Below are 144,179 nucleotides of genomic sequence, written 5' to 3'. Positions count from 1 at the left end.
TCCTAGATGTATTTTGTGCAAAAGCCTTTTAATTCCACATAACTAAATGCATTTATTTTATCTTTTGTAATCAACTCTATCTCTTGTTTGGTTAAGAGTTTATCTCCTACTGTAGCTATGAAAGGTAAATGATCTGTTTCTCTTCTAATTTCCTTATGGTATGATCCTTAATATTCAGGTCATGTATCCATTTTTAATTTATTGTAGAATATGATATAAGATGTTAGTCTAAACCTAATGACTACTTTCCAGTTTTTCTTTTAAAAATAAAGAGATTTTTCTTAATGTAATTTATGCTTTCAGATTTATCAGATTTTTGGGATGAGTTCTAATATTTTTGAATCTCTGTTCAATTACATTATTTTACTACATAAAAACTTAGTACCAAATGATTTTGGTTACTACTGCTTTACAATCTAGTTTGAGGTTGGGAAGTACTATTCCTAGGGAGAAAGTTTGAACCAAATAAAGGATAGAAGCCACTAAGGGTACTGTGGATAGAGGATTAGATCTGTGGTCAGAAAGATATGAGTTCAATTGTAATCTAAGCCATTTACTAGCATGTGACCATAGGCAAGTCACTCAACCTCGTCTGCCATGGTTTCTTCATCTATAAATGGAAATAATTTTTTTAGGTTTTTTTGTTTTTGGTTTTTTGGTTTTTTTGCACAGCAGTGGGGTTAAGTGGCTTGCCCAGGGCCACACGGCTAGGTAATTATTAAGAGTCTGAGGCCAGATTTGAACCCAAGTGCTCCTGACTCCAGGGCCAGTGCTTTATCCACTGTGCCACCTAGCCGCCCCTATAAATGGAAATAATAATAGCATCTATCTCCTAGGAATATTGTGAGGATAAAGTGACATAATATTTATAAAGCGCCTTGTAAGCTTTAAAGCATGATATAAATGCTAGCTATCATTATTATAAAAGATAGATCATTTTGATTACATCAAATTGAAATGCTTTTATATAAAATTAAAATTTATATGTATACGATAGGTAGAAAAGTAGTTGATTACAAAAAGTCATCTGATTATTATCTGATATCCAATATAAACAATTAGCAGAAATATATAAAACTGGGGCGGCTAGGTGGCACAGTGGATAGAACACCGGCCCTGGAGTCAGGATGTACCTGAGTTCAAATCCGGCCTCAGACACTTAATAATTACCTAGCCGTGTGGCCTTGGGCAAGCCACTTAACCTCATTGCCTTGCAAACAAACAAACAAACAAACAAGCAAAAAACCCAAAGAAATATATAAAACCAAGTCAATGCCCAATATATATATATATATATGTATATATATATGTATGTATGTATACATACATATATATATATACATATGATCAAAGGATATAAACAATACACAAAAGAAGAATTAAAAACTATTAATAATCATGTGGTTTCATCTCACACCCAGCAAATTGGCAAAGATGACAAAATATATGGCAATAGTGTTGTCATGTTAAGGAAACAGTTCAATTGAAAAGAAATTCAGATTTTTAGTGGACTATTCAACATGGGTCAATTGTATGGTATGGAATTAAAAAAAAAAGCTAATGAGTTCACAGGCTGAAATGTGAATGAAAAAGAACTGAGTCTCATCTCTTGTCCCATCAGATCATGTCAGGAGTATGATGTTTAGTTCTGAGTGCCTCATGTTAAGAGTTAATTGATAAGTAGAAGCATCCCAAGTGATCAACCAAGATGTTCATGTCATATGAGGAACTCCTAAAAGGCCCAGGGAAATTTAGTTCAAATAGAAAAGACTTAAGTAGGTTATAAAGGGTATCTTCATGTGTTCAAAGGGTTGCCCTGGGGGGAAGAAAGATTAGACTCGTTCCTATTGACCCTGGAGAACAGAACTGGAAAACAGTGAGAAGAAATCTCAGAGAGGCCAATTTCAACTTAATGCAAGATAAGACTTCCTAACACAATTAGAGCTGTTCCCCAAGTGGAATATGATGCCTTGGAAGGTAATGGGTTTCCCCTCTCTAGATATCTTTAAGGGAGGGTGGGATGGTCAAAAACTGAGAATATTGTAGAGACAAGCCTTTTTTTTTTCAGTATTATATGGTATCTGAGAACATTTCTGTCTCTGACATTCTGTGATTCTGTTTTGCCAAGGTAATTACATTTTAAGAGAGCCAGAGAGCAATACTTAACCCAAAAGAATGACTCTCCATTAAGGAAGGGGTGGAGAGGCTTTTCAGGCATCAGTGAGGATGATTGGGATGGAGCTATCTCCAGCCATAATATCACCCACACCCTCTCTCCCTTCACCTGGATCCCACCTATTCCCAGTAGGATGCTGCTTTCTCCATTAGACAACCTGACCTAGAATGAGTGCAGTTCCCTTTTTTTCTCAACAGATGGTCAGGGATTCACATCACACACAGGATAATGAGATGGCAGTCATTTATTTTCATTTTCTCTCCTACTTGATGTTCGCCTATTGATTCAGCTCAGGAAAAATCCATGCTCTATGTTTTTAGAATCTTTCCAAAGTTCTGGTTTCTATTCCCTGCTCTTTACACATTCCTCCACACTGAACTGAAGACATGTTTTTTTGGAGGGGACAAAAGGTACCAATTCATAAGGAAGACTGTTTGGATAGCAAATGGCAAACTTGTATTAAGCATTTACTGTGCATAGCAGGCAGCCTCATTAGGCAATGGAGAATCAAAGATCAAAATGCCACAGTTCTTGCCCTCGGGGAGCTTACATTTCCCAGGGTGGACCAAAGCTTGTTCACAGAGAAGTGTGTCATTTCAATGGGGAGAGAGTGGTAATGAACTAAGGAAATCAGAAGAGATCTCAGCTAGAGGGTGGCACCCGAGTTATAGTTGAAAGGAAGTTTAATCAAGGAAGGGAGTGAGGAAGGCAAAACAGAAATTGGACAAAGTACAGTTCATTGGGAAAATCTGAGAAGGAAAGCAGCTCTAAGAGGAATCAGGTAGATAGATCTCCATAGGATTCTAAGAAAAATTCATCTGTAAAAATGAACAGGGGTGGCTAGGTGGCACAGTGAATAGAGCACCAGCCCTGGAGTCAGGAGTACCTGAGTTCAAATCCGACTGCAAGACATTTAACAATGACCTAGCTGTGTGGCCTTGGGGCAAGCCACTTAACCCCATTGCCTAGCAAAAAAAAGCTTAAAAAATGAACAGAAGGAGGACAGGGAGTAGATGAAATGTCTTGTTAAACTGCCTTCTAGCTCAAAAACCCTAAGAACTTTTTTTTAATTCAATTTTGTTTTATTTCAGTTTGGACTTCTCTACCTCCCCCACATTCCCACCCACTTTGAAGGCTAGAAAAACAAAAGCCATTATAAATATGCATTGTCATGTAAAGCAAATTACTGCATTAACTATCCAAAAAGAAAGAAGAGAAAGAAGAAAGGAAAGAAGGGAAGGAAGATAGAAGAAAACAAGGAAGAAAGGAAGGAAAGAAAAAGGAAAGGGTGGGGAGTGACTAAGGGAGAGAGGATAAAAAGAAGGGGAACAAGGAAGAAGAGAAGAGAATATGCTTCATTCTGTACTCTTATTCCATCAGCTCACTATCTAGAGGTGAACAGCATGTTTCATCTTGAGTCCTTTGGAAATATGACTGGTCAATGTATTGTCCAGAGTTCCTACTTATTGCTGTTATATAAATTGTTCCAGTTCTTTTTGTTCACCTCACTTTGCATCAGTTCATACAAGTCTTCCCAGGTTTTTCTGAAACTCTTCCCTTCATTATTTTTCACAGCACAATAATATTCCATCACATTTATATATCATAACTGGCCACTCCTTGGTTAATGGGTATCCTCTCAGTTTCCAGCTCTTTCCAATACACCACAAAAAAACTGCTCTAAGTAAAAAATTCTGTGATTCTAAGAATCAGTCCCCAGGACACCGATAGTCACCTGCCTGGTTTGTGGTAGAGCCAAGACTAGAAACAAGATGTTCCAGCTCTCAGCTCAGTGTATTTCCTGCCATACTATGCTGCCAACTCATTTGCAAAAAGAGGTACAAAGGTCCTGTTGGGTTTCCTCTGAAGGATGCTGGGTGTTGGCAGTGTCTGGCATATTTTTCTTTCTTTTCTTTTCTTTCATTCTTCTCTTCCTTCTTTCTTTTTTTTTAGGTTTTTTTTTTGCAAGGCAAACAGGGTTAAGTGGCTTGCCCAAGGCCACACAGCTAGGTCATTATTAAGTGTCTGAGACTGGATTTGAACCCAGGTGCTCCTGACTCCAGGGCCGGTGCTTTATCTACTGTGCCACCTAGCTGCCCCTCTTCCTTCTTTCTTTATTTCTTCCTTCCTCCCTCTTTTTTCCTCTCTTTCTCTCTCTCTTCCTTTTTTCCTCCCTTCCTTTCTCCCTCCCTCCTTCCCTCCTCTCTCCTTCCTTCCTTCCTTCCTTCCTTCCTTCCTTCCTTCCTTCCTTCCTTCCTTCCTTCCTTCCTTCCTTCCTCTCTCTTTCTTTCATTAAAAGAAACTCAATGCATGTTGACTTATGGTTTTTAAGAGTTGCCCAGGACATTGAGAGATTATTGCTCTAGACTTGGAAGGGACCATCTTGGTTCACCCTGCCCTTCCCCCTCCCAATTTTAGATACTAGGAAATAGAGCCTTGAATATGGTGTCACCAGTTGGTCAGTTGTTTCAGTTATGCTGGACTCTTTATGACCCCATTTGAGGTTTTCTTGGTAGATATATTAGAGTGGTTTGCCATTCTTTTACCAGCTCATTTTACAGGTGAGGAAACTGAGGCAAAGAAGGTTAAGTGACTTGCCCAGGATCACACAGATAATAAGCATCTGAGGTTAGATTTAAACTCAGGTCTTGACTCTAGATCTAGCACACTATTCACTGTACCACCCAGCTGCACCAGTAAACATCCTAAGCAGAATTCAAACCCAATTCTCTGACGCCAGATTTGCCCAGGGCCATGCAGCCAGTACATGTCAGAGGCAGAATTTGAAAGTCTATGTCCCTGAGGTCAGCCCTCTACTCACTGTAGCAGTCTGTCTCTTGTCTTTATAATTACAGTAGGAGATTAATCCACCTTGGTGGTATTGAGTCTAATTGAATTCTGTTTGTTCTCATTGCACCATTGAGCTCTTCTGAGAAACAGTATGGATTGGTTGTCTTCCGGATGCTAAGTCCAATCAGCATCTGCTTTCCACCACTAAGACTGGACTGGCTGCTTGTCTGAATGACCTGGCCTTCTTTTTTCCTCAAGTCAGTACAGTAGGACCATGATCTTGCCAGTGCAGGGCTTCCATAGATAAAGATCCCAGTCCATCCAAAACTTACAGTCTTAGTGATTAGCTTTGTTAAAGTAAGTGCCCAAGGTCACACTGCTAGTAAGTGTCAAATGTCTGAGGTTGGATTTGAATTCCAATCCTACTGACTCCAGGGTTGGTGCTCTATCTACCACCTATAGGTAAATGATAGTGGAAAAGCAGGGGAGGGGGTGCACAAGAGAGCATGGAAGAGAAGTCCAGAGAGTTGGTCTTAGAGCTAGGAGGGAAGGGAAGGGGTGGGCATGTGGTTGACCTGGACAGTTCCTCAAAATAGAGGATCCAGGAGGCACCCACAAATCAGAGGATGAGTCCGCAGGGGTGGAGACAATCTTCTAGAATGAGGATACTGGAGAAACTGGGAGAGATACTGAACTCCTAAGTCTGTGCCCCCTATTCTCTCCAGTATACCCAATAGCCTTCCCCCCCATTCTGATCTTATATTTATTCTTATCCTTTTTTCTAGTACCTCATCTGGTATTCCTCACATCTTTTATAATTCTAAGCAGGGCGAGTGGTGTAAAAAAGGCTACCTTCTCATGTCTTTTTTTCCTGTAATCTCAGGTCTGTCCCCAGAGACCCCTTGGAGCTCCCATTAATGAACTATTTCATGAGCTCACCCTGCCCCTCACATAAAACCAGGGACAATCCATTTCCATTTATTAGGTAGACTATGTGTTCACAGCACAGGATGAGATCCACTGTGGGACACACAGACACACAGACACACAGACATATATCACACACACACACACACACACACACACACACACACATACACACACACACCACCTTCTTTCTCTACAAATGGACCCCAAAGTTTCAGTATGCTTTTAAACTTAAAACCATTCTAAGGCTTTTTGGGACATCTCAAATTCAAACACATTTGTATACGTGTGTGTGTGTGTGTGTGTCTGTCTGTCTGTATATATATATATATATATATATATATATATATATATATAGACATATATAATCTTAATATATATTCTTATGTCTTCATGCATATTTTCATACTATAGCATCCATGTGTATACACAAGACTTTATATATGCATATACATTTCTTCATATATTATAAATATACACAGAAACACTTTTCATATATTTATATAAACATCATCTATATAGACACACATAAATATCCTCCATAAATACATAATTCAATATACATACATAAAAGGATGTAGGTGGTGCCATCATGGGTAGAGGGTTAGACCCGGAGTCAGGAAGACTCATCTTCCTGAGTGCAAATGTGCTCTTAGACAGAGGCTAGCTAGCTGTGTGACCTTGGGCAAGTCATTTCATGCTGTTTGCCTTAGTGTCCTCCTCTGTAAAGAGAGCTGGGAAGAAAATGACAAGCCACTTCAGTATCTCCTCCAAAAAAAGCCCAAACATGACCATAAAATTTAGACATAATTAAAAATGACTGAGCAACAAAAGCAACAACATATATATATATATATATATATATATTAGAGAACTTTCATACACATAGATATGTACTGTCTTCAATACACACACCTCTTTATAAAAAATACACATCATATATTCATAGGCATGCTATATTCTTTATGTAGTCTTCATACATGTAGATGTCCTCTCATATATGGATATAAGCATATAGCCTTGATATTCATGGACATGTAGTCTTCAGATAGACTCATATAATCTTTTTTTTTTCAGTTTTTGCAAGGCAATGGGTTAAGTGGTTTGCCCAAGGCCACACAGCTAGGTAATTATTAAGTGTCTGAGGTCAGATTTGAACTCAGGTCCTCCTGACTCCAGGGTCGGTACTCTATCTACTGTGCCACCTAGCTGCCCCTAGACTGATATAATCTTCATAAAATAGACAAATACAAAATTGCAATGTAGGGGCAGCCAGGTGGAGCAGTGGATAAAGCACTGGCCCTGGAGTCAGGAGTACCTGGGTTCAAATCCGGACTCAGACATTTAATAATTACCTAGCTGTGTGGCCTTGGGCGAGCCACTTAACTCCATTTGCCTTGCCAAAAAAACCCCTAAAAACCCCCTAAAATTGCAATGTATACATATATTCAATCTCCATATACATACAAATGTATAGGGCCTTCACACACATACATTCTTTATCTATACATTTGTTTCATAAATACAAATGTCCCTACTCCAAACCCACCCTCATTTTTGTCTCTGTACCCCTAGTGTTTAGTAAAGTGTTTGACATATAATTGTTTGTTGAATTGAATCTCATCTCATATTCACCATATTACCATTTCTACCGCCATAATCATTGCCATTACCTCTTCTGCCATTATTATTACCATCACCTCCACTGACATCACCAACATTGTCTCCACCATTATCATCATCACAATCTTCATCACACATACAAGAAGGATGCAAATTGGGCAAGTTGAAAAAAGGATTTCTACCCAGTGCTCAAGTGCTAAGAGCACATTTGTATAGATTCCCCAAAATTGGGTGCTGTGTCAAATAAACACACAGTAACTTTTAAAGAACACACGCTACACAGCTGAGCTCCAGGGAGCCTGGCTGATACTTAACGTCAGCATAACGAATTTTTTAAAAAAGTGTACCATAAATTTTGCAGAATGCTGTCAAGTCAAAAATTGTGTATGCGTGTGTGTTTTTTTTTTCCAGAGGTGCAATTTCTCAAGTCACTATTGCTAATAATATCTCAGTTTGTTAAATCTGAAAGAATTGGGTGTATGTTGGGAAAAAATATAGAATTTTCATAGTTCCTATTTCATCTCTGTGCTATATATCAGCTTGCCTTGGGGCAGGGGTCAAAGGAACCAAATATCAGTTTAGTTTCTAGTATACGTGCTTGGATGATCACAGGAACATATCTCTACAGCTAGAAGGAACAGTAAAGGTCAATGAATCTCCCCAAGTCTTAGTTTCCCTACCTTCAAAATCGAAATAATAATAGCCCTCAACTAATATGGAATGAAATATCTGGAAATGAAAGACACCTTAGAGGTCATCTAGTGAAAGAACCATAGGTTGAGAGTTGGAAGAGATCTGAGATGATCTAGTGCAAACCTTTCATTTTATAGGTGAGGACAATGAGACAGACAGAGATGGAGTGACTAAGGCTAGTAAGTGTCTCAGACTGGATTTGAATCCAGTTCATCCTGACTCAAAGTCTAGTGGTCTCTGTATTATGCCTCGTTGTCTCTTCTAACTCTTGATTACATGTGAGAAAAATGAGCTAAAAGTCTCTAAGAGATGCAGTGGATAGAGCACTGGCTCTGGAGACAGGAGGATCTGAGTTCAAATTTGATCTCAGATACTTACTAGCTGTGTGACCCTGGTCAATTCATTTAATCCTAATTGCCTCCAAAGAAGAAAGGAAGAAAGATTAAAAAGAAGGGAAGGAAGGAAAAAAGAAAGGAAGGAAGGAAGGAAGGAAGGAAGGGAGAGAGAGAGAGAGAGAGTAAGAAAGAAAGAAGGAAAAAAGGAAAAAGAGGGAAAGAAAGAGAAATAAAGAAGGAAAGTAAGAGAGAAAGAAAAAGGAAAGAAGGAAGAAAGAAAGAAAGAAAGAAAGAAAGAAAGAAAGAAAGAAAGAAAGAAAGAAAGAAAGAAAGAAAGAAAGAAAGAAAGAAAAAGAATAAAAGAAAGAAACTGCCAATCTTGGTCCAGTCCAGATCATTTCTAGCTCTAAGTCTATGATCCTATGATTAGCGTTCAATCATTTTTTTCAGTCATATCCAACTCTCTGTGACCCCATTCCACTGGAGTGTTCACCATTTCCTTCTCCAGTGAATTTGATGATGAAAAAAACAAGGCAAACCAGGTTAAGTGACTTGCTCAAGGTCACACAACTAGTAAGTATCTGAGGTTGGATTTGAACTCATGAAAACGAATTCTCCTGATTTCACCCCTTGCTCTGTGCACTTTGGAGCCACCTAGCTGTCCCTAATGAAAGTACCTCTAGAAATATAGATTAAGGATTCTTATAATTTAGATTTAGAGCTGGAAGGGACCTCTGGGGTTATTTAATCCAATCTCTCTTTTTTGTTAAGTGAAGAAATAGAGGCCCTGACTCTTAGTGACTTTTTTTTTAGGTTTTTTTCAAGGAAAATGGGGTTAAGTGGCATGCCCAAGGTCACACAGCTAGGTAATTATTAAGTGTCTGAGACTGGATTTGAACCCAGGTACTCCTGACTCCAGGGGCAGTACTTTATCCACTGTGCCACCTAGCCACCCCATCTTAGTGACTCTTGTGAGGCATTAAGCCCACCTTCTCTGATCCTAATTCTATCCTATTTTATCCAACATATGTTAAGTGACTTGGCCAAGGTCACACATATACTTGTTAAAAGCAGGACTTGAAACCAGGGTTCTCATTCCAAAGACAAACTTGCTATCCATTAGGATATATTAACTATTTTGAAATTAATAAAGAGTAAGCTAATTTTGCTTTTTGCTTGTAGCCCTAGAATTTAAATTACATCACTGCTCTGTTCCAAATATTAGCTTTTTTTTCTGTTATACTATCTAATGGGTGGGAATAGTGGCCCAGAAAATCCAAAAGGGAAGAGAATCCAAAAATAATTTTTGCAGTCAAGCTTGCTTCCTAATGAGGTTTTTGCTTCAATGGATGTTAAAGTTAGGTCCATGGCCTCAATTGCCTGGATGAATAGATTACCCCTGAAAAATGCTTTCCCAAATATTTCCAAGGATTCTTATGCTGCTAGGTATGGCACACCATTTACCATTGCAGTTCAAAAATCATATGTGCTCTTTTTTTTTCCCCATAATGTGGCATCATAGCAGAGGCATAACTAGGGTGGGGTAATATGAGTATTGCTCCAGGGTGCTGAAATCTAAAGGGCACTGACACTTGTACTCCTTCAACCCCTAGAAACAGTTGAGTTTTATAACTAGTTAGCAAGAATGACTAGTTAAAATAGAATGTTAGCACTTTGTATAGTTCCTCTGTACCTCACTCCCCATATCCTCTCTGACCAGTTAAGCACTTCCCCACCCTTTGCCTTGTCCTGTTGCAATGTCCCTTGAAACCTCCTCACCAGCAATTTCCTGGGTAATTATCTCATAGTGACTCAGGGTTTTTTTTGCCCAGGGTTGTGTCTCCTAAGCTATTCCCCCATCCTTACCCAAAATTCACAAAGTCTTAGAATTAGGAGGGATCTCAGCAATATCTAGCACAACCCATGCTCAAAAATAGTCCCTTCTATGATATATTAGACAAAAAGCCTCTGAGTCTTTGATTCAAATCATTCAGCCTTCCAGTGAAAGGAACTTGTTGCCTTCTGAAGCACTCATTTAAATTTGTCTTTTAAAAAATGACAAATCATTTCTAAAATATATAGAGAATTGTAGGGCAGCTAGGTGGTACAGTGGATAAAACACCACTACAGACAGATTATGCTAGCCAGAAACACAGTCATATCAGGAGTCAGGATGACCTGAGTTCAAATCCAGCCTCAAACATTTAATAATTGCCTAGCTGTGTGACCTTGGGCAAGTCACTTAACCCCATTGCCTTGCAAAAAAATAAAAAATAAAATATATAGAGAATTGACTCAAATTTATAAGGTTACAAGTCATTCTCCAATTGATAAATGATCAAAGAATACGAACAGGTAGTTTTCAAATGAAGAAATTAAAATTTTATATATATATATATATATATTCATATGGAAAAAAATGCTCCAAATCATTACTGATTAGACAAATGCAAATTAAAACAACTATGAGGTAAGACCTCATACCTATCAGATTGCCTAAGATAACAAAAAAGGAAAACAATCAGTATTAGTGAGGTTGTGGGAGGACTGGGACATTAGTACTCTGTTGGTGGAGTTGTGAACTAATCCACCTATTCACATGGAACTATACCCAAAGGGCAATAAAACTGATCATATCCTTTGACTTAGCAATACCAATGCTAGGCCTAAATGCAGAAAAAAATCATAAAAAAATGGGAAAAGTCCCAGGTGTTCCAAAATATTCATGGCAGTTATTTTTGTAATGTCAATAAATTGGAAAATGAGGGGATGCCCATCCATTAGGGAGTGGTTTAACAATGTTATGGTATATGAATGCTATGGAATACTATTGTTCTATAAGAAACCACAACTGGTTGAACTTTAGAGAAGCATAGAATGAATTTTACAGGAATGAATTTTACAGGAGATGATGCTGAGGGATGGGAGCAGAACCAAGAGAACTCTGGATGCATTAACAACATTGTGAATTCATCAACCTTGATGGATTCTCTCAGCAGTTCAGAGAGCTAAGACAATCTTGGGAAATCTATTATGGACAATGCTATCCACATCCAGAGGAAGAAGAACAAAACAAAACAAAACCAAAAAACCCTACAGAATTTCAATGAACACTACATTGGCTTTTGAAAAAAAAAAGTTGACTTAAAAGAGTAGCAGAAAGCAGCTCAGCAAGCTTCTCTCACCTATCTCCTCAACTTTTCCAAACAAATCTAAAAAATTCAGTAGATCAAATTTTAATGTAGAAATCCAAGAAGTCACAGAAAATCATGTTTTCTAGTCCAGACCAGGAGATGACTAAAAGTTCTGTGGACATTGGGGATGGGGTTTGCCCAAGAGGATGACAGTGTCCAATGAGAAGCTATACATCAGGACAAGAGGCTATCTCAGATCCCCAGATATGAAAACAGGAGTCATCTGGTAGCTTTGTCACTCACTACCCAGTTCTGGGTCACAGATCCAAGGTGCACCTGTGCTCGTGGGTGGACCCTGAATTTAGGGGGAGATGCAATTTTTGTGCATTAAAATTAATGAATCAAATAAGATCAATTATTTTTTTAAATTTTTGCAAGGCAATGGGGTTGTGGCTTGCCCAAGGTCACACAGCTAGGTAATTATTAAGCATCTGAGGATGGATTTGAACTCAGGTACTTCTGACTCCAGGGCCAGTGTTCTATCTACTGCACCACCTAGCTACCCCAAGATCAGTTATTAAAAGAAAACGATTATAGGATGCAATATCAGATAATTTGATTTCTAACTGGGGAAAAGATTAGGGACTTTCCAAGTTTGGAGAGGGAGAGCAATCAGGTACAATTCCCTGAAATCAGAAAAAGAGGTGATCTCCCCCCAAGTGTCTTCAGACAATCAAAAAGACATATAAACAGCAACTGACTGATCAGTATAGGTCTTGTTTTCAGATAAAATACATGGGATTCTTGAGATGGGAGACTCCTCACATCAATCATCTGATATAACTGTGTTTCTGGTTAGCATAATCTGTCCTTAGTTAAGGGTCTGTAAGAAGCAGGTAGAGGTGGCAGAGCTAGTTTCAAAGAATACAATAGTATTTTCTCACAATTCTCGTAATTTTCTCACAGGAGAGAAATTGGCCTAGATCCATCATAATTCGATAGAAAGGTAACCGAGCAAGATCCAGAGTTGAGTCACAAGATGGAGACCATATGGTTCATTCATTTTCCACTACCATTATAATCCTCCAATTCCCTCAAGTAAGTATTGAAAGTGTGACTCAGACCCCAGGAGCAGAGCAGGGTTTCATTTCTAGCTTCTAACCTAGTCTTAAATCTCAAGAAGAATAACCAGGGTGGGACTTAGTGACCAATTTCATCCCTCTGAACCAACAGAGCTTCTCCACTGATTGATGGTGGCTGAGTCTAATAGACATCAGCTGAAGCTCAAACCCAAACCCAGATCAGGAACTAAAACTTAGATCCCAGGGCAATGAGCAGAATTTTTTTCTGAATTAAATATAATAATAGCCAACACTTATATAGCATTCCCAAGCAACTACAATTATTTGCAATTATCCTGCAATTATCTCATCTGATCTTTGAAAGAATCCTTGGAGGTGGGTACATCATTCTCCTCATTTTATGGATGAGGAAACTGAGGCAAGCAGAGGTGAAATTGCCCAAGCAAAATAAACTATAGCTAAAGATGAATAAAACTGTCCATAGGTCTTTTTGAAGTGGCAAAAAATACACGAGAATCTTAGTGGAAGGGGGTGCTATCAGTTGAAAGAATGATCAAACAAGTTATGACATGACTGTGATAGAATTCTATTGTGTTATAAAGAATGATAAAAAAATGGATTCAGAAAGACCTGGGAAGACTTATATGAACCGAGGCAGAATGAAGTAAACAAGATCAGGAGAGCAATTTATATAATGACAGCAATAGGGTAAAGTCAATTCTGAAAGAGTTAGGGTCTCTGATTGATGTAATGATCAATCACAATTCCAGGTGAGTAATGATTCACCGTGCTACCCATCTTCTAATAGAGAGGTGAAGGACTCAGTGTAAGGAATGACATATATGATTTTAGACATAGAAAAAATTCATTTCAAGAGACTTTTTGTAGTTTCCCTAGACACTGGAATTGCTAGTTACATCTCTGCATAGTTAAAAAAAGAAAGCTGGAGTTGTATTTACAAAGACAAAAGTTCAAGTCTTGTTCCTGGACACTTGCTAGAGTGCTATTTCTAGGGTAGCTAGATGGTGCGGCGGTTAGAGCACCCACCCTGGAGTCAGGAGCACCTCAGTTCAAATCCAGCCTAGCTTTGTGACCTTGGGCAAGTCTCTTAATCCCCTTGCCTCAACCCCACCCTCTCAAAAAGAATGCTATCTCTAAATCTGCTATGTTTTCATTTGGAATTTATATTTTTGATCTATATTTCTGTTCTAAAAGTCCCTAGTTGAGGTCTGTAAGTCTGAAATGTAGGTCTGGATGCTGACTTTTGCCTTGTCAAGAATTATGTCCTTATCAATAGAGACCTAAGAGTGGACACCACCTCTCTGTCTCATTCAGCCTATTTCCTCTGACTGATTTGTAAAACTTGTAAATTTGAGTTTACAGGAAAGACAATGAGCTAAATGTGCCAAGTTTAGTAGAAATTGGCCTGTGTCCCCAGAATAAGATACAATGGTCTTCCTTCTAATTCTTATTAGTTTTATACTTTGGAACAGACTTTGTAAAACAGGATACAGAAGTTATAAATTGAGATTTGTGACATCTCTATGTAAGATGTGTAACTTGATTGATTAAGCCCCCAGATTTTGTGGTTCTTTGTTTCAATTCTATAAATATTGATTTTCCATTTTCTTCTGTGTTGGTATCTGTGAGGATGCCATCCACCCATTGGTCTTTAGTAAGGTCCTAGAGAATAAAATTTCATTAATAAAATTTAATTTTGTTATTTCATTTTTGGCCTAAGAAAATTAAGGTTAACACAACTCTGAGATCAAAGAATCAAGTTCAAATCTTGCCTCTCTGACTTCGGACAAGTCATTTCACCTCCTGACCTCAGTTTCCTCATCTGTAAAATGAGGGGATTGGGCAGATGGCTTCTTTCCGCTCCAGATTCTATGAACCTTATTTCTAAGTTATTTATTCTCTCTGGGCTTTAGTTTCTTCATCTGTAAAATAAGGTGAGTGGAGAAAAAAGAAAATTTAACTTAGAAGGATTAGTTAGACTAAACTCCAAAATCCCTTCTATTTCTAAATGTGTGAGATGGAGTGAAGCACACGGATACAGGCTTGGGCAAGGGGCATGATGCTGTGTTTGACAGTAACAATCTTGTCTTTTTTTCCAGCACAAAGAACAGTACCTGGGATTAGTGGGCAATTAATAAATGTTTTCTGACTGATTGATGATTGTTTGATTGAATGATTATGACTTTTCATAAATCCTGTACAGAGGATGCTCCCCAGCCCTCTGGACAACTTCCTCTGGGGCTTTTCAAATGAGATCATGTGTAATGACCCTTCTACAAGATTTCAGTGCTACATAAATGCCAGTCCCTTTAATTACAAGAATTTCCTGGACAGCCACATCACTTGGCTGTCCAATGTCTTTTTTTTTTTTTAGGTTTTTGCAAGGCAAATGGGGTTAAGTGGCTTGCCCAAGGCCACACAGCTAGGTAATTATTAAGTGTCTGAGACCGGATTTGAACCCAGGTACTCCTGACTCCAAGGCCGGTGCTTTATCCACTACGCCAACTAGCCACCCCTGTCCAACGTCTTTTGAACTCAACTCCGGACCAGTTTCCCACTGGGTCTTCAGTCAACCAGGGAAGCACCTGCTAAAAGTCAGAAGGGGAATGGCTTTAGTGCATCTCACCTAGACTTCATCTCTCTGTCTCTTTCTCTTTTGTCTCCCAGTCTCTCTCTCTCTTTGCATGTGTGTCTCTGTCTGTCTCTGTCCCTGTGTCTCTGCTTTTCTTGTCTCTCTCTCTCTCTCTCTCTCTCTCTCTCTCTCTCTCTCTCTCTCTCTGCCTCTGTTTCTGGCTCTGTCTCTCTCTGTCTCTCCCTTTCTGTGAGGCTCTCTCTGTCTTTCTCTTGGGGGGGGGGGGAGCCAGTGTAGTGCATTGTAATGAAATAAGGGAAACATGGCTGGGGCCAGGAGAAGCCAGGCTCTCTCCTTCTTATCTCCAAAGCGCCCTGTGTTTTACATGAAAAAGCCTTTCCAATGAATAGGCCAGCCCCTCTTGAGTTGGAGAAAAAAACAGAGCAAAAGAGGATTTGATTAACCCGCCATCTTTTCAATTTGGTGTGTTCTGCATGAGTGAAACGGGGGCCCTGCCACTGAGCCTGGCCAGGGGGGTCCTGCGCGGGGCCCAGAACATCCATCCCAGTCCCCCCCCCTTCACACTGGGGATCTCTCCCCTCCTCTCCCCTCCTCTCCCCTCCTCTCCCCTCCTCCCCTCCCCTTTCCCCTCCTTCCCTTTCCCCTCCTCCCCTCTTCTCTTCCCCTCTCCTCCCTTGTCTTCTCTCCCCACCCCAGCTGAGCCTGTAAAGAAAGAGCCCCCACCGGAGATCCAGGCTCATGGGGATGCTCACCCAGTCTTTAGAGAGGAGAGGGAAAGCAAGGGTGCTCTCAGGTGACTCGATGCCCTAAAAGGGTTGAGGAGGAAACAGACCTGGAGAGGGGAAACCGCTAGTCCATGATCACACTGTCAGAGCATTTATTAAGGGCTTACTGTTTGTCATTGAAATGTGCTTAGTACTGGGCATACAGAAAAAGGCAAAATTGGACCCCATGCTTGAGAAGCTAATGGTGAAGGCCACTGTAGACATCTATTGTGGTAGCAGGTGTGTTCAGAGTAAACAAAGGTAATATCAGATGGATAACAGTAGCCCCTGGGGCAGAGGGGTTGAAGAGCCTTAGATAGGTCCAAAAGACCCCACTCCATTCATGTAGTTAGTTACTTTTTGACTCATGATCCTGGGAAGTCCCTCAACTTCCCCAAACGTTTTTTTTCTTTTTGCTGTAATAAAGCCTGTATTTTCTTTTCTTTTATTGGTCTGAACTCTGATCTGATTAGACCAATAATAACAGATGAGGAAACTGAATCTCAGAGAAGAAAGGCAAATGAGTAGTAAATATTAGAGCTGGAATTCAAACAGAAGTCCTGATCCCCACAACAATGAATGCTCAGACCTCCATCCCCCACTGATGCTGTACACACATCAACAAATGGTAATATAATTCAGTCCGGTGGTACCCATGGTCCATCTCCCCTTTACTCCTTGCATCACTTGCCATTCCCTTTCTTCTGAGAGAAAATAAATCTAAGGACCTTAAGGGTCAGGGGCCATTTTGTTTGGATTTTGTCTTTGCATCCACAATACCTGCAGAGCTCCTGAACATTTACATGTGTATGTAGAGACATATAAACATATAGTGTGTGAGTATGAATATATAGATATGCATAAATATATATATATATGTACACACACACACACACACACACACACATATATATATACCTTATGTGTATTGTGTGTGTATATGTGTGAGCAGCTCTGGGGTGGAAAATGGAACCAAAGCATCTACATAGCGAATGAATGAATGAATGAATGAATTAGCACTGTGAACCAGGCATTTCACAGATACAAGCAAATAAGTTAATCCTTGACCTCAAGGAATGTATATCTAATAGGGAAAAAAAAACATTTAAAGGGGAACTAGAAAGAGAGAGAGAATTAGAGGAATAAATTTGCTACAGTATAGTTTTAAAATGTCCAGGAAGTGGTGTGTAATTCTCATTCTGATCTAGATAAGGTAAGAGATCACTTTTCAAAACTTAGGCTCCCATGGGAAAGGACCAAAGTTCCAGTGAGTGGGGGGATGAGGAGGATAAGAAGGTTGGCAAGGCAGTGATAGAAATTAGCATTAAACCCATAAAACACACCATAGGCTAAGATAAACTCCAAATTGATCTGTGACTTGGATATGAAAGGGTACTTTGTAAACACATTAGGAAAGTTAGGAATAAATTATTTATTATGTTCTATGGAAAGTGAAAGGATCCATGATCAAATAGGGCATAGAGAAGACAGCTGAACATAAAATGGAAATTTTTGATTACGTATAATTAAGTATTTGCACAAACAAAATCAATTCAGATATAGAAACCACTAATGGTGTGGGGGGAATCTTTACAGCAAGTTTCTCTGATAAAATTTTCATTTTCAAGATACATAAAGAACTAATCCATGTTGATAAAAATAAGTATTTCTCAAGAGATTAAAAACAAAATCAAAGGGGGGTGGGGGCGGCTAGGTGGTGCAGTGGATAGAGAGAGCACCAGCCCTGAAGTCAGGAGTACCTGAGGTCAAATCCAGTCTCAGACACTTAATAATGACCTAGCTGTGTGGCCTTGGGCAAGCCACTTAACCCCATTGCCTTGCAAAAACCTAAAAAAAAAAAAAATCAAAGGGCATGAACAGGTAGTTTTTCAAGGAAGAAACCCATATTGTCATGGCCACATGAAAAAAAAATGCTACCAAAAAAATAGCTACAAATCATTAACAACTAATGAAATGCAAAATAGGGCAACTTTGAGGTTCCATCAGACTGACAACATTGAGCAGAGAGGAAAATAACCAATGCTGAAGGGGCTCTGGGAAAACAGATACACTAATCTGCAACTGGTGGAATTGTGAACTGGTCCAGTCAATCTGGAAAGCCATTTGCCATTTAAAAAATTACTAAACTGTGTATACCTCTTTGGCTACTATTAGGCTTATTTTCCAAAGAAATCAAAGACAAGCCAAAAGGACCCAGATGTATAAAAATATTTTGAGGTGTTCTTTTTGTATCTTGTATTGTATCCTGTCTGCTTCTAATGGGGAACAGGGAGGGGGGCCCTGGCTTCAGTTTTCTGTCTGCTGTTTTTTCCTTCTATAAGCAGCTTACTTCATCAACTTCTCTATCTTATCTCTCTTATCTGCCTGATCATTCTATTTGATTTCTGACCTGGCTTCTTATGCCACAAATCATGGCCAGTGACTCAGCTCTAACTTAGATTGAGAAACACCCAAATCCACATTCCTATCAGCCATGGTACAAAAAGCTATTATACAACAGTCCCATAGTCCCAAAACAGTTCTTTAGTTCAGAATTTCCCAGTTAAGAAAAAAAAAAAATCTTCTACCAGGTAAAAAGAGCTAGGTTCTAGAAAACAATACACTATAGCTACCTTTGCCATTGTTCAATATCTTTTTACCCTCTAAGGGGCATGTTTTCCCTCTGGTCCTCTCTGAACTTTATGTGTCTCTCCTTGAGTATTTTTATCTGAGAAACTGTTGTTCATATTTCTATCAGAACTATTCTTTCCTCTGCATTTCACAGAAAATGTCTTCCCCCCCCCCCCCGCTCTCTTTAATAAATGAAATGTCCACATAAGAAAGGGATCATATCTTAATTTGTAAACCCAGTGTTTGGAATGAAACTTGGTACATAATAAGTCCTTAATAAATGCCTGTTGATTGATTTTCCAGTCATTCATTCATATGCAAATGAAAGTTTTTATGAACATGATTATTGGTCACTAAAATGGCAAATGATGTTGAAAAGAGTCTTTATTTTTTGCTCCTTGTGAAATATAAAGCATAAAGGCATCAAACAATGGCGATTAAGAAAGACTAAAGGCTCCATTCTGTGGGAATTTAATTCCCCTCCCTGAGTCTCAGATCCCCTATCTGTATAATGCAGGGGCTGGATCCTATAGTCTTGAAGTTGCCTTGCAGCTCCAAACCCTGTGACTCCATGAATAGAAGAAGGAATAATCACATTAAAGGCTCTGTCCAGTGGTGGGATTCAACTGGTTCTCACCAGTTTGACAGGACTGATATCTAATTTTATCTTGAGTTCGGCAAACCGGTTGTTAATTTATTGGAATCCCACCACTGTCTAACTAATGGTTGCCCCATTTTGCCCTAAGTCATTAGCTAGGCACATGGAAACATGACTCCAAATCTAGCAATGGATTTCCCCAACTTGGGAGCCATATTGGTCTGTCTACTACCCTTCACAAACAATGCTCCATCTCTTTGCTAGAGGGTCATGGAGCTAAAGACCATAATTCAGATACATCCTCAATACTATGATATATGACCTTGTTTTCATTTCTACCTGCCTCAATTCCCTCCATTCTAAAACAGGAATAATTATAGCAACTACCTCACAGGATCTTAGTTTAGTTGGACCCAACTTTTGATGTTTAAATTGCTTACATAGCATTCTCTTTTGTTTTCTTGGCTTCCTCAAAAATCAGCTCAGAATCTGAAACTATGCCAAAAGGACTGTGAAACTACTAAATATATATATCCCAAATAATTTTTTTTTAAAAAAAGGAAAAAGACTTATATGGACAAAAATATTTATAATAGCTCTTTTTTGTGGTGGGAAAGAATTGGAAATCGAGGGGATGCCCTTCATTTGGGGAAATGGCTGAACAAGTTGTGCCATCTGATTGTAATGGAATATTATTGTATTATAAAAAATGATGAGCAGGATGCTTTCAGAAAAATCTGGGAAGACTTCCATGAACTGATGCAGAGTGAAGTAGAACCAGGAGAACTTTGTATACAGTAGCAGCAATATTATATAATGCTCAACTGTGAATGTCTTAGCTAGTCTCAGAAATTCCATGATCTAAGACAATTCCAAAGGACTGATATCGAAAAATTCTATCCATATCCAGAGAAATAACTGAAGGAGTTTGAATGCAGATGGAAGCATACTTTTTTTTAAACTTTCTCTATTTTTCTTTTCTTTTCTTTTTTGGTCTGTGTTTTCTTTCACATGACTAATATGCAAATGTTTTGTCTTCAAAGGGAGGCAGGGAGGATAAGAATGTAGAATACAAACAATGAAATAAAACTGTAATTTAAACAAAAATTGTTTTTACATGTAATTGGAAAAAATTTTAATTAAAAAGTCAACTCAAGCACAATATTATTTCTGTAGGAGATGTTTTTCTTGTTCCTCCTGTTTTTAGGATCTTCCCCTTGAAGACTACCTACAATCTACTCCAGGGGGGTTTAACCTGGGGTCTGTGAATTTTTAAAAATATTGATAGAAGTATTTCAATATAATTAGTTTCCTTCCATTGGGAATCCAAATATCTTTTGCTTTTAAAACATGATTCCGAAAAGAGTTCCCAGAGATTTCACCAGACTACCCAAGGGGTCCAAGGCCCAAAGAAGGGACTAAGAACTCTTGAGCTCTTCTGTATTTATCTTGTAAATGCTAATTAATTTACACACTGACTTTTATATTAGAAAACAAGTCTCTGGAGGGCAGGCACAATTTTCTGTTTGAATTTGCAGGTTTAACACAGTGTCTGGTGACTAGTAACTATTACTGTCCATTCCTTTCAGTCATGGCTGATTCTCCATAACCCTATCTAGGGTTTTATCGGCAGAGATGCTGGAATGGTTTGCCATTTCCTTCTCCAGTTTATTTGAAAGATGAGTAAACTTAGGCAAACAGGATGGAATGACTCACCAAGGGTCGCATAATTGTTGTGTTTAAGGCCAGATTTGAATTCATAAAAATGAGTCTTCCTAATTCCAGTCCCATGCTCGATCCACTGTACCACCTAACTGTCCCTAGGTGCTTAGCAAACACTTAATAGTTAATTGTTTATTGATTGCTTAGACTAAGTCCTGAGAAGACCTGGAAAAAAGTCTTCTATCTATTATATGTTTGGCTAGGATTCTGGGCTAGGGATACAAATAAACAAATTAATTCACAAAAGAAAGACAGTGTTTGCCCTCAAAAAACTTACATCCCAAAGGAGAGACAGAAGATGGAAGGGAAAGGAAAGAGAGTATTTTAACTAGGAGTCACAGGAATGGAGGATGGAATCACCAGGCAATTGACTTTCATATTCTTTCTAAAATCAAAGGCAGGACTGGTTTCCTAGGATCATAGATCTGGGTATGATTATTTGCTGCCAAAGCAAAAGTGGGAAGTGGAGGTGGGGGAGAGAGAGTTTATGTGAGATGGCAGGACAGAAGGAGAAGTATGACCTGGAGCCAACTAGATATAGTGGGTAAGGGAACATTGCACTCACACCTACCAGCCAAGATAGCTCAGCTCTAAGTGCAACGTTCTAAAAGGTTTCTCCCAAGGAAAGAGACATGGCTTCTAGAAGCCTGGTCCAGAGACTGCTCTTCTCAGATGGAGAGGGAAGGATATAGAAGGGAAAATGACAGATGGATGCTGTAAAAATCAGGGGTGTGATGATAAATGTTTAACAAATGACTTTTCTCCCATCCTCCCTACCTCGAGAAAATATATACCATAAGACACCCTTTTAGTTTTAATTTGCATTATTAATTTTTTCTCCAACACTTTCTTGAGTCAATCAACAAACAATAAATCAAGCTTGGATTTGTAGTGTTTCCAACTTCCAAAACATAAATGTTCACATCAAAAATTTAGCAAAATAGCTCTTCAATTAGAGTTGGCTCCTCCATATCCATGGTTAAATGTATAACTGCTTTTTCCTATCTACTGTTCCTTTATTCAGTCATTCTAGAATTTTCCCAAGAACTGAAGGAACATTCCCTGGACTATGATTTACAGACATTTTGTTCTTCCTGCCTTTAAGAAAAATCATGAATATTTCATTTCTACCTCATGCCTTCCATTCTTCAGTCTTTCAAATATCACTGACATCTTCCTTCATGGCTCAGCTAAAATTCCATCTTCTACAAAAAGCCTTCCCCAGTCCTCCTTAATGTTTGTGCCTTCCCTTGGAGATGATTTCTGAGTTATTTGCTACATATCATGGATGTACATAATTGTTTTGGGGTCACTACACTGTTAGATGGCAAGCTCCTTGGAGCTGGATTTTTTCTTTTTTTTACTATGCTTTGTAACACCAATTTTTAGCACATATTTTTGTTGTTATTTAGTCGTTTTCAGTAAAGTCTGACTCTCTATGACCCCTTTAGGTGTTTTCTAGGCAAAGAGATGGAAGCGATTTGCCATTTCTTTCTCCACCTCATTATACAGATGAGAAAACTGAGGCATATGAGGTTAAATCACTTGCCCAAAGTCATACAGTTAGTATCTGAGACTGGATTTGAACTCTGGTCATCCTGACTCCAGACCCAATGATCTATCCATGGAGATATCTATGTGTGTTGACTTGACTGACAGTGCTTTAACCAGCACGTCTGCCATTTAATTCAATAATGGATAAGGTAATTCATTTATCAGAGCTGGGTGACTTGAGTTCAACAAAGGCAACTGGTTATTCTCTTACTATATCATGCCTTATCTTGGGGATCAATTCTGTTAGCCATTTTTTTGCTGTTATTCTCAGACAAATATAATTTTTCCTTTGTCAAGAAACCAGAAACAAGACAATCCTGGAACAGCTCTGCTTTCTTTCAGTTGTCAGGTTATCTTCACCTCATCTACCCCAAGTAGTGAGCTTCTCTCTTTTCTTTTGTTTTTCTCTTTTTTCTAACATGGGGTGGAGGGGGACTCCAAATCCTCATATTGCCCTTAGCTTCCCTTTGCCAACCTTGCTCACTCTGCACTTTACCTCTCCTAGCCATAGCATCCTTATATATTCATCTTCCATTACCAGCTTTCCTTCTGTTGTCAGGATCAAATGAGAAAATGTAGGTAGAGTGTTTTGCAAACCTCAAAGTGCTATATAAATGTTAGCTCTCGTTACTAGGAATGCATCCATTCTTTTTTTTAAATAATATTTTATTTTTTTCAATTACACATAAAGACAAGTTTTAACATCCATTTAAAAAAAATTTGAGTTCCAAAGTCTCTCCCTCCTTCCTCTCCCCCGTCCCTGAGATGGCAACCAATCTCATATAGGTTATACATGTGCAATCAAGCAAAACATATTTCCATATTAGTCATTTGTGAAAGACGATACAGACAAAACCCCACAAAAATAAAGAAAGTGAAAAATAGTATGCTTCGATCGTCATTCAGACTCCATCAGTTCTTTCTCTGGAGGTGGATAGCATTTTTCATCAGGAGTCCTTTGGAATTGTCTTGGATTATTGTACAGCCATTTCTAATTCAAGTAGGTTGGGGAGTTCATTGTGCAGCCAACTCTGGTTTCTCTTCGCTGGAATTATGCCTTCAGAATTCATTCTTGAACATATCCCATCTCTCCCAAGCTGACTTTTCCTCCACAGAATTTAGGACCCTGGGACATGACCTATTCTTTCTATGAATGCTTTTGAATGCTCTGAATCTGGGGTACACATTGGATTATACCTAGTTTTCTTCTCTTGTATCACAGTGGGAGGAGGGAGTAGTCACTTCTTCCCAAATTATCATTTCACCCTCAGCAACTAGTTCCTTCCTATTCACAAAAACAAATACAGTATAGACTCTCCCCCTTTGGTTCCTACAAAATTTAAGGAATAAAATCATTACTAAGGCAAATCAAGATGCTATCTGCTCTTCTGCTTTTGGAAGAGAGAGAATACCCAGCAGATGTCTGGATAAAATGAAGTCTCCCATCACCACGACTCATGTTTCTGTGACGAGCTTGTGATATATTTCCCATCTCTTCATCTAGTTCCTCTTTCTGTGCAGGTGGTCTATAGTATAATCTATAAAATCGCTGCTCTTTCTCCTTCAACTGATCTTCCCAAATATTTCCATCTTTTGGTTCCCAGATTGTCTCACATGAGTGTCCTACTTGCTCTGGGAAGAAGTAATTACACCTATAGATCTATAATCTTATGATATCAATAATAATATTTGCTGGCCCATCTTTATATAGTCTTTTAAGGCTTGCAAAGTGATTTGAAAATATCCCATTTGGTTCTTTAATACAGTCTTACGAAGTAGGAGCTATCTTTATTCCCATTTTGCAGATGAGATAGACAAATGAACTTACTTGCTCAGGGTCACAGTTGGGAAGTGTATGGTGAACTCAAGTCTTCCTGACCAGATCCAACACTCTATCTACTCAACAATATAGTTGCTGGACTGGAAGGGGTATGAAAAATCAGTCATCCTTTGGCACCACCATCACTTCCTTCATTAACCTTCTATTGCTGAAGGAGGTGCTATGGAAAGCTTAGAACTTGGTCAGGCATTAAAGATGCTAAGGTCGTCCACTGCCACCACCAGTCATCCTGACTTTTGTCTTGCCTCTGGACTTCATTGATTCTGGAAGAGAAAGTGAGGCTGAGGACATTGCACAATTCTGCCTCATTTAAATCTAATTCACATGCAAGTCAATACATCATCCTGTGTTGTCATTGGTCCTCTTCAAAGAAAGGAAGAATTAACTATTGGTTTCACCCATAGCCTTAGCATACTAAGTGTCTGCTTAACTTGTCTTGCCAGTTGTTATACCTTCCTTTTATCCTTGAGTCCCTAACTTTAATTCTTCTGGGTACCCTGGATCTGCTCTGATCCTGCTTTTCCTCCAGCTTTCTCTCATGGAAGTCAGAGGTAGAATGGGAACCTGGACATTGTTATTTTAAATTGTTATCCAGTTTCTCTCACAATGCTTCACATTTCTCTTCCTTCTCTACAGCCCCATCCACCCTCTGGCTTGTTTCTTAAACACAAACTCCTCCAAATCATCTTCAGGATTTCCTTATTTGACTCATTCTTCTCCTCCCCAAACTGTCCCACATAGAAGCCAGAACATGTGCTTTGACCTCAACATGATTCCATGCCCTGTTACTATCATATGAGCTACTGACAGAATCTAAATATTTAAATATGTGCTATATTGATGCTAACAATTATTACTATTGATATCATAAAATATTAGATCTAGATGTAATTACTCTACAAAAGGGCATTCATCTTAGGAAAGATAGATAGATAGATAGATAGATAGATAGATAGATAGATAGATAGAAGAAAGATAGATAGAGGGGCAGCTAGGTGGCACAGTGGATAGAGCACTGGCCCTGGAGTCAGGACAACCTCAGTTTAAATCCGGCCTCAGACACTTAATAATTCACTAGCTGTGTGGCCTTGGGCAAGCCACTTAACCCCATTTGCCTTATAAAAACTAAAAAAAAAAGATAGCTGGATAGATAGATAGATGGATAGATAGAGGGATAGATGGATGGATGGATGGATAGATGATTAGGTAGACAGGCAGGCAGATAGATAGATATCCATACAGATGGATAGATCGACAGACAGACAGAAGAATGGATAGACAGATGGATGAATGGATGATTGAATAGATAGATGATTAGGTAGACAGAGAGAGAGAGAGAGAGAGAGAGAGAGAGAGAGAGAGAGAGAGAGAGAGATCCTGGATATCAGGAATATATATATAATATGCAAAAAGAGCCAGTGCCTGTCCTGTCCTCAAGAAGCTTACATTCTAAAAGGGAAAATAACACATAAAAGGAACCCAAAAAGATGGCCAAAGCAGAAAAGTAGTTCATGGAACCAGGGGCTAAGCCAGGATAGAAGTGAACTTGTCTCATTTCAATTGGTCCCTCCAATGGAGGAACTCATCAGTTGGAAGGAGAGATCACAGGAGGGGAAGTGTTTTTCATGTGTGATGACTGGGGTAGAGGTAGAAAAATAGTCCACAAAATCAGGAGTTTTAGGTTAGAAAAATAGTCCATAAAATCAGGAGTTTTAAGCAGAGTTAGAGAGCCCCTCTGATTTACCATCTGCCTCCAGTAATGAAACCTTAGGATTTCTGGGTTTTTCTATTGTCCTTGGAATTGAATCTCCTTGTATGTATTTTCTCCTCTAATTAGAATGTAAGTTCCTTAAGAGGAGAGATAGGAATCCATCTTCCTGAGTTCAAATCTGGCTTCAGACACTAGCTATGTGACCCTGGACAAGTCACTTAACCCTCAGCTTCATCATCTGTAAAATGAACTGGAGAAGGAAATGGTAAACCACTCCCATATCTTTGACAAGAAAACTCCAAATGGGATCACACGAGTCAGACATGATTGAACAACAATGGATTTTTCTATTTGTGTCTCCAGTGTTTTAATATGAGGCTTGGTAATAGTAAACCCTTAGTAAATGACTTTTCATTGATTGATTGCTTGCTTGCTTGATTCACTCATTCATTCATATGTATCAGGCACCATGTTAAAATAGAAAAATGAAATAGTCCTAACTCTTAACAACCTCATATTGTACTGGGAACCCACTTGGTAGGGTGGGCAGATTGATGGTCCATTATAGGTTAGATGGTCTCTGAGGAATGTTCCAAGACTGGGATTCTATGATGTGAGGCTTAGAAGACAGTACTCAAAGAGAATGAATAGGAAAGCAGGTATTTTCAAAAAGAAAGACCATCTCAAAGATAGTACTTTGGGAAAAGCCCTGGATTTGGAGTCAGAGAGTGCTAGTTCAAATCCTGACTAATCACCATTTTGAGTCTGAATTTTCTCCTCCAGAGTTCGGGTTTGGACCAGGTCATTTCAAAGGCTGACCAGCAGGCCCTGTACTTGCCTCCTTTGAAGGTCTGGGGCAACATTATCATGGCCACACTGGACTCCCACCCCAGATTATTTTTGAGTTTTTCTGGCAGTGGCTCTGTCTCCAAGCACTAGCTCCCCCTCCCCATCCCTTTTGGCAAATCTGTGTCATAAAATAAGATCCTCAGGATTATGTCTGTCTGACAACTGAAAAATGAGCAACGTAGCAGATGTATCGTCTTACAAATTACCGGAGAATTATACATAGCCATCTGCAGCCTACAGCCATCCAGGATTTTTATCCCACACCATGGCCTTCCATATGTAGTCATATGTTTTTAGTATCTGATCCATCCTGTCAATGTCTCCCAATCCATCATATAGCACATGTGTGATCCAAGCCCAGAAGTGCCTGCTATCATAGTCACTGCCCGTGTTTCTGAAGTGAGAAGGAGAGACGGGAGCTGGCATTCCTTGAGCTTGCAGAGCTCATCGCTAGGATCAGGGTTGGTAGGGAGAGACTGGGGGTCCCCTTCAGAGTGGCTGCTCTAGGCTGGGGTGGGGGGAGGCCTGAGCTTGTGGCTAGAGCAGGAGATCTTTGAAACTCACCTACTGGCTGACTCTGGGGACAACACAGGACTTCGGAGTGCCTCAGGCAATTCACAGGGAAGCGTGGAGTAGTGGCAAGAGGAAGGTCTCTGGAGTCTCCAGACCAGGGTTCGAATCTCAGCTTTTCAATTTACTACCTGTGTGAATATGTACAAGTCAGTGAACAGCTCTGAGCCTCAGGCAATGCCTTAGGTCTTCTCTCAGTGAGGAAACTCTGGTTTTAAAAGCAGACTATGACATCTTTGCTAAATGAAAGGGAGCCAGGCCCTTGCTATTCTGGCTCTCAGGCAACACTCTAAGAGACCGGGAAAGAATTCTGACTTTGGAGTCCTGGGCTGTGGGTTCAAATTCCCTTGACAGCCCCCCCAGCCATTTCCAGTCTCTATGATTTTGTACTGGCTATTGCTTCTATCCCCAGTGTTCTCCCTCCTCAACTCTGATTCCTACTTCCCACTTACTAGCTGTGTGCCCTTGGGCAAGTCACTTAACCCTGATTGCCTTGCATTGCCAGTCATCCTGATCCATATCTGGCCACTGAACCCAGATGGCTCTGGAGGAAAAAGTGAGACTAGTGATTTAGCACAGTCACCCTCTCTCAAATCCAGCTCGTGTGCTTGTCATGGCATCACTGCTCTGATGTCCTGATCTTTGAGAATGAAGGACAAACATCACCAGTAGTAGTAGTAGTAGTAGTAGTAGTAGTAGTAGTAGTAGTAGTAGTAGTAGTAGCAGACATAGCAGTGGCAGACAAATAAAAGTAGGAGTAATAGTAATAGTAGTAGGTAGTAGTAGTTGTAGTAGTCGTAGTGGTAGTAGTGGTAGCACTTGTTTTCCAGGATTGCTGTGAGGATAAAATGAGGCCATATTTATAAAGCACCATATTTGCTGTTCAGTTGTGATCCTATATCGTCCATGAAGTTTCCTTGGCAAAGATCCTGAAGTGGTTTGCCATTTCCTTCTCCAGTGGATTAAGGTGAGCAGAGGTGAAGTGACTTACCCAGGGTCACACACAGCTAGTAAGACTTAAACTCAGGTCTACCTGCCTCCAGACCAGCGCTCAGCTATTCACATTGAGCCACCTAGCTACATTCTAGGCAAACAGAAATTGAAAGAAGACTTGACCAAGGTTACACAGCAAGCAATTGTCTGAGGTCAGATTTGAACTCAGATCTTCCTGACTCCCGACCCAGCATTCAGCTATCCACATTGAGCCATTTAGCTGCCCAAAGCATCATAAAAATGTTAACTATCATTATTAGCATGACAGTGATGCCTGCCACAGAAATAGGGAAGTAGGGAGTGGGGGTTGGAGGTAGGAAAAGCTAATGAGTTGCTTTGGACATGTTGAATTTGAGATACCCGTGGAGCATCCAGGTGGGGATGTCTAGCAGGCAGGTGGTGATTCAGGATCATTTGGTAAATAATTCTGGAGCGAATGAATGAATAATGAATAAACAAATGAATCAATGAATCAATGACAAATAGGGAAACTAACACACAAGGTAAAAAGAGAAAGGAAACATGATAGGGACCCAGAAGTGAAACTCTTAATCTCCTCTTGAGCCTCGAAAGCCTCCTCACCTGGGGTTCCTAATTCCTCTTGACTTCTGTCATTACATGTGACACACACACACACACACACACACACACACACACATACACACACTTAGACACAGACACAGGCGACAGAGAAAGAATCCAGGATGCTGCCTCTCCTGTAATCACTATACACTAAAGCCCAGTGTGATATCCCTGAGCTTCCACAAACACCAAAAGGAACAAAGAAAGGACAGGCTCCTAAAAACAGAGCCGTGTCCTCTCCAGTGCTCCACCAGTTGAGGCGGGGCCATGGACTGAAAGGGACCTGGGACATGATAGATCACTGAGTCCACTAGGCTCCTTCAGAGACCTGCCCAAGTTCATCAGGCCCAAAGAGGGCTGTTTCAAATAGAAGATCTTGACACAGAGAATCATAAGAGGACACTAGAAAAAGACCCCAGAGCCCAAGTCCAACCTCTTCATTTTACAGAAGAGGAAACTGAGGACCATGGATGACAAGTGGCAGGTCACAGGGAAGGAGCATCAGAGCACTGGTTAGAGTGAAGTTTCTTAAATGCTATTACTAACTTGGCACTTGGTGGAGTGGGTCACTTTTTTAGTTATTAAAATGGAGGTGACATTACCTGCCTCCTTCTGACCCACAGAAAGATGGATGGATAAGAAATAAGTACTTGGAGATGATGCTTGTTCGTTCAGTTTGGGGCTCAGACCCATGATTTCATCAGGACAGGGAGCTCCACACGTGCTGATTGACCATTCATTTGTCACTTTGGATCTCAAAGAGTTGTGAGAATCCTGAGAAGTTGTGACTTGCCCTCGGGTTTTGGGGGCAGAACATATTTATTCCAAGACTGCGCTTCTCTCCAGCAGACTGGGTTTAGAGTCAGCTACCTGAGTTTGAATCCTTCTACCATGTACTACTTGTATGATCTTAGGCAAGTCCCTTGTTCTACTCAGGACTCTGTTTCCCCAACTGTAAAACCAAAGGAGTTGGATTCAATGACCTATAAGATCTCTTCTAGGTCCAAACCTATGTCCCCATGGTCCTAAGGAACAAAAACAATGATTAGTGATATTTCTGTAGTTCCTTAAAGTTTGCAAAATGTGTTACACTCATGTGTCCCTCACAAGGGTCCTGTAAAATTGTTAATGAAGCTATTTGCCACTCGATAGATGAGGAAACAAAAACCTAGGGAGGGGCAATGATTCTCCAGTGATCTAGGTATTAATACAAGTAATGATGATAACAGTAATTGGTATTTATAACACACTTTAAGGTTTGCAGAATACTTATTTGATGCAATAACAACCTTGAGGCATAGGTACTATTATCATTTCCATTTTGCAGATGAAGAAACTGCATTCTATTCACTGTGCCACATAACTTTTAGGTATCAGAGTCAGGATTCAGACTGCAACCTTGTCCCCGGCCTTTCTCCCCCCACCCCATTGCAAGGATCTTGTCATTTTTCAATTCTGCCCAACGCTTTGTCAACCCCATTTAGGGTTTTCTTGGCAAAGATCTCTCCATTTCTTCCTCCATCTCATTTTATAGTTGAGAAAACTGAGGCAAACAGGGTAAAGTGACTTGCCCAGGATCACACGAACTAGGAAGTGTCTGAGTTTAGATTTGAATTCAAGTAGGTGAGTCTTTTTAATACTCTCTATGCGCTGTGGCTCCAACTTTAAAGATGAAAACCTGCATAAGCTACAAAGACTCACCTGCCCAAGTTCCCACAATCCCTATTCACCTGTACATTTCCCTGGGCTTTCCATGTCCTGGTTCTCCCACACTCCCCAGGCTGCTCTGATTCAGAATTTCAGGGGGGGTTGGAGTAGAAAGGTGGCATTCATGACAATCCCCGTGCAGTTTCTGGGCATCACAGTCTGACAGCTATAGATTTTTACCTAATGATGTAAATTAAGATAATTGCACTGGGGTCCAATTAATGTGCTGAACTTTCTAGGATGAACAGAAAACCGACCTTGATTAAATGAGAGGGAACATTGGCTCCTCTGCTCTTCTGTTCCGAGTTTCTCTCTGGTGAGGCCTAGGCAGAGACACCCCAAAGAAATTACCCTCCCTCTCCTCTTCCAAGTGGTCAGTCTCCTTCAGCCAGAAAGGGAATTGGACTGGACAGAGCAGTGGGCAGGAAGGATTTACATTCTTTGGAGTTAGTGAAGCTTAGCTACACACAAAAATGACCCATAAAACCGAAACAAAGCCTTGTGGCCTCCATAGAATTCTGCCCTACTTTGCATTGACTCTTTAATTAATTAAATTTTTAAAAAAAAGAAAAGAAAGAAAATCCGTGGATCTCTCTGCCTGGCTGATTCTCCATCTCTTTTCAAATCTCAGCTGAAATCTTATCTTTCCTCCTTGGCCCTTGATCACTCTTGAATTTTTCTCTGCCTCTGTAGCTCTTCATCTCCAGCATGAGGTTCAAATGAAAGAATGCCGCATGGGGGAGGAGAGTTGTATTCCCAAATCTGGAGAGATGAAGGCCTCTAAAAGGGCCCTTGACTCTTTATAACTCTTCTTTTTACACAGACTCCAACTCACAGGATTATAACATAAGAACCAGAGCCCATATAGTCCAATTACCTCCTTTTATAGGCATCCTGGAGGAGGGACATGACTGACCCAGGGTCATACAAATAGACAATGGTATAGCCAAGTTTTGAACCCAGGACATTTGATTCCAAATTCACCATACCTCACTATTTCTCCTAAACTCAGGGTCAACTTTAGTTTGATCAGAAGGATCACATAAGGAAAGACATGATCAGCTTAATCAAAGGGAAGACACTTGATCAGCCCTGAAGGACCAAATCATGAGAAGAGATTTTATCTGAAGCACTGGGACAAAGGCTTATTTCCATTTTCCTTGCTCCCTGTGTCTTTTCTTGAACTTTCTCTTAGGAACGATGTTCACATCTATGCCTTGGAATTCTGATGTGGAGGGTACCTTAGAGTCTCTAAGGTCATGCCAGCCTGTGGCAAAACACATCAATTAATCCACCATCATCAAGTAAATATGTATTATTTCATTTGACTCCGGGAGGTAGCTTACTATTATAATCTCCATTTTACAGATGGAAAAACTGAGGCAAAGAGTTCTTTCCATGATCTCATGACTAGCAAGTATCTAAGGATAATTTTGAACTCAGATTTCCCTGACTAACCAGTGCTCTATCTACTACATCAACCAGCTGCTTCAGATCCTGCCTGTGATATCTATTCTGATGATGATAATGTTTATCCTTCCTTCTCAAAGAAGACCATGACATCAGGGAGGTGATGCCATGACAAGCATATAAATTGGATTTGAGTGAGGGGGTCTGTGCTAAGTCCCCAGCCTCACTTTCTCCTCAGGAGCCTACGGATCTAGTAGCCACATAGGAATCAGGACTACTGGAGATGGCCCTGGATTTGAGACAATCAGGGTTAAATGACTTGTATAAGGTCACACAGCTATTAAGTGGCCTGATTCTTGCTACTTGTATGATCTCATGACCATGGACAAATGACTTTTCCTCTGAGGGGCTCAATTTCACCGATAAAATGAGGGGATTTCTATGTTTTCTATGATCCTTAGGTAAGGTTTATTCCAACTCCAAAATTCTGTGATTCTGGAAAACCCATTGCCTCCTCCAAACCAACCCACTCTCATCTTGAACAGCTCTCATTGGGAAAAACAAACAAATTAAAAAAAAAACAACTCCCCAAAACAAAAACCCACACATTCTTCCTGAGCCCAAATCTGCCTCTCTACAAATTTTGTCCCTTGGTACTCTGGGACCAAACAAAGCAAATCCTGCTATTCTGGAAAGGGTTGGAGCACAAACCATGAGGGATGCCTGCTGGCTATCTGAGGAACATTTTGGTGATGCTTTGGAGGAGCCCATCACCAAATGGGGTGGGGGATTTACCTTCTACCTGCTCTGAATGTGTCTGTTTAACTGACCCATTCAAGTAGAGATCAAGTCAAAAACAGAATTCAAGGACTTCATTTCAGTTGCCTGTATATACTTCCCCCATTAGGATGAAAGTTTCTTGAGGGCAGGGGCTGGTTTTGCCTTTTTTGCATCCCTTCATTATGATATCTGGTTCATATTGCCTACTAAATGTTCATTGACTGACAGTTTGTCACAGAAACTCTCTAAGGACATCTATGAAATTATTTCTATTATTATTTTGCCACTTAGTCATATTCAACTCTTCAAAGATCCTGGAGTGGTTTGTTATTTCCTTCTCCTGATCATTTTTATAGATGAAGAAACTGAGGCAAATAGGATGAAGTGACTTGCTAGATCCCGCAGCTAATATCTGAGACTGGGTTTGAACTCAGGTTCTTCTGACTTACCACCTATCTGGCCCTAGTAAATTAAAATGGGTGATGTATTGTGTCAGTGAAGAGAGTTTTCATCTGGAGGAACCTTGAAACCTTGAAGTGTTCAATAAGGATCTTGGAAAAAGATTGGTTTGTTTTTATTGGGGTGTATTTGGAGACTGGGGTGACTGGAGTTAGTATTCTGGTCAAGAAATACCTACTTCTCTGTGATATATGAATGTAATGAAACCTATCACTTTTTTTTTTTAGTTTTTTTGCAAGGCAAATGGGGTTAAGTGGCTTGCCCAAGGCCACACAGCTAAGTAATTATTAAGTGTCTGAGGTCAGTTTTAAACTCAGGTCCTCCTGATTCCAGGGCCAGTGCTCTATCCACTGAGCCACCTAGCTGCCCCCTATCACTTCTTCTAGAAAAGAGGTGGAATGGGACGGATCTGAGATATTGCAGTCAGAGAATAAAAGGAAACTAGACTTCAACCAATCAGCAAGGATTTTATGAACATTCCCCTTTAAATAGCAAAATGGATGGAAAACCACTCAAGAAAATGAAAAGGGACCAAAAGAAATGTGCAAAGTGATGAAAGACAATTAAAAATCACTAAATAGTAAATAAATCAGCTGAAGTTTTGGAAACCAACTGGTCTTAGAGAAGAAAACTCACCCTCCTTTCCATTCATATATACAATTGAACTTTTAAATCAGAAGACATTCATTCAAATCAACTCGAATTGTGAAATCACACTACCACTTTCTGTTTGTGTGAGCTTGGGAAGTCATCCCACCTCATTGGACCTCAGTTTCCAGTTTCCTCATCAACAAAGTCACCAGGGAGATGGCACAGGGGACTATGTGACCTCTGGAGTTCTGTCCAGCTCTGGGCCTTAGGGGTGATGCTTCTAGAACATCAGGCTTGGCAAATCGCTTTATTTTCTGTATATCTCATTTGAACTCACAACGAACATGTTGCTTAGGATCCTCATTTTACAGAGGAGAAAACTGAGGCTTTATGAGACTAAGTGATTTGCCATGGGTCACACAGTATGCACCTGAGATTGGGATTCAAACCCAGACTGTCCTTACTCCATTTCCAGAGCCCTATAAAATATAGAATAAGGAATAATGTGGAAAGTTTGGCTAACAAGACATCAAATATAGGACAGGTTTTACTCAATCCTGGGGTTAGTAAAGGACTCACAACGAAGTTTGTAAGTTTTTCCTGGGAATATTAGAATTTAGCTTGGGTTTATATCTCCACCAAAAAATAGAAAAAAGAAAATGGAAAAATTCTCATCAACTTTAGGAATGGCTATCTTCAGCATTGAAAGAAACCACATGTCCATCGGTTGGGGAATGACTGAACAAGATGTGGTATATGATTATAACAGAATATGAGGGTGCTATAAGACATGATGAGCAGGTGGATTTTTGATAAACCTTCAAAGACCTATTTGGATTGATGCAAAGTGAAGTGAGCAGTACCAGGAGAACATTATACAGAACAACAGTAACATTGTGTGGTGATCAATTATGATAGACTTGGCTGTTCTCAGCAATATAGTGATCAAAGATGATTCTGAAAGACTCACCATGCTACCTACTTCCAGAGAAAGAACCGATGGAGTCTGAATACAGATTGAAGCATACTATTTTTTCACTTTCCATATTTTTGTCTGTTTTTTTTTCTTTCGGTCTGTGTCTTCTTTCACAATATGGCCAATATGGTAATATGTTTTGCATGACTGAAGATGTATAACCCATAACAAATTGCTTGCTGTCTCAGTGAGGAGGGAGGTGAAGGAAGGAAAGAGAAAATTTGGAACTCAAAATTTTTTTAAAATGAATGTTAAAATTTGTCTTTATGCATAACTGGGAGAAAATATTATTTTAAAAAAGAAAAAACACAGAAGACTCGTAGTCAAGCTTCAGGATTGTTTAGACAGACAACTCTCTCCTCCCCAGGGTCCTCTACACCCCATCAGACTTATAGGTGTACCTGGGGTGAGTCTCCCTCTCCAAGGACATAACGCTTGGAATTGCTCTAGTCAAATAAACCCCTCCACCTTCCAGGATAGCATAAAGTCCTGGGGATTTATATAGGTTTCTGGAGAAGGCCTAGATTCCCTCGGAAAGGAAGGTGAATTGTAAAGACTGTTTTTTAGCTTGGATTTGAGACCTTTGTGCTTTTTTTCAAAGCTTAAATAAAACCTGATCTATATTTGATGCCTTATTTGCCTTGCTTGCCTAGGAAATGAGAATACATTGCCCTTTTGAGATGAAACCCAGACAAGAGGCAAATTCTAATGTTCCCAAAGGGGAACCTGGGGAGACACAACAAGGAGATTGTAGAGACTGACCTCAGTCTTTCTGAACTCAAAACCTCAGTAATGAGCATTTTAAAAACAGGGTTTAGGGGGTAGCTAGGTGGCACAGTGGATAGAGCACCTCTCCCGGAGTCAGGAGTACCTGAGTTCAAATTTGGCCTCAGACACTTCATAATTACCTAGCTGTGTGGCCTTGGGCAAGCCACTTAACCCCATTGCCTAGCAAAAACTAAAAAAAAAACCCAAAAACAAAAAAAAAGGGTTTAGACTGGAAGCTTCTGGAGGGCAGATTCTGTCTTTTATCTGTCTTTTTTTTTTAAATTGCCACTGCTTAACTTACAAACTGACTGACCATAGTACTTTCTAGTGCCTTCATTCTTAATTATTTCCCATTTATTCAATCTTTAGCTTGTTTATACATATTTCTTTGCTTGTTGTTTTCTCCATTTGACTGTAAGCTCCTGAGGGCAAGGACTGTTTTTTGCCTCTTTTTGTATCCATAGAATTTAGTACAGCACCTAGCAAATGGTAGGCACTTAATAAATGCCTATTGAGTGTCTGTTATATTTACTAGGAATTTGTAATTTCGCCCTTGTGGGTCCCCCTTCTTCTAAAACAAAGAGGATTGTAAGTTTTCAGGCACCTAGAAGATGGCCCTTGAGAGTCATTGGGGACCATTACTCATCACCTGATGCACCATTGAAGGTCAATCTCTCTGAACTTGCTCTTTGCTAAATGTCTAGACACACATGCACACACCATTCTGGTGCTCACGCTCCAAGACTTTAGGAGGAGGTTGGACCAGCCAGGATCTGCATTCTGGTCTTGGGAGATACCAAGATGGAGGGTTCCCTCCATCCTCTATTGTAGCAGAAGAGTAGGACTCAGATGGAGATCTTGGAAGAGCATCTGTCAGAGAGCAGCAAGTGTGGAAGGGACTTCTGTCCCCACGCTTCCTCAAGTCAATCAACAAGTAAGTGCAAGTCACTGAAAGGACCCAAAGAAAACCTGCCCTCAGGGATCTTAGTGTTTATTGGAGACGAGAAACAAGTAATTTTGTACCTGCTAGCCCTATATAGCGTAAATGAAAAGTAATCTTATAGATTCTGGGAAAGACATTTTGTAGAAGGTGAGTTTTGACCTGAGTCTCGAAGGAAATGGGAGGGCCGAGAAGCAAAGGTGAGGAAGAAGAGCTTTCTGGTGATGGAGGGAAGACAGTGCAAATGCACGGAGTTGGGAGATGTAGGGGACTTGTGTGAGGAAACCATGAAGTAAGATTATAGAATGAGTGGAAGGGGGGAAAAGGTAAAGACTGAAAAAGTAAAAGAGAGCAGGGGTTAGGTTGTGAAGAGCTAACACTAAATAAAAGAATTTATATTTGATCCTAGAGAAAGCGGGGAGTCACTGCAGTTTATTGAGTGAGGGGGAAATGTGATCAGATCTACCCTTTCAGAAATCACTTTGACAGCTAAATGGAGGATAGATCAGAATGGGGAGAAACTCAAGTCAGGAAAACCAATCATTATAATATTCTTTTCCTTTATAATAAATTACAATATAAATAAAGCTATTATAATAGTTCAGGAGAGGGGCAGCTAGGTGTTGGAGTGGATAGAGCAATAGCCTTGGAGTCAGATGGACCTGAGTTCAAATTCAACCCCAGACATTAATAATCACCTAGCTGTGTGACCTTGGGCAAGTCACTTAACCCCATTGCTTCAAATAAATAAAATTTTTTTAAAAAAGAATTTGGGTGCTATAATAGTTCAGGAGAGATAAAGTAATGAGAGTGGGAGTAGAGAAACAGGGACAAAAACAGATATTCTGAAGGAAAAAATGATGAGATTTGACATGAGATTGAATTTATAGAAAGAAGGCAAGTAAGGAGTAGAGGATGAACCCAAGCTCGTGACCTAGGCAACTAGGAGCCTGGTAGTGCCCTGACTTATAGTGCCAGTCAGACACAATGGAAATGACTAAACAACACATACATATCTTCATAAAAATGATCATTGAAACAATTGGAACATGATTTGCAACAGTCTCTTGCCCCTGAAGCACAACGAATGGAGTCAATTAATTGGCAAAAGGACTCATCTAGAGATGCTTTGCTTCATTAGGATCAGGACAAGGATTTCATAAGAAGTCACTACAGTGGTGAGGAGCAACCCGGAGCACCTGAGGCATGTCTCCTTAGACATATATATTTATTCAAATTGTGTGATTGTATGATTTTTCCACTCGTAAACTCTGCATATTCACTCTTGTGGGAGTGTGTACCCCAGATTTAAAAGACAGCTGTTTGATAACTACCCAAAGAAATTAAGGAATTTGCCCAGGGTCATCCAACAAAATCTAGAATTTGAACCAGGTCCTTAGATGCTACACCAACCCACATCGCATAGTTCCTTCTAACTTATCTGATTCCAATAATGAGTCCCAGTTTTCTCTCCTTTCCCCTTTGCCAGTCTGGCTCCCATCTTCTCCTGAGACCCGCCCTGTCGGAATCCCACAAACACCTCCTTGGGCTGAGAAACCACTTTGGCAAATTAGCTCGAAGCCTTGTTAGATGGCATCCTGCAGAATCAACTCCTTGCAACCTCAGCCTGGCTTTGCACACATCTCAGCTTTCATGGCAAGGACGCAATTAATAAACTTCGCCAACAGAGGGTGTTCCAAACATTGAGATACAGGGAGAGGCTGCTGGGGTCTCTTGCCAAAGGAAGAGAGGCAGTTAACGGCCGGGAAATTTCCAACTTACTCCAGTCCAGTCATTTCTCCATTCCTGGGTACACCCCTAGAGGGGCTTTTTGTAACTAAGACTCCCCCAATTCTTCCTCCTTTGCCAATGTGAGAGCCAGGGGGGAGAGAAATTCATAATTCTAAGGGTCTACAAGTGGGAACCACACAGGAGAGTCAATGGATGAAGTGCAATCGACTCTGGACATGGGCTTCGGGAGATTTGAGTTCAAATCTTATATCGCTTACTAACTGTGTGACTCTGGGGAGAGGAGACTCAATGATCTCCAAAAGTCTTTCCAAGGGGGAAGGTCATGTATTGTAGTAGAAAAAAGACCTGGTTCTGCCCTTCACTGTCAATGTGACCTTGAACAAGTCACTTGACCCCTCTGATTTTTGGTTTCCTTAGGTTGGATCTTTGAGCTCTCTCCATCACTAACTCTACGCTAGAGTCCACTGGTTCCTAATGGTTTTTGTTTCTTGATCCCTCGCCCTTTTGTTTTGAGACAATTGGGTTAAGTGATTTGCACAGGGTCACACAGCTCCTGTTATCAAGTGTCTGAACTCAGGTCCTCTGACTCCAGGGCCACCCTATCCACTCACTGTCCCTTGATCCCTTTTTAATAATAAAAAATTTAATATACTACCTTGAGGTAATTTAGCATACTGCTCACAATATTTTTTACGATTATTTATTGATTAAGAAGTCATCTGAGAATTTTGATCGTAAACCCCTTGAACCATTCCCCCCAAGGGTCTGGGGATCACTGAATGGAACCCATGGATTCAGTCTAACCCCTGCCCAAATCAGGAATCCTGCCTGCAACTTCTGCCCAAAGTGATAGATCGACTTTGAAGGGACACAGGCATGTCATTAAGGCATGCATGTAAATAATATTTCTAAAAGTCCAGTATTTTAGAGTTGGAAGAAACCTTAGGATTTAGGTGACCATATAGAGCAACCTGATTTTACAAATGAGGAAACGGAGGTACAATGTGGATCAAAGTCACTTAGGTAACAGGAGAAAGATTCTGGCTTAGGTCCTCTCCTTTCAGAGCCAGTGTGAAGCCTCATCTTCCTAAATTAAAATCCAGCCCCAGGCTCATTAACTGGATGACCTTGGGGGGGTGTCACTTCACCCTGTTTGTCTCAGTTTCCTCATCTGCAAAATGAGTTGGAGAAGGAAATAGCAAACCACTTCAGTCTCTTTGTCAAGAAAACCCCAAATGAGATCACAGAACTGGTGCTTTAGCCACCTAGCTACCCCAGAATCATATTTTTAAAAGAATAAAATAAAACATACAGGGTGGTTTACAAAGAAAAAATGATGAAAAATTAAATTGTCATTTTTTTCCCAGCCAAGTTCAGAGACCTCTTGACATCTTCCATAGTTCTTCCAAATAGAACCTGGCTTATGAAGCATAGTTCTGATTTAAATGGACAGATCAGGTCCAGAGGCTCAGAAAATAAGCTCAACAGGGCAGTGGATAGTGTGGTGGGCCTAGCATCAGTCAGGAAGACCTGAGTTCAGATCTTGTCTCAGACAATTATAAACTGGGCTACTATGGTGCTCCATTATGATTCCCATTTTATAGATGAGGAAACTGAGGCAACTGTGGTTAAGTGATTTTCCCACAGTCACCCAGCTAGGCCAGATTTGAACTCAGGTTGAGGAGTCTTCCTGACTCCTGGCTTGGGGCTCTAACCATTGTGTCACCCAAAGTTTTAAGATCAATCAAATGAGTAGCAAGATCAAAGATGTCTTTTCAAATTTTAACCCTTTTGATTACTACTACACCCTCACAAAGAGGTCAAAGGTCTCAACGGCCCTTATGAATTTGCTAGAATGCATACGATGCCACCTGTGGGAATTCAACTGAGTCAGCTTCCTCCAGGACTCTGGGCAGCTGATGGCAGAAGCTGTGTTCTGTGTCTGCTCAGGCCACATTTTGTAGGATGATTCTCTCCTTTCCTCCAAACAATCTGGTATCATGTAGACAGCACTGATTTGGGGGTTCAAGGATCTGGGTTCAAATATTGCACTAGTACTCACTCCCTGGATGATTTTGGAGCCTCAGTTTCCTCCTCTGTAAAATGAGGAGGGAGGGGGAGATTGACTTTCAAGAATCCTTTGGTCCTACGAGCCTATGAGTGTGGTTATCTCATAGAATGTCTTGGGAGGAAGAGCCCTTCTTACCTAATCACCATAGCACCTTGCCACCTTACCTTACTTTTCCAATTCACCTTTTGTACCAGGGCACCAATTATGGAGCAGGGCTAGAATCTGAAGCCTACTTCTTTGATTACATAGCCAGTCATCCATCTTCACTTTTTGTCATTTTGTTCAGCTATTTTAGTCATTCTATTTAGGGGTTTTCTTGATTTGCTATTTCCTTCTCATTTTATAGATGAGGAAACTGAGGCAAACTGGGTGAAGTGACTTGCCCAGAGTCATACAGTAAGTGATTTGCCATTTCCTTCTTTGGCTCATCTTACAGATGAGGAAACTGAGGCAAACCCTGCTAACGTCTGAGGCTTGATTTGAACTCAGGATGAGTCTTCCTGACTTCAGGTCCCATGCTCTAGGTAGGCATTATGGTGCCACCTAGTGCCCCTCTTCCTTCACTGCCCTACCTTTTTACACCACCAAGTCCAACCCTGTCATTTAAACAAAATAGATATTTTTCACTTCAAAAAGATAAAAAAGCCTGTTTAAGAGAAAAGCTCAGGACCCCACTGAGGGGCAGAGCTGACATCCTGGTCCCCAGGCAAAATTCTGGAAAGAAAAGAAGATTTATTTTTCATTTATTTTATTTTATTCTATTCTTATTTATATTTTAGCTTTAGAATGAATGCATCCTCAGGACAGCTGCAGGGTCAGACCAAATCCTTCAGGAGGTGCCCCCTGCCTGAAAATAGATGGTATTTAAAAAGGCACAGTGTAATGAGCATTTTTTTTCACAGATTTAAAGCTAAAAGGAACCATAGAGGTTGTCTAGTCCAAACCCCTTGTGTTTCAGAGGAGGAAACTGAGGCCCTGAGAATCACATGACTTGCCCATAGTTATCCAGGTAAAAGAATTGGGATTTGAACCCTAGCCTTTTATGTCAAATGAATGATAACAGAGGAAAGGTAACAAATGAAAGATAATAGAGGACCTGAGTTCAAATCCCGCTTCTACTACTGCTACTTGTGTGACCAACCATGGATAGAAGAGGATGTAGTGAGGAATAAGGTGTACGAAAACTGGGTGGGAAGGAGGGGGACTGTCTTATGGGGGTAGCTCTTTGAATAATTGCTAGCCTTTCTCTAACACTTTAAGATTTACAAATATCATCTCATTTGTTCCTCAAACAACTCTAGGAGGGAGGTTCTATTACTAGCACCCCTTTACACTTGAAGAAACTGAGGCAAGTGGAGATTAAGGGACTTGCCTGGGGTCACACAGCTGGAAGTGTTTGGGACAGTTTTTGGTGGGGGGTTTTTTTGGCAAGGCAATGGGGTTAAGTGATTTGCCCAAGGTCACACAGCTAGGTCATGATTAAGTATCTGAGGTCAAATTTGAACTCAGGTCCTCCTGACTCCAGGGCCGGTGCTCTATCCACTGTGCCACCTAGTTGCCCCTTGGGGCAGTATTTGAATATGGGTTTTCCTGTTTCCAAGCTCTTCTGTACTATCCAGATGCTTTCATCTAGTCCAACTGCCTTATTTTATCGAAGAGGAAACTGAGATACAGAGAGATTAAGTGACCCCATCCAGGGTTATATGGGAAGTATAGCCCAGAGGCCACTTTCCATGATACCACCCTGCCTCCCTAGAGATGTAAGTACAAGGAGTTAAATCTGCCACTTAGAATAGCAACTTGCCCCCCCCCCCCATTTCATCAGGAGCAGGTTGGCAGAAGGGGCAAGGAACAGGTGGGGAGGGGAAAAAATACCTCCCTACCTGAGTGTCCAGATTGTCTGCTCCCTGTTCTTTCCCTGCCAGAAGGGACCAAAATATTAAGGCTGAAATAGCACTGCCCCTTCTGGCCAATGGGGGGATTTCTGAGAAGAAAACTCAACTCTCATCTTGGGGTCCAAAAATAGAAGTGGAGGTTTGGAAAAGTAAAAGTGGGGAAAGGTTAATTGGTGTCTGTGTGTATAGGGGGGGATGTTTCCACCTGTTCTTTGTGAAGTCTGGGAGGGGGATACTGTGCAACAGCCTTTGTTGTAGTAATGAGGAGAGACAGGCAGACAGACACAGAGAGGGAGAGAGAGAGAGAGAGAGAGAGAGAGAGAGAGAGAGAGAGAGAGAGAGAGAGAGAGAGAGAGAGAGAGAGGGAAGGAGGGAGAGGGAGAAAAGAAGGGGAAGAAGGAAAGGAGAGAGTGGAGAGAAGGTGACAGACAGAGGAAGGGAGGGAAGGTTGCAAGGTGAAGTGAGGACCGGGGTTTGGAGACAAAGAAAGGTTCTGGGTTCAATCCTTCCTATCTCATTTCTCTTGGCCTCAGTTTCCTCATCTGTACAATGAGGTCAAAATTCAATGAAAAATGAGGTCAGACTCAGTGGCATCTAAGGGCCTTTCTGTTCATCTGAACCTATCTGAGCAAGTCATTTCAACTCTGTGAGCCTCAGTTTCCTCATCTGTAAAATTAGGAAGTCAGACTCAGTGGCTCCTAAGGTTCCTTCCTAAGCTTCAGTCAATGATCCTATGATACTCTGTCTCCAAATTCAGTTCTTTTCTCACTATTTCATTCAGGGAAGGGCTATCTCCTCATTTCCCTTCTGCTTTGTGGCAGGTACTTTGGAGACTAACCTTAAGCACTCCAGTTGGACCCCGTAGACATCAACCTTGGACCTTCTTTTGCCTCTTGAGTTATCTAAGTCTCCTGCGCCCGGCCCCTTTTATCCCAGCAACTGTTCTGCCTCCTAACCTCTCTTAGTCCTGCTCTTATTTTTCTTGCTGCTTATCTTTTTTAAATCCCCTTTTAAATGCTTTGGCCCCTAGCTAGAATAGCTGAAGCATTAGCACCCCTTTTATTGGCTCCTTCAACTCTCATCACCTCCATTCCCTTGTCTGAAGGCACTCCAAGGAGCTGGCCAGTTGGGTTTGTCCATCAGACTTTTCTCAGAAGGATGAGACACTCACTTGTACTCTCCAGCCATGCCTCAGAATGGCTATTGGGTCACACATTGCCTTAGCCCTCCAAACTCTCCAGCAAAATGTCAAAGAATATTCTAGAGTCTTTGAAAACTCAACTGGGTCTGAGACTGTCCAAGAGTGAGCAAATCAAAAGTGGTCACTGAGAGTTAAAATATTTAGAGTTTCTTTATTTATTTAGATGCTTCCAGATCTTAGCAGGAAGGGTATGACTTTGAATTTTAAAGAGAGATTCAGAAAATCTCCTGGCTCACTTGTGTTCATGGGACTGTTGTGATCATCTAATATTTCACAAGGGATAGACTGAAAGAGAGCAGAGGGGAAGAAGGGATTGGAGTTATATATAATTACTCTTTGAACCCTCAACAAACTTGTCCTTCAAACATATACTGAGCTCTCACTTTGCTCCTCTTTAGTGTTGAATTCTTATCCCTCTTGTAAAGCCAGGCTGATGGGAGCAACAGTTTGTGATATATGGAGCTAATCAGAATCTTTGAAATCGAATCTCCTGCATTTGACTATAGTAGAGGACCCCTGATCAATTAATTCTGTCTCCCATCCCCAATCCGCTTTGATGAAATGACCAGATTTGGAACTTAGTCAGAAAGGGTCATTGCAGATTGAGACATACATTTTCAAACTTGGTCAGCATGGAGTACTGGATTTTTATTTAAGGAGATTTATTTATTTATTTTGAATTTTACAATTTCCCCCCCCAATCTTGCCTCTCTCCCCCCACCCCCCCCACAGAAGGAAATCCATTATTTACATTATTTCCATGGTATATATTGATCTCAGTTGAATGTGATGAGAAAGATATCATATCCTTAAAGAAAAAATAGAGTATGAGAAATAGCAAAATTACATAATAAGAAAATGGGTTTTTTAAAAATTAAAGGTAATAGTCTTTGGTCTTTGTTCAAATGCCACAGTTCTTTCTCTGGATACAGATGGTATTCTCTATTGCAGACAGCCCAGAATTGTCCCTGGTTGTTGCACTGATGGAATGAGTAAGTCCATCAAGGTTGATCATCCATGTTGCTGTTAGGGTGTACAATAGTCTTCTGGTGCTCCTCATCTCACTCAGCATCAGTTCATGCAAATCCTCTCAGGCTTCTCTGAAATCCCATCCCTCCTGGTTTCTAATAGAACAATAGTGTTCCATCACATACATATACCACAATTTGTTCAGTCATTCTTCAATTAATGGACATTCGCTCAATTTCCAATTCTTTGCCACCACAACAAACAGGGCTGCTATGAATAATTTTGTACAAATGATGTTTTTACCCTTTTTTCATCATCTCTTCAAGAGTATAGACCCAGTAATTGTATTGCTGGATCAAAGGGTATGCACATTTTTATTACCCTTTGGGTATAATTCCAAATAACATGGGGCATTGTTTTATATTTTTGTTATAATAGTTTTGATTTTTCTTTTTCAATTGGGAGTAGATGGGAGGGAGGTGTCCAGGGATAGAGATACCAATAAAAAAAGGAATCAAAGGAAGTCATGGAAATATTTTTTAAAGTACAAAAGAGGACAGAATGGAACATAAGAATCAGGACAGCTTGGAAAGTTACATGTTGAATTTATTATATAAGTAAAAGAAAGAACAAGAGTGATTCCCAATTTCATGTACAATCCTTTCCCATTCTATTTTATATAAAGGAATATTCATTTTGTTTGGTATGTATTAAACTCATGAGGCATATTGTTTTAAGTCTTTCTTTTTTTAATCTTTTTTTTTGTTTTTGCAAGGCAATGGGGTTAAATGACTTGCCTAAAGTCACACAACTAGGTAATTATTAAGTGTCTAAGGCTGGATTTGAAGTCAGGTCCTCCTGATTCCAAGACTGATGCTCTATCCACTGTGCCACCTGCCTCGCATCCAGGACCATCTCTAGTCATCCTGATTCATATATGACCACTGGACCCAGATGACTCTGGAGGAGAATGTGAAACTGGTGACTTAGCACAGCTCCCTTCACCAAATCCAGTTCATGTGCTAATCATAGAACCACCTCCTTGATGTTGTGGTCTTTCTCAAAAAATGAAGGACAAACATTATTAAGATCATAGTTTATTATTCTTTTAAAGGGGCATCTCCCATGGAATTGGACAACCATGATAGCTCAACATGGGAGATATGTCCATTGCTGAGAAGGAACTATAAGACCTTGTAACTGAAACTATTATGTCAAAGAAAATTGGTTGTTGGAGATGATCACTCAGTGGTCTTTAGAAAGCTCAACTAGGGGGCGGCTCGGTGGCATAGTGGATAAAACACCGGCCTCGAAGTCAGGAGTACCTGGGTTCAAATCCGGTCTCAGACACTTAATAATTACCTAGCTGTGTGGCCTTGGGCAAGCCACTTAACCCCATTTGCCTTGCAAAAACCTAAAAAAAAAAAGCTCAACTAGTCAGATCTGTGTCTCTCTGAAGTCCTTTACTTTGGGACTTTTCCAACAATTTTTCCCTCTCTGACTCACGGGGAGAAGGGGATTTCTTTCCCTAATGACTGTGGCAGACAGAGGAATAGGTGTGTTGGTCCAGGCAGGATTGAGATGGTTCTTTGAGTCTCTAGAGGCTTTTTCTGACTTCCAGCCAGTAATTCTAAGAAGTAAATATTTCCAGCCTTCATCGAAATAAACTCAAGGGTTTAGTTCCTGAAGTCCTGAGTCTGGTTTCAGCTGCTCCAAGGGAGAGGATTTCTGTAACAATATGATTCTCAGAGAAGTAGATGATTACTACCATCAGGATCAGCCTGGAACTGAAGGTCCAAAGAGATGCCCACTCTGGCTGCCCAGAGCCTTGGACCTTGTGAGTGTAGGTTGGATGGGAAAGTAAAATATCTGTTCTGCAGTCACACCAATTGTCTTTACCTCTGGTGGAGCAGAATGAGCTATTTGATGTTTTGGTATTTGTTGCTGCAAATCGAACAGCAGTGTTTAGAGCTCTGGGCCTGAAGTAAGGAAGACTTATTTTCATGATTTCAAATACTGCCTTGGATGCTTGCTAGTTGAATGACCCTGGGCAAATCACTTCACCCCATTCGCCTCAGTTTCCTCATCTGTAAAATGAACTGGAGAAGGAATGGCAAAACACTCTAGTATCTTTGCCAAGAAAACCCAAAATGAGGTCACAAAGAGTCAGACACAACTGAAACAACTGAACAACACAACAATTTGTTAATGCAGGTTTGTGATTCTTTCTTGTCTTAATGTCATTTCTGTGGTGAAGAAAATAAATTACTGATATCTGATATGTAGCTGACACCCATAGTGAGTCCCTATTTCTGCCTCAGAAACTCTGCTGTACCTTAGAGTCTACTTAAAATCTATCTTCTAACAAGAGGCCTTTTCTTGGTACCCCAGGAGCTAATTCATATCCTTATAATCTATTCTGAAGGTATAATGTATGTAGCTATTTATCTGTCTGTCCCATTAGAATGTAAGCTTTTTGAAGGCAGGATTATTTTTTCCCCTTTGTTTTTCTCTCCAGAGTTTAGTATAATCAATACTTACCAAATGTTTGCTAATTGATTGGTATTGTACACTGAGTGAGTTTTCTAGAAAGGTCCTGTTATTCACATTTTGGGGAGACCTCTGATATGAGCCATACCTACATTTTATTTTAAAGGTCTCCCTAGAGTCATTCCAGAATGGGGGACAATGAGCTACAAAGAGAAAATCTGAATTTTCCTCTTTGGAGTCAGGATGAATCTGGGTCTGTGTATGGCCTGAACTATTTCTATGAGAGGGGGCCTCTCCCTGAGGTTATGAGGGAAAAGATCCAGAGAGGTTGGGTAAACTACCAAAATTCAAGGGAAGTTATAATAAAAGAATTGAGATTTGAACTGTTCCCCTTTCCATTGTAATGACTGTTTTTCTTGCTCCCTCTTAGATCTCACATAATACTTTTTTAAGGTTTTTGCAAGGCAATGGGGTTAAGTGGCTTGCCCAAGGCCACACAGGTAGGTAATTATTAAGTGTCTGAGGCCAGATTTGAGCTCAGGTCTTTCTGACTCCAGGGCGGGTACTCTATCCACTGTGCCACCTAGCTGCCCCTCATATAATATTTTATATTCCCTTCTGTGCTTATCACATATATATATATATAATGATTTATTATTTATATAATTTTATATATTATATATAATAGTTATATAAGATTTATATCAATGTAGATACTGTTTAAAGGTTTGCAAAGAACTTTCTTCATGAATAACAACAACAAAATTAATATCGACAAAAATTATGGCAGGTGATAATTAATGTGTGCTTTAAGATTTATAAGGCCTTCACATACAGGACCACACAGGAAGTCACTTGTACCTCTCTGAAACTCGGTTTCTTTATCAACAAAACAGGAAAGATGATAACATCTACCTCACAAAGACGGTGAGATGACCAAGTGAGATGATATTTATTAAATGCTTGATGGTGCTGAAGAAATAGTCCTTCTTTCTGAGTTCAAGAATGTAGGGTCAAATCTTTCCCCTGAAGGAACACATCACTTTTCTTCCTGAGGTTCAATTTTCCTCAGCTATAAAATGAGAGGGTTGGATGACCTCTGAGGTTTATGAAAGCTCTAAATCTATAATCTTATGGCTATAGTTGGCCTGGTCCAACCCAATCTTGAACAAGAATCCCCTCTAAAACACTTACACCTTATCCTCAGGGTTGACTTAGGACAGTACTGGATCTGTTGGAGGCATTTATGAGTGAAGCAAGTGTATGAAGGAAGGAAGGAAGGAAGGAAGGAAGGAAGGAAGGAAGGAAAGGAAGGAAGGAAGGAAGGAAGGAAGGAAGGAAGGAAGGAAGGAAGGAAGGAAGGAAGGAAGGAAGGAAAGGAAGGAAGGAAGGAAGGAAGAAAGGAAGGGAGGGAGGGAGGGAGGGGGAGGGGGAGGGAGGAAGGGAGGAAGGAAGGAAGGAAGGAAGGAAGGAAGGAAGGAAGGAAGGAAGGAAGGAAGGATGGACCACCCCTTCTGCATTTGATAATAGTGTTGTAAAGTCAGGAGGTAGGGGATACCTCTCTAAAGCCCAGAACCCCACTTGTGAACTCAGATAGATTGGAAAAAACATTCAGACAGCTAACACCATGGTGGACCTTAGGAGCTAGACTCTTTGCCTTACTAGCTGTGGAACCTAGGGAAAGGGCACTAGATAGAAGTAGATCTGAATTCAAATCCCAATTGACCTTAGGCAAACCCCTTTCCTTTCTAGGTCTCAAGTTTCTTTCTCTAAAAAATGGGGAGGTTAGACTATGGGATCTCTGGTCCATTATGAGCCCACAGGACAGTAGGCAGAGAACCTTCTCTTCATCTGCATGATCTTGGGGAAATCTCTTCCATTCTCTGATCCTTAGGTTCTTCATTGGTAAAATGGATTCTGGGCAAGTTACTTAACCTGTTCATTTTCCCATTTGTAAAATGAATTGCAGAAGGAAATAGCAAATCATTCCAGGGTTTCTGCCAAGAAAACCCCAAGTGGAGTTGGACACAACTGAAACAAAGGAACAATAATTACAGCAACAACAAAATGGAGGATGACATTGGAACATATTATTAAAAATGGCATAGGATTGTTTCTGGACATGGTCATTTCTCCCTCATCAAGCAAAAGGTGAATAACCATTTGATTGTTACAAAAGAAAATGTTTAGTTGAATTAGATGGTAAGTGAGGTACCTTCCAGTTCTTAAATCTGTCATATTGTCAATTTGTGATTTGTAAAGCCCTCTAAGTTCTGTGCTATGATTCTCTCTAGGCCTCAGCTTCTTTATCTATAAAATTAGGGGCTGTTATTAGATGATGCCAAATATTCCTTCCCTGGACCTTGGTTTCTTCTTCTGTAAAATGGTAGGTGGAATATGATTGGAAGGATGTTGAACTGAATAATCTCTGAAGTTTCTTCTACTTCTAAATGTCTACCAGGCCTAGGACCTCTCCAGTCCTCAGTTTCTTCACTTGTAAAATGGTGGGGAGAAGGGAATTATTAGGGTTTTGGACTGTATGCTCTCTGAGGTTCTGTCTACTTCTTTTTATTGATATCTTATTTTTCCAAATACACATTATGAAAGTTTTTCAACATTCATCCATATGCATATGTATATTTTTAAGTTACAAAATTTCCTTCCACCCTCCCTTCCCAACCCACTCCCCTTAGCAGTGAACAGTCAGGTGAATATTGTACATACATATTTGTGTTAAACATGTTTATAGATCAGTCATTTTTGGTATGAGGAATTAGGATTAAAGGATTAAAGGGAAAGAAATAAATAAGAGAATTTAAAAAAAATAAATGTAGTGTTCATCAGATTCTGAAGGTTGTTTTCTTTTCTTTTCTTTTTCTTCCTCTGGATGAGGCTAGCATTGTCCATCCATAGCTGGTCTAATAGGGTTGTCCTATTCTCTGAACTGCTGAGAGCACTTGCATCCATCAGGGCTGACCATCTCACAATGCTGTTAATGTGTACATTGTTTTCTTAGTTCTTCTCCCTTCACTCAGCATCAGATCCTGTAATTCATTCCATGTTTCTCTAGTCTCTGATCATTTATGATTTCTTATAGAACAGTAGTATTCCATAATATTCATATACCATAACTTGTTTAACCATTCCCCAATTGATGGGCATCCCCTCAACTTCCAATTCTTTGCCACTGTCCGCTTCTAAATGTGAATGTCCTAGGACCTCTCTGGGCCTCAGTTTCCTCACCTGTAAAACGATCCCTTCCAGCTCTGTGTGGAGCTCTCTCATCACCTTGAAGTGCCGGGCCAACCTCCCTGGCTGCCTTGGCTCTACTGGGGCCCCTGTCCCTGAAATCCCCCTGCACTTGATGATGGAGTGTTGAAAAGTCCTTCACCCCAGGGCCCCATGTCAAATGATTAACAATCCCCAACCGGGACCTTTATATAGCTTCCAGACGGCTCCACTTGAGAGCTGATCCAGCTGAAACAATGTCATTTTTCATTGGGAGGCCAGAGAACTTGATGAGGTAAGGGGTAGGGTGAAGGCAAGAAAGGGCAAAGAGAGGAGAAATGGGGCGCAGCTGTTGCTCCAAACTGGGATGCGGCCGGAGGGGAAATAATACCCTCCCAAAATTTGGGCTTGCAAGCCATGTGGACAGCTGAAATTACTATGGAGGGACAAGCGGGGTCACCGAAGGGCATGATTAAGCCCAGAGGATTGTTTGGGCACCATTGTCAACCATGCTTGGACTTCGAGGCAGGAGCCGAGAGCTAAAAATACGAAGGCAGAAAAAAGCCACCAATAGGCGTTACAGTCATTCTGGGTATGTCCCATCTCCATCCCCAGGGCCCTCCAGGGAGTACAGGAGTTGGGGCCAAGTAACAGTTGTATCTAATGGGGAACCAAGAGGATGGGGAAAAAGAGTCACATAGTGTATTGGAAAGAGCAGGGTATCAGCCCCCTGCTATTTTTTATTTGTAGTGTGTGACTTTGGTCAAAAGACCTCAGTTTCCTCATCTGTAAATAAGGGGACAGGACCAGAATCCCTGGTCTCCCTCCCATCTCTATATCCTATAAACCATGCTCTGACCCTGTTAGGAATTTGCTTGTGTGATTCTTCTAGAAGGACATTTAGATACCTTCTCAGTCTCAGTTTCCCCACTCTATCATAGGAAAAACTTATTGGGGCATTTGCTGTGGGATAAAACTATAACCGAAACCAATTGGGTGACACACTACAGATAGAGGACACTGGACCTGGAGTTCAAAGCTGACCTCAGACACTTACTGACTGGATTTAACCTTAACCTCTGTCTGCCTCAGTTTCCTTGTCTATAAAATTGGAATAAGATACCTCCCAATCAGAGTTTTAAAAGTTTGTGAGGACAAAGTCATTTTTACAAAGTACTTTGCAAACCCTAAAGTGATAAATAAATGAAGTGAAATATAAATGAATGAAAAGAGAAATTGAGTCTAAGTACCTAAGAAAATCTCATGAAAGAGTGAATATTTTCAGTGGGGGTGGGGGAAGGGATTCTTTATGGAGGGTTTTCTGACCTTATCTTTGAAGAAAAGAAGACAGACAAAATTATGCAACCACCATTATCTAGCCTTTTTATTCCAGAATTCCAGAGGGAAGGTCACAAAATTGTCCATTTAAGACTTCAGGTGGGGAAGTCAGCTCTCCTCTAGTGGGTCCAAATCTTGTCAGTCAACATCTTGCTGGCCAGAAGATATGAGGTAGATGATGGGCTCTGGCAGCAAGGGACAGGTCCATCTTGACAATCCCATTTTCTCCCAGGAGTCAAAGATGATGGTTGACCTTCATCCTTGAAGAAGACCTTGACATCAGGTAGGTGATGCCATGACATGCACATGAATTGGATTTGAGTGAGGGGCAATTGTGCTAAGTCACCAGCCTCACTTTCTCCTCTGGAACCATTTGGGTCCAGTGGCCAGATATGAATCAGGACAGGAGTTGGCTGTAGGTGCGAGGCCATAAAGGCTAAGTGACTTGGCCAAGATCACACAGCTAGTAAGGGTCAAGTGTTTGAGTTCATATTCAAACTCCCATCCTCCTGACTCTCAAAAAAAACCCCTTTATTCTCAATATTGCAGGAGTCAATGAAACAGGACAGCTAGTGAAGAATTTCTTCTAAAATAGATACACATCTGAACCTAGGAGGAGATAGAAGAGGGATCCCCCTTATTCTCCTTTGATCCTAGAGGGTAGGATGCTGGGGAGTGACCGAGAAATTAAGGGAGATTCCTTGTTGAGAACAACTTTCTAAAACAAGTAGCTTCTCATTCATTGGAAGCCATGGAAGTAGAAGTTGTATGTATTTTTTTTATGAGATTTTGTATTAAAGGTTGTGACTGAGGCCCTTGGAGTCCCACATCCCTACCCAGAGGACAACACTGTATTCTTTTGAAAACTACTATTATTCCCCAGAAGACTACAAATGGTCAGCAGATAATGGCATCCCATAGAATATCATGGAGGATACTGCATAGACATGGAGGAGGTTCAAGGACAGGTCTGGTCTTGGAGCCACAGGGCTCCTCTGTACTGGCCTTGTCCTGACAGGAACATTAAAACTTTGCTGATTCCAGGCTTTGGGACATTGATGGACAGCATCACTGGGAATATTGAGACTTTTTCTGCTAAAGTCAGATTTGGGTCTCAGTTTCCTCATCTGTAAAATAAGGAGAGGATTGGACACAACAACTTTAAGGTTCCTTTGAGTTTCACATTGAGATTAAAGTACAAAATGTTTGTTGTTTGTTTTCAAAGACCAATGACATCACAGGGGATGAATTGGATTTGAACGAGGCAGAGTTCCACAAAGTCATCCACCTTATTTTCTCTTTCTGAATCATTAAAATCCAGTAGCAAAAGTCAGGACTATTGGTGATGGCCCATGATGCAGTGGATGACCTTGGTGTCTTCAATGTCTGACCAAGCTCTAAGTATTCCACAAGTAGCTGCTTCAGACACTTTCATGGACTTTGGAACAAGTTGTTCTCATCTGCCCATTCCTCCAGGGGATGTCTCCTCATGCTTGGGGTTCATACTCCCCTAGTTCAGTGACATGTTTGACACCTGTTGGTTAGTTATCTCCAACATGGTTTAGCCCATCTGTCAAGGTGGTGTATGGGGGTGACCATTGTATGCTATAATTTCTTGAAGCCACAGATAAGAGTTGGGTCAATCAGGTGGACAACCAAAGGCAGATGAGCAGCTCTGAAAAGGGTTGGCCGCTCTCACACCAGAGGTGCTAGTCCTTCCTGAAAACCCCAAGATCCAAAATAAACAGAAATTTGCAGAATTTTGTGCTCTTCTTTGTCTTTCTCAGGTTTCTTATTGATTTTTTTCCATGGTTCTTGCCTGCTGACAGTGAAAACCCATCTTCCCCAAGCCAGATTGCTGCAGTCAGGTTGCTGAAGCAAGTGTTCATTTAGCTCTACGATGAATTGGGTAGCAGAATTCTGGCCACCCTGGAATCACCAACCTCTAAACCACAAAAATGGTGGGTCAGAAGTTGCCCACATACAGAGTTTACAAATCCCAGAGGGTTGGTTCCAGGACTCCCAGTCCAATAGAAAAGCCAAGATCCTAAACACAACCAACAAAAGGGTCCCAGGTAATTTATATTTTGCATTTTCACTAAATAACTTCATAGAATGTGAGAATCAGAGGGACAGTAAAAAAGAGAATGTCAGAACTGGGAGGGACTTTAGAGTAGAAAACATCAGACCTGAGAGGGAGTTTAGAACAGGGAATGTCAGAGTTGGGAGGAAACTTAGAACATAAATGTTAGGTCTGGGAAAGGGCCTTAGAATAATGAATGTAAAGTCTGAGAGAGTCCTAAAAATAGAGTTTGACAGGGCTAGGAAAGGTCTTAGCTCAGGAAAATATAAGAACTGAGGGAGTTTAGAATGGAAAATGTCAGAACAGGGAGAGAACTTAGAACATGGCATGTCCAAGCCAGGGAGGTCATCTCATCCAAACTATCATTTTATGGATGAAGAAACTGAGACCTGGAGAGGGAAATAAAATAATGTAATTCAATCCTCAATTTAGGACCAGAGCCCTGAAATCTGATGATCCTTGACCCAACTCAAGGTGAGGAATATGGCATCAGGGTGGCCAGAGTCATGGAGGCAACATATTGTCTCCACCTTGATCATTCTGCAAGGCTTCTGTGGAGAGAACAACCTTTTCACTTGGTCATTTACAGTTAATGACTACACACAGAGAGCTTTTAAAGAAAATCCATAGAGTGTTCATTAGCTCAGGAAGCTTTAATTCTAGAAATGTCAAGAGTTTGGGGCAAAAAAACCCACCAAACTCCTTGTACTATATACACTGTCCCTAACACACTCATAAGAATTTGTCCTTTATTTTCCAAAGTCCTGCTGATGTCTATTGTGATATTTCCATAGGTATGGTGGAGGTATGCTGGAGGTATGGAGACAAAATGAAAGCAGGCCCTGCCCTCCAGCAACTTCCAGTTTACGAGCTGAAAAAGTCAGAAACCTACCGGAATAGACCGAGTGAGTCAAAATTTCTTTCTGAGGAAAGGTGTTGTTTTTGTTGTTGGGTTTTGTCCTTTGTTCTCCAAGAAGACCATGACATCAGGGAGGTGATGCCGTAACAAGCAAGTGGATTGGATTTGAGTGAGGGAGGGCTGTGCTAGGTCACCAGCCTCACTTTCTCCTTTGGAACCATTTGGGTCCAGTGGTCAGATATGAATCATGATGATTGGAGATGGTCCTGGATACAGAAGGAAATGGAATTTTTAAGATAAGGTTTTTAACAATTCTCAATTTGACTGGGGCCACATCTATTCAGTAATTAAGGCTGGGTAAGAGAGAGAGGAGATAAAGAAGTCAAGAATGACCACTTTTACTTACTTACTTAAAAAATCAAACTGGGAGGCAAGACCTTTAGAATTTCTCAGTGATTAAGGCAGGTAAGAAAGAAATGAAGCAAAGAATAAAATTCATTACTGAAGGCTAACCTGAGGAAGCTTTCCTTGGCTAACTTCTTCCCTCGAGGGGCAATGTGGTGTATGGGGAGAGGAAAAGGAACAAGCATTTCTAGGCCAGGCTCTTTGTGAAGTACATTAGGAATGTTATTCCATTTGATTAATGTGTTGGATAAAGCTCTGACCTCAGTGAGGAAAACTTGCGTTCAGGTACCATCTCGGAAAAATGAACAAGAGAAGGAAATGGCAAACCATTCCAGTGTCTGACAGATCCGACCAGAAAACCAAAGAAACCAAGCTTCCTCTCACTTTGGTCTTTTCATCCCTTGGCTTCATTTACAATTAGTGGGTATCTCAACTAGATGCACTTAGGACCACATATGAAAGAGATAGTAGAGATCTGGGTCAACCTCCAAGGCCCAGTTATTCAACAGGAGAAAATATTAAGTGTCAGAGGCAGAATTTGAACCCAGGTTCCACTGATGCTCAGGTAAGATCATTCCATGGGGCCACACTGTCTCCTGCTAATAGTGGTACTAGAATCTAAGATCCTTCCAGGGCAGTCAGTCCATAACCATTTATTAAAGGCCTATTGTGTTCCAGATACTGTGTTAAGTCCTAGAGATTCTAAGAGAAGTCAAAGACAGAGTGATCTCAGGGAACTCAAGGTCTAATGGGGAGACAACAAGCAAGTAACCATGTACCAACAAGATAAAGACAAGATAAATTAGAGATAATTAGCAGAGAGAAGAGACCACCATTGAGGAGGGGGATTTTGTAGAAGATGGAGTTTTAGCTGGACTTATAGGGATCCGGGGAAGTGTAAGGTGGAAATAAAAAGACAGAAAGCATTCCAGGTCCAAGGGACAACCACTAAAACTGGAGTCCAATTTTCTGTTCATTGTGCTACCCAGCTAACCACCTGGAATACAGTAGGTGATAAATAAATGCTTGTTGATGGATCGATTGATTGCTATTTCTGTGACCTGGGGAAAATTACCTCACTTGTCTGTACCTCAGTTTTTGCATCTGCAAAATGAAAAACTCTGATATTTCTTCTAATTTTCTTATCTGTTTATCTATCTGTCCATCCATCCATCCATTCATCCCTCCCTCTGATACCATGTGCCAACAAGTGTGCAAAAGTGTTAGGGAAACAAAGAAAGGCAAAAGATCTAGCTAGCTATTCATTTGTCCACCATCTCTCTCTCTCTCTCTAGAGATAGAGGATGGATGGATGGATGGATGGATGGATGGATGGATGGATGGATGGATAGATGGATGGATGTGGATGGATGGATAGATGGATGGATAGATAGATAGACAGACAGACAGATAGGTAGACAGGTAGATAGATAATTGATGTATGGTACAGCAGCCAAATCATTGGGCCTTAGAATCTTGGAGATATTGAGTTCAAATCATGCTCCAGGAACTTACTAGCTATGTGACCCTGGTCAAGTCACTTAACCTTTGTCTGCCTCAGTTTCGTTATCTGTAGAAAGGAAATAAATAATAATACTCTCCTCATAGAATTGTTGAGAAGATGACATGGATAACATCTGTCAATGCTTTGCTAAAGCCTTATTATTATAGAATAATTATATATAACATAATTACATATGCTACATGATATCATAATTATATGAAATCATAATTGTAGTGTGTAACTAATTATTACATATAATATGATTATGTAATAATAATAGCATTTATATGATGCATTGTGATTTGCAAATCACTTCAGAGACTTTATCTCACTTGAGCCTCATAACGACCTTATGAAGTAAGTGCTATTTGCTTAGTTTCCTCATTTGTAAAATAAGAATAGCAAGAACGGTTTCTTCCTTGGGTTGCTATGAGGCTTAAATGAGATTATGATTGTAAAGCATTGAACATAGTGACTGGCACATAGGAGTCACTGCAGAAATGTCAGTTACTACTACTGTTACTACTACTACTGCTGCTGCTACTACTACTGCTGCTACTACTACTGCTACTGCTACTGCTACTGCTACTGCTGCTGCTGCTGCTGCTACTACTACTGGTTACTACTATTGCTATTAGTTACTACCACTTCTGCTACTGCCACTACTACTACTATTGCTACTGCTACTACTACTACTACTGCTACTACTACTACTGCTACTGCTACTGCTGCTACTACTACTGGTTACTACTATTGCTATTAGTTACTACCACTTCTGCTACTGCCACTACTACTACTACTGCTACTGTTACTACTACTACTGCTACTACTACTGCTACTGCTACTGCTACTGCTGCTACTACTACTGGTTACTACTATTGCTATTAGTTACTACCACTTCTGCTACTGCCACTACTACTACTATTGCTACTGCTACTACTACTACTACTGCTACTGCTACTACTACTACTGCTACTGCTACTGCTGCTACTACTACTGGTTACTACTATTGCTATTAGTTACTACCACTTCTGCTACTGCCACTACTACTACTACTGCTACTGTTACTACTACTACTGCTACTGCTACTGCTGCTACTACTACTGGTTACTACTATTGCTATTAGTTACTACCACTTCTGCTACTGCCACTACTACTACTATTGCTACTGCTACTACTACTACTACTGCTACTACTACTACTGCTACTGCTACTGCTGCTACTACTACTGGTTACTACTATTGCTATTAGTTACTACCACTTCTGCTACTGCCACTACTACTACTACTGCTACTGTTACTACTACTACTGCTACTGCTACTGCTGCTACTACTACTGGTTACTACTATTGCTATTAGTTACTACCACTTCTGCTACTGCTACTACTACTACTACTACTACTGCTACTGCTACTGCTACTGCTACTACTACTACTGCCACTACTACTACTGCTACTGCTGCTGCTGCTGCTGCTACTGCTACTACTACTAGTCACTACTACCACAACTCGTAACCATTACTAGCATTACTAGTTACTACTACTAGTAACTACTAGTTATTAGTTTTAGTTACTACCTCCATCGGTTACAACTACTACTAGTACTACCTTTGCTGGTTGCTACTAGTTGCTGCTATTAGTTACTACCAGTACTAGTTACCAGTAGCATGTTATTGCTAGCAGTTAGTACTGCTGTACTAGTACTACTATCACCATTCCCACCATTACTACCATTACTACCACCACTACTACCACTACTACTACCACTACTACTACTAGTACTACTACAGAAATATCAGCATTTACTAGCTCCCTGGTAAGTACTCTATGAATATCACTTTCGTTATTATTCATTATTTCTATTGTTATTATGATTATTATTCCTATATCGTTCTGAAGTTCAAATGAGGCCACTGTAAACTGCTTAGCTGGGCACAGTGCTTGGCTCACAGTCACCATTATATGAAAGTTAGTTATTATTTTTATCCCCATTTTACAAATGAGGAAAATGAAACGGAAAGTTAAGACTTGTCCAGGGTGGCACACTAATATGTAATCATAGCAGGGTTTGAACTCGGATCTTCCTGACTCAGTGTTCCACTCTACCCTTCAACAGAGGAGGGAGTCAATGCCAGAAGCCAGGAACGTGTCTTGCCCAAGGTCACTCTGCTAGTTATGGCTAGCCTCAGTGGAGAGAACCCAGGTTTCCCCATCGCCAGGACAATTATTCCTTCCATTCCCTAGGGAGAATCTTCATAGGAAATCTCCTACAGGTGCCGGTTGACCTTCCCACTCTGAAATTTCAGGCTTCTAGGATTCCTGGCTCCTCTCTTGGGGAACCTGCTGGGCCCATGTGTCCCCCGGCTGAGTACTTCAGAATGCAGGCCCTGTCGGCATCTTCCCCGCCCCGGACACAACTGGTGGGGCTCGGTCACCTTGAAAGCCTTTGGGTTTCACATGTCACCCAGTGATATGAGTTGTTATTCCAGAACAAGAGTCAACGGAATAGAATGGAGATGGGGGGGCAGGGGGCAGCTTAGGTGGGGCCTCTCTTACCTATTACTGCCAAAAGTGGTCATGAGGTTATTTTTAACCCTAGGCGGGAAGTATTTATTGTTTCAGGGCTGGATGGGGAGGGAGGGGCAGCAGCAGGATTCTCACTTGTCAGACAGAAGGAAGACTTCTTGGCTACCTCCACCATGGTGAGTGGAGACTGGGTCTGAAAGAAGGAGGGTCAAGGAGGGGGGGGTCCTAAAAAAAGACCCTAGACACCCAATGGGCCCTTCCCAAAATGTGAGTTTCTCTGGCTAGTTGGGGCAGGGAAACAAGCTCACAGATTGAGAGCTTGGAGGGACCCTGAAGTTATTTCAGCTATTCCCCATTCCTTCATTTTACACATGAGAAAACTGAGGAAATACAGGGCAGGTTATATTACCTGGGCTCCATAAATTTATTTTCTTTTACTGTTTTGACAACTGCATTTCAATGTAACTGGTTTTCTTTGTAATCCTTTATTATATGAACCTTATTGTATGTCCCCTTAAAAGGAGCTCATAGACTTCCCCAGATCAGCAACAGAGAACACAAAAATGGTTAAGCACCCTATCTTGGATCATAGATTTAAAAGATGGAAGACATCTGAGAAGTCAATTCCTGCAATCATCTCATTTTTACTGATGAGGAAACTGAGGCCCAAGAAAAGTAAAGGTGTTTGCTCAAAGTCACATAGGTTGTGATAATTAGAGGTGGGATCTGAAGCAGATCCTCAGATCTCTCTGAGGCCAGAGCCAGAGCTATCTCCTCTATGGTGCCTGTTCTCCCCCTCCTCCATTTGTTTTTTAACTCTGAGTTGATCAAGTACAACTCTTTTATTTTACAGATGAGGAGACTGAGGCTCAGAACGATGATTTGTCCAAAGGTCACACAGTTAGTAGGGGGCAGAGCTAGGATTGAAACCCAAATCGGCAGGTCTCCAAGTCCGTGTTCTTTTCCATTTGGACACAGTTTACAGTACTCGGGCTACACAAAGTTCGATTCATTGCTTCTCATGATGGAACCCCAGTCAATACACTGACGGGCCACAAATAATGCAAGCTCCCAGGGAATAGAAGAAGAAAAACAGAATAAGAAAGAGCTAGGCTTTTTTTATGGGTTGTCGACTGACCTCTCTTGAAATCAATAACTCCCAAGGCTTGCAAAATGGGATTGAGTGCTTTTAAGGATCAAATTGTAATTCTTTTTTCTTGTTTGGGCATCTAGAGGAAAGAAAAAATATATACACACACAAACACACACACACACATATATATTATATATATTTATGCATACATCTACATATATAATATGCATGTATATTTACATACGCACTTATATAAAATTATATTTTGTAGAAATATATTGTTTATATATTTACATGTAAACTATGTATTTATATAATAAATTTATATATTATATAATCTATTTATATAATAAAATGTTTATTTAATATATTTGTAATTATTCATACACATTACATGCATGGACACACATATAAGCATGTACATATACATAATAACACATATAGAAGTATAGATGTGCATATAATACATATATTAGGCATATAATTATATTTAGTAGTAATACATTATACATAATATAGTTGAATAAAATAAAATTTCATATCATTATTTATATACACATGCATGAATACACATGTAGGTATGTATATACACATGCATGTGAACATATGTACAAAGGCATTCCTTTTGAAGGGCAAATTCTAAAAATCTTTCTCTTGGTCCTTTGTGTACGCTTCTCTCAAAGGAGGCATACAAGAATAGATTTATTTCTGGGAATTAATTGTCAGTAGAATGAACTGGGTGGTAGCAAAATTCTAGAATGTGTATTCTAGGAAGAATTTCCTGAATTCTGAGCTGGAAAAGATCTTAGGGGTTCCCCAGCCCAAATCCCCTCCCTCTGCAAGACTTGGACAAGACTGGAAGGGAAATGCCCTCCCCAAGGTGACCCAGGTGACAAGTGCAAGTAATTGCAGGCTCATAATCACAGACTCAGAGCTGGAAGGGACCTTTTTACAGAGGGGGATACTGAGATTCAGACAGTTGCTTGAGGTACAAAAGTTTTAAATGTCAGCGCTTAGATTTAAACCCAGGTCATCCCATTCTAAAGCCAGAGTTCTTTTTCCAGGCCTGCCCTGCCCTTAATCCAGAGGTTCAGAGATTTAGGGATAGAAGTTATATCAGAGGTCATCGAATCCTTCTGCCTCTGTAGCAAAGGGGAAACTGAGGCTCAGAGGGGTGGACTTGTCCACGGTCAGTCGGTGTCAGAAGGTAGGATTCAAAGCCAGGACTTCCCGCTGCCTCAATGACAGGCCTGTCCTGGCACCAGCAATTTGTTTGCTGGAATTTTGGTGTTTGGCTCCAAGGTGGGGGGAGAGAGAGAGAGAGAGAGAGAGAGAGAGAGAGAGAGAGAGAGAGAGAGAGAGAGAGAGAGAGAGAGAGAGAGAATACACAGAGAAACAGACACAGAGAGAAGAAAGAGACAGATAGAAATAGAGACAGAGACAGAGGCAGAGAGAGACAGAGAAAGAGGCAGAGAGAAAGACACAAAGAGACAGAGACATAGAGAGACAAACAGAAAGAAAGACAGAGGGAAGAGACAGAAAATCATACAGAGAGAGAGGGGGACAGAGATGGAGAGAAAAAGACAGTGTTAGAGAAGAGAGACAGAACAAGGGGACACAGAGAAATACAGAGAGACAGAGGACTGTCTCTGAAAACTGTCCTTTCATCTGACTACATTTTGCAGTTTCCTGGGCCTGATTGTCTCCAAGTCAATGCTCCTTTGATCATCGACTGCCCCATTTGTCAAATGGTTCAGCAGAAGCCGCGGCTGGTGATCTCCGGGGCAGACTCCCAGCCTGCCTTATGCTCCTTCTTCAGATGTCTATTGCCTCACTTGAGCCGCACAGTCCAAAGAGGCTGATTACTATATTCCCAAAAAAGAGAGGATTGGAACCCTTGTCTCTCCAGCACACGCCACACACACACACACACACACACACACACACACACACACACACACCACACCCCCACACACACACACAAACACACACACACACCCCACCACCCCACTCCCCTGCCCCCTTGTCTGCCTCTCTCTGCTGCTACTTCACACAATCCTCTGTCCTTCTTCATTCTAAGACCTCTTGGTCTGGCTCTTTCCCAGCCTGCCCTCTCTCCCCCACCCCAGACTTTAGATTTAACTCCAGGGCAATTTGGAATTTTGTCCCTGTGTCCCCAACAGGTCTTCAGGTCTTCCCCCCAGTAGGCTCTTACTATTTTTGGTACTGAGTTGCATCATGCAGAGGCATGATGACATCACTCTGTTTAAGGCCAAAGGGAATGGCTAAGCTTCCAGGAGAGAATTTGGGATTAAGAATACAAAGTTGACCAGTCATTAGGTCAACAGCAAGCCTTTATTCAAATCTTTCTAAATACTAGTCTCGGGTCATTGAGGAGAATTGATGGGATTGTGCAGTTCTGTAATCATGGCTGTTCAGTTTTCTTGACAAAGATCTTGGAGTGATTTGTCATTTCCTTCTCAGTTCATTTTATAGATAAGGAAACTGAGACAAACAGAGTGAGGCTATTTGGCCAGGATCTTCTATTGTTCAGTCATTTTAGTCGTACCCAAATGTCTATGATCCTATTTAGGGTTTTCTAGACAAATATACGGGAGTCGTCTGTTATCTCTTCTCCAGCTCATTTTACAGATGAGGAAACTGATGCAAATAGGGCGAAGCGACTGGCCCAGGGTCACACAACTGGTAAATATCCGAGGTCAGATTTGAATCCAGTTCCTGATGATTCTTATAAAATGAGAAGATTGAACTAGAGACTCTCTAATGCTCCTTAAAGTCCTAAATCTTGTAATATCTTTGAGGGCAAATAGGGCAGGAGATATTCCTGATTTTCAAATAGAGAGGTCAGATCTCACCAAGGTCATTTACTCAGCTAGTGACAGAGCCAGAATGAGATCTCACCTTCCTCAACTCCAGCCCACTACTTTTTTCCTAATTATTTCCATCCTTTCCCTAGGCACCCAAGAAAGCTAAGAAGAGGCTAGAGGGTGCTAACTCCAATGTCTTCTCCATGTTTGAGCAGACCCAGATCCAAGAATTCAAGGAGGTAAGTTCTCTTATCCATGAAATGAAGGGACCATATGAAAACTCTAAAAGTCTTTCCAAGGGGGTTATTTCTTCTCCATAATTCCTAGAAGTGTTGGGGAGTGATTTGGTCGTGGGAATTTAAAGCCCTTCACCAGCTAATTCTAATCTATCTTTCACTATTGATGACACATTAGTCCCCTTCATTGATAATCCACATAAGTGACATTGCATCCTCCTCATCCATACCTTGGCACAAGCTTGGAAAATCCTCTATCTTATTTTGATCTCTTAGAACCCCTAGATTCCTTCAAGACTCCCTCAATTGTTAGCAATTCCCCCCCCCCAAGAAAAAAAAATATTTTGTTTTTGTATTTTGTATTGATCTAGGTCATATGCTGTCTCATTTCAATTGAACCTCTGGAAATCCTCAAAGGCAGAAACTATTTTTGGCAAACAACTCCAGTATCTTTGTCTAGAAAACCCCAAATGGGGTCATGGAGAGTTGGATTTGACTGAAATGACTGAACAAAAGATACTGATGAAATAACTTCACCCTCTTTGCCTCAATTTCCTTTTCCATAAAATGAAATAGAGAAGGAAATGGCAAACTATCCCCAATCCAAGCACAATTGTGGGGAACTTCCTCTATTAGTATGGTCAAGATCCTCTCTGCCATTTCAAATTATATCAAGAAGTTAAATTTCTTTGCCTTGGGTCCTAGATCTAACTCAGGTTTTCACGATTCCAAGGTCAGTTCCCTAATCATCACACCACACTAATTCTGTGTTGCATTTCTACTATTAAGCACCCACTATGAACTAGCCTCTGTCGCTACTGTTGATATAAAGATACAAAGAGAGAAACCAAAAAAAACTCCTCTCTGTGTAAGTTGTGGATTTTATTGTTTGCTGTTCATTTGCCCATATTGGAGATTTTATCATTGTAGGGAGTTTCCAGTGGGTAAATTCTCTCTACTAATGTAGATTAGTGCCTTCTCTAATACTTATCTTAGACAGTTGCCTCAGACACTGTAAATTAAAGTGACTTGCCCAGGGCTCCACCGCCAGTGTGTATCATAGCAAGGATATGAACTCAAATCTCTCTTATTATACAAAATTAATAGGAAATTTGGGGGAGGGAAAGCATTACCAGCTGGGCCTGTTCAACTGAATATAGGATACATCTGAATCTCTGCAAGTCTGGATTTAGCAGGAGCAATCCATTTTAAAAAAAGCCCTATTTAAAAGCCAGGTGCAAGCAATACATTCCTTCTCATTAAGCTTCCTTAGACAATTAAAATATGGTTGTTCAAAAATAAGGACGAGTTCCTGGCTCACAGTGAGAAATATACATTCTTTTTAAGTTGTGTCTACACAAAATCATCATCACTGTCTCATTCAGTCCTCCAGAATAAGTGATTCTTGAGACTCCAAAAAAAAAAGTCACTTTGTTTAAAGTCAAAGAAGGGAACTATTTGAGGATGGCATGGCATGACTTCCTTAGAGGGGGAGGGAGCTGCTTCGATTGACCCTAAGATTCTCTTTCCTGAACATTTTTAAAATAAATTTATGACACCTTTTGTCCTCACACCATCTAAATAACCCAAACACACAAGAAAAAGAAAAAGATATTCCAGCAAAATAAACCAGCACATTGGGAAAAGTTTAACATTATATTCCATGTTCCATCTTACTTGGAGTCAGACTTGGTCTTTATAATTTTCTACCATTGTTTCAATAGTTGTGTTGTTCTCCTTTACATTCACTTTTCTGGGGACACAGGGCATATTATATTACTGATTCTGTTTAGTTCACTTGGTTTCAGTTCATAAGAGTCTTCCCATGCTTCTCTGAATTGATCACATTGGTCATCCCTTAAAGCCCATCACTATCTCATTACATCCATGTATCGCCATTTGTTTAGCTATTCTTCAATCGATGGACATCCACTTTGTTTCCATTTCTTTACTACTGCAAAAAGTGCTGCTATAAATATTTTGGTGTAAATGAAGCCATTTTTTTGCTCATTGACTTTCTTGTCTCCTGGTTATCTTAAACTCCATCCTTGTCAAAGGCAGGAACTCTTGGAGAGGAATGTCTTGGCTAAACTCTGGAAGGAGTTTAGCCATATGTACTTCCCCCTCACTCTCTTCAACCTCTAAAATGGGAAATCAACTCTTTAGGGTGCCATGGAATGATATTGGCACAAGAAACAAGATGTTCGAGGAAGGCCTTCACTAGGAACTAAAATAAAATCAGCATAGATCCTTCTACTCTTCTTCTGATATACTCATTGGTTCTTGATGCCCTTAATTACCGAAATAAATCTTCCCCAGTTTCCCCTAGGCTTCTGAGTGACCACCTCTATTCTCTACCCTGCTTCAACAGGCATTTACTATCATGGACCAGAACCGGGATGGATTCATTGACAAAGCAGATCTAAGGGATACATTTGCTGCTCTCGGTAGGTCTCTCATTGAGTCTGAGTCCTGCCTGCTCTGAATGGATGAGAGCCAGACTTGAAAGGGTGGTGATGAAGAAAAATTAGTTTTATTTGAAAGCTTTATTGATGATAACTTTTGCTTTTATACCCTGGCATAGAACTGTCTCTTGTCAAAAAATGATTAAGCAGAAGGAACTTTGGCTGGCAATATATATACATATATATGTATATATATATATATGTATATATAACAATTTACTGTACCCATAACCCCACTCCCCACACCCATCTACTGAGAGATGGGAAAAGGATTTCATTATGGGGGGGAGCACAACAAGTAAAGCCTGTAAAGAATTTGATGATGCCATAATAGTAAAGCATTTAACATAAGCTCCATCCTAGGTTATGAAATAGTATCTGAAGGAACCCTTGAACCTGGAAGATTTTTTGCCCATTGTAAGATATTCACATCTAGGAGATATCATGGCACACAGAACCCTGGCTTAGAACCACGAAGACTCATATTCATGAGTTTAAATTTGGCCTCAGACATTTAGTAGATAAATGATAATGAAGTTTTCCTTAGTTTCCTCATCTGTAAAATGAGTTGGAGAAGGAAATGGAAAATCATTCCAGTATCTTTACTAAGAAAACCCCAAGTTGGGTCACAAAGAGTTAGACATAGCTGAAAAATGACTGAACACAAATACATTCACTGTGTGATGCTATCTGCTCTGAACTTCAGTCTCACTAGCCTATAAATAATGTGACTGAATATAATTTAAAACTTTCTAATGGATAGAACTATCCCAAGGTAAAAGGAGCTGCCATGGGAAATAATGATCTCCCTAGCTCTAGAGACTTTTCAGTAGAAACTAGAGGACTTTACCATCATAGACTTAGAGCTTAGAGGGATATTACAGCTGGTCACTGAATTCTACCCCTTTCCTTTCACAGATGAGGTAACTAAGGCCCAGAAAAATAAAGTGACTTTGCCTAAAGTCACCAGGCATTAATTAATAGAGTCAAGATGGCTTCAAGATCCTCTGACTCATGATCTTGAGCCCTTTCCACAAGGCTACATTGCCTTTCATTTACAGGGGATATTGGAAGAGGGGGTTCCTGCTCAAGAAGGGACTGAACCACATGGCCTCAGTTCCTTATGAACCCTGAGAGTCTGGGTCTAGGACTTCAGAGGCTCTCCTGTAAAGACTTGATTTTCATTAGAATCTTAAGGAGATAAACTTCAGAGGCTGAGAACAACAGGATAAAATGTTTGAACAAGGAGGGAATTTAGAACATAGTATGTCCAGAATGTCCTTTGGACTGGGAATGTCAAAACTGGGAAAGACCTTACAGGGAATGTTGGAGCTAAAAGAGACCTTAGAATAGGGAATGTCAGAGCTAGGAGGAATTCTTAGAACATAGGACCTCAGATATAAGAGGAATCTTAATATCAGAACTGGAAGATCTTTAGACCGAATAATGTCAAAACTGAGAGGGGATCTGAGAGGGTCTCAAATACAAAGATCCTTCATTTTATGGAAGTGGAACCTGAGATCCAGAGGGCAAAGGGGACTTGCCCATGGTCACATACTCTTGACAGAGATAATCCAGAATTTTTGACTCCCTAGTCCAACCCTGACCCCTGAACTACTCCTCACACTTCTTCCCATTATTGTTTGGTTTGTGTCCCAGGCCGTGTGAATGTGAAAAATGAAGAAATTGATGAAATGATCAAGGAGGCTCCAGGACCAATCAACTTCACTGTCTTCCTGACCATGTTTGGGGAAAAACTTAAAGGTGAGTAGTCTCAGAATAAGACAGGCCCATGACATCTTTGGATGTGTCTGGGAGAGGAGGCCTGGGCAGACAGGATGGAAATGAGCCATTGCCTAGATATCAGAAAGCATGTGTGAAAATTAGAAGGGAAGTGGAAGGACACCAAGATTTCACTGAAAAACTGTGGGTTTTCTCAGCAAGTACTGACCTTCAGGCTTTCTTTCATATCTCCAGACATTGTTTTCCCTTTAAAATCAGTGGGTAAAGCATTCCCAAAGGAGGCCCTTGGGTATAGAGAACTTCTTGTTTCCAGTCTTTGCACGAATTGGAAACTGGAGATTCTTTGACCCAGGGCAAATACCAAGAAATAGACCCAGACCAAGCAACTCAAAAGGGGCTTTGTAATCAGCTTTTGTTAAGAACAAATTCAGCTGGAGGTGAGGAGGAGACATAGAGAACTTTGGGACATAAGAAGCCATGAGATGAAGTCTGGAACACCAGATACTTCTGAGGAAGTCACTATTGAGGATGCGGAAAGATAAGACCAGGCCTATTAGATATGGTAGCTGGTGTCAGGGAGAAAAAGGGAAGGGGAAGAAGGAGTAGAGGAAGCTCCTATTTTACCTAACTATATTATTGCTAACTAAGTGCTAAGTCTAGTGGTTTCCATTTACTGGAGGAGTCACATATGCTTACAGGGCCCTCTAATTTTCTTTGTTCTTTTAATTTTATTTATTCAAAGCAATGGGGTTAAGAGTGACTTGCCCAAGGTCACACAGCTAGGCAATTATTAAATGTCTGAGGTCAGATTTGAACTCACATCCTCCAACTCCAGGGCAGGTGCTCTATCCACTGCACCACCCAGTTCCCCCCCTGGGTCCTCTAATTTTCAACCCCTGTAATCTCTGGTCACCCCATGACAGTTTTGACTCTGTTAATAGACCCCCCTTCCATTTAAGGTATGACCTCAATATATCCAGTTTCTCCTGTTTTTAGAGAGGCTGGTGACTTAGCACAGCTCCTCCCCTCACTCAAATTCAATTCATGGCCTTGTCATGGCATCACCTCTTTGATGTCATGGTCTTCTTCATCTACTTTATTCAACCAATAATCATCATTAGTGTTTCTCAGGGACTTCTGCTAGCTTGGATGCACTTCCCATTTAATCATAACCCATAACCTCTGAGTTAGCTCGACCCTGAGTCCAATCTAGCTTCTAACATTATTTAATCTGTCGCTGCCATTAGCAATTCTCTAAGACTAGAGATGATTTGTTGATTTTCAGAAGTGGAAGGAATTTTTAAAAATGTCTTCAGAGGTGGAAGGAATTAAAAAATACATCTTTTTTACAATTTTGGGGGTCATTTCCTAACCCTCCTGCCCCTTGGTAGGGCCTTCCTAATTTCTTGTCTTTGGAATCACAAAATTGCTTTTCTCTCTTCACAGTATCCATGAGGTTTTTTGCGTTCCATTTCAGGTGCTGACCCAGAAGAAACTATTCTCAATGCATTCAAAGTATTTGATCCAGAAGGCAAAGGGGTCCTGAAGTCTGACTAGTAAGTTCAGAATAAATTGTGTTTTTTTCCCAACTAAAAAAAATTCCAATATTAGTATCCATCTACCAACACAATTATCTGAATACACCAAGAAGAATCTTTTCAAAGTTTAAAAATAAAACTGCAAACTTCCACTTTTTAATAGTTTATTCAGGAAAAAAATATATATGTTCAAAATCTATGCTTACAGCTTTCCTTTGCTGACTCAACTTGGGATGAAGACCACAGTTAGCAAAGATTTTGCTATCTGAACTCAAGTTCAGCCATGTCCTACCTATTTCGATTATGAGTCTATTCTCCAAAGCCTACTGTAACTAAATCTAGAAGGTTCCATCATTTGTGTATTTTTGAGCTATAAATCAATTCATTTATAGATGAGTTGTAGGATCAGAGAGAAGAGTGACGAATTTGGAATCACAGGAGCTGAAACTAAATTATTAGGACTAAATTGGCTTATATGGATTAATTACATATTCAAATGGATTTTTTGCCTATTATATAATTCTCCTTTTATAAATATCAGTCTCCCTAGTTTATGAAATGGGCATAAGAATGTGCTTATAATGAAAAACTTCCTGCTGAATAGATTTGCCCTAAGGGAAAGGGTCCAGCTGTCTTTAGCTCATTCCTTGTATGACCTTGGAAAAGGCCTCTGTCCTTCAGTTTCCTCCTTTGTAATATGAGGGGTCTGATTGATTGACTCCCTAAGTCTTCTTTTAAGTTCTAAGTCTATAATCCTATGAGCCTTAGATATTCAATGAAGAGAATATCCACAGTGACAAAAATCCTTCAGATACTGAGCAACCTAAACCAGATATTAAAATTCTCCTGTTTGTTTCCATGCCTCCCTTCAGAAGAGTTTTTCTTCTGAGTGTGGGTGTCGCTGTACCATATAAGTATTTGTTAACCAGTACCGCAGATTTTTTTGCTCCCTTTACCTAAGGGATAGGGACAATCTTGTATCCTTCCCAGGCTTTGTCTCTTTCTCACTGAAGTTTTAATCTGTCACACTCTGTTACAACAATTAGCTCATTTTTTAAAAATTCTAGTAGAAATATAATGACTCCTCAGATCAAGAGTCTGTTTTTATGGAGATTATCATAGACAAAAAGTTAGTAGTATAATGGCAAATAGCTTAGAGCCCCCAGTTAGGAAAAATTCCTAACATTCAAGCCAAGTTTTGACTCTTTATTCAATGTACATTTCTGGGACAACCACATGGTTCAATGTATAGAGTACCAGGCCTGAAGTCAGGAAGATCCATTTTCTTGACTTCAAATCTGGACCTGGACGCTTACTAGCAGGGTGACCCTGGACAAGTCACTTAACCTTATTTGCCTCAGTTTCCTCATGCTAGAGAAGAATAAATCAAAATGCTCTAATAGCTTTACCAAGAAATGGTAAATGGAGTCATGAAGAATTAGATGTGACTGAAATGACTGAACAAAAACAAAAACTCTAGCAAATCCGCTGGGTCTCTTTATCCTTGAATGGAAAATTAGGCCACAAGAAACATTTAAATAAAAGAAATAAGCAGAATATATTACAGAATTTGTTATGGACAAACATGGGGAGGGGAACTTGAGGGGAAAAAAGCACATCACTTCAGTCCTTGAAGAGGTGAGTACAATTGGGAACATCAGCCCAAATCTTCTGTGCTTAAATGTCTGTCGGAGCTATGAGCCCTCTTTTTCATTTTCTCCTTGCTCCCAATTCTTCCCCTCTTGGTACATTGTCTGCTCAGTTTTTGAAGTCCCTAATCTCCCCCTTGTTTTGCCCACTCTGTTGCCTTTAAGACCTTTAGGCATGACTCAAGTCCACATTCTGCTTCAAAGACCATGGTAGCCCTTGGAGGAGAAAGTAGCTGAACTATGAATCCCAAGACACCAGTTAGTTCTCAACTTTATATTTCATGCATATTTTCCATGATGATGATGAGGAGGAGGATGACATCATCAGTATATTGTTTGGATTCATTTTCTTTATGCCTTATACATTCCTGCTATGGTTTTTGTTTGGTGAAATAACATCTCATTTCATCCATGGAAGCAGTTTGGCCTAGCTGATATAGAGACCAACCTCTGAGTTAGCTAGACCTTGAGTCCCATCTAGCTTCTAACATTATTTAATCTGTCACAGCCATTGGCAATCCTTTAAGACTAGAGATGATTTGTTGATTTTCAGAAGTGGAAGGAATTAAAAAATACATTTTTTTTATAGTTTGGGGTATCATTTCCTAACCCCCCCCTTGGTAGGTCCTTCCTAACTTCTTGTCTTTGGAATCACAAAGCTGCTTTTCTCTCTTCACAGTATCCAGGAAATGCTCACTACTCAAGCAGAGAGGTTTTCTAAAGAGGAGGTAAGGATCCAAATCTTGTGCTCATCAATCTCTCAAGTCCCTGGACTTGGCTCCTTCACTGGAGGGGATAAGACCCACACCCTCACCATGTTTGCCAGGCATCACAAGAAGCTTCTTGAAGACATTCATTTTTGGTCTGGCCCATGATAGATGCTTCATAAATGCTGATTAGATTTGAAATGAATAGTGATGAGATCTTTGGAGCTGGAGCCCCAAATCCTGAGTTCAAGTCTCATCTCAGACACTTACTGACTATGCCAGGTTGAGTAAATCTATGTGACCTACCTCTGTTTCCTCATCTATAAAATGGGACTAACAACTGTAGCAATCACTTCATAGTATTATTGTGAGATAATGTAGCTAGAGGCCATTTAAATTATTTATTATTATTATTATTATTATCATCATCATCCTCAGAACTCTATAACACAGGTGGCCCTCAGTTTTTCACTCTGTCTTGCAGGGGTAGAAAAATAGATTCAGAATGGCCTTTTGAGACCTGCTGAAACTGTCACTTTCCTGTTGGACTGACGTTAACATTGATATGCTCAATGATCTTTAAAAAAATAGCACTCACTCTCCCAGGACGGAGTCTAGAAAGTGCTATACTTTACATATTGATTAGTTAGAATTCTGCTGTCTATTCTTCCTAAGAACTCAAGCGATGATAAAGAACAGTCGTGAGCTCCATTCTTCTCTTGCTTGCTGTGATTGAATACAAACTACATTATCGTTTGTTACTTAATCCTTAATCCCCTATTTCCCAGACTTTCTGAAACAGGATTCCTTTTGATATCTATCTGAAGTCCACAGACATTTTCTGAGCCTCCTACAGTTCAGAGTCATAGGCTTATAGATTCAGAGCAAGAAGACAACTCAGGGGCCAGCTAGCCCAAAACCTCTCATTTTACAGATAGGGAAACTGAGGAATCACTTGGCCAAGGACACGCAGAAAATAAGCATCAGATCTGAATCCAGGTTCTTGGACCTTGGAGTCAAAGCTCTTTCTACTGAACTACAGTAATTTGAATTCAATTAGTGTCTGCTAGGACACAGGAACCATGTAGGGTTGATACAGAGGCAAATAAAAATTAACCCCTTGGGGCAGCTAGATGGCACAGTGGCACAGGAGCACCGGCCCTGGAGTCAAGAGGACCTGAGTTCAAATCCGGCCTCAGACACTTAATAATTACCTAGCTGTATGGCCTTGGGCAAGTCACTTAGCCCCATCGCCTTGCAAAAACTAAAAAAAAAAAAAACAACCCTTGAGGAGATTAAAAACAGATAAGTAAATATTAGAAACATATTAGATATAAATATATAAACATTAAAAACATAAGTAAATAAAGGGTAATCGAAGTCAGGATTCTCAGTTCAATCAATCAAGCAGTCCTTCCTTCCTCCCCTCTTATTTATTTAAATATTTTTGCAGGGCAGTTGAGGTTAAGTGTATTGCCCAAGATCACATGGTAAGTGATAAAGACAGGATTTGAACTCAGGTCCTTCTGACACCAAAGGTGCTCTTATCTCCTACATATAGCTATCACTGATGCTATCACTGAGAATACAAACCACCTCTGCCTTCAAGGAGTTTACATTCTATGGGGGGAAACAATGACTATACATATAAAAATATGAAATATCAAAACCATTCAAGGTTCTTTGGAGATAAAAAGGGATACAGTAGCGGGGTGGGGAAATCATGGAATGTTTCATGCAAGAGTATGTATGTGATCTGGCTTGGATGGAAGCTGGAAATTCTAACAGGTGGAGGTGAACAAATTCTCCTAGTCCGTATAAACGTTTGGAGACCAGAGATGGAATGGTATATATGAGCAAGTCAATTAGTTTGTCCAGAATGTAGAATGAGTGAAGGAGAGTAATGTTCAATAATCCTGGAAAAGGAAACTGGAGAACATTTAAAAGAGTTTTAAAAGTCAAAGAAATTTGCACTTCATTCTTTAGGCAATAGGGATTGTGCTGATTTTGTTGGCTGGTCATCAGTTCCTTTCCCTGTCTCTAGGGACCTGAGTCATGACACCAGTCCCTTCAGAATATATCCTCTCAACCTTGTGTTTTGATGTGTTTTGGTTACAGATTGACCAGATGTTTGCCGCCTTCCCTCCAGATGTGACTGGAAACCTAGATTACAAGAATCTTGTGCATATCATCACACATGGGGAAGAAAAAGATTAAGGGTGGGGTGGTTTCTCTTGTTCCTTCATCCCTTCCATGGCTAGAAAGCCCCTCACCTGCCCCCTCGTTCTGGTCGCTATGCAGCCTGCATCCCTAATCTTACTCCCATTTATTAACTGTGCCCATACCTTGCTCCCATTGGTTCTATGGCACCCCTCGCCTTCCCCTTCCGTATCCCACTACCTTTGCTTTGGGATCCTGACTCTAGGTTTCCTTTTACAAAATGAGATATAAACATGTCTCAATAAAACCAAGTTATTTCTTTGGCTCCCATGATCCTTTTCTGCTAGAGAGTACCTCTAGTGCTTCTCTGAATAAGAAATTTAAATAGGCTATTTCTTTTTTGTTTGTTTTATTGTTTTTCATTTATTGTTATCATTACTTTTTCTGATATTCGTTATTTTGTCATCATTTCCTACAAGTCTTCCTATGATTCTCTGTATTCATAGTCATCATTTCTTTGGGAAACAATAATATTTGGAGACCACCACTTCTTTAGCCATTCCCCAACTGATGGTCACTTATACCATTTCCAATTCTTTGATATCATAGAAAGTGTTAGGTGGCACAGTGGATAGAGCACGGGCCCTGGAGTCAGGAGGACCTGAGTTCAAATCTGACCTCAGACACTTCATAATGACCTAGCTGTGTGACCTTGGGCAAGCCACTTAACCCCATTGCCTTGCAAAAACTAAAAAAAAAGTGTTGCTGTGATCATCTTGTTTGACAAAATGATCTGTTATTATCTGTTATTAACATCCTTGAGGTCTATGAATAGAATGCCTTTCAAATGGGTTATTCCCACAGTCACATTTTGTTCAGTCATTTCAGTCCTGGCTGACTGTTTGTGATCTCATTTGGGTTTGGTGATATGTTTGCTTTTTGGCAAAGATACTAGAGTGGTTTTCCAGTTCACTTTACAGATGAGGAAATTGAGGCAAATAGGGCTAAGTGACTTACTCAGGATCACATAGCTAACTCCAAGTCCAAAGTTCTAATCTACTGGCCACCCAGTTGCCTTTTAGTCACATAGAGATGGTTTATTAATACAAATTAATTTAATTGTAGGAATTTAGGATTTGGTATAAGAATAGAATTTGTAGACTCATTAACTACTGATAAATATTTCAACTAGTTGGAGATTAGAACAAACATGAGAACAATGGTCACTGGCACTTTAAGGTTTATAAAACATTTCACTTATATTAATAAAATAATAGCTGCTGTATACATAGCATTTACATGTTTAGATAGTGACTTAAGTAAAGAATTTTATTAACAATAGATTTTAATAATTTTTCATAAGAATGGCAAAGAAACTAGGTAACCGACTTCATAGTTTTGAAGACCAAGTACAAGTTTACTTTGACACAAAACAGCTGGTGAGCCTGGGGAGATAATTTAATTTCTCAGTGCCTCAGTTGATTCCCTAGGATTACAGTCCCTGGGGAAGCTAGGTGGTGCAGTGGATAGAGCACTGGCCCTGGGGTCAGAAGGATCTAAGTTCAAATGTAACCTTAGACACTTCATAATTACCTTGGACAAGTCACTTAACCCCACTGCCTAGCAAAAAACAAACAAAAAAGATTACAAATCCCTGAGCAGGAGATGACCTTTGTGGGGAAGAGGCATTTCCTTAGTTTTCTATACCAATGAACTTGGAGGAGAAGGAGAAAAAGAAGAAGAAAGGGGCAGCTAGGTGGTGCAGGGGAGAGAGAGCACCGGCCCTGGAGTCAAGAGGACCTGAGTTCAAATCTGGTCTCAGACACTTAATAATGACCTAGCTGTGTGGACTTGGGCAAGCCACTTAACCCCATTGCCTTGCAAAACCCTGAAAAAAAAAAAAGAAGAAGGCGGGGAGGAGGAGATCTGCAGGGTCAGCCCTAGAGCCTAAGCTGCCCATGTTAAGATTCAGTGAGTACTGGATTCCTGTTTTTCTTCCGTCTTTTCTTGTTCTCTGAATGTTTGAAGATATTGAGGCTTAAACAAGGGGTTGTGCACAGCATGCAGAATCCTTCCCTCTGCCCTCATCTTTTATTTAAACCAGGGTCTACACATCTCCTGTTGCCAGGAGGCTAGGAATCTATTCTGCCTGTATCCCTTCAGCCCCTGTCCACTGACTACTGATCTCATCTCCCAGTTCATAGGATCCTGGTTCTAAAGCTGGAAGAGCCTTCAGAGGATATTGGGTCCAGTCTTCTAATTTTTTTAAATGAGGAAACTGAGGCTCAAAGAGAGAAAATGACTTGCTCAGGGTCCTACAGTTCAAGTTGCTGAACTAGATTAATAAGTCCATGTCTTCTGACTTTCCCACCTCATTGTTCCCTCTTCTAAGTTCCCTTCTTTAGCCCCGAGATCACTTGAGACGTCCTCACAGTGTTTCCTCATCAATAAAATGAGGGATTTGACCAAAGTGACATTTGAGTGACTCTCTCTCCAACCTTGGTCTGCCACCCCTTGAAGCTCTTTTTACATGTTGGAAGGTCTATCACATGCTAGAGAGTTTAGATTTCTTTTTCCTGGTCCCAGTGGACACAACTAGGAAGGATGGGCAGAATTGGCATCTGTAAACTCTAGGTCAAGGAGACAACTCAATTTCTGACAAAATTCTGGCAAAATTAATTTGAAAGGGAAATAGTGACCCTCAAGAGTGAGGATGGCTTCATCTATATGGTTTCATGGCAGCATAACTTCATAGGACGGATAGCAGAACAAATAAAGAGCTAGTCTTAGAGTCAGGGAGACCTGGGTTCAAATCTCCCCATTGACACGCAACTTTGCCTGTGTGACTGTGGGCAAGTGACTTGCTGTCTCTGTGCTCAGACAGCTCTCTGAATCCAAAAGAGAAACAGATGGGTAGAGGACCTTGGAAATAATGATGAAATCCTAGGAGTTGTTCAATATAGAGCTGGACTGTCTAAGCAGAGTAATATTACACTGTAATATTAGGTAAGCTAAAGCTTACTTAGATTTCTTGAGTTCATATCTGACCTCAGATACATTCTAGCTATGTGACCTGAGCAAGCCATTTTATCCTGTTTGCTCGGTTTTCTCAATCTGCAAAACGACCTGGAGAAGGAAATGGCAAACCACTCCAGGTCTTTGTTAAGAAAATCCCAAATGGGGGTGGCTAGGTGGCGCAGTGGATAGAGCCCGGCCCTGGAGTCAGGAGGAACTGAGTTCAAATCCAGCCTCAGACACTTAATAATTACCAGCTGTGTGGCCTTGGGCAAGCCACTTAACTCCATTTGCCTTGCAAAAATCTAAAAAAATTCCCAAATGGGTCATGAAGAATGACTGAGCAACAACCCACATAACCAAAGAATTCTCACCCTGTTCTTGTCAACAAGATGGAAAGATGAACCCTGTATGCCAGGCGGATTTGTCTTCTGTTGAGTTACTGGCCCCAAAGAATAGGCGTTAGTAGGTTAACATCAGTTAAAGGTGACATAGTGGGGAAAAGTCGAGGAAAATTTGCCTGCTTAATTCACTTTGATGTGTGATCATGGGTAAGTCATTTAGATATTCTCTGCCTCACTTTCTTCATCTGTAAAATGGGGATAATCATACCACCTTCCTCCCAGCATTGTTGTGAAGGTGAGATAAAATCATATTTGTAAAATGTTTCGCATAGTATCTGGAACAAATGCTTGGTTACTTCCCCTTTCTGCCAATTGGAATAACAATAGTAGACATTTGGATAGCACTTTACAATTTGCGGTGAGAAAGCAGCTGTTAGTCCCAAAGATGCATAAAAATTCTAGTCATATCCTAAGAGTTCCATAAATCTTCAATGGGTTTGTTTCTCTCTGTCTCTCTGCTTCTCAACACTTTGTCAGTCTCTTTGACTCTACTTTTGTCTCTCTCTCTCTCCCACACTCTCTTCCTCCTCTTCTCTTCTCGTTTCCTCCTCTCTTACTCTTTCTCTGTTTCTCTCTTCTCTGACTCGTCTCTGTTTCTGTATCTCTACCACTCACTCTGTCTCAGTGTCTGTCTTTATCTCTGACTCTGACTCTCTGTCTATCTCTGTGTCTGTCTGTCATAGTCTCTGTCTGTGACTGTCTCTTTCTCTGTCTCTTGTCTCTCTCTCTCTGTAACTGTCTCTGTCTTTGTCTACCTCTGTCTCTCTGAGTCTCTCTTTCTGTCCCTGACTGTCTGTCTCCTCTGTCTCTATGACTGTGTGTCTCTTTCTCTTTGTCTGTCTCTGTGTCTAACTCTCTGTCTGTATGACTCTGTCTCAGTGACTCTCTGTGTAACTATTTCTCTCTATCTGTCTCGTGTGTGTGTGTGTGTGTGTGTGTGTGTGTGTGTGTCTGTCTGTCTCTATCTCTATCTCTGTCTCTCTCTCCAACTGCCTTCTAATCTTTCTGGCTCCAGTAGTCCATCAATTTTTCAGGTGAGGATGATAGATATCTATCTTATCTTCCAATCTTCCAGAACCATCTCTCCAGTATAAGATGAGGACATGACCCTTGTATTTTCTGGAATCAATGATTTCTCTCACCAGGTCTTTTTTCCTCACAAGGACAAATGGGGTACGGCATAGTTTGTTAAGGTATTGCTGTTCATCTGAAAAAGATCTTGGGTTTTTAGTGAACCCCACCTTCAACATGAGTCAACATTGTGATGCAGTATGCATAAAAGGAAATGCCTTAGACGACATTAAGAGACGCAGAGAGGAGGTAGCCCTATTGTGTTGTCCTGGTAGCACCACCTCTGGGGCATGGAGTTCAGTTCAGGGTACCATGTTTTAGGAAGGGCATTAACTAAGCTGGGAGACATGCATAGGAAGGAATCCACGATGGTGAAGAACCTCCTATTCAAGTAATAACTGAAGACGTTAATGTTTAGACTACTGCGGGGGGGGGACATGATGGTTGTCTTCACTTTTTGAAGGGCTGTTGAGCGGAGGAGGGATCAGAAATGTTCATCCCACCCCCAGAGACCATAAGGAGAAGCAATGGTTGAAATGTCTGAGGCAGATTTAGGACTGATGCAAGAGGAAAGGTTTTTTGTTTTTAATTTCTTTGTATTATATTTTTTCTAATTAGAATTTTCAACATTCATCTTTTTGGAAGTTTTTGAGTTCGGCATTTTTCTCCCTCTCTCCCTTCTCTTCCCTGTCCCCATGACATCAAGTAATCTGATATATGTTATACATGTTACCAGTCCCTGATGTAGTTGGAAAGTTTGACTTTTCAGTTGTGTATAACTCTTCACAATCCTTATTTGGAGTTTTCTTGGCAAAGATTCTTTGTTTGCCATTTCCTTCTCCAGTTCATTTTATAGATGAGGAAACCGAGGCAAACAGGATGAAGTGACTTGCCCGGGGTCACACATCTAGTGAAGTATCTGAGAGCAGATTTGAACTCTATCCACTGTGACATGCAGCTGGCTTAAGAATGTATATGAAAAAAATCATTCAATAGTCCCAACAAATGATCATCCAGTCTATCAGAGGCTGAAAATATGATGTGAGAAGGACCCCATGGCCTCCAGAGACAGCTCAGCCCACTTTGGGAGAGTCCTCCTTGTTAGGAGATTTTTACAGGCATCAAGGGGAGATTTCCTTTTGGCACTTTGACATTTGCTGGTCCAATTGTTTCTGGGAAGACGGGGAGATCCGTGAATGAAAGCACTAGCAGATTTACAGAACAAAATGTTTATTCCACATAGCTATGGTACACACATATCCCAGCACCCCACTCTACGGCCTATGTCGTCTTCCTCTACTTCTGATGTCATCTACCTTTTTGGCAGACTCTCTGATGTACCCCTGGAACTGTGAAGATCTGACACCAGGTTCCGGAGCATACTATGGTCCAGAGGTTGATCAGCTGTTTCAGAGAAAGTGAAAATTAGCCCAAGAAAGGCCTTTTCCCCGAGAAAGGGGTTTTTTCCCCTTATCACCACATGTCAATGAATAGGATTCCCAAGCCTGGATGTCCTAGGATGTTTCCAGATTTACACAGTAAATTCTAAATTCTCCACATTTCATTTCAATTTGACAAGGACTTATGAGGGAAGCTGGTGGCACTGTGGCCAGAGTTCTGGACCTGGAACCAGGAAATCCTGAGTTCAAATCTCTTTCAGATACTATGTTTGGGCAAGTTGCTTCACTTCTGTCTGCCTCAGTTTCCTTAACTGTAGAATGAGGATAATAAGACATCCCAGGATTGTTCTAAGAACCAAAGAGATAATATTTATAAAACTCCTAGAACACAAAGGCTGCTGAATAAATATTTATTCTATTCCTTTCCCTAAAGTGCCTAACTTGCAGTTAGAAAGACCTAAGTTCAAATCAAGCCTCAGATAGTGTGTCTCTAGTCAAATCATTTAAAGCCCTGGCCTCAATTTCCTCATATGAAAACAGGGATAATCATAGCCCCTGCCCTCCAGATTCTTAAATTCTATTTTTTCTTTTTAGTTTTTACAAGGCAGTGAGGTTAAATGATTTGCCCGAGGTCACAAAACTTGCTAATTATTATGTGTCTGAGATGGGATTTGATCTCAGTTCCTCCTGACTCCAGGGCCAGTGCTCTACTCACTGTGCCACCTAGCTGCCCCTCTTACATTCTATTGAGATTTTCATACATCTATATTTAAAGTGAGAGACGGAGCAACAAAGCAATAGACTGACAGCCTTGGCTCAGGAGGTTCTGTGTTCAAATCCAGCCACAGACCCAGCTTATGTAATAACCTGAAGCATCATGGATGGTTCCTGTCTGTATGTGCAGAGGAAGTTTCCTCCCCCTTTAAAATCACACTGGGTCAAAAGCAATTCAGAAGTTGACATCTTTCTAAATTAATGTGCTGTAACATTTAGCAGGATGGGTTGGGTTGGAGAAAGGGAGGCAGGGAAGTTAGAAGTGAGATGCAGCCTGAGGATGAGAAAGGATATGGACAAATTACATATGCACAGATTCATACACACATACATACATACATACATACACACCTTTCACACATGCATACTCATGACTCCCATACTCTCTTATTCACATACATACACTCACACTCATTTCCTACATCATCCTCATACGAATATTCTTCCATCTACATACATTTCACACAAACACAGACTCATATTTACACACATATTTGTGCACACAATCACATTCCAATTTCACACACTCACATTTACACACATCCATACACAGCCACATGCCACACACTTACATTCCTATTCACATTCATACACATCTTGCAAACACATACATTCACACATCTTTACACACAATCACTCAAATCTCACATTCACACTTACATATTACACACATGATCACACTCACATTCACAAACAGAAAGTCACCTCCCACACATTTATACCCACATTCACACATATCTCAAATAAACACATACATTCAGACATATATCTACACACATAATCACTCAAATCTCTCACACACTCACACTCACACAATATAATCAGTCACATCATACACACATAATCATACTCACATACACACATATTTACACACAATCACACACATCTCACTCACACCCACATCTCACTCATACATTCACATACACATGCACACATTCACATACTCGTCTCACCCTCATATAATACCCAAGTACACTCACATTTGCACACACATCTTTACATACACAACCACACTCAAATCTCAAATACATTCACATTCACACATACACAGTCACCTCACACTCAAGCACTCACACACATATTTTCATAATCACACTCATATATCATTCAAACACACTCATACCTTTGCACATATTTTAACTCACATTCAAATACACGAATACATGTTCACACTTACATCTCTCCTCTCTCTCTCACTCATATACACACACACACAAACATTATGAAATCTGATTAAATAAGAAATGAGTATCCAACAGTGCAAGAGGGTTTGCATTTTGATTTCTCAGGTCAGAGTAACCCCCTGCCCGCTTTGCTATTCTGCATTTTCATATGAAGACCAATAGCTCACTTCTCTACAGCTAGAAGAAAACTTAAAAACCATCAAGTCCCCTTTTATACATTGGGAATCCAAGACGTAGGAGATCAGCCTCCCTGCCCAAGATCCCCAGGGAGTCAGTGAGCAGGGATCTGAATCATGTTGTAACACCAAACCCATTTGGCCTCCTTGGATTGGATTAAAAAGTATCTTCACACGCTTATCTGACCAGTCCTATTCTGAGCCACACTCACCAGTGTGTTAAGGGGTCCAAAATTAGAGAAAGAAGGGTGAGTTCTTTTGACCACTGAGGAAATGAAGGTTCAGAGAGATTAAGTGACTTGCCCAGGGTCACACAGGGTCCCAACTATTCTTCCCAAGTTTTGTTCTGATTATCCATGTAAATGCAGCATCAGGAGCAGAGGGGGAAAAAACTTTTGGTTTTGTTCCTGTTGTTGAGTTTTTAAAAATCCTTTGTTTAGGACATTTGTTTCCATTTCTTTCATAGAACTTTCTTGTTTCTTAAAGAACCATCTACCAGAAGGGAAGGGGACATGGGGAGAGGGTGTGTGTGTGTGTGTGTGTGTGTGTGTGTGTGTGTGTGTGTGTGTATCACATTATGATTACTTTATGTCTGTAAAGGGTCAGAGATTAGGCTATGTAACAGTCACTAAAGGAGTTTAATGTCACCTTGGGATCTATTTTAGAGAGGGATACAGCTCAAACCCCACTTTCAAGAGGAGACAGTCAGCCAATCTAGGCCTCTTCTGTTTCCTAGTTGAATCAAGTTGGCTTTCCAAAGCTATGTGGCCTTAAAGCTGGATGATAACACTCCCTCTCTAGGTCCACTGTGACCCATATTAGACTACACATATCTTGGGATCGGGGACTATTGGTTCTGCGTAAGATTTAAGAATCATCTATTTAGAACTGGGAAGGGGCCTTGAAGGCCAACTAAGACTAGTTTACAGATGAGAAAACTGAGGCACAGGGAAGGGAAGAGATTTGTTGTAAAGAAGTCTTAGATTGCTTTGGGAATGGATCTTGGAAACCATCTAGGGCAACTCTCTCATTTTAGAAATGGGGAAACTGAGGCCAAAGAAAGAGACTTGCCCAAGGCCATAGAAATAGTACAAAAGTAGGATTTGAACCCAGCTCCTTTGACTCTAAAACCAATAGGTTTTCTTGTGTTCTCTGTCACCTTTGTTTACTCTGAAACAGTTCAATTTAAGAACTTGTAGGAGATAACCCTGAATAAATAAATAAATATTTACTAAATTGAGATGAATTGAATAAAAAAAAAAACACCCAAATTGCCTGTGACATACAATGAAGTTTCCACACAAGGAAGGCCCAAGCATTGATGTTTCCACTGAGAAAAACAAACAGGAAAAATAATTATATTGAAATACATTTTGTTACTTGCCTATCATGATGGCCAAATAGCTAAGTAATGGACCTAGAAATGAGTCTCCATGCTTAATCAGGTTGAACCTTCCCATCCAGGCTCTTGGGGCCCCGATGGTCTTGTCTTTTTTTTTGAAACACAGACCATCAGACCGATTAATGGACAGGGTTGGGGGGGAGGAGAACGCTACTTACATTCATCCAATATTTCACCTAGGGTTTCAGGACCCATGGCCGGAGCAAAAACCTTGAGGGGTTCTGGGGTCTTCAGGAGCATTGCCCCACCCCAGAAAGGGTTCGTCAAAGGATCAGTAGGTTCCAGTTCAATTCTTTTTTCCAAGTAGCGCCTACAGGCCTCCTTCAATAGGAGATCATTTGCTTTTTCCTCTATGATCCCTAGGGAAGAACAAAACAACAGACAACAAGATCAAGGCCCACTGAATTCTGGGAAAGTCTGAACAGGTTATCTGAGATGGAGAGATCACAGATCGAGATTTGGAAAGGACTTCAGCAGACATTGGATCTACACATCCCACCCCTCTTTTCATTTAGAAGAAACTGAGGTTGAAGTGGCTTGCCATGGGCACACAGCCAGGAAATACCAGTGATGGAATTTGAATCCAGATCTTTCTTACTCCATTGGACCAGCAGAACTATTGATCGTCATAATTAAAAAACCAAATCTTTCAGAACATTATCTTTTTTTTAGATCTGGGTTCTTTTCTTTTCTTTTTCCCATTTGAACTCAGATCCTCTTGACTCTATTCATGTGCCACCTACCTGCCCCAAATGTTAACTAGTAGTAGTAGGTCAAAACAAAAGATTCTCAAATAAAAATAAGATTTTAGAAAAGATAAGCAGACCCTGGTCCCCACCTACCAAAGTACTGTATGAAATTGTTGTCTGTGATAGACCCTGTCTCCCCTAAATGTTCCAAAATCTTGGTGGCATCACAGTTGATCTTCTGAAACAAAAACTCCACATAAGATTTGAGCTGGGAGAGAGTTTTATTCATCTCTTTGTTGGTGTTTTCCACTCGATTGGCATCTTCTGTGGTTTTTTTCAGTTTTGTCTGCCAGGACACAATAATTCCCAATAAGAACACTCTTCCCTCCACTTGGATCTTAGCTTCTGGAGAGCATAGGAGGAAAGCTATACTGTAGGACCCCTTTCCAGAAAGAGAGGGAAGGGGGAGGGGGTTTGCTAGGAGACATCAGGACTAGAAGGCAATCAATTACTGTTGATGAGAAAGGACTCCCCACTGGCACCAAAGGCCTCCCCCCATCAGCCAGCAGCTTCATAGCCTTTGGAGTCTAATCGGTCATTGTTGCCCCTGGGCCAGCACAAGCATGCCCCAAGGCAAGAAATGTGTCTTGAAATCTGCTTTGCTATCTGGAATGCCAGAAAGCTACTTCCAGGAAGGAGCCAAGTTGCTCCACCCTAGTTATAGCTCTGGTGACACTTTAATGGGAGCAATCTAAAATTTAAGGATTTATCATCAAAATACTGAATATAGAGACAGACCTGGCAGTGACTTCAGAAGTCATCTGGTCCAATCTTTTCATTTTGACAAGGAAGGAAACTGAGACCCTGAAGTCAGTAAGCTTAGTCAATTGTTACCCCACCCACATGCTGCCATCCGTCTTGACTCAGTTTCCTCATCTGCAAAATGGCAATAATATCTCACCCAGAAGTTGTACTTTAGAGACAAATTCTCCTTGCAATATTGGCCTGAACAGCTAGAGAAGCCCTCTACTTCCAAAATCTGGGATTTCAGGGAAGTTCAATTTTTTTTTTTGGTCAGGGCACTGAGGAGCCTCTCAATCTCCAAAGACGACTCATCAATGGGACTTGAGTCCTGGCTACTTTCTGTTCCTTGAAAGCTGGGTTGACCAAGTACGGATTTATCGATTTCAGAAAGTCATGCTTAAGAGACAAATTCTCCTTGGAGTTCCAACCCCAAAGTTCATGCCTTTATGAGAGATTCCAGGCTGAAGGGTCAATCTTTTTATGCTATCAGCTATACAGTGGGTGGAGGAGTCCTGAAACTGGTGCTTTGGTGCCCTCTAGTGCTACCTCTCAGATTAGCAGAGAAGTTGACATGTTTAGTTTATTTTTTTTTTGTTTTTATTTTTTTCCTTTAGTCCTCTTTGACTCTCCCATGACCCCATTTGGAATTTTCTTGCCAGAGATACTGGAATGGTTTGCCATTTCCTTTTCCAGCACATTTTACAGATGAAGAAATGGAAACAAACAGGATTAAGTGACTTGATCAGGGTGATGGAGCTAGTGAGTATCTGAGAATGGATTTGAATTCAGGTCCTTCTGACTCCAGGGCTGACATGCTGTCTGCTACACTAACTAGCTGTCCCCAATCTCACCATAGAAGAGAATAATTCCAACTTCTAAGAGACATAGGACAAAGAGTTCAGACAATAGTGAGTCTAAACTCCACCTTCATTTTACAGAGGAGGAAACTAAGGCCCAGGGAAATGTCATGAATGGCCCAAGGTCAACCACAGAACTAGAGTTTACCATCTACTGGCCAAAGGACTGACCAAGTAACTGCCAATGCCTCGACTATTCACAATTGTTCTCACCTCCAATTCCCTCACAGCTTGTTGGCCTTCATCATCAACAACTCGCTGCTGAGATTTCAATAATTGAATTTCATCCTATACCAAAGAAAATCATACTGGGAGGGTAATTAGAACACAGTCCCCCGTTCACCCACACTTAACCCCCCACCAATAAGGTCAGCTTCTTCCTAAAAATAAACCTGAGTGTGATTATGGGCTTTATGTTATATACTTAGCATTAACAACAAAACCAAGAGATAGTGTTACCTCCTGAAACAATTTTTTACATTGTTTTCATTGACATCCTTTGGATGTCTTGGAATGCTCTTCTTTTCATAGGCTTTAGAAGTATCAAATCTAATGCCCTCATTTCCCAGAGAGGAAACTCAGTTTAGAGATTAAGTTTTGATCCTTAATGTAGGAGATTTGGGTTTGGATCCCATCTCTGACACTAACTAGTTTGCGTGACCCCAGGCAGGTTATTTCTGAATCTCATTTTCCTCATCTATAAAAACACATAAAAATCTACATAGTTCTTTAAGGTCTACAAAGGATTTATTTATATCTTGCTTGATATTTAACTCTTAGGAAGATAGGTATTATTATTTCCTACTTTACAAATGAGGAAAATGAGGCAGACAGGGGTGACGTGATTTCCCCAGTTTTACACAGCTAATAAATGTCTGAGGCTAGATTTGAACTAGGATCTTGCTGATGCCAACTCTAATGCGCTATCCAATGCACCACCAGCTGTCTCTACTATTTACTTGGCCTACATCGACATCCCTTCTCAGGGTTCAAGTGAAGGAGATGGTTTGTGTAAAACCTGTCTAATTGTACTAAATAGAGGTAATCAGATGGGTATAGCATTGGACCTAGAGTTAGCAAGAACTGAATTCAGTTCAGCCTCTAACACTTTAATAACTGTGTGATACTGATGCATTCACTTAACTTCTGTCTGACTCAGTTTCTCCAGCTTTAAAATGGAGGTAATTAACAGCAGGGTTGTTATAAAGATAAAATAAGCTAATTTGAAAAGTACTTTGAAAACCTCAAAAACTGATACAAATATTAGTGATGATGATAAATAGGAGTTATCAGTACAAAGGAGGAAATTGAGTCACCCAGAGCAGAGTAATTTAGGAACATAAATCTAAAGTTGGAAGGAATCTTAGAAGTCATATAGTACAACCCCCTCATTTTATTGATGAGCAACAGAGATACGGGGAAATAAAAGTGATTTACCTAAGGCCACAAAGGAAATAAGATTCAAATCCAGCTTCTACTTTCATAAGGAGGAGTTAACCTTCCCAAATGAGAATGTAATTTGTGGTAGATGGATGGATGGATGGATGGATGGATGGATGGATGGATGAGATGGAAATATGGGATGTATGGGATGAATGGTTGGGATGGATGGGATGAATCCATGGATAGACAGATAGATGGATCATAGCTAGGTGGATAGTTACAGACAGAAAGACAGATATCGATGATAAATTTGATAGATAGATGGATAGATAAGTTTTCTAAATTCTTCCATTCATTCTTTTAACTACCTCCTTTTTCTGGAGATCTGGGAGTTTATGGAAGGAGAATGTGGGTATTCGCTATCAGGTATGATTGCTATTTATTTCACTATCCTTAGCTGTCTTTGTTATCCTGGGAAGGCCGAGGGTAGGAAAGGGCTGAAAGAGGAGAGGTATAGCTAGAAATGACTATGACATAAAAACAGATGGCATCAATAAAATTTAAAATAAATTATCTTTTCATCGATGGTATTCTGATCTTGCAAAGAAACAGAATCAGGTCAACAGTTTCCCTTCAATAACCATTGCACTGAGATTTTCTCATCTATTCTTGTTGTTCAGTTGTGTCCACCTCTTCGTGACACAATTTGGAGTTTTCCGGGCAAAGATAGTGGAGTGCTTGTCATTTCTGTTTCCAGCTCATTTTACAGATGAGGAAACTGAGGCAAACAGGTTCAAGCAACTTGCCCAGGGTCATGCAGCTAGTATGAGTCTGGGAAAGGATTTGAACTCAGGTTCCCTTGGCTCTAGACCCAGAATTCTACTAACTGAACCATCTAACTGACCATCTAGGGCACTTAGGAACCTGATTGAATGATTAGAACTCCTGCCTGACATTATGTTAATACCTCAAGAATGTAATATCTCACATTGAAAAGAGCATTAATTCCAGGATCATAAAACCTAGATTCAAATGCTGTCCCTAATGATGTGACCTTGAGCACAAGGCACTTCAACTCACTGGGCCTTGGTTTCCCCATTTGTAAAATGAAGGAATTGAATTATATAGCCTCATCAAGGCAGATCTATGATCCCTGAAGGACCTGTGATTACCTTGATGTACCAATTCATCTGTCCTTTACGATCTCAGAGTTGCCTAAGGCTCAGAGAGATAAAATGACTTGGTCATTGTCACACAGTGTAAGAGGCAAAGTTCATACCCAGGCTTTCCTAACTTTCTAACTCTATGATCAATGCTCTATTATATGCTTCCAAGAACATTTCTCTGCTCAGTGTGCCAGTGAAAATCTGAGACCAAGGACTATCATTTTCCTTCAGTGTGCAAAAAATGCACCCAGTCCCCAACCTATTTGTATAATGGAAAAATATAAGGAACCTTCTAGATCTAAGAGTCTGGGGGAATGCAATAACATACGCTTCTTTCAAGGGGAGAAACTTCTCCTAAAATATGTTGGCCAGCAGATGGCACTGTCAGAATCATAGATTTAAAGTTGGAAGGAATCTTAGAGGCTGTTAAATCCAATCCCCCCCTTTTTAACAGGTAAGAACACTGAGGCTTATTTAGGTGATGAGATTTTCTCTAAGTCAGTTAATAAGTATTAAATTCAAGTTTTGAACTCAGGGCTCCATGACTCAAAATACAATATTACCCAGCATGGCACCTGACTCTCTGGGGGGCTTGACATTGATGAGTGGTGGGAGAGGATTGTTTTAAACGTGCTTCCCTTTATACACATCTCATCATAGGTCTTGTTTGGATGGATTCCTTTCATCCCCACCCCTAGCATGGGATGCTTGGGCAGAATGTAACCCTGAACCTTGGGAGCCTCCTGAGGATGAGAAAGGGATCTGAGAAAGAGCACAGACCTGTATACTCTGGATTTTCTTGTTCAGCATCTCCATGTCATTGTTAAGCTCTGTGACGTAGTTGAACCGTGCAAAGATATTCTCCTCCTCTGCCACGAAGTCTCTCACCAGTTTTTCCAGGTCCCCATGCTCAGACAGCTTGAGCAGGCGCATGTGGGCTACCTCGTAGCTCTGGAAGCTCTCTCTCTTGAGCTTCTTGTAAGGTTTGCTGGCCTTGAGGTCTGGACAAGACAGTGAGCCCACCCCTTGCTGGCGTTTTCCCCTGAAGGAGAGCCAACCCACAGCATGGGGAAATGTCCTCCATTCTCCCAAAGGAGAATCTATGGTCTTGAGGGAACACTTGTCCTGAGGGAAAACCCTTCCCCTCTGGAAGAGGGGTGTCTTCACTTTCCTGAAAAAGAGCCTATGACTCTTAGGGACCCCTTGCCTCTTGAAGGACTTGCTTTCCGTCTACCCGTTCTCCCCTACAGCTCATAATTTGTAGAGGGGGAAATTTGCCTCCTTTCTTACCTGAAAGCCCATTGGGTTCCTTCTATTCTCTTAGGGGAAAGCCTACAGTCTTGAAGGACCATTTCTCTTATACTCTTACAATCCTGGCAGGTTTGCCTCTATTCTCCCCTGAGGGAGATCCTACAGCCCCGGAGGATATTTGGAAACCCCAAAGGTCCTGCATTGCCACTCTTTTCTCAAAGAATTGTAGCTCTGATATTCTACTATAACCTCCTCCATCTAGAAGAGAGGTTCCTAATTAGTTTTGCCTCATGGACTCTCTAGAGTCTGGTGAAACCAGACCTGACCCTGTCTCAGAATTTCATTGTTCAATTGTTTCAGATGGGTCCTACACTTCATGACCCCATTTGGAGTTTTCTTAGCAAAGAGACTGGAGTATTACTATTTCCTTCTCCAACTCATTTGATAGATGAGGAAACGGAGGCAAATAAGATTAAGTGATTTTCTTAGGATCACATAGCTGAAAGTAAGGCTGAATTGGAACTCAGGTGCTCCTGAAACCAGTTCCAACACCATCTTGCTACTACCCCTTTTCAGGACAGTGTTTTTTAAAATCATTGAATTGCAATATGAAAATAGTTTAAAATATATGCGTGTATGTATGTATATTATATATTTATATATATATGAATACACATTATATTTAATTCCCAGAACTCAAGATTAAAACCCCCTAGACCCAGAGGCCTTCTAATCTCTTCTCCATCCAGGGGGGATCCTGGAGTGGAAGTGCTGGGAATCTTCCTGGAAAGTGGAGGAAAGTAGCTTATGTAAAATTCATAATTTACCATGTAATGACCTCCTCTCCCTCTATCCACATAGACTATCAGACCTTTCCCTGTGAATGTTCTGCCCAGATAAATATAAATTTTTATCACTGAAACCTTGCAAGATCTTGGGGTTTTCAATCTAGATTTCTTAAGGACTGTGCCTTAAACTCAAATTATTCTGGCTGTCATAGATGGATCAACAATAGGTCCCAGTCCAATCTCACTTTGTCTTTATGGGGTCCTGATGGCTCAAAGTGAGTTCAAATAGCGATTGTTTCTGTTTTGGCCAGAAATTCTGAGGATCTTCCCCTGCCAGAATGATTTTTGACTAGTTAAAGAGGTCATTCTTTGCCTCATTTCTTACCTAGGCTTAATCACTGAATGAGTATTGTCTCAGTCAAACTGAAACCTGGGAAAAACCTTAACTTAAAAAGGTCAAGGTCTCCCCCTGTATCCACCTCCAGTCATCCTGATCCCTTTCTGGTCACTAGACCCAGATGATTCCAGAGGAAAGAGTAAGGCTGGTGACTTTGCAGAGACCTCCCTCACTTATATCCAATTCACTTGCAAGTCATGGCATCACCTTCCTGATGTCATGGTCTTCTTTGAGAATTAAGGACAAACAACTATATATATATATATATATATATATATATATATATATATATATATATGTATGTATATATATATATACATATATATATATATATATATATGTATGTATATTATACACAAGGATAGAGATTGGTCCTGTGATTTCATAACTATAGGGACTCCTGGATGAGGAACTCCTTCCATCAATACAGGTTAATTATTTCCTCTGCAATGTCAATCATCTTAGAGAGATGTCTAGAACATTGAGAGATTAAGTGTCTTGCCCAGGATCCCTTAGTTGGTATATATCCTAGGTGGGATTTGAACCTAAGTCTTCCAAAATTGGATGACAACTCTCTAACTATCCATGTATCTACAAAGTAGGGGCTACATAAACATTTGCTGATTGGTTCAATTTGTCTCATCACCATCCAACACCAACCTTTGCTCAACAAAGGCATGGACTATATCTTATCTCAACTTTGCACCTCCCTCCATCTTCCAGAGGATCAGCTGGCACTTACATATGTTTGCAGAATGAATTAAGTTACTTGGGCAGAGATCAGCTAAAAAGTAGGAGGAGGATTGGGGAGGAGAATGCTTGAGGACAGGCATAGAAAGCCTAGAATCTGGTAGAAAAAGAAGGTTTGGAGTTCTTGTTTATTTATCATTCTGTCATCCCTATCACAAGAGTGATAGAGGTGGAGATGATAAGTTGCTCAAACCTTCTCAAGAACCGTCATCATTATTCTTATTGGCAATAATATTGATAATGATGATGGTGATTAGTACTTATATAATACTTGAAGCTTATATGACATTTTTGAATATTATTTCATTCCCCCTCACAACAACACTGAAAGATTGGAGTTGTCATCATTTGCATTTTACTTATGATGAAATTCAGGCAGACAGAGGTTAAGTGACTTGCCCAGGGTCACACAGCTAGCAAGTATCTGAATCTGGATTTGAACTCCGATTCAGCTCTCTAGCCACTGCTTCCTCTCACTATCAGTTAACCAGTAGAACTAGGATGTGAGAACCCAAGTCTCCAAACTTTCCTTCATCCATTCAGTCTATCTTTCCATACACCAACACTACATTTGCATGACATTAGGAAATGGCAGTGATCTGTAGGCCATTCCTTGAGGGGTAACTGTACCTTCTTCCATTTTGGACTGTTCCTCAAATTCACTCCGATCCATAAGTTTGACTAGTAAGAAGGATTTCAACTTTGCTTCATGATCATGGGTACGTTCCAGCTCCCTAATCTCCATTTTGTACTGGGAGATGTCTTTTTCCCGCCGATCCTTCATGGCAGTTATTCGGGCCATGGCTTCTATCCTAGGCAGGGAGACACACAAAGCTGGGGACCTCAGTAGCTTTCCTCCATCTTCATCTCCATTGGAGACTACAGCAGATCACCTCATCCCTGTCCTCCCCTAGAAGGGCAACTTGTCTTTCCCACTGATCAGAGAAACTCAACTTTGTCCCCGGTGAATGCTGCCTCTTCTAACACAGGAAGGCAAGAAGCTTTAGAAGTTCCCTAAAATGCTAACTCCTTTTTCTGACCACTTAAAAAGCCTTCATAGACTGACTTGAAGCTATCTTTGCCGACTGATTTTATCTCCATTTCATATATTCTGGGTTTCATTCAGACTCCCAAACGAGATATTCCATCTTTCAGTTGCATGTCTTTATTGTATAGACTGTACCTTCTGTCTGGAATTCATGATAAATTGATCTGTTTGTCTCTTATTTGGACCTCTCCATCACACAGCAAATCCTTGGCTAGTAGTTAATAATAGTCAGTATTTATATGTCCCTTTGACTTAACTTGATCCTTACAGGATAACCCTATGAGGTAAGTACTAACGTTATCCTCATCTTACATATGAGAAAACGGAGGCTGAAAGTGTTAAATGAAGTGACTCCTCTAGGATCACTAGCTAGCAAATAAATGAGGTAGGATTCCAACTCCAGTTTTCCTAACTCCCAATGCTTGCACTCTATCCGTTGTCCCACCTAGGTTGCCATAATGGCTCAAATTCAGGTCACCACTAGCTCATACATGAAGCTATTCCTGATTTCTCTCCTCAAACTCCTGTTAAACTGCTAGTCCTCTCTATATGTACCATAGAAAATTAGTTTGTATATCTATTTAAAGAGTTTAAGTGCAGAAACTGGGACTCAGGGAGCTGAAAAGACCTTCCCTAAGCCACAGAATTAACTTAGAACCAAGGATACCTAGAACCTAACTTTCATTTAAGCTAGTCCTTTTCAAATCAGTCTTAATATCATTATATCTCCCAAATCTGAAACTAGAAAATATTTGCTCCAAATTTAAAAGCATGAATAATGACTACTTTGCAGACGTTTTTGACTGGCAACTAATTGAATTGGCATTTCTTTATTAACTACTATGTTACTCTCTTCTAGGTTTTGGCAATGCAAAAAGAAAGTGAAAGTCTCATCCTTTAAGGGGCTTATAGTCTACTGAGGGGAAAACCATATATACAGATCAATGAACCCTTCCATCTCCCTGAGCATGTCAAATGTCACAAATCAGTTGATCAGATCCTAGAAGGAAAAAAAAAGATTTAAGAAAGGGAAGTGGAATAAAAACAACATTGTTTAAAAAGGGGTGTTACAAATTAATGGTCTCTGAAATTGAGAGAAGATGGGAATGACAGAGGCCATGAGAGGATAAGTGATAAAATGAGATGTCATACATCTCTGAACTAGGAAAGAGAAAGATAATATGAGAGAGAAAATAATAAAAGCATCTAAAAGAACTGGAGGTTGACAGGATAATGAAAGGGTTATTGGATCTCTTTCCAAAGTTATTGGGAAGAGATCTTGATCAGATTTGTGTAATCAAAAGAAACCACAGAAACAAAGTCCTGACAGAAAAGAAGGGAGGAAAAAATAACAGAAGATAATTTAATGGAAAAAAATTCAACAATGATTCTAAATGTAATTAAATTCCCCAATTTTAAAAAGTGAAGGAGTGAATTAAAAAACAACCCTAACCATGTACAGCCTACCGCTGGTTATAAGCTTGTGTAGACTGTTCGATGGCCACATTCATCGTTTTCTTCTGCATCATAAACCGTCGATGGAGCTTCTGGTAGACTTGGTCATATGCTGCCTTCTCAAACCGCAGATCTTCTATGGTATTCCGGAGTTTGGAATTGGTGGTTAGCATTTTGTCAAATTGAACGGTGACCTACCCAAGAGACTACCTGTCAGAATTTAGTGGGAAGAGGGAGAAACACTCTACATAGAAACATGGTGTGTGACTAAATGCCAAGATAAAGAATTTAGAGCCAGGAGAGATCTAAGAAACTATCTAATCCGACTCATTATTTTACTGAGGACCAAGGAAAGAAAGTGATTTCTCCAAAGTCAACTGGAAGTAAGCAGCAAAGTTGGGTTTGGGGGCCAGCTTTTCTGCCTCCTAGTCTAGGATTCTTTACCCTTTATTAGGCTGCCTTTCCTGCAAGAAGTTTAAAGAATCCCCCTTTCCTCCTCTTTGGAAACTGAACCCAGATCTCATGGTCATTCTGTCTTAAGAAATTCCAATTTTCTGATCATAACTAGGTCTGCAGTCACAGAATCACAGAATCTCCCAGTGGCTATCCATTCCTGCACTTAAAAAGCATCTTCTTTCCATCCTCCCCAGCATGTGATCACCCAGCATTTGCTCAGAGATTTCAGTGAGGGGCCATTCAATCCCTCCCCAGGCAGATCAGTCCCCTTTGTGACAGCTCTCGATGCTGGGAAGTTTTTTCCTTTCCTCACTCCTAAACTGACTTCTTGGTAAATCACCCATGACTGGTAGTTTTAACTTGGTGAAAAGGAGGAAGCAGAATGAATTTTCTCTCTTCTTTCACATGTTAACTTTGTTGGCATGTGAAAGTCCTTGAAGAAAGCCCTCATGCCCCCATGAGGGGGTATTCAAGATCCCAAGACTTCTTTTTTCCTAAGCTATATAACACTATTTCCTTCAATAAACCCTCCATGTGAATCTATTCCCCATCCTCATTGCCCTCCTCTGGACATGCTACAGTTTTTGAATATCCTTTCTACAAGTGTGGCACCAATTAGCTCCTTCTCTATATCAGTGGAAGAAAAGGGGCTCAGTTTAAGTAGGACTTTGACTTTATTTTTAAGAACCAGAACCATGATTAAATCGGTTTGGAGAATTTCTAGGGAGAAAGCTCCCTCAACCACTGCAGACTGGCCTCTACTCTGAAGGAGAAAGGCTTAGAGAATTGCCTGAGGCATTAAGAAAAATTATTTGCCCAGGTTTGCACAACCAGAACTCTATCTACTATGTGTATCTAGATAGTGATTAACAATTTTTAAAAAATGCAATTTTTGCTTGGCTTCAAAATGTAGTCCATCATCAGACCCATCCTAAGAATAATATTTGATACTTTTCAAGATATCTCATTTTTTTTTAATCATATACACACACACACATATCTAGGAGATAGTTTAAAAACAGTACTGTGTGCAAAGGGGCTTGGGTTCTCCTTTTGGTTTGGTCACTGAGGGGGCAAAACAACAGGGACCCAGAATGTCCATGAGGTGAGATAAAGAAAATGATAATTGGAAAATGAAAGGTCCCACTTGAAGTTCACTTTAAAAAGCATTAAGGATCATAGTGCTAAGGATCATGGTGTACCTTCTCTAAACATCCATAGAGCCCTTGGTTCACTCTCTGTACCCTCTTATAAACTGGGGTCCCAGGAAAGGGTCTGGTTTTGTTATTCAATCATGCCCGACTCTATATGATTGCTTTTGGGACTTTCTGGGCAAAGACACTGGAGTAATTTGCCATTTCCTTCTCAAGCTAATTTTACAAATAAGGAAACTGAAACAAACAGGGTTAAGGGATTTATCCAGGGTCACCCAGCTAGTAAGTATCTGAGCCAGATTTGAACTCAGTAAACTTGAGTCTTTCTACTCCAGGAACAGGGCTCTCTAGAATACCACCTAGCTGCCCCATATAAGTCACTTATCCTTAGTGAACATTTTCCAGTGTGTTCCTTCTCCAAAGAGGAGCTGCATTTTAAGTCTGGTAGATCACTTGGAAATAAAAGATATTGGTGCCTAGGAAGGAGATGGTTATATTTTGGGCCCCAGGGAGATGGTAAGAAGACTATTTAAAGGAAACCCAGGGCAATTCTAGGGACCCTGAGATCATCCTCTTTACACATCATCCTTCCCTGGGCAGGAAACAACCAATGTGTGATGAAAAGCCACAAAGTCATTTCCCCTAGGAGCATAGGGACTCAAGTACAAGCCTCCCAAAAGTTAATAGTCCAGTGGATGTTTTTGTGAGCTCCTCCCTCTTCCCAAGAAGTCCCTGGGTATCAGAAAATCACTTGACTTTCCTAAGCACTTTAAGGTTTACTCTATTTCTCCCTCTTCACGATTCTGGAAGTGGGAGGTATGAATATTATCGATGCTATTTCAAAAATAAGGAAAATGGTCATAAGATTTTAGGATCCCAAGTCTAGAGCTGGGAATCCATAAGCCAAAGCCTCTACTTTCCTCACATTGATAGAGGAGGAACCCAAGGCCCCCATAGACACAAGGACTTGAGGTAGCATTTGAACTCAGGTCCTGTGACCGCCCAAGTGCATTTCCATTCCATCCCATTATGCCCATTGCAGGGGAAAGGAATGGTTTGGGTATTGAGGTCAATGACATCACTTACCAGATTCAAATTGGACTCCAGAATAGAAATTTGCTTTCGTAACTTCTGGGGGGTTTGGTTTTGTTGTATTTTTGCCAAGACCCGTTTTTCTTTCAAGATTTTTTTTTCCATATCCTTAATCTTGGAGTCGGGGTGGAAGTGGGGAAAGGAGAAGAAGAAAAGAAATCCAGCTGTATTGATACCCACCAGATTTTGTTCACCTTTTTCTTTGGTACTTAGCAACCTATGATTTGTTTCTCATGATAGTGACCCATAATGGAGTGACTCTTCCTTCATCCATGTAGATCCCCAAACCTCTGTGATTAGGAGATGACTTTTAATAGGTGCCAGGGTAGGAAACTATGCCATATCACCCTCCAGTCTCCAGAAAATCTGTCAATGAATGTCTATAAACCTACACGGGCTAGTCCTTGGACAACTAACACCCACACGCATGCACACATGCACACAGAGTCAATCAACAATCAAACCATTGACAGTAATAATAACAATAGTATCTGACATTCCCATAAGGCTTTGATGTTTACCAAACTTTGTCTCATTTGACACAATAACCCTTTGAAGGTCATTAGACTTTAGAGATTTCTTACCCAAAAGATTTTCCAGATTGAGATTTACATACAGATCTATATTGTCTACATGAGGAAACTGAGGCTGTGAACAGTAAAATGACTTGCCTAGCTTTATACAGCTAGTAAGGGTCTGCGGTGAGATTTAAACTCAAGTCCTCCAGACTCTGAGACCATCACTGTCCATTGAGCCACTGAACTGCCTCTGAGTATTTATTAATCTAGGCATGGCATGGCAGATAGAGAGCTGGACTGTAATTAGTAAAACCTGGGTTCAACTTGGATCTCTGATGTATCCCTGGCAAGTCATGTTAACTCCTCAGGGTCCCCAGGGAGGGAGGGAGGGAGAAAGGAAGGAAGGAAGGAAGGAAGGAAGGAAGGAAGGAAGGAAGGAAGGAAGGAAGGAAGGAAGGAAGGAAAGAAGGGAGGGAGGAAGGGAGGAAGGAAGAAAGGGAGGGAAGAAAGGAGGGAGGGAGGGAGGGGAGATTAAGAAAAGGCCATTCGATTGAGAAATTAAGAGTTCATTGGTTACTTTGGAGAGCATAGAATGCTGAAGTCAGAGGCCAGATTGCAGAGGGTTTGAAGAGAGTGAGAGGAAAGGAAATAGAAGACACCAGTTATGAACAACCTTCCTGAGGAATTTAACCTCAAGGGGAAGGAGAAGTATAAGCCATTACCAAAAGGAGAATGGTCAGATCAAGAGCAGGTTTTTTAAAGCTGGTGGAGATATAGCTATGTCTATAGAGAGAAGGAAAGGAGTCAGTCGTTAGGAGATATGGAAGAACGGGAGGGGGCAATGTTTAAGGTAGTGATCTATGGAAGAAAATGAAAGAGAATGGGATCATGATCATGGATGCATGTGAAGGCATTTTCCTTGGCAAGAAGAAAAATCACCTCTTTATCACAGCCAGGCCTGAAAGAGCAGATAGTGGCAGATGTCTGAGTGATGCAAGATGAGGAGGAGGAGGAAAGAAAAGCTAGCTCTTAGTGAAAGACAGCAATTTTTTCAGTCAAGTTTTAAGGTGAAGTCCTCAGCCTAGAGGGTGGAGTGTGGGTGGAATAATTGAGGAGAGACAAAAAGCTCCAAATAGACTCTGGTGATTGGAATAGTGAACTGACTTGGAAGGAACCAAAGGCTTGCCTTGCCACAAGGAAGGCTGAGCTAACAATATGTAACATACTTTTGGATGGACCTGATCAGCATAGTTTTTATCACTTTAATCAACAACTCACAAAGGCAAATGGAACAATTGGCAGCAGTTACAGGAGGATGGGTTTTGAGAAGGTGTGATAGGCAATATAAAATACTGTAGTGAGGATTTCAGGCTCACAGATCTACAGTTGGGAAGGAAATTCAAAGCCATCTAGTCAACCCCCTGTCTCCTTAGTTTGGAGGTGAGAAACAAAGACCCAAAGAAAGGACTTCCCTAAGATCACATAGTTCATTATTCATTATCTATTTCCATCCCTAAGACCATATAGTCAGTCCATTATCCATAGCAAGCAGCTATGCTACATATAGAAGCAGATGCCTGCTCTACAGGCATACTGGGGCATAAGATGAATGATCAAGGAAAAGAGGCTGTGGTGGAGAGGTTGTTTCAGTCCCAGAATCACAAAATGAGATTCAAGATTAAAAGTAGAAAAAGATTAAGAATAAAAAATGGAGCATCTAGGTGGCACAGTTGATAGAGCACCCGCCCTGGAGTCAGGCGGACCTGAGTTCAAATCCAGCCTCAGACACTTAATGATTGCCTAGCTGTGTGACCTGGGGCAAGTCACTTAACCCCATTGCCTTAAATCAAAAAAAAGAGAGAATACAAAATTTTAGCAGAGAATAGACTTTCCTTAACTATACATAGTCATGTAACTGATTCAGAGATTATCCCAAACTGTATTAGGACAGAGCAATTCAGGTTTGTATTTAGTTGTAAGAGACTGGAGGCCACCTAATCCACTCCATTAGAAAGGGAATCCCCCTTCTGCCTCCTCATTGTGTGGTCAGCTTTCCTCTCTTTGAAACTTCTGATGAAAGGCTTAGGGAGAAGTGACATAATGGAAAAAGGAAAGGGAAGGGGACAATCCAAGATGGCCATTAAATTTGCTATTGTTTAAGCAAATACAACCCCAAATTGATTCAACAAACATTCATTCAACATGAGACACTGACCTCTAGACTAGGACTGAGGTCAAAAATGTTAGTCCTTGTCCTCAAAGATACCAAGTGGAAAGTGTTGGGGGAAGAGGGGGAGAGGAGAGGAAAAATTCAGAGGACTCTGGGAATGTTTGAAAATGAAGGCCTTTGGAAATAATCAGGAAATGCATTAGAAAGATGGCCTCTGAACTCAGCCTTGAAGGATTATTCCATTAGAATGTGAGCCTATGGCCTCACTTCCATCTATTTTCCTCTCTCTCTCTCTCTCTCTCTCGCTCTCTCGCTCTCTCGCTCTCATTGACTGTTTCATCATGAATCATAGATCTAGAGCTGGAAGGACCTCAGAAACCTTCTAATTCAAGCCCCCCTCATTTTACAGATGAGGAAACTGAGGCCTAAGGAGACTAAGTGACTTACTCAAGGTCACATAAGAGGTAAGTGTCAGAGGAATGATTTGAACCCAGGTCAATTAACCAATTCCTTCCTGTCCTCAATTATGACATGGGACCACAGATTCCCTATTTGATTAAAAAATAAGCAAAAAAAATTGGCACTGGTGGACAGTGGTATGAAGAAAATGACTTAAACTCATTACCTTGTATCATATACCAAGTATATGTGTAACCTATATTGACGCATAATAAACAAATGAGAGAAACATGAAAAAATTGACCTCTCAGATCTCTGGATAGAAGAAAAGTTCATGACCAGGCAAAGGACAGAGAAGATCAAGAAGATAAAATAGATAATTTTTATTATATAAAATAACAAGATTTTGCATATAAAAATTAAATAAAGCTATGATTAAAAAAGAACTGGAAAAAAATCATTGTAGTAAGTTTCTCTGATAAATGCCTCACTTTATTCACACACACACATACATTACATATACACACATGGATATAGATTCATATAGTTATATTATGTAAACACATATGTGTATGTGTTCAGATATACACACATGCATTGGGTGAATATATGTATATATGTGAATAAATCTATACATATCTATATAAGAAATATATGCATATATATGGCATTGATTCAAATTTATAAGAATAAGAGCCATTCCCCAATTGATAAATGCCTAAGGATATGAATGGGCAATTACTAAGGTACAAAATCAGGCTAACTATAATCATATGAAAAATTGCTCCAAATCACTAATAATTAAAGAAATGTAAATTAAAGCTATTCTGAGATTCTACCTCACACCCAACATTTTGGCAAAGATGAAAAAATACTGTGGAAAATTAGGCATATTTATAGACTTTTGATGGATCTGGGAATGGATACAATCATTCTGAAAAGCAATTTGGATTTATACACAAAATGTTATTAAACAACGAAGCTGTTTTGACTAAGCCAAATTACTGCTAGACCTATAGTCAAAAAAGATCAAAGAAATAGGAAATGTTCCCATAAATACAAAAATATTTATAGCAGTTCTTTTTATGGGGGTAAAAAACTGGAAACTAAAAGAAAATCTAACATTTGAGGAATGACTGAATAAACTGTCATAAATGAATGTGATAGACTTTCCTTGAGCTATAAAAAGATGGTGAAGGGGAAGGTTTCAAAGAGACAAGGAAATAACTTTTTTTAAAAAAAATCAAAGACTCATGGGAAGACATGAAATAAACTGAACCAGAAAACAATTCAAACTATGGTCAGTTTGACTACAATATGACATATAGTCTCCCAAAAGCGCAACATGAGGCAATTTACTTCATAAAGACCATAGAAGTGTAGTCAGAGGCACAGCACTCAAAATCTTAGCCAGTGATAACATTTTTTTAAAAAAATATAAGAACCTAATAAAAATGGTAGCAGGTTTATATATGTTAAATGATTAAGAAATACAAAAATGCTACAATAAAAAAGGGTGATATCTATGGCCTTGGGCTCCCTGGTTCTCAGAGGAGTCAAACTGACAGAATTTCTCAAAAGTTGGGCAGGCCACAGCTCTGGGCCATTTGTCAGAGGCCCTGGTGGAAGGTGAGTGTGGTTCAGACCAGTCCTCCTCTACCCAAAGCTGCTTCTATATCTGATGATATAGGATGACGATGGCATTTTACATTAACAAAGATCTAGGGGCAGCTAGATGGCTCAGTGAATAGAGCGCCGGCCCTGGAGCCAATAGTACCTGAGTTCAAATCCGGCCTCAGACACTTAATAATGACCTAGCTGTGTGGCCTTGGGCAAGCCACTTAACCCCATTTGCCTTACAAAAAAAACCTAAAAAAAAAAAGACCAAAGAGCTAAAGTTTACTTGTGAAAGTGGGCATCAGAAGAGAAGCATCTTGTGAGTTACTGTCATATTGTGCTTTTTTGTGTGCGTGTGTTTTTTTGAGGAAGAAAAACTTGAAGCTTGAGTTATGTCTCATTGGAACAAATTCTCATTTTCAAAGCAATTATGATAGAACCAGTTTAATATAAATATTATAAAAAATTAACAATGTTGAGAACTTTTACAAAATAATGAAAATGAACAAAATAATGAAATGAACAAAGAATGAAATGAACAAAATCAGGAGGACAATTTATAATATATATATATATATATATAATATATTTATATAATATATAACAACACTGTAAAAGCAAGCTGTGGTCAAGACCCATCTCTTTCATCTTTGCAGTGACTCTCCAATATGCCCCATTCCCACCTCTGTCAATGCCCTCCACCCTAGTGCAGACTCTTATCCCCCCACACCTAGATTACTGCTATGGCCTGCTGACAAATTTGCCTGCATCATGTCTCTCCCCACTCTAGTCCATCCTCTATTTAGCCATTGATATGATTTTCCTAAAACTCAAGTCTGATCCTATCATCCCCTTACTCAATAACCTCCTGTGGTTCCCTATCACCTCCAGGAGCAAATACAAAATATTCTGTTTGGTATCATAACTTGTTCCTCCAACCTTTCCAGGATTCTTACACCTTTCTTCCTGCCAGGTTCTCTTCCATTCATTGATACTGATCTCCTTACTGTTTGAGGAATAAGACACAATACCTCTAAGCTCCAGGCATTCTCTCTGGCTGTCCCCCATGCATTTTCCAAGATCCTAGAGTAGTTTGCCAGTGGATTAAGGACAGAGATTATTGAGTCACAGTTAGCATCAGAGGTAGAACTTGACCTTATTTCTTCCTAACTCCAGGTCCTGCAAACTGTCCATTATGTCACTTCATTGTCTCTCAAAGAGACATATAATGAAATGAAAATTTTTATGATGAACAGAAAAAAAATCATCCAAACGCTTAATAGTCAAGTCTCTAAGACCCCTCATTCTGAGATTGCCATGGATCAACCAGAAAGTTTCCAGAAGTTAGGCAAGTTCATGTATCCATTCATTAAGCACCCATGTAATAAGCACAATGTTAAGCACTGGGATTACAAAGAAAATCAAAAATCATGGTGAAGGACCCTGAGGTTTTTTTTAAGGTTGTTTTTTTTGCAAGGCTGTGGGGTTAAGTGGCTTACCCAAGGCCACACAGCTAGGTCATTATTAAGTGTCTGAGGTCAGATTTGAACTCAGGTCCTCCTGACTCCAGGGCCGGTGCTCTATCCACTGAGCCACCTAGCCACCCCCAGACCCTGAGTTTTTACCAGGATTGAATGAAGGAAATGATAATGTTTAATGTAGCGATGGAAGTAATGCAAGGGAGAGTCATCCTTAAATATTTGAAAAGCTGACATTTGGAAGAGGGACCTAGAGATCCTTGGAATGTCCAAGGGATACTTGGCCCAAGTGAGCAGAACTAGGATGAATAAGTGGGGTTGTGCAAAGGCAGATTTAGGCTCAACAGAAGGGAGAGCACGTTAACAATAATGGTGATCCCACAGCAGAACAGGCCTCTTGGGAGGCAATGTGGTGAACCAGAAAGGAGCTGAAGACTCAAATTGGAATCTCAACTTTTCTATGTGCTGCTTTAGTGACATTGTGCTTCTCCTCTCTGGGACTTCGTTTCCTATATGTAAAATTGGGGGCGGGGTGAGATGATTTCTAAGATCATTTCTAAGGCTACATCCCTGAGCCTCTGCAGGCTTCATAGATACATCAGTGGGAACGCTTAATCAGGTGTGCTGTGTTGAGCTAGATGTTGGCCAAGATGCTTTCTGATGCTGATACCCTGAGAAAGGATATGCTTGTAAAGTCAGGAATACAAGGTAGCCGTTAACTTGGGAATGAGGCCAGTGAAGACAATCTAGGAGAAAACAGACTTCAAAGACAGTTCCACAGGGATCAATAACTCTGGACAGAGAGCTGTACCTAGCATTTTTCACATCAGAGTAAGCTTCACAAAATGTCCTCAGTGTCAAATCAACGCTTAAAGACAAATTCATTTGTGAGGGGTGAAAAAAGAAAGAAAACCTACAATACTAGGAGGGTAAAGGCCTAGAAGAAATGGTATCTCTGGAAACCACCATTTTAAACTAACTATACTTGCTGACCAGGTGCTAAACTGGGTGGTTTCTAAATTGCTGAAGGAGTATACAGATTATCAGTACCCCACCATAAATGCCAGTGTCCTTAAACAGACCCAGTTTCTTCATCTTAGCTATAGCTCTATCCTAGCACAAAGTTTCTCTACTTTCAAATGCCTTAAGGGACCCTGAGTAGACTCAATGATCATAGATGAATTCTCTAAGCACAAATTTATGGCTTTGTAGCATCAAGTGAAAGTCTTGACTTGGTCACTATATTAGAAGGGCTAGAAAGGACATTAGAGATCACAGCCTAGGAGTCCTTAACCTTTTTGTTTCCTGGACCTCTTTGGCATTCTGGTGAAACCTGTTCTCAAAATTATATTTTTAAATCCATAAAATAAAATATGTGGGGTAGTCATCTTGGATAGATGGATCCTAGAGACTAAAACTTCATGTCTAATAAAATAAAGTACAAAAGAAATTAAATACCTCGAATGCAATTATCAAAATATATTTTTAAAAGTTCCCAGGACTACAGGTTTGAGGGGAAGTGAGAAGAACCAGGAGATGATCATGCACATTAATAGCAACATTGAATGATGATCAAGGCCACACAGCTAGGTCATTATTAAGTGTCTGAGGTCGGATTTGAACCCAGGTACTCCTGACTCCAGGGCCAGTGCTTTATCCACTGTGCCACCCTGGTCTTAACTCCTCTTAGCAGTTCAGTGATCAAGGACAATTCCAAAAGCTTTATGATGGAAAATGTCATCCCCAATTAGAGAAAAAAATTTGTAGTCTGAATGAAGATCCTTTAAAACATATTAGTTTCACTTTTTAAAATTTGTTTTATGTACTTTTTTCTTTTTGTCATGTTTTTTCCTTTTAGTTGTGATTCTTCTTTTACAACATGACTAACATGGAAATATATTAAACATGATTGTACATTATAATCTATATCAAATTATTCAGTGTCATGAGAGGGGGAGGAAAGGGAGGGATTCAAGAAAATGAACTCAAAAGTTTACAAAAACGAATGTTGAAAATTATTTTTGCATGTGATTTAAAAAATAAAATAAAATAACATTAAAAATATTTTAGGGAAGAATATTCCAGGCAGAGAAAATAGATGAACAAAAGTACCCTGGCAGGAAAGACCAGGGCATTGAGGAGGATAAGGAATGTGGGAAAAGTGTGAGGTCATCAGACATACTGATCCTGGAAGGTCTGGAATGCCAAGCCAGGCAGACAGAGTGATAAAATAATTAGAGTGATAGCAATAGTGATAGTGTGATAAGAATGATAGATATGCAAATGGATTAGTAGATAGGAAACAGATGGATGGATCAATATAGGATGGATAGATAGATGATAAATGGATAGATGGTTGGTTGGTTCTTGTTCTTCCTTGTCAAAGAAGACCAAAATAACATCATTATGTTTGAAACAAATGACATTATGTCCAACTGTGGCTGATCAGACCAACGTGAGCTCAGAATGTTCTACCACAATTTGGGCACAAATAGTCCATGGGAACACTTGGGGTGGGTCCTCTTACTTACAGATGTCCCGTTTCCTTTGAACTGCTTAATTTTGCACTTCCTCATAGAGTGCAGAACCCTCACTGATGAGGACACTACATGCTGGGCCATCCTGTGCCAGTGTCTCCCATGCTGTAGAGTCAATTCTAAAGTTCTTCAATGGGATCTTCAGGGTGTCTTGGTATTGCTTCTTGTGAGCACTTGCCCATAAAATAGTTTTTTTGGCAAGTATTCATCGAGCATTCTAACAATGTGTCCATCCCTTCGTAGTTGCCCTCTCTGTAGTAATGTTGGAATGCTAGGCAGTTTAGCTCGAGAAAGGACTTCAGTGTCTGGTATCTTCTCCTGCAAGGTGATTTTCAGGATCTTCCTAAGACAATTTAAATGGAAGCGATTCAGTTTCCTGGCATAGCACTGGAAGACTGTCCAGATTTCTCAGGCATATAGCAATGAGGTCAACACAACAGTTCTGGAGACCTTCAGTTTGGTGGTCAGTCTAATATCTCTTCTCTCCCACACTGGGAGACTCCCAAATACTGAGCTAGGTCTGGTAATGCATGTGTCAATCCCATTGCCAATGTGTTTCTCCTTGGCAAGGACACTGCCAAAGTAAGTGAACTTGTCCACAGTACTCAAAACTTCTCCAGTTGCTATAATCAATGGTTCCACGTATGCATAGTGTGGTGCTGGCTGATGGAGCCTGGGTTTTCTTGAGTGGTTAATTGTTAAACCAAAATGAGTGCAAGCAGAAGAGAATAGATCTATAGTTTGTTGCATCTCATCTTCAGAGGCTGCATTGAATGCACAATCCTCTGCAAAGAGAAGATCATGAACCAACACTTCCTACACTTTGGTCATGGCTTCTAGCTTTTTAAGATAAAAAACTTGCCATCAGTATGGTAGCTGACCTTGAGGTCATGTCCATTTTCCTTGAAGGCATTTGATCACATGGCTGAAAACATCTTACTAAAAATATGGGAGCATATTCCCATATAAAAATATGGGAACATAAAAAATATGGGACACATCCTTGTTTTACTCCATTGGTGACTTGGGAAATCTCAAGAATAATGTCCATTATCCAGAACCTGAGCATGCATGCTATCATGAGATTGATGTACAATACTGATGAATATTCTGGACAACCAAATTTTGACATTAATTTTCCATAAACCCTCAAAGGCCTTGGTCAGATCTACAAATGTTGTATACAGACCTCAGTTCTGTTCCTGGCATTTTTCCTGGAGTTGCCAGGCAGCAAATACCATATCGACTGGGTTCATAGCTGTTGGAACAAATTGTTCTCCTCATCCCATTCCACCAGTGGAAGACTTTGGATAGATGGTATAGAAATAGATGGATAGATGGATGGGTGAGTAGATAGTTAATAAAATGCTGTTAAATGTTTCTCCCAGAGGGCAAAGAGATAGTACAGTTTCATAGAGTGCTAGAACTGACGTCAGGAAAACCTGAATTCAGTTCCAGTCTCAGGAATTTACTAGCTGTGTAATCTTGAGTAAATTATTTAACCTTTCCTTTGGTAGTTTTCAGCATTAATCCATTAATCCATATTTATATGTTACACATTGTTCTACCCCCTCCCTTCTCCCCTCTCCTTGGTGGTAGTCTGATAAAAATTGTCCATGTACATTTCTGTTGAACATATTTTTAAATATTAGTCATTTTGTGTAAGAAGAATTAGGACTAAGGGAAAAGAAAGAAAATGATGAGATAGGGAGGAAAAACATAAAAGAAGTTTTTAAAAAGCAAAACCAATATTCATTCAGATTCTGTGGGTTTGGTTTTTTCTTGGGTTCCCCCCCACCCCAGATGTGGATGGCATTGTCCATGACAGGTCTCCCAGGTTGTACTTGATCTCTGAACTGTTGAGAGGAGCTGCTTCCATAATAGTCGATCAACTCACAATGCTATTGTTAATGTGTACAACGTTCTCTTGCTTCTGCACCCTTCACACAGCATCAGAAATTGTAATTCTTTGAGTCTCTAAAGTCCAACAACTCACAGTTTCTTATAGAACAATTGTACTCCATTATGTTCATATTCCATGACTTGTTCAGTCATTCCCCAATCGATGGGCATACCCTCATTTCCAATTCTTTGCCACTAAAAGAGCTGCTATAAATATTTTTAAACATGTGGGACTTTTGACCTAGTATGGGTTATTAATGGGTCAAAGGAAATGATCATCTTTATTGCTCTTTGGCCATAGTTCCAGATTGCTCTCCAGAATGGTTGGATCAGTTCACAATTCCATCAACAGTGTTTTAATGACCCAATTTCCCCACTCCTCTCTAACATTGATCATTTTGCTTTTTTGTCATCGTAGTGTAGTTGTTTTAATTATCATTTCTCTAATAATGATTTGGAGCATTTTTTTCATTTGATTATATATAGCTTTAATTTCTTCATCTGAAAACTGCCTGCTTATATCCTTTAACCATTTATCAATTGGGGAATCATTTATATTCTTATAAATTTGACTGAGTTCTTTATATAGTTTAGAAATAAGACCATCAGAAAAACGAACTATGAAAATTATTTCCCAGCTTTCTCTTTTCCTGCTAATCCTGGTTGCTTTTTTTTATTAGTGCAAAAACTTTTTCATTTGATATCCATTTTGCATTTCATAATGTTCTCTATTTCTTGTTTGTTCATAAATTTCTCCCCTTTCCAAAGATCTGCCAGTGAGAGTATTTCTTTATCTCTTAATTGGTCTGTGGCATTGCTCTTTATGTCTAAATATTGAACCTATTTTGACCTTATTTTGGTATAGGGTATGAGATGTGGGTCTATGCCAAGCTTTTGCCACACTATTTTACAGTTTACCCAGCAGTTTTTGTTGAATAGTGAGTTCTTATCCCAGAAGTTAATGTCTTTGGGTTCATCAAACAATAGATTACTATAATCATTTACTACTGTTTCTTTTGTACCTATCCTAATCCACTGGGCCATTAAACTATTTCTTAACCAGTCGCAGGCAATTTTGATGACTGCCACTTTATAGTAGTTTTAGTTCTGGTACAGATAGGCCACCATCATTTACATTTTTTTTCATCAATTCCCTTGATATTCTTGACCTTTTCTTGCTCCAGATGAATTTCATTACTATTTTTCTTGCTCTGTAAAGTAGCTTCTGGTAGTTTGATTGATATGGCACTGGATAAGTAACTTAATTTGGATAGAATTGTAATTTTTGTTATTTTAGCTTAGCCTAACTATGAGCAATTGATGTTTTTTTTTCTTTTTTTTTAGACTTTTAAAAAAAGTTTTTATTTATGGCAATGTGATTAAGTGACTTGCCCAAAGTCACACAGCAAGGCAATTTACTAAGTGTCTGAGACCAGATTTGAACTCAGGTCCCCTTGACTCCAGGGCCGGTTCTCACCTAGCTGCCCCACAATTGATGTTTTCTCCATTATTTAGATCTGACTTTATTTGTGTGAAAAGTATTTGTAATTGTGTTCATATAGTTTCTGGGTTTGTCTTGTCTTAAAATAATACAATTATTTTAAATGGAATTTCTTTTTCTACTCTCTTACCCTTGGGCTTTGTTGTTGGTTTATAGAAATTCTGAGATTAATGTGGGTTCATTTCATATCCTGCTACTTTGCTGAAGTTGTTAATTTTTTCAAGGAGTTTATTAGTTGATTTTCTAGGGTTCTTTAAGTATATCATCATATCATCTGCAAAATATGTAAGCTTTGCTTCCTCATTGCCAATTCTAATTCCTCCAAATTTCTTTTTTTTTCTCTTATTGATAAAGCTAATATTTCTAACACTATGTTGAATAGTAGTGGTGGTAATGGGCATATTTGTTTCATTCCACATCTTATTGGAAATGCTCCTAGCTTACCCCATTGCATATAATATTTGTTGGTGGTTTTAGATAGATGCTGTTTATTATTTTAAGAAAAACTCCATTTATTCCTATACTCTCTAATGTTTTATAACAGGAATGATAATGTATTTTGTAAAAGGCTTCAGAATCTATTGAGATAGTCATATGATTTCTGTTGATTTTGTAATTGATATGTTCAATTATGTCGATTATTTTCCTAATATTGGACCATCCATGCCTACCTGGTATAAATCCTACCTGATTATTCTGGATTATCCTAATCACAACTTGCAAATGCTTTATTTAAGATTTTTGCATCAATGTTCATTAGGAAGATTGATCTATAATTTTCTTTGTCTGTTTTGACTCTTCCTAGTTTAGGTATCAGCACCATATTGGTATCATAAAAGAAATTTGACAGAACTTTTTCTATTTTTAAAACATAGTTTATGTAGAATTGGAAATAATTATTCCTTAAATGTTTGTAGAATTCACTTGTAAATCCATCTGTGCCTTGAGATTTTTTTCTTAGGGAATTTATTGTTGATTTCTTCAATTTCTTTTTTTCTGAAATGGAGTTATTTAAATATGTTATTTCCTCTTCTGTTAGACTTTTATAAATATTTATCCATTTCACTCAGATTGTCAAATTTATTGGCATACAGTTGGGCAAAATAGCTCCAAATTTTCTCTTTAATTCTCTCCTCATTGATGGTGAATTCTCCTTTTAATTTTTGATACTGGTAATTTGATTTTCTTATTTCTTTTTTTAATAAGACCTATCTATTTTTAAATTTTTTTCATAAAACCAACTCAGTTTTATTAGATCAATTGTTTTCTTTCTTTCAATTTTGTTAATTTTTCCTTTAATTTTCAGGATTTCTAATTTGATATTTAATTGGGATTTTAATTTGTTCTTTTTCTAACTTTTTCAGTTGCATGCCCAATTCATTGATCTCCTCTTTCTCTAATTTATTCAAAAAAGCATTTAGAGATGTAAAATTTCCCCTAAAATCTGCTTTGGCTGCATCCCATAAATTTTGGCATGATGTCTCATTGTTGTCATTTTCTTGGATGGAATTGTTGATTATATCTATGATTTTTTGTTTGATCCACTCATTCTTTAAAATAAGGTTAGTTTCCAATTAAATTTGGGTTTATCTTTCCATGGCCCTTTATTACATGTAATTTTTTTTATTGCATTGTGATTTGAAAAGCATGCATTTAATATATCTGCCTTTGATTTGTAAGGTTTTTATGCCCTAGTGTGTGTCAGTTTTGGTATAGGTGCCATGTACTATAGAGAAAAGGTATATTCCTTTCTATCCCCATTCAGTTTTCTCCAGAGGTCTATCATATCTAAATTTTCTAAAATTTTGTTCACCTTCTTAACTTCCTTCTTGTTTATTTTGTGGTTAGATTTATCTAATTTTGAGAGAGGGAGGTTGAGGTACCCCCTTTTATAATTTTCTGACCATGTTTCCTTGTAATTCACTTAACTTTTCCTGTTAGAATTTGGATGCTATACCATTTGGTGCATATGTGTTTAATAATAATATAATTGATGCATATATGATACAATAATGATACATTCATTGCCTATGGTGCTTTCAAGAAGATGTACCTTCCTTCCTTATCCCTTTTAATGAGATTTATTTTTGGTTTTGCTTTTTTCTAAGATCAGAATCGCTACTGATTTTTATTACTTCCATTGAAGCATAATATATTTTGTTCCAACCTTTTACCTTTACCCAAATGTGTTTCTTGTAAACAACATTATTGTGGGACTCTGGTTTTAATTCATTCTGCTATCTGCTTCTGTTTTATGGGAGAGTTCATCCCATTCACATTTACTGTTAAGATGACTAATTCTAGGGGTGGCTAGATGGCACAGTGGATAAAGCACTGGCCCTGGAGTCAGGAGTACCTAGGTTCAAATCCAGTCTCAGACACTTAATAATTACCTAGCTGTGTGGCCTTGCAAAAACCTAAAAAAAATAACCCAAGATGACTAATTCTGTATTTCCTTCCATGCTCTTTCCCTATTTATACTTTTCCTTTCCTCTTATCCCTCTTCATCAATGTTTTGCTCTCTTTTTCCTTTAACTTTTCTTTTTAATTTTAACTTTGACTTTACTTTCATCTTCCCTTTTATCAGTCCCTTCTTCCCCTTTCTTTCCCTTTCCCCTGCTATTTCCCTGTAGTGTAGGATAAATTTTTAAACCCAATTGGGAATGTGTGCTATTCCTTCTTTGGGTCAAATTTGTTGAGAATTTAGCCTTTTCCAAGTATAATTCTTCTTTTCATATCTTTATTGTTTTAACCCTGTCAAAATATACTTTTATCTATCCTTATAGAAATACCTTTCTCAAAAGTTGATTGATTGATTGATAAGCAACTGCTTCATAGTCACTGCCTAAGTATACTACCCTCTTCCGTTCCATTAGAAATGCATTTCTAGGGGTGGCTAGGTGGCACAGTGGATACAGCACTGGACCTGGAGTCAGGAGTACCTGAGTTCAAATCCGATCTCAGTCACTTAATAATTACCTAGCTGTGTGGCCTTGGGAAAGCCACTTAATCCCATTAGCCTTGTGAAAACCTAAAAAAAGAAATGCATTTCTAAAGAGTCATAAAATGGAAACCAATATGGCAGTCTGAAGGCAGGAATTCTTGGAAATTTGTTCCCCCCAAAACTCCAAAAGCCATCAAATTATGACTCTAGCCAAAATTTAAAGGGGGAGTGCCCACAGAAAGACTGAGTGATACAATTTCCTAGTCCAAGACAACTTAGAAGTTCCACAGAAAAGGTCTGTTCCACCGGGACAGAGGTTAGAAAAAGCCACATCGCAGCCACAACGCAGCACAGCTGGGCCAGACACCTGGGTCCATGGAAGAAGGGGTGGTTTCCAGACCTCTTGGCCCAGGGATCATCAGGGACAGCCGGAAGGGGTGGTGAGAGAACTCTGCTGTACCAGAGTGAGTGTGAAGTGGAGCTCCGGCCTCAGACCAGCCTTGCAATGAGAGCCTGCAGCAGGAGCCAGCAGAGCCACCCAGCACATCCGGAGCTCTCAGTCCATAGATGGTAAGGGGGTTGGGGAGATTGCAGAGGTCTCTCTACTGCTCTCCCTGGGCCAGGATTCAGCTGTTTGCCTACACTCAGATCCAGGTTGTAGTCTGGGCCCCCACAACACCACCATAACTGAGCAGAGACCATCCTCACAGCTCCAGGGAAGAGGGGAGAGCCTGAACACAGGCAAGAAAGCAGTCAGAGCCTCTCATAAGATCTTGGAGGAATTAAGGTCTCTGTAAAACAGATCCAGAAGAGATAATTTAAAAATTATTGAGCTACCTGAAAGTCATGACCAGGAAAAGAGCCTAGACTTCATTTTTCAAGAAATAATACAGCAAAATTACCCTGAGATCCTAGAAGCAGAGGGTAAAATAGAAATTGAGGGAATTCACTGATCACCCCCTGAAAGAGATTCCAAAAGAAAATATTTCAGGAATATTATAGCCAAACTCCAAAACTCCCAAGTCAATCAGAAAATACTAAAAGCTTTCAGAAACAAAGAATTCAACTACTGTGGCTCTATAGTCAGGATTACACAGGATCTGGCAGTGTCTACATTAAGGGATAGTAGGGCTTGGAATATGATGTTCCAGAAGGCAAAAGATGTTGGTTTACAACCAAGAATTAACTATCTAGCAAAACTGAACATCCTTTTTCAGAGGAAAAGATGGACTTTCAATGAAACAGGGGACTTTCAAACTTTCCTATTGAAACAACCAGAGCTGAACAGAAAGTTGGATCTCCAAGTACAGGACTTGGGAGAAGCATAGAGGGGGTCGATGAGAAGGACTAATTATGAGGAACTTAATGATGTTGAACTGTTTGTATTCCTGCATGGGAAGAAGAAACTGATAACTCATATGAACTTGCTCATTTATAAGAGCTGTTAGAAAGAGCATATATAGACAGGACACAGAAAGGAGCTGAATATAATGGTATCATATAGTAAAAGATGGAGTCATTGGGTGATAAAGAAAGTATTGGGAGGAAGAGAAAGGAGAGGAAGAAGGGGCTAAGATATTTCACATAAGAGTCAATAAAAAAGCTGTAACAATGGAGCACAATGGGGGAAGGTGAAGGGGAATGAGTGAGCCTTCATTTTCATCAGAAATGGATCAGAAAGGAAATGACATACACCCTTAATAGGATAGAAATCTATCTTATTCTAGAGAAAAATGAGAGGAAAGGGGATGGGGTAAGGGAGAATGGGGGGGGAGAGGGTAATAGGTGATAGAAGAGAGGGAAGATCGTGGGAGAGAGTATTCAGATACAGCACACTTCTGAACAGGGAAAAGATGAAAGGAGAGAGAATGAAATAGATGAGACAGGGGAGGAATAGAGTGGATGGAAATACAGTTAGTGATAGCATCTGTGGGAAAAATATTGGAATTTGAACACAGATTGAAGTATATATTTTTGTCTCTCTATTCTTAAGGCTTCTCATTTTTTGGTGGGAGGGGGTTTGTGATTACTCTCACTATAAGATTATTGTAATAATATAAAATAAACAAAACAGAGTCATAAATCACATCAAATTATAGTCAATTTATGCCACACCCTCTTTTCAAGTACTGTCCATAGATACACAAATTTCATAAGCCAAAGCATCATACAAAGTCAAATCATTTCATGAACCATTTATACCACCCCTCAAGTACATTCCCTCAAATTGCAGCCAGAGCATCAAGCAAATCAAAATTACTTCAAGATTTTTTCCAAGTCCAGTCCCTCTACAGTATTCCCATAATAGCACTACAACCCTCCCTAACCAACATATCATGTCCACTCTCTCTCCCTCTGTTCCTATAGCAATCCACCCCTAAACTACAGCCCTTCCCAAAATATCAGGCACATTCTTTCACTCTGTCCATGTAGCATTCAAACCCTAATACTACAACCCTCCCCAACCAAAGTATCAGTTATACTCTCTCCCTCTGTCCCTCTAATATTCCAACTATAACATTATAACCCTTGTTAACTAAAATATTAATAAGGCACGATCATTTCACATTCTATTTATATCCAACCCTTCTGAGTATACTCTCATTATCATTATTTTACTACTAGATAATAAAGTAATAGTAATAATGATAATGTTTGTCCTTAATTTTTTTTTTTAGTTTTTGCAAGGCAAATGGGATTAAGTGGCTTGCCCAAGGCCACACAGCTAGGTAATTATTAAGTGCCTGAGGCCAGATCTGAACTCAGGTACTCCTGACTCCAGAGCTGGTGCTCTATCCACTGCACCACCTAGCAGCCCCTATGTCCTGCATTTTCAAAGAAGTCTGTGACATCAGGGAGTTGATGCACATGAACTGGATTTGAGTGAGAGGGTGCTGTGCTAAGTCACCAGCCTCACTTTCTCCTCCGGAGCCATCTGCATCCAGTGGCCAGATATGAATCAGTTCGACTGGAGATGGCCCTGGATGTGAGGCAATCAGAGTGACTTGTCCAAGGTCACACAGCTAGTAAGTGGTAAGTGTCTGAGGTCAGATTCAAACTCCCATTCTCCTGAATCCAAAGCCAATGCTCTATCCACTGCCACTTAGTAGTCCCTTAGATACAAAAATATTTAGTAAAGTAAGATCACTTCACGATTTAATTATGTATAGATCCTCTAAGTACTCTCTCTCCCTCTGTCTCAATCAGAAATATTACCCTTGTAATCAACATCACTTCATGTCTCATTTATACCCATCTCCTCTAAATACAATTCCTTTAAATATATTCAACTTTTATCAGCCGAGAAATTGGCTAAAGCGCAATACTTTCTGGTCATTCAATTCCCATACCCTCTCTCTAACTATATTTCTTTTAACTACCCTAAGAGAGTATAATTTACAAGTGTTATCTTCCCTTGTAGGGATGTATACAGTTTAATTTTCTTGACTAGTATTTTTCCCCTTTTCCATTTATCTTTTTATGCATCTCTTGAATCTTGTATTTGAAGATTGAATTTTCTGTTCAATTCTGGTCTTTTTTATCAGAAAATTTTGTAAGTCCTCTACTTCATTGAAAATCTATCTTTTCCCCCTGACAGAATGTGCTGAATTTTTCAGGGTTTCTAATTCTTGGTTATAATTCAAGATCTTTACCCTCTGAAAAAATCATATTCCAGGCCCTCCAGCACTTTACTGTTGATGCTAAGTCCTGCATAATTATGATTGTGTTTGCTTGGTATTTAAATTGCTTCTTTTTCAGTGTTTGCAGTATCTTCTCAGTTGGCTAAGAATTCTGGAATTTGTCTATGATATTCCTTGAAGTTTTTATTCTGAGGTCTCTGCAGGTATTCTATGTATTTTATCAAGGACTATTTTTATCTTCTTGATCTAGGATATTAGGGCAGTTTCCCAAGATAATTTCCTGAATATGTTTCCCAGGCATTTTTTTTTTATCTAGGCTTTTGTGTAGACCAATAATTTGTAAATTATCTCTCCTGGATTTATTTTCCAGGTTGTTTATTTTTCCTAAAAAAGTACTTTACATTATCTTCTAATTTTTTTCAGTCTTTTCATTTGTTTTCTGTAATCTTGGTGTCTCATAAGGTCATTAGTTTCTATTTGTCCAATTCTACTTTATAGGGTTTTATTTTTTTTAATTAGTTTTTGTTTCCTTTTCTAGTTGATCAATTTTACTTTTTGACGAGTTTCATTCCTTTTCCAGTTGGTCATTTTTACTTTTAAAGAGTTGATTTCTTCAGTTAATTTTTCATAATTTTCATGCATGGCTCTCATTTCTTTTTCAATTTTTCTTTTTCCTCTCTTCTTTGGTTTTAAAATCTTTTTTAAGCTCTTCCATAAAGTTTTTGTCCAATTCATAAACTCCTGTGAGACTTCCCATATAGGTAATTTGTCACTGCTTTCTTCTGAGATGGAAATTTTATCATCCCTATCAGAATAGTAGTTTTCTATGGTTAGCATAATTTTGGGGTTTCTTCTCATTTTGATTGTTGACTTTTGCTTTGGAGATATAGAAAGTATAGTCTCAAGCTTTTTGTACTGGGGTCAGGATTTAGTCCCTGGGTTTATTGCTTGTCAAGGTATTGTCTGTGAAATCTAGTCATTGTCTATGTAGAGGTGGGTTTTCAATTCAGTCCTGTCTGTTGATCCAGTCTTCTAAGGGTTCAGATCCTCCCTGTTGGTCTGCTATCTAGCCAAGCTGGGAACTGGACTGCTATCTAGCATTAGCCGGGTCCTGGACTGGACTGTGGTCAAGAACCTCCAGCTGGCTTTCCCAGTCTCCTGTCTACACTGTGCTATACTTTCCCTTCACCCCCAAAGAGATAGACCTTTACTGAAGATCCTCCATGATATCTTGAGTTGAGAGTTTGTTTTGCTCTTTTTTGGTTGGGAAATGTAGCTCTAATGTCTGTGTAGAAGCTTCATTTAAAGTTGCACTGGGAAAAGCTCTGGGAGCATGCTAGCTTCACACCACCATCTTAGTTCTGTCCTAGAAGTCCTCACTTCTTAATTCTGACAAAATTTCTTTTCAAGGTATCTCAGATATTAATAATAACTGGGTTGGTATTTTGAGGAGACTGGAGGTGGCCCAGAGCTAGGATTTCACTGGCCCAAGTAGTTCCTAAATGAAGTTCCTTCTATTCATTTAGATAGGTATGTTCTTTGCAATGTATAGTCTGAGATAATTGCCTGGGGCCACCACTAAAGGTTAAGACTCCTTGTCCACAGCATCCATGATAGTATTATTCTTTTTTTATGATATTTTTTCCATTCATAGTTTTCAACATTTATGCTTTTGTAAGTTTTTGAGTTCCACATTTTTCTCCCTCCCTTTCCTTTCATCTCCCCATGACAGCAAGTAATCTAATATAGCTTATATATGTACAATTATGTTAAATATATTTCCATATTAGTCATTTTGTGAAAGAAGACTCAGGAAAAAAGGGAAAAAATGAGAAAGAAAAAAATGTTAAAAGGTGAAAATAATATACTCTGGTCTGTATTCAGATTCCCAAGTCCCCCCAGACTTAAATGACATTTTCCGTCACAAGTCTTTTTAGACTTGTTTCTAAAGCCAGATTTGTGTCAGGTTTTCCTAATTCTGGTGTCATTTCTCTACACACTAGCCCTAGAGAACTTAAATTTTTATATCCCTGGACCTCCTGTCCTAATGTCCTGATATTGGTTGGGGGTAAGGAAAAGTCCAGAGCTAACCCACCATATCCAGACCTACCATCTCACTTTTTGCCATTCCTTTATGCTGCTTTCCTCACCCCTTTCCATCCTAGAACCATAATCATATCAACTGTGCCATTGTTCCTGTAGAGGCCATGCCAGTCTATTGTCCTATAGTTTCACTTAACTTTACTACTCCTCCTCCCCCTTTTTTTTTTTTGATACTAGGTCTTCCCAATTCACTTAGTCTGGAAACGTAGTGGGCCCCCACTGCTGATTGCCAAGGGAACTTTGATCTGCTCCATTTGTGGGGCAGGGGTGGTATGTAGTTTGTCGATCCTTGAGCAGCCTGACATCCTCCTCCCCCACCCTCCAGGGGAAGGGAACTCATCATGTTGTTGTTAGACAATGTGGACACAAAAATCAAGAAGCTGTGCAGGGGCAGCTAGGTGGCACAGTGTGAGGCGGCTAGGTGGCACAGTGCATAGAGCACAGGCCCTGGAGTCAGGAGGACCTAAGTTCAAATTCAGCCTCAGACACTTAATAATTACCTAGCTGGGTGGCCGTGGGCACTCCATTGCCTTGCAAAAACTAAAAAAAAAAAAGCTGTGCAGCCTCAACCTCCCTGGTGACATGGATTATATTAATGCTACTACCACCACTTTCCACACCAAAGGACACCTCCCTGGTCAAAACAGTCTTTTGTGTGTTGTGTTTCCTATTGAATGTAAACCTTTGAGGACAAATTTGTCCTCTATTTTGTACTTCTATCTCCAGCAACTAGCATCATTGACACATAGTGACCTCTCATTCTCATAGGGTGACCTTTTATTTTCATCCATGTCTCTAAACTCACAAAGTCCCTTACATACACTATTCACAACAAAACTAGGTGGCAGATGCTACAGTATTACCTCCTCTATTGCAGGTGAATAAACTGAGGCTCAGAGAAAGAATTTGTCCAAGATCATGGAGTAAATGTCAGAGAGAGGACTGGAACCTAGATCTTTCAAGTCCAGTCCTTTATCTACCAGCCATGGGGGAAAATAAGTTGTAGAAATTTAAAATCACTTTTGCCTTTTTGATTTTGCCTATATGATCCACACACAAAATAAGAAAAGAAACAGAGTAGAAGTGGAATTCAAACCAGAATGTTTCAAGGCTTCTATCAATAGAAAGGGAAATTCAGTACTGAATTCCCCAGAATGACTGTTAAATTGGAAGGCATCTATGCAACTCAGGATTTTATTTTTGCCTCATGAATCTGGTGGCTGGTTTGCAGACAGTGCCAAAAATGGTCCTGGAAGTGGGATGCACATTCAAATCAATTCAACAAACAAATGGTAGCCACTCAAAACCTTTAAGGGAAGCCTGTAGTAAACAATTCTGGTGCTTCTCTCAATATTCCTGAGTTAGCAAAGTTTTGTGAACACCTCCTCACAAATACCTCCTGATTGCTTTCCTTGTTTTGTCTATTGTGTGAATCACAGATTCTTGACAAATACATTCCTAATAATCTTCTGTTAAAGCCCGGTTGATAAATCTTGATTGGAGCCAGCCCTTATTATCCACCTGCAGACAGGGATAAAAGCCCCATGTTGTACAGGTTCAGCCAGCGGCAAATACAATGGCTTTGCCTGTGGCCATAACCTATGCTATAGCTACAGGCAGGTAGTCAATAATTCATCAGCAAGCATTTATTAAGCCCTTACTATAAGCCAGGCTTTGTGTAAGGGCTGGGGATACAGTGAAAGGAAAAAACAGACCCTGCCCTCAAGAGGTTTGCCTTCTAAGAAGGGAGACAACATAAAAACTACTATGTACAAACTGAACAGCAACAAAAATAAATAAATCTTACACATATATGGATATGGATATAGATAAACATATAGATCTAGATATAAATATATAGTATGTAGAAATAGAGATGGAGATACTGTAAATATATATAGATATATAATAAATTGGAAATAATTTCAGAAGGGATACACTAATATTAGGAGTAATCAGGAGGGGCAGTTAGGTATAGTCCTGGAGTCAGGAGGACCTGATCAACTGTGTGACCTTAAGCAAGTCACTTAACCCTGATTGCCTCAAAAAAAAAAGTGATCAGTGATTTTTTGTAGAAGGTAGGATTTTGGCTGGCACTTGAAAGAAGCCAGGGAAACCAGGGAAGCCAGAGGGCAGAGATAAGGAAGGAGAGTCTGCCAGGCATGGCAGACAGTCAGAGAAAATGCCCAAGAGGCTGGAGATGGAGGATCCTGCATGAATTGTGGAATCACAGAATCCTAAGGAACTTCTGAGTCGAAATGGTAGCTGAGAGTTCTCTGTACAACATCCCCACACCAGTTAATGTCCACATTGTCTAGATAAAATTCATGGATCAGAAATATTGGGTTCATGCTAACTCTTCCTTTGTGCTAGAATGTTCAAAGTGATGTGTTCCAAGCCTGTCAACTGCCAAATGAAGTAAGTGAAGCCTACTCAGAGAAGGGAAGGAAATTGCTCAGAATCACCCAGTTATTAAATAAGCAGTAGTTTTATTAGAATTCAGATCTTTCATTTCTGAATCTGGAGGAGTAGATGACTGATATTCATTTAGTGACATTGGAAGCTTTTATGTGCTCTGGGTATAGAGGTTAAAGAGAGAGTCGTGGTTTGAGGACAAAAAGAAAAGATTTAGAAGAATCACCATGAAAAATATGATAGGGAGGAACCATAGCTATGAGATTTTTAATATGAGTCATTTAATATTGCCTCTGGACAAACTTCTTACCATACTGAATATATTTTACAGAAAAGGTTTCCTGGCATTATGGTAACCAAAGTGTTAAAATGGTGAGAAGGTAGGTATCAAACACAGGCTCTTAGGCTGCCAGTAGCTATCCAGAGTCAGGGGCCAGTAATAGATTAAAATGTAACTAGGAAATTTAAAAAAAATGTAATTAAGAAATATTTTAGCAAAATAATTAAAGATACAATAGAACATAGATAATGTTGATATGTGGTTTTCTAATTCAATATGCAGCCTTCTAATATTTAGCAGCCCCTCTTTCTATTTTAATTTGGTCCCAGTCGTCCAGACAATCTCCAGCTTAGGGCACAACTATATCAAATAGTTTATGAGAAACTAGGAGAACTTTTCTTCCATTCCCTGACTTTGCACAGCCCTTCCTTACTTAAATCCAATTCTCTTGCAAGTCTTGGCATCACCTTCCTGATTGCATGATCCACTTTGAGAATGAAGGACAAATACCAACAACAACCCTGACTTGGAAGGGAAATGTAGCACCCTTCTAAGGACTAATTGCTACTTAAGTGGGGTGGTTTGGCAAAAGAAGGGAGGAAAAAGAAAGAAAAGAGGATAGTGAATAATTATAGCTATTGTTAAGAAATAGAAACTGGAATCCCAAAGAGAAGCGAGAAACTTTGCCTCCAAAATATAAAAGAGACACCTTAAGGGGGAACGACTACTTGTGCATTGGGGACGAGGACTTTGTGGGGGGGAAAGGAAAGATGGCACAGGGAGATGGACTGGGGAATACATCATAAGAAAACTGGACTAAGAGGAGCCATGTGACCCAGGAAGGAAGCTTGAGCTGGGCTGTGAATGTGTGATACTTCAAATTCCCAGAACTAAAATGAGTTGTATGGGACAATAAAGTTACTGAGAACAATTCTGCCAAACAAGCATCTGGCGAAAGATCCATCTCTATTCAAGGCATCATAGTGTTGTAGATAGGGCTTTGATCTTAAAAACAGGAAAACCTGGGTTTGAATTGTACTTCAGAAACTATTACCTAGACACCTCAGTTTTCTCATCTGTAAAATGAGAAGGTAAGACTCAATGATATATTTCCAGTTTCCTTCAGTTCTCAATCTAGAATCGTTCCCATCTCACAAGGCTATTGTGCCTAGACAATAAGGTGGTACAATGGATAGAGCACCAAAAATGGAGACAGGAAGATCAGCATGGGCAAATCACTTAAATTCTCATAGTCTCAGTTTCCTCATCTGTAAAACCCAGGTGATAATAATAGCACCTACGTGACAGGGATAAGGATTAAATGAGTTAACATATAAAAATACTCTATAAGCTTTAAAGGGATGTATAAATGTTGGTTATTAAAATCACTTTTAAATTGTAAATGCTATAAAAATAAAAATGTTCCATTAACCTGTGACCCTGGGAGGGGAAACCGTGAGCCAAATCTTAGGTTCAAGGTCCAACACTTAGAGAATGAATTAATTCTCCTTACTGTAAGTCCCACGGGTAAAATCTTTTCTCATTTAAGCTTTCTCCTATAATTAAACTTGCTGCGTGGTCATGAAATAAATTCACAGAGTTCTTGAAATTTATGAAGTGTTTTTCTCCATATATTGGAAAAAGCAAATAGGACAAGAATCATTGGTTCCATTTCACAAAGTCAACAGAAAAGTATAACTTGCTCATGGTCACACGACTAGTGAACTTTGGAGCTAAGGATTTCCACCCAGGGCTCCTGATTCCCAGTGTAGTATTCTTTCCACTCCAGCTGAAGTATCTAACAAGGCAGTCTTGGACTCATAAATCTGAACCAGAATAAAATGTGATTAGGAAATATTTTTAAAAAATAATAGTGCAATAGAATTTAATTTTTGGTTTTCTAAGTAAACATCTAGCCTACAGGGGTCCTTATACATGACTGGGTGTTATTAAATCAGGATTCAAAAGCAACAATTTTCAGTATTTAGGTATATAAAGTGTTATCTATGACAATTTATAGAGTTTTCAAAATTCTAAACAGGTCATTGATTCATACAACTCCTGTCTCAAAATTTTAATTCTATGTATTTTTATTGCTTTTCCTTATTGGGTCTACTATCATGACATAAAATTTAAAATAAAATCTTTCAAATTATAAGAATATGGCATATGGGAGAACAGTAGAAAGACCATTGGCTTTGGAGTCTGAGGTCCTGGGTTCAAATCCTTTCTTAGTTATTTACAGTCTATGTGACCTTGCTGTCCCAGGTTGGTTCCCTCCTATGATTTTCCCTCAGTTTCCTCATTTGTAAAAGGAAGGGACTGGACTAGATGTCATATGATACAAAAAAAAGATGAATTGACTTTGGAGTTAAAGGGTTTGGGTTCAAAGTCAACTACTGATACCATCTATGTGACACTTTGGGCCTCAGTTTTCTAATCTGCAAAACGGGGGGATTAGACTAGTTGCAAAGAAGTCTTTTTTAAATTTTTTTTTTAGGTTTTTGCAAGGCAAACGGGGTTAAGTGGCTTGCCCAAGGCCACACAGCTAGGTAATTATTAAGTGTCTGAGACCGGATTTGAACCCAGGTACTCCTGACTCCAAGGTCGGTGCTTTATCCACTATGCCACCTAGCTGCCCCGCAAAGAAGTCTTGCAACAAGTCACTTGTGACCAAGACTCCCTCAGTCTCAATTTTCCTCATGTAAAATGAGAGGGCTAGACTAAATCAGAGATTTCTAACAAGAATAATTAGCATTCATATAGCTCCTGTTATGTGTCAGTCACTTAATAAATATCTCATTTGATCCTCACACCAACCCTGAGAGACAGGTGTCATTATTATCACTATTTTACAGATGAGGAAAAAGAAGTAAAGAAAGGTCAGGTGATTTGTCTAAGGTTACACAGCTGGAACATATTTGAGATTGAATTTGAACTCTGGTCTTCCTGACTCCAAGTTCTAAACTCTGTGTACTATGGCACTTCCTAGTTCTCTTAACTTTTTTGAGTAAAAGACCCCTTTGGAAGTCTGGAAAATCTTTCTCAGAATCATTTTTAAATCTATAAAATAAAATACTTAAGATTATAAATCAGAAAAAATTCTGTTGAAACATCTAAAAAATCATTTCAAGCAAAGTTTACAGATCCCAGGTTGAGAATCGCTAAACAAGATCCAATGTAGTACAGGAGAAAGAAGCCTGGATTTGGATTCAAATCTCACTTTTAACATTACTAGCTATGACAGGAAATGCCTGGTAATTTCTTAAGCTCTCCCAGGTTTCTCTTAGAATAACATTAATCAAGCTTCTAAATGGATTTTGGAGTGACAGAACCTACAAAAAGAACAGAGTGGAGCATCATCCAACAAGGCTTGTCTCAGGTGGATATGAGTATGTTCAGGGCAGGGAACAAAAAATCCGTGCACAGACATGAGGGCAAGGTGAGGATCAACCAGAGGTTCTCAGTTACAGGAGAGATCTCCAGTGGAGGCCCCTACAGTCCAGTTCAGCAGGTCAATGGCACAACAGACCATCTGGGAGAACTCCAACATAATACCTCACACCCCCATTCAGCTGGCCCGACTAGACTGGATGACCAACAAGCTGCTAGAGTTCCCAAACTCGACAGTCTAACCCAGTGAAGAAGCTACCAACATTCCCAATACAAATGGCCCAGAGAGCAAGTAGCTGGCATTCCCAACAAGGTTGGCTCCAGGCCAGTGAGCCTGCCTCTAGGGCTTTCAATATGAAGATCTACAAGCACACCCCTCCACCAACACAAGAACTTTAGGATATTGTCCAGTAATAAAACTCAAAATGAGTAAGAAAGGTCAGAGAAAAGCAAGGTCTATAAAAAGTTACCTTAGAAATAAAGCTGGACAAAACACCATCTCAAAAGAGGATAGCAGAGAAAGCACTACATATAAAACTTCAGAGGAGAATATTAATTGGTCTCCAACCCAAAAAGAGTTCTTGGAAGAGCTCAAAAAGAATTTTAAAAATCAATTAGAAAAATTGGGAAAAGAAATGCAAGAGAAATTCAACATCTTGCAAAAGGAAGTATAAAAATTGACAGAAGAAAACAAATCCTATAAAAATACAATTGGCCAAATGAAAAAACAAATGGGAAAAGATAACAGATCCTTTAAAAATAAAATTGCTCAAATGGAAAAGAAGAGGCAAAAGCTAATTGAATAAAATAATTCTTTGAAGAATAAGCTGGGGCAAGGAAGAAGAAGAAAAGGAAAAAGGAAAGGAAAAGGAAGGGGTCTGACAGAAAGGGGGAAGATTGAGGGAAATGATATTCAGAAGCAAAACACTGATGAGGAGGGATAGGCTGAAAGGAGAAAGAAAAGTATAAAGGGAGGGGAGATAGGATGGAGGGGGGAAAAGTTAGCAATTATAACAGTGACTGCGAATGGGATGCACTCTCCCATAAAACAGAAGTGAAGAGCAAAGTAGATTTAAATACAAGATGATTGTATATAACATGATGTTTAGAAACACATTTAACACAGAGAGTTGCACACATAGTAAAGATAAAAGGCTAGATTGGAATATATTATACTTCAATTAAAGTGAAAAAGGCAGTGGTAGCAATGCTTATCTCAGATAAAGCAAAAGTAAAAATAAATCTCATTAAAAAAGAAGGAAAGAAACTATATCTTCCTAAAAGGTACCATAGATAATGAAGTAATTTCAATATTAAACATGTATGTGCCAAGTGGTATAGCATCCAGATTTTTAGAGGAGAACTTAATGAATTACAGGAGAATATAGACAGTAAAAATATTCTGGTGGGGGACCTCAACCTCCCTCACTTGGAATTAAATCAATCCAACCAAAAAATAACTAAGAAAGAAGCTAAGGAAGTCAATAGTGTTAGAAAAACTAGATATGATAGAACTCTGAATAAAACTGAATGGGGATAGAAAGAAATATAACTTTTCTTCAACATTACATGGCACCTTGCCAAAAATTGACCATGTATTAGGGCATAGGAATCTCTTAATCAAATGCAGAATGTCAGAAATATTACATGCATCATTTTCAGATCATGATGCAATAAAAATCATGTGTAATAAAAGACCATGAAAAAATGGACTAAAAATTAATTGAAACTAAACAATCTAATTTCAAAGAATGAGTAGATCAAAAAATAAATCATAGAAATAATAACTTCATTCAAAACAATGACAATAAGGAGACAACATATCAAAACTTGTGGGATACAGCCAAAGCAGTTATTAGGGAAAATTGTATATCTCTAAAAATTCACATGAATAAAATAGAGAAAGAGAAGATCAATGAATTGAATATGCAACTAAAAAAAAGGACAAATTAAAAATCCCCAATTAAATAACAAATTAGAAATTCTGAATCTCAAAGAAGAGATTAATAAAAGTCAAAATTAAAACTATTGAACTAATAAATAAAACTAAGAGCTGGTTTTATAAAAAAACAATAAAATAGATCAACTTTTGGTTAATCTGATTAAAAGAAGAAAACCAAATTACAATATTAAAAATGAAAAAGGTGAATTTACCACCAATGAGGAAGAAAATAGTAATTTAGAGCTAATGTACCCAACTCTATGCCAATAAGCTTGACAATCTAAGTGAAATGAATGAATATTTACAAAAATATAAATTGTCCAGATTAACAAAAGAGAAAATTAAATACTTAAAAAACTCTACTTGAGAAAAAACAAATTGAACAAGCCATCGATAAACTCCCTAAGAAAAAATCTCCCAAGCCAGATGGAATCATAAGTGAATTATAACAAACATTTAAAAAACAATTAATTCCAATTCTGTATAAACTATTTTAAAAATAGGTAAAAATCAGGCGGCTAGGTGGCACAGTGGATAGAGCACCAGCCCTGGAGTCAGGAGTCCCTGAGTTCAAATCTGACCTCAGACACCTCAGACACTTAATAATTACCTAGCTGTGTGGCCTTGGGCAAGTCACTTAATCCCATTGCCTTGCAAAATCCTAAACAAAAATAGGTAAAAATTTCTTCTATGATATCAACATGGTGCTGACACTTAAATCAGGAAGTGTCAAAACAGAAAAAATTATAGACAATTTCTCTAATGAATATTCATGCAAAAAATTTAAATAAAATATTATCAAAGTGATTACACAAGTTATCATAAAGATAAAACATTATGATCAGGTAGTATTTATGCCTGAAATGCAGGATTGGTTCAATATTAGGAAAACTATCAGTGTAATGGATTATATCAATAACAAAACTAACAGAAATCATATGATTATTTCAACAAATACTAAAAAAGCTTTTGACAAAATACAGCACCTATTCCTATTAAAAACAATAGAAAGCATGGGAATAAATCAATGTTTTCCTTAAAACGATAAACAATATCTATCTAAAACCATCAACAAATCATATATGTAATGGGGATAAGCTAGAAGTATTTCCAAAAAGACCAGAGGTGAAACAAGGATGCCCCTTATCACCACTACTGTTCAATATTGTATTAGAAATGTTAGCTTTGCCAATTGAAGGAATTAGAGTAGACAGTGAAGAAACAAAATTCTCACTACTTGCAGAGGATATGATGGTATACTTTAGAGGACACAAAAAATCAACTAAAAAACTACTTGAAACAATTAGCAATTTTAGCAAAGTTGCAGGATATAATCAACAGCATTTCTATACATTACCAACAAAGCCCAGCACCAGTGATAGAAAGAGATAATACGTTTTTCATGGACAACATAAAATCCTTGAGAGTCTACCTGCCAAAACAAACTCAGAAACTATATTCAAAACAATTATAAAACATTTTTCACATAAATAAAAATAAGATCTAATTAATTGGATGAATGTCAATTGCTCATGGGTAGACTGAACTGATAAAAATGACAATTCTACCTAAGTAAAATTACTTACTCAGTGCCATAGCAATCAAACTACCAAAAAATTATTTTAAGTTAGGAAAAATAGTTACAACATTCATATGGAGAATCAAAAGCTTGAGAATATCAAGGAAATTAATGAAAAATGCAAAGGAATGTGGCTTAGCTTTACCACATCTAAAATTATATTATAAAATATCAGTCATCAAAACTGGTACTGGTTAAGAAATAGATTATGGATCAGTAGAATAGATTAAGTACAAAAAATCCCAGGAATATATGACTATTGTACTCTACTAACTCAAAGACTTTAGCTTCTGGGATAAGAAGTCAGTCTTTGATAAAAACTGCTGGGGGAACTGAAAGATAGCATGGCAGATACTAGACCTGTACCAAGAGAAGGTCGAAAAGGGTACAAGTTATACATAAAAGGTAATCCCATAAGCCAATTAGAAGAACAAGGAATAGTTTATCTGTTAGATCTATGGAAAGGGGAGCAGTTTTGACCAAAAAAAGAGAGATAAAGAACATTATGAAATACAAAATGGATAATTTTGATTGCATTAAATTGAAATGTTTTTGCACAAATTCAATGCAACCAAGATTAAAAAGTATGCAGTAAGTTGGGAAACAATTTTTACAGCTAATGTTTCTTATAAAAGATTCATTTTCTAAAATATAGAGAGAGTTGAGTCAAATTTATAAGAAGACAAATCATTCCCCAATTGATAAATGGTCAAAAGATATGAACGCTCGGTTTTCAGATGAAGAAATTAATAGTCATATAAAAAATGCTCTAAATCGTTATTGATTGGAGAAATGCAAATTAAAACAACTCTGAGATACCGCCTCACATCTATTAGATTGCAAATCTGACAAAAAAAACGGGAAAATAATCGAGTTGGAAGAGAAGTGTGAAAACTGGGATCCTGATGCATTGCTGGTGGAGTTGTGAACTGATCCAACTTTTCTAGAGAATAATTTGGAACTACGCCCACAGGGCAATAAATCTGTGCATACCCTTTGATTCAACAATGCCATTACTAGGTTTGTATCCCAAAAAGATCACAACAAAGGGTAAAAAGATCTTTGTGTGCAAAAATATTTATAGCAGCTCTTTTCATAGTGGCAAAGAATTGGAAATTGAAGGGATGCCCATCAATTGAGGAAAAGCTGAACAAATTATGGTATATGAAAGTAAGCGAGCACTATTTTTCTGTAAGAAATCATAAGGAATGGGGCTTCAGAACTTGGAAAGACTTGCATATAAGCTGAGGCTGAGTGAAGTGAGCAGAACCAGAAAAACATACACTAATAACAACATTGTGTGATGATCAACTATTTGCTCATCTCAGCAGTGTGATAATCAAAGACAATTCTAAAGGACTTGTGATGGAAATTACCATCCACATCCAGAAAAGAAACTATAAAGTCTGAATGCAGATCAAAGCTTACCATTTTCATTTTTTAAAAATGTGATTTATATACTCTAGGTTTTTTCCCCTCTCAGTTTTTTCTTTTTGATTTGATTCTTCTATCACAATATGATTAATATAGATATATGTTTAACATAGTTATACATGTATAACCTATATTAGATTGCTCTCCCTCAGGGGGAGGGGGTGGAAGGGAAGGAGGGAGAAAAATCTAAAACTCAAAACTTACAAAAATAATGACTGTCTGCAACAATCAGGGACAATTTTGGGCTATCTACAATGGAGAATACCATCTGTATCCAGAGAAAGAATTACGGACTTTGAACAAAGACCAAAGACTATTACTGTCAAATTAGGGAAAAAGCATCATATTATTATGTAATTTTGCTATCTCATACTTTATTTTTCTTCCTTAAGGATATGATTTCTCTCTCATTACATTCAACTGAGATCAATGTATAACATAGAACCAATGTAAACACTAACAGACTGCCTTCTGTGTGGAGGGAGGGAAAAATTGTGAAACTCAAAATAAATCTTTCTTTAAAAAATGACTGTTGAAAGCTAGCATTGCATGTAGTTGGAAAAATAAAATATTTTGTAAAAAATTACTAGCTATGGAACTTTGGTCAAATCATTCATCTTCCCCAACTTAATTTCCCCATCTGTAAAATGGGAATGGTGGGGGGAGAACTAAATGGCTGCCAAGTTTGTCTCCAGATTTTGTAATTATATAGAACAGAGTCTTCATTTTTCTTTGTAGCTAGGAGACAAGTACCGTCATCTCCTCTACTCTGGCTTTGTCCCATCCTGAAAGAGGACTTCAGTGTGCAGCATTTTTTGTACAAGAAGGAAAAGCAGTATTTCATACCGTTCGTAATCAGACTCTCCAAGTCCAGGTTTCTCGTCCAGGAAAACTGACGACTCAGCAAGTTTGCTGAAGACTCTGGTGATTAAATTCTGAAGTTTATCCCCTGGAGCAGTTCAATGCTTGTGCTCCTGGGATATTCTGAGTAATTACAGTGTCAGCCAATAAGAGATGTTGGCAAAGACTGCAGCAAAGAGAGAGGGCTATTTTTTCCTCTTAAGCCAGCTGTGGTTCCCCAACCAGCCTATTATTTCTATGGTAAGATAAAAATAATAATAGAGACCATTTATATAACATTTGCTTTATGTCAGACCCTTTGGTAAGTGCTTTATAATTACCATTACATTGGATCCTCACAACAAGCCAAGGGAAGCAGGCTATTATTATCCACATTTTGCAGATGAGAAAACTGAGGCAGACAGGTTATATGACTTGACCTTGCATCTAAGTGACCTAGGGCTAGATTGTGAATTCAGATCTTCCTGACCCAAATCATTATGAGTTATTAGCTGTGTGACTCTAAGCAAGTCACTTAACCTCTCTTTGCTTCATTTTCTTCATCTGTAAAGTGGAAATAATAATGACATCTGTCTCTCAGGGCTGTTGTGAGGATCAAATGAGATAATATTTATTAAGTGCTCCACTTCACCCTGTTTGCTTCGCTTCCTCATAGATAAAGTGAGCTGGAGAAGGAAATGGCAAACCACTCCAATATCTCTGCCGAGAAAACCCCCAAACAAGAAGAGTCAGATGTAACTGAAAATAACTGAAGGACAACACCGACTACTTCTTGAGTCAAGACCTGCACTCTACCCATTGTACCACCCAGCTGCCACTGCCTAGGAGAGATGCTTCTCCAGACTCCATGCCACTCCTCCGAGTTGGAGAACCCAGGCTCAGTGCCAAGGGGAATCTGAATAAATATACATGCTCTGAGATGGAGGTCCACAGTCAACCACATGATGGAAAGGGTTGGATTAAATCAGAAGTTTCAATAAGAATAGCCAGCATTTACCTGCTAATTATGTTTCTCTTGAGTTGAGAAGATTCCAAGAGTCTTCACAAGTTCAGGTTGGAGGACACCTTGAAAGTCACCTCATCCATCCCATCATTTTGGGGACAAAGAATTGGAGGCTTTGGAGAGAGGAAGTGAGCCTACCCAAGTCACAAATTTAGAACTATGCGGAACCTTAGTGGCCATATAATACAACTTTCACAATTTACAGATGAGAAAATTGAGACTCGGGGAAATTACCCTGTATTGGGAAATCAGCACCAAAAGAGGATTTGATCCCAACTATTCTGGCTCCTAAGCCAAGGCTCTCTCTACTGCATCATGCTGACTCTAGTAAGGGACTGAGAGAAGATTTGAACCCAGGTTCATTGATTCCGAATCTGGGCCTCTTTCCATTATGGCACTTTGCCCAACCCCTGCATTTGACTGGGAAGGAAATTGGGGTCTACGGAGGTTAAGTATGACCACAATTCCACAGGGCTTAAGTAGCAAGATTCTAACCCAATATTCTGATACTACAAACAATCATCAAACCTGAATTGAAGTCCTACTGTGCTATTTTACTAGGGTTAAAAAGACAAAAATCAAATAGTCCCTGAACTCAAAAATTCTACTGACTTCTGAAGGTACCTGTTTTTCATTTTTCAGAAGGCCTAATTCCTCTTTTCACTTGCTAACAAGCCTAAGGCATCTTATAATACACTCTTTTCCATCCTCTGATCTTCATCCATCTCTTGCGTTTTTATCTCCTTTGTTGAGACATAATTATGGCGGAAACTACAATCAGTTGCAGACACATGAGAGTTGATTGAGAAGATTCAGTGCACAGATAGTGCAAAGTAGGTTTAGAAGTAGGCAGGTTAAAACTGGGAATTTTTTGTGCCTTGGTAAAGGGAAAGGGGAGTTGAAATTAGTCCTGTATTGTAGTTTCTTATTTTAACTCATTATCCTTGTTAATTAGGTATTAAGCATTTCAAATTTTTCATTTCGGGACAAAGTACCCATTGCCCTGCCCTAGTTACAGTTCTGGAATAGGTCTTTCCCCAAATCATCTTCAGTTCCTTTCTTCCCGTTCCCCCATATCCCCATCCCTATCGATAGGTCCTGATTATCTGTTAAGGAAAAAACTGCACCTTATCATCCAGTTCTGTTAATAGGGATTTCATTGCCTTAATTAAAGCATCATATTCATTCTTGGTTTGTAGCAAAAATTTGAGTTCGGTATAATTTTTATCATCCATCTCCATATTCTTGGGTGATTTTATAAGACTCAAAAGCAGCATAATCTCATCTTGCTCCTCTTGTAAGATATTTATCTCTTTACTGTTTAAAAAAACACACAACATTATGTGATAAATCTTGGGTATGTTGGTTATTTCTTTATCATAGATCTTAGAGGCAATGTGACTTCAGAACTAAGGCCTCTGACAAAATATGGATTGTTAGTACTTTGTACTGATCTAGGGAACACTATAGGGATAGAGGTCTCAGGTAAGGGACTGACCCACATTGATGGAGGAAGATTCTTTATCCAGAAATTGCACATGCCAGTGAAATCATAGATTCATGGCTATCCCTGATCCATAGGTTCTTAAGAGCTGGGAGGGATTTAATTTTTTATTTAAAATTTTATTTTTCCCTCAATTACATGTAAAAACAATTTTAATATTTTTTCAAATTTTGAGTTCCAGATTTTCTCCCTCCCTTCCCTACCCTCTTCTCTAATTGAGAAGACAATTTGACATAGAATATACATGTGTGATCATGCAAAACACATTTGTGTGTAAGACCTTCTGTGAAAGAAAACACAGACCAAAAACAAAACACACACACACACACACACACACACACACACACACACACACGCAAACAAAAAGAAAATAGAGAAAAAGTATCTTCAATATGCATTCAGACTCCACTAGTTTGTTCTTTTGGAAAGGCGACACCTTTCATCATATTTCTAGAAGGTCTTTAAATATATTCTAGTTCCATTTCCTCATTTTATAGACAATCAGTTCCCCAGAGAATAGAGATTACACTGGGAGTAGATATCAGTCAGAATTTGAACTCAAACTATTTGATTCTAAACATACCACAGATTTATGAAGAAGTCATGAATCTATGATTTGTCTGTGGAGGAACTCCCTCCACAAACACTACCTGGTGACCTACCTATGATTTAGTAACTAAAGGATTTATAGGAGGATCAGAGATTAAGGAGCTTGGACCCATCTATAATTTAGTACCTGCCTGGGGGGGGGGGGGAGTTTTGCTTTGTTTTGTTATTTTTTTTTTGTCAAGGTAATGTAGTTAAGTGACTTGCCCAAAGTCACATAGCTAAGTAATCATCAAGTATCTGAGTTCACATTTGAACTCAGGTTCTCCTAACTCCAGGGCCAGTGCCCTATCCACTGCAACATTCCTTCTAGTTCTTAAACTGAATGCCTGAAAATTCCATTTGCTACTGATTTTTCATAACAAAAAAAGGCATTTCCATGGAATAGTTCCCTTTCCATCCCATGGGAATCTGATGGTGTAGGGTCTGTTAAAGACACTGAGAGTGAATTGATCTCTCTGAGCTGCAATCAGTCTTTTCAGAGTGGGAAAGAATGTTAACAGCCATCTAGGGCAACTTAGACCTGAACCAGAATTCATTCTCTGAGAAGTACTCAACTCCCTCTGCTTGATTATCTCCAGTGAAAAGGAAACCTGCTTCCTCCCAAAATCCATCTTTCTACCTTTCTCTTTTTCTTAGTTTGGGGAATATTTTCTGACACCACTTAAATCCCTTTCATTTATATATCTTGGCATACAAGATGTCATAGTCCTCTTCAAGAATGAAGGACAGGGGCAACTAGGTGGTGCAGTGAGTGGAGCACTGACCCTGGAGTCAGGAGGACCTGAGTTCAAATCCAGCCTGAGACACTTAAAAATTACCTAGCTGTGTGACCTTGGACAAGTCACTTAACCCCATTGTTTTGCCAAAAAAGAAAAATCTAAAAAAAAGAATGAAGGACAAATAATAGCAACTGCAATTTTCTGACCTCACAGTTAAATTGCCCCCTGCCCAGTTCTTCTCTCTAGGGACAAGAAAAATCCCTCTTCCCTTTGGAAGAATGTTTGAAGACAACTTTTATCAAAACTCTAAAAAACAATTCTTGCATTCCTTCATTCCATGATGGAGGAATTGATGGGGGAGGGGGACACTGAAGAAAAGTCCTTTAAATCCAGAAGGGTGTTTCCCCCATTGTTCTGTAATTCCTTGTTCACAATACAAACTGAATCAACTTCAAGGACAATTTCAGTTACAAAAGAGATGGAGAAAACACTGTATGAGGGGAAAATCAGAAATTTGAAATATTTATATCACTTTTTTTTGAAGTGGCAAAGAATTGGAAATTAAAAGGGTGTCCATCAATTGGGGAATAACTGAACAAGTTATAAAATATAAATGTTATGTAATACTATTATTTGATAAGAAACTATGAATGGTCAAACTCTAGAGAAGCATGGAAAGAATTACATGAACTGATGCTGAGTGAAGGGAGTAGAACAAAGAGAAAACACAGAACACATTAACAACATTATTGTGCGATGATCAACTATGATGGATACATCTCCTCTCAGCAATTCAGGGATCAAGGACAACCCTGAGAGACCTGGTGTGGACAATGCCATCCACATCCAGAGAAGAAATCTACAGAGTCTGAGTGCATTCTAGGTTCTCTTTTATAAAAACTTCTTTTATGTTTTTCCTTCCTTTCTCATGGTTTTTTTCCTTTCACCTTAGTTCTAATTCCTCTTTCACAACAGAGCTAATATGTAAACATGTTAAACATGAATGTACATGTACAATTTTTACTAGAGTAAAAAATGGGAAGAGCTGGGGAGGGAATGGAGAGTGGTAGAAAAAAGTGGAACTCATAAATTTGCAAATGAATGAATATTGAAAAACTACCATTGCATGTAATTGAAAAAAATAAAATTTCAGTTAAAAACATAAATAAAACCAAGATTTGAGTAAAGCCACTGGTTGAGCTGGACCAGAAGGGAGTCCACCTGGAGTTCAGTTGTTTCTGTTTGCCAAAGAAATACAAGTATTGGAAGTGCCCCCCTTCATTTTGCAGCCCTGAAGCCAAGGTCCACCCACCCTAGCTCCAGCTCTGGCTATCATTCTCCCTCCACATCTTCTCTTCTCCAGTCTCAGCATTTCCAGTTCCCTCAAGATTTTCATAGGTCACGATTAAGACTACATTCAAGCAGTAGTTGCCCCCTTGGCCACAAAGTTCCTAAAGAACTCACCACTGGGTCATTATCTGCTGCTGAGATTTGGAATTAAAAGATTTCCGTTGATCCACCATCTTCTTGAACTGCTGTTGCAGTTTCCGTAACTCCAATTCAGCCATCTTTCGTTCCATCTTCTCTTTCTCAAAATATTCTTGGGAATTACGTGAAAGGTTTCTCCTTTTTTGTTTGGTCTTGGAAGAGGCAAAAGAGAGTAATGAATGATCCTTTCCCAATGACTGAAATAAAATAAAAGAATAAAAATCCCTACCAGAATTTTCACTTTTAATGAGACCCAAGAAAGGGAGTCAAGATGAAAAAAAAATTTCCTTTTACTTATTCCTCCAGATTCCCTCTTTTCTCTCTTTTCTCACTGCCTTCAGTAGAAGAGGGGAAATGAGGGGGTCAGAGGGTGGGCAAGAGAAGAAAAGAAGCTGAGGAGAGAATCAAGCAAAGGGACCCAGTTGGATATTTGGTAGAAATAATCAATTAATCAACCCAATCAAAAAGCACTTGTTAAGGGCCCTACTATGTGCTAGATACTGTACTAGAGACTGAGGATAAAAAAGACAAAAATGCAACCATCCCTGGCTTCAGGGAATTTATATTACACAAGGAAAAACATCATATGCTTATTTGAGAAGATTTTTTTTAGAAAGAATGATATTGACTCTATCCATAGAAAGCCTAAGGAAGACTTTTTCCTCATCCTGCTACATCTCAGACCCTGACTGAAGACCTCAAAGGTTGTCCTAAAGTTGTAAATGGACCACCTTTTACCCATGGCTATCACAAAGCGTTTTGCACTTAGAGCAAGGGTTCGATTCTTAACCTTTTTGGTATTGTGAATATTTGGCAGTCTAGTGAGGCCTCTTTTCAGAGCTGTACTTGCAAATAATAGAAGAAAGTGTTCAATTTCAGTTAGAGATTTAGGAAAAGAAAGATGTTATGTTTTCCTCAGTAAATAATGGAAAGAAATGCTCATTTTCAGTTAGATGTTTAGGAAAATGAATATGACATTTTTTCCCCATCTAAGTTGACCATTGTTCTAAAATCTACCCTTGGATGGCTAAGTTAAGAACCCCTGATTTAGAGATTGGACCACTTGGTTGGGATAGAAATCATAATAATTTACTTAATCATGTCTTTGTTCATTAATTGAAATCCAAACTCCCTCATTAATTTCCAAATAGCTCCCCTACCTTATTGGTTCCAAAAATAAAGATGATGTCAATTATTTTTTCTTACAAAAGTATCCTCATTACTGGGGTTTTCCCTCTCCCTCCCTATTTACCTGTGGCATTTTGAAGATATCTCACTTTTCTTCTGCACAAGGAATGTGGCAGACTCCGGTAAAAATCCTCTCAAGATCCTGTTCAATGGAAGAGAAGTCAGTATTAAGAAGGATCCAATCAGGTCCAGGTCTAGGGTTGACTTCTTGCCTACCCTCTCTCCTTCTACTCTTGATTGTCTCAGTGTTCCCCATGACTCCTATAGAATACAAAAGGGGCACACTTTGATCAATATTGGGCTGAAATTTGTTCATCTTGCTGAGTTTATTATTATGGAGAAAGCAGATGGTTCTGTAGACCTCTGGTACCAGGGATCCCACAAAGAAGGAATGTTCACATGTTACTTGGATAGGACCAGTGGGACACATGCCAAGCAGGCCAAACGCAGAAGGGGTTAATACAAAACTCTTTTCTGCTACTAGTCTAATTTTCTTCTGTGGGTGTTCATTTTTCTTTCATTTAAATCTGCTGCCAACCAACCCAGATCATCATTGTTACAAATATCTGTATTCAGATCACATTTTGCCCTTATATAATCTGAGGAGCTCAAAGACGTAATAATGCATTCATTTCTCATGATTCTGCGAGGCTCTGACCTTCAAATTCTGACTTTTATAGAATAGCAGAAATCTTTCAGAATCTCAGAGACGCATCAGAGACCTTGGGCCCCCATTTGTACCTGTTCAAGGATCCCTTCAGGGTAGAACATTTATCATAAGAGGTAATTCCCCTTTTGTAGTCTACCAACTCTCCAACATATACCAAAAGGCAACAAGAAGTAGCTCAAGGAGAACTGGATGGGAAATCAGGAAAACCTTGATTCAAATCCAGTTTCAGATGGTTGCTACCTATGTGACCCTGGGCAAGTCACTTAACCTGTTTGCCTCAGTTTCCTCATCAGTAAAATGGGAATCATAATTCCATTTAAATCCCAGAGTTGTTATAAAGATCATATTAGAGAATCATAAAGTGCTTAGCACAATGCCCAATATATATTAGACACTATATAAATACTAGTCATCATTATTATTAATGGAATTTGATGCATGTCTAAATCTCTCAGTATGGCATCAACCATAAGGTAGTTTTTCAGGGTCCCAGAAGCAGGTCTTCTAGTGTCTTCCATATGGACCATCAGATGTGGTCAGGGAATGCACATTCCATTATTTATTACAAGTTTCCCTGACATGAATGTTCCCAATGCCCTCAAGGTTCAAACTCCCCTTTGTAGAAATACTGAGACTAATATTAAGAGAGCTGTCTACTCTCCCACCTATGGTCTTTTATTTTCCTGATGACCAGCTAAAAATCAGTCTTTTTGCATCTTTCACCTATTTCTGTAGCTTCTGCCTTTAGGAGGGGCCCAATCTCTTTACTCTTCCATGTTGCAACTCCTCAGTTTGAACAGAAAACTCTAATGCCCTTCCCTACTGAATCTTATCTTCTTCAGGATACGCAAGTATTTCTAAAGCAGGCTTCCCAAACCAAGCTTTGCAGCAGCCCCCAGACAATCTCCGATTATCCAAAGGGGAGTTTAGAAATTGTCAAAGAATTGTCAGGAAAAAAAGAATAATTTCAATTCATTTTAATTTAAAAATACTCATATCAAGAGTAATTCTGGATTGGGATACAAATGGCCTGGGTTTGAATCCTGATTTAGGATCTGTGTGATCTTGGGTAAGTCATTTTCCTAGAGCCTCAGTTTCCTCAGCTATAACATGGGGAGAATAGGCTAGACACTTTATGATTCTCTAATATGATCTTTATAACAACTCTGGGATTTAAATGGAATTATGATTCCCATTTTATTGATGAGGAAACTGAGGTCCCTTCCCATTTTAAATCTACGATCCTATGAAATCAAACCACAGTTTCTGAGTGTCCAGAAATCAGAAGAATTCCAAAGGTTATCTTCATTCCATTTAATTAATCAATCAACAAAGGTTCCTGTTCTACTGCAGGAACTGGGCTAGGAACTGGAGATGAAAAGAATAGAAAATAGTTACAAATAGCAATATGATAATTTTTAAAATTTTTTTTGCAAGGCAATGGGGTTAAGTGGCTTGCCCAAGGCCACGCAGCTAGGTAATTATTAAGTGTCTGAGGCTGGATTTGAACTCAGGTACTCCTGATTCCAGGGCCAGTGCTCTATCCACTGCCTCACCTAGCTGCCCCCAACATGCTAATTTAAGGAAGGAGGGACTAGCAGCTAGAGAGAATCAGGAAAGGCTTCCTGGAGGAGTTGGCATGGAAGCTGAATTTTAGAGAAAGCTAAGGATTGTAAGGGACACTACATTCCAGACAAAGAAGAGATGGGAGACAAAAGATGGAATATCCTGTTATGAGGACCACCAGGCAAAGCAGGTGTCTGATCATATGCAAAGGAAACTAATGTGCAATAAAGTTATTGAATGAAATTTGAGGATCCTCTGAAAGTCAACATAGCATCATTATCAGAGAAGGAGATAAAGGAACAGATAATGTTAAGTAGCTATTGTATATTGGACAGAATATTAAGCCCTTTACACATTTAATTCTCAAAACATTCCTGGCTGTTATGATCCTTTTTTATTGTTGAGAAAACTGAGGCAGACAAGGTGAAGCGACTTGCCCAGGACATACAGCTAGTATCTGATCCAGTGAAAAACTCTTTGATCTTGCCCAATGAAATGCTAACAAGAGAATGGCCAATCCTGACTCCGCAGTCCAATGAATACTCCATTCCCTTGACCTTGTACCCTAGCCTAGTGTGGTTAAGGTTGGGGATTTTTACCTCCTGAATACCAAAAACAAAACAAAAGAAAACAAAAACCAAGGAATTTGGAGCTGGAAGAGCCAGGTTTGAAGCCCTTGTTCACCATTTATTCCCTGTAGGACCTTGGGTAAGTCACTTCTCTTTTGATGAGTACCACAAGGAAGATGAAATGTTTTCAATACTTAAATTGAGATGTCCAAAGCAGGACAAATGCCCCCCTCATACCACCCATCCAGAATACAGGATTCTTTGCTCAGAGGGCAGGCTGTGGGTGGTACATCAAACCAAATACAGCCCTTGCATGGGAACTGATGTTTGGTCTGTGTTTCACTGAGGAGAGACCATTAACTGGAAAATCATCTAAGAATAGGGGCAGCTGTGTGTGGTTTAGCAGAGAAAGCCAAGCAAAATAGGCAGACTCCAATTTTAGGGAACAGATATATTTGAGATAAAATAGAATTTCTATAAATGGAATCATTTTAAGTGCTTACTTTTTTTTAGGTTTTTTAGGGGTTTTTTGCAAGGCAAATGGGGTTAAGTGGCTTGCCCAAGGCCACACAGCTAAGTAATTATTAAGTGTCTGAGACCGGATTTGAACCCAGGTACTCCTGACTCCGGGGCCGGTGCTCTATCCACTGCACCACCTAGCAGCCCCTAAAAGTGCTTACTTTCTAAAAAAAATTCTATTAGAATTCCTTTTGTAAACTAAATCATCTCCCCTCCTCACTGCAATTTATGTAAACCCACATTATCCTGATGTGGTAGAGACAAACTTTGACGGTTATCTGTTTGAGGGTCATTGTTAGCCATTTCTCAGATTCTGAAGTGCAATTGAACAGGTAGAACATGAAGGTGGGGTCTACCAATCAATTGAACAGACTTTATTAAGCAAGTGCCATGTCTGAAGTGCTGTACTAGATGCTTTTGGAGATATAAACAAACTAGTCTCTGCCCTCCAAAAACTTACAGTCTCTTGGAGGATACAACTATAAGCAAAGTAGTACAAATTTTTGTGTCGTGTGTGTGTGTGTGTGTGTGTGTGTGTGTGTGTGTGTGTGTGTGGAGCACACATTTGAATAGACAGAAGAGTACTAGGGGAATCAAGAAAGGCCTCCCAAAGAAGAATGGAGTTAAAGATGCTGAGAGACAGACAGGATTGAGAAGAGAAGTGTAGACCCAAGAGATGAAGTGGGAAAATGGAATCTCAAATGGACCGGTTTGCCTGGAACAGAAATAGTATAAAAAGAAGTTATGAACCAGCAGGATTATTTAATAAAATATTTATATAATAAGTAAAATCAAGGGAAGTAAAGGAATCCATCATCAATTACAGGAAAGCTTCAATGCAAAGCTGAGGAATGGATATTTTATCCTGGGGACCAATTAGGAGGCCCTGATTATTCCTAAGCAAGATATGACTTGTTCAGACCTTGGTAGCTGGGTACCTGGTCAATCAGTCCACTCTCATTTTTGAGCACCTGCAATGTGTTTGGCTATATTTAGAACTGAGGATTCAAAAACAGCAAAAGATAGTCTCTGTTCTTTAAGTTCAGTCTATGGAAGAGACAACGTGCAAACAACTATGTGTAAATAAGATATGTGTTTTTGTGTACACACAGACATATATATGCATCTATGTGCATATATTTTTAATATAGACATAGTTGTTCAGTTTTTTTCAATCATGTTTGACTCTCCTTAACTCCATTTGGGTTTTCTGGGCAAAGATACTAGAGTGTTTTCTCTAGCCCATTTTAAAGATGAGGAAACTGAAGCAAACAGGGTTAAGTGACTTGCCCACAGTTACACAGCTAGTAAATGTCTGAGATGTATTTGAACTCATGAAGTATTTGAAGTAAATGTCTGAGACTGTTTTTGAACTTTTTGACTGCAGGTCCAACACCCTAGGAACTGCACCAATTGATAGATAGATAGATAGATAGATAGATAGATAGATAGATAGATAGATGGTTAGATAGACATTAGATAAATATAGAGATATACATACATGATTAATTTGAGTCATCAACAGAGGGATGACATCAGCTTTAAGGAAATTTGAGGGGCAGATAGGTTGAAATGGAGGAGACTTGAGAACTCCAATTAGAAGACTGTGTCCTTTGTGTTCATATGAACTAATGTGAATGGCCATGCAAGATAAGAGAAAGAGATGAATTCGAGAGATTTGTGGAGGTGGAATAGAGAAGACTTGGCAATAATTGGCTATGAGGAGAACTAAGGGAAGATCAAGGATAATTCCATAGTTGCCAACCTGGGTGGCCAGAAGGATTGTGGTGTCCTCAAAAGAAAAAGGAAAGTTGAGAAGAGATTTGGGTTTGGTGGGGAATGTTTTAAATCAACCCATTAATTTAATGTAGGGAATTCCTGATAAGGAAATATCTTCTATTAATACAAATGGGCCCCTGCTCTTTAGGGTTGCCTGGGGTAGAAAATAAAGTTGCTGTGACTTGCCCAAGATGACCCAGTCAGTTTGATAAAAAGCAAGACTTGATCCCAAGTCTTCCTGACCCTCTTATCAACTTTCTAGCCACTAAACTGCCTTTTGGCGGGGAAAGAAAAACTGAGTTGTATTTTAGATATATTGGACAAACACTGAAGATGAATCAGGAACTAGAATTTCTTTGGAAGAAGAAAAAGAGCCATCTGAATGGTTCAAGGGAGATCATATAGCACTTTCAAGATTCCCAATCACTGGCATAAAAGTCCATTTCTTGAGCACCTGTTCTAGGGATGCTATGGGGTCATGAACCTCAGAACATCATAGAACTTCAGAATAGTCCAATATCACACCAATCCAAAGGGAAATGGAAAGATACCTTATGAATATAAATGAATCCCAGTGAATTACCAGGGGAAAATCGTGTATTATTTGGATCCAAGAAGGGGTGAAAAAGTTATTTTCAATGACATTGGAAATCCGAAAAGGAGGTGGTCTGGAAACATTGAAGAATAACCAATGGACAAACAAGGTGTTCCCCTGCTAATACATGGAATATTCAAAGGCCAATCATTTTTCAGTTGTGTCTAGTTATTAATACCCCATATGGAATTTTCATGGCCAACATAGTGGATTGATTTATCATTTCCTTCTCCAACTAATTTTAAAGATAAAAAACTGAGGCAAATGGGGTTAAGTGACTTCTTCAGAGTCACTCGGTAAGTGTCTAATGCCATATTTGAACTCATGAAGATAAGCCTTCCTTATTTCAGGTCCCCTGTACTACAAAAGCCTTTCAAAAGACTTAATTTGTGAAGACCCTTTGTGGAGGACAATATGAATGGGCATGCAGGATGACAATAGCTTGATGAGTTGCTATCTGCACTATTACACTATTACTCCTGAAGTAAACCAGAGGGTACTGTCTTTTTTCTAACCCATCTAGGGACTATATTGCAGAGTTCAGTTCTTTCTAACTTTCTTAAACTCATAGCTTTCATTTTTTGTCTCGGCTTTTCTAAAACTTTTAAAGTTCCACTATTTTTTTTTTTTTGAGAATGAGGTCCCATGGGACAGCTAGGTGGCACAGTGGCTAGAGCACTGGTCCTGGAGTCAGAAGGACTTAAGTTCAAATGCAGCCTCAGACAATAATTACCTAGCTGTCCCAGGAACCCAAAATCACCAAGTTTTTCACTAATAGAAAAATACCTTCCTTCCACAGCCCCCCATAGCTTCAGAGGCTACTGCTGCTGTAGATCTGGTTGGCGGGGGTGGGGGGGGGGGGAGCCTAGTGCCTCTGGGGATAGCCTATTTCATATCTAGATAAATCTAATTATCATGAAGTTCTAACTTCCCTAGAATTGAAGTCTGCCTCTATATACCTTCCTTTCAGTTCTGCCCCATAGGGCCAAGCTGAAGAAGTCTAAACTATCTTACGCACAGATTTCTTGCCCCTTCTCCCCTCCTCCACACTACCCAAATAGCACCAAGTTTTATTTTCTCCAGGTTCAACATTTCTCTTTTCTTCAGTCCATCCCCATATGGCCCTGCCTTTATTCCCTCCCCACATGTTTTGTCTTATCTACTTTTTTCCCTTAATAGACAATGAACTAAATGAGACCATGTCTGATAACCATCCTTGTGTGTCTGCCCACCCTCTAGCGCTCAACACTTCAGAAACACCTAAAGATACATTTGGTGAATGGATCCCATAATCCCATGTCCTTTGAAAAACAGTCAAGATTTATACTGGAAGAGGCCTCAGTCATTTTGCAGAAGAAGAAACGGAGGTCAGAGAAATGAATTGACTTACACAAAATCAGCTAGGCAGTATCGGAGGCAGAGTTTGTGCATTTGTTATGGACCACAAATCTTTTTGTTGTTTTTGAAAGGCAATGGAGTTAAGTGATTTGCCCAAGATCACACAGCTAAGTATTAAGTATCTGAAGTAGGATCTGAACTCAGGTCCTCCTGCCTCCAGAGCTGCTCCAGAACCCAAATCTAAAACTGGAAAGTACCTCAGAGTCTGTCTTGAAAAAAGTTCCTCTTTTTGCTGCTGTCAGTACAGATAGATTAACAGTAGACATCTAAGCGGTACAGTGACTACAGTGCTGACCTTGAAAGTCAGGGAGGCCTGATTCAGTCATTAGCTACAGGACCCTGGGCAAGTCACTTAAATTCCTCTGCCTCAGTCATGTCTGTAAAATGGGTGCAGCACTAACACCTTAGGTCTATGATATATGCAAAGCATTTGCTTATGTAAGACTAGTTATTCGATGAAGTGACTTGATCAGCATTTAAGTGAGGTAGGATTTGAATTCACCTCCTCTGATTGCAGAAGCAAACGTTACAGCATTTTGCTTCTTGGAGGGGTGAGATGGGGAGCAAGTTGCTAAGCCCGGAGAATGAACAGCGACGCCGTTCCAAGGAGATCCTACATTCAATGTTATCCCAGATGTTTACACTTTGGAAGCAGCTTCCCCTTTCCATGCCTCAGTTTCCTCAATTATAAAATAAGGGCAGGGTAGGTCGAATGAGCTCTAAGATCCTTTCCAGATCTCGAATAGCGGTCCGTGTGATCCCAGAGATCTGGGAAGGAGATTTGATTGGGGTCGACCCTTCCCGCTCCCGCCCAGAGCATCACTGTGCGTCCATAGGGCCGGCCACCTGTGAACTTGATGGGGCACATCTGGAGGCTGCGGGGTCCGGGAGCTGGGGAGCTGGGGGTGCACTTACGAGGGATTGTGGGGAGGGGATGGACTGCCGGTCTGGATCTGGGATCCCGGCGCGGGCGAGGAGCCCCTTCTTCACTGCGGAGGTGGGCACTGTCGCTACCTTCTCCTGGAATCTGGGAGGTTCTCTGGGGTGGGGCTGGAACGGGGTGCCTTTGTGACTCACGAAGGACATTCCCTGCCTCTGGGCCAGAGGGAGGATGGGGAAGGGAACCCCCTCCACCCTCACCCTGAGGGATCCCTCTGCTAACTAGCCTTCTGTCTAGTCCTGGAAGGGAGGTGGAATGGGAGAGACAAAATTGAAATGAGCAGACTTAAATCTCAACTTTCATACTTTCCAACCCTAGAACACAGGGGCAAATAAAATGGGCATATCAGGAAGGTAGCGTGTTGCAGTGTAAAAAGAGTGCTGAATTTTGGAGTCAAAGACTCCAAGAGAATATTGGCTTCTGACATCAGAGGATCTGAGTTCAAATATCCCATCTCTTGTGAGACCTTGGGGCAATTAACCTTTATGGGCCTCAGCTTCCCTCTTTGGAAAATGAGAGACATGGATGTTATGGAGTTTTATTGTTCCATAAGAAACCAAGAATGGTCCAACCTTAGAGAAGGTCGGAAAGAATTACACAAACTGATGCTGAGCAAAGGGAGTAGAACCAAGAGAACATTGTACA

The 144,179-nt window shown here is 39.6% G+C and overlaps 2 protein-coding genes across 7 annotated transcripts; one reads left to right on the top strand and one right to left on the bottom strand.

Moving 5' to 3' along the window:
* The first annotated feature begins 59,226 nt into the window (after positions 1-59,226).
* On the top strand, positions 59,227-73,882 carry MYL2 (myosin light chain 2). The gene is made up of 7 exons (XM_074205679.1): positions 59,227-59,314; positions 63,209-63,298; positions 65,667-65,742; positions 67,420-67,524; positions 68,981-69,059; positions 71,370-71,418; positions 73,516-73,882. The coding sequence occupies exons 1-7, from the start codon at positions 59,312-59,314 to the stop codon at positions 73,612-73,614; spliced, it is 501 nt and encodes a 166-aa protein (XP_074061780.1). The 5' UTR covers positions 59,227-59,311; the 3' UTR covers positions 73,615-73,882.
* Positions 73,883-79,260: 5,378 nt separating this feature from the next.
* CCDC63 (coiled-coil domain containing 63) lies at positions 79,261-143,609 on the bottom strand. 6 transcript variants are annotated; one of them, XM_074205673.1, is made up of 12 exons: positions 143,510-143,609; positions 135,563-135,640; positions 134,287-134,462; positions 131,118-131,307; positions 96,268-96,387; positions 93,584-93,765; positions 91,699-91,880; positions 88,663-88,883; positions 85,547-85,621; positions 83,826-84,018; positions 83,142-83,342; positions 79,261-79,451 (listed from the first exon to the last, which is right to left on the bottom strand). In XM_074205673.1, exons 2-12 carry the CDS (start codon positions 135,569-135,571, stop codon positions 79,360-79,362), a joined length of 1,641 nt encoding a protein of 546 aa, XP_074061774.1. In that variant the 5' UTR covers positions 135,572-135,640; positions 143,510-143,609; the 3' UTR covers positions 79,261-79,359. The 6 variants fall into 6 exon arrangements, with proteins under 6 accessions (XP_074061774.1, XP_074061776.1, XP_074061775.1 ...); XM_074205675.1 differs by having other exon boundaries at positions 83,826-83,910; XM_074205674.1 differs by lacking the exon at positions 85,547-85,621.
* Between the last annotated feature and the right edge of the window lie 570 nt (positions 143,610-144,179).

This window comes from Macrotis lagotis, chromosome X (genome assembly GCF_037893015.1).
Source record: "Macrotis lagotis isolate mMagLag1 chromosome X, bilby.v1.9.chrom.fasta, whole genome shotgun sequence".
In the NCBI taxonomy this organism is placed as follows: domain Eukaryota; kingdom Metazoa; phylum Chordata; class Mammalia; order Peramelemorphia; family Peramelidae; genus Macrotis; species Macrotis lagotis.
Note: the sequence above shows the minus strand (reverse complement) of the source record. Positions and strands in the feature narration are given on the sequence as shown.

Coding starts and splice junctions, on each gene's coding strand:
- CCDC63 (XM_074205673.1), bottom strand. Junction 96,388..131,117: donor TAACAGAACTGGATGATAAG/GTGCAGTTTTTT, acceptor CCCGACTCCAAG/ATTAAGGATATGGAAAAAAA. Junction 79,452..83,141: donor AGGTGAAATATTGGATGAAT/GTAAGTAGCGTT, acceptor TCTCTGAAACAG/CTGATCAACCTCTGGACCAT.
- MYL2 (XM_074205679.1), top strand. Junction 67,525..68,980: donor GTTTGGGGAAAAACTTAAAG/GTGAGTAGTCTC, acceptor GTTCCATTTCAG/GTGCTGACCCAGAAGAAACT. Junction 69,060..71,369: donor GGGGTCCTGAAGTCTGACTA/GTAAGTTCAGAA, acceptor CTCTCTTCACAG/TATCCAGGAAATGCTCACTA.